Here is a 144179-nt window from a genome sequence, read left to right as displayed (position 1 = left end):
CAAGTAAGGCCCTTGTATTACTAAAATTAACACACCATAAAAGCAGACTGTGGGTCTGTTCCCCCTCAGGGACAGCTCAGAATTTAGAGGATATAAGAGGCAAGTCAACTGCACCTGGAAATGGAATGAGGGCTGATGCTGTCAAGGAGGTAGCCTTTGGAGGCCGGTACCCTTTTGGGCCCTCACATCTGTCAAGGATTGCCCTCAGGAATCAGCGAAAGTCGATGCAAATCCAGGCAGTTTCCCTGGCAACCAAAAATGAACTGTGGGGTCTTTTCAGGCCTAGGGACATTTTTGGAGAGCTGAAATAAAAACATCCCTATGACAAAACTCTAGATTGAAACTAATAAGGCACACCAAGTCGAGACAATTTAAAATCAGGAATTTGCTCACTTTTCTGCCTTCTCTCCCCCTCTTTTTTTTCCTTTCTCTTCTCCTGCCTCTTTCCTTTACTTTTGCTAGTTACTATGGATTTGTGGTTTCTGGGTTTTTTTTAACTTGGGGGCTATCTCTACCCTTGGGTGCATTCTACATACTTTTTCTGGTTGAACAGATTCTTTTCCCCCACATTTTCAAAATGATCTTTTGAAAATCTTTATGAAAAATATATAGAATTTTAGCAAAATTTGGTGTGTTAATAAGAAACGAAAATTTCCTATTGGACTCCTGACTGACTTTCTCCACAATCCTGCCCACCTTGTTAACAAATGGAAAGTTTAGTATGCACATTACTCTCTGCTCTGGATTTGCATTCTGCAAAAGAGTGTTGTCCAACTTGCAATCCATGTGGGATGCCTATGGCCTTTCAGAATGTGACTATCTGCATTGTACTTGGTGGCCAGTGATATATGGTGGCCCTTTCATAGGCTGGTGGGCTTTCCTGCTGCTCTGTTTTTCTCCTGGCCTTTTAAGGCTGCTCCCAAACCCAGTGAGAGATGAATATACTCCAGGCTTCTGTGGGTATGGAAAGGAGTTTTGGGGAGCATATAACAAACTGCTGAAGAGCAGGGGCTCTGGGATCGAACAGCCAAGGATGTGAGGCCTTCCAACTATTAGCAATGTGACTGTGGATAAATTTGTTGATAACACACTTCTTTCACACCCAAATTCTTCTCCTATAAAATATGTCATTCTCTATCTTCCTGTATTTTTTAAAAAGGCTTCTTTCACTAAAAAAAACAACAACAACAATAACAAAAAAAAAAAAAACTGCCCTGCACCACAAGTTCAGCCTGGCCCATGGCTGTTGAGAGAGTGATTATATTCTGTGGCCTTTCTAGCAATTACCTGGGCCATGAGATTTAGTTGTGGCCAGTGAGATGTGAGCTGAAGTAATCAGTCCAATTCTTACCCTTGAATTAGAAATACTGGGTGTGCACATCTCATACTCTTTCTTCTCCTTTGCCATGGCTTGGAAGTGGCGATGCCTGGAAAATCCAATTTGGAACAGGGGGTATGGCAGCAGAACCATTCTAGTAGCTCCTTAGCATTCACCTTTGTAAAATTATATGAGAAAAAAAAATCCTCTTGTGTAATCCCACAAACTTTCTTTGTATTAGTGTTTTCATGGTATGCTTTTTTGCATTTATTTGTAACTTTTTGGTGTCTTTATATTTAAGATTTTCTGTTATAAGCATATATATCTGAGTTCCCATTTCAGTAAGTTGGACAATCTTTATCTTTTAACTGTAATATTTTATCTATTTATGTTTAACTGTTGGCATATTTGGGCTATCTACAATGTTGATATTACTTGCTAATTAACTCAACTTTTCTAATGTTCCTAATGTCTATTATATTTCAATGTCAATATTAATTTACATATTCTCTCTTTCCTACTTAACATTTTTGATATGGTTTGGCTCTGTGTCCCCAACCAAATCTCAAGTTGTAATCCCCAGTGTTGAGAGAGGGATCTGGTAGGAGGTGATTGGATCGTGGGGGTCTATTTCCCCTTGCTGCTCTCATGACAGTGAGCAAGTTCTCATGAGATCTGATGGTTTAAAAGTGTGTGGCACTTCCCCCGTCTCTCTCTCTCCTACCACCATGTGAAAAAGGTCCTTGATTCCCTTTCACCTTCTGCCATGATTGTAAGTTTCCTGAGGCCTCCCAGTCATGCTTCCTGTTAAACCTGTGTGACTGTCAGTCAATTAAACCTCTTTTCTTCATGAATTACCCAGTCTCAGTTAGTTCTTTACAGCAGTGTTAAAATGGACGAATGCAATCCCTAGGGACAGATAAAATATTTTGGTTAATCTTAATAATAAAATTTGTCAAGCATTTACTCATTTAAAACACTTTGCTAAGCATTTCATATGCATTAATTTATTTAATTTATTTATCAATTAAGTAGGTAGTATTTTATCCCCATTTCACAGAAAGGCAATTAGATACCCAATAATAGGTTAACTTGTTCAAGATTAATCTGTAAAATGCTGGATAATTTGGAAACTCAGAATTGGTAGTTAGAAGATCATGGAAATAAGAATCAGAGGCCAAAAAGAAAGGGAGCCAAACTACCCTACCTTCAACCCTGCATGAGAAAGTCTATTTAGTAAGGGATTTATTTTACTTGTAGGAACTGGAATATTACTCTTAGAAAATCTGAGAAGTAGGTCCATCAATATGGATGTTGATGTCTTGGAGTAAATACTTCTGCTTTCTGGTATTTAGGAATTGCACAGCAGGAGTTTGGCTCTTTACTCAGTTCATAGGAAAGTCTGCCAATCAGCGAGTGTGCTATCCCATTGGCTGTTTAACTGCCTCATCTTTAAGTAGAAATAAACAATGAAACTTTAGACATTAGATGAAAACTTACAACCTGAAAGGAAAAACCAAGATAAATAGAGGAAACTGGGATAATACAAAAACAATAAAAGAAGAAGCTTAGACAATCTCCATTATTGCTATCAAGGAGATCCATGAGGCTATTGCAATCACAAAACAAGAACAGAGTATGACTGAGAAGGAACAGTCAGGGAATAAGAAGGAAATCTTGCAAATTAAAAATAATTGCCAAAGCTTAAGATAATTCACCAGAGGACTGGAAAATGTGAAGATAAAAAAAAAGAGCTCACAAATGCCCACCACAATAAACAAAAAGGAGCCTAACTAGACACATGGCTGTGAAACATAAGAATAGCACAGGTAAGAGGAAAATCTCAATAGTGTGAAGGAATAAAAAATACATTGCTTTTAAGGAGCATGTTTCATTCTGTCATGACAGTCCTTATCAACATTACTGGAAGACATAAACAGTGCCTTCAATATTCAACTGGAAAATTATTTTAAATCTGAAATTCTGTACCCTGGCCAGGTGCAGTGGCTTATGCCTGTAATCCCAGCACTTTGGGAGGCTAAGGCGAGCAGATCACTTGAGGCCAGGTGTTCAAGACCAGCCAAGGCCAACATGACAAAACCCCGTCTCTACTAAAAATACAAAAAATTAGCTAGGCTTGGTGGCACGCACCTGTACTCTCAGCTACTCAGGAGGCTGAGGTATGAGAATCACTTGAACCCAGGAGGTGGAGGTTGAAGTGAGCCAAGATAGTGCCACTGTACTCCAGCCTAGGCAACAGAGCAAGACTCTGTCTCAAAATAATAATAATAATGATAATAATAATAATAATAATAAATAAAATAAAATCTGTACCTTGAAAAACTATCCAACAAAAGCAGAAAAAAATATTTTTAGGCATATAGGATCCCATTTCCTTCCTCAATAGGTTGCATGGTCAACCTCAGAAAGATATATCCATGTCCTAACCCCATAAATTGTGAATGTGATCTTATTTGAAAAAATATGTCTCTGCAGATGTAATTAAGTTAAAGATTCTGAGATGAGATCATCCTCAATTATCTGAGTGGGCCCTACATCCAATGACAAGTGTCCTTAGAAGACACAGGGAGAAAAAGACATAAATGGCAAAGGCAGATTGGAGTGATACAGCCAAGGAAGCCAAGGACCACCTGAAGCCATCAGAAGCTGGCAGAGGCAGTAAAGGTTTCTCCTGTCAGCTCTCCAGAAGGAGCACAGCCCTGCTAACACTTGGATTTTGGACCTCTGGCCTTGAGAACTGTGAGAGAGTAAATGTGTGCTGTTTTAAACCACCAGTTTGTGCTGATTTTTTTTTTTTTTGCATCAGCCACAGGAAACTAATATTCCTCAACCCAAACACTTGGGGTATTATTTGAGTATGTGTTCTAGCAAAATGGGAGAATAAATCATGAAAGAGGAAAAGGTAGAATCCAGGCAAGATTGGTTTCAACCCAGAAGAGTAAAAATGGAAATTCAGGATGACAATGAGCAACAGGCCTAGAAATCAAGCAGTAAAGCAAAAGAATCAATAACTCCAGGAGAAAGGCATTCATTAACTTGACGTTACCCATGAGACATTGCAAAACCATAAGAATACATTAAAGGCAGTTGATAGAAGAAAAAAAATTGAAGAAAAATATAAAACAGAAAATACCAAAACCTGTAAAAGAAATAAAATATAATCATAGTATACTACTAGGCTATGTAGTGAATATGTACAGCATTGTAACAATGCAATTACTGTTTATTGGCTTACATTTTAAATCTAGATTTACAATATGCAATGATTAGATTCAAGCTATCAGTAAAGCAAGGAAGTATTAATTAACTTTCTGAACACAAACTACAAGTTGGGGCAGGGACACATAATAAATTAAGCAAATAGAAGGGATTGGAGGAAAGTAGAAAGAAATAATGGAAGTGATCATGACTATCTTAATACATTTTGTATTGCTATAAAGGAATATCTGAGGCTGGGTAATTTATAAAGAAAAGAGGTTTATTTGGCTCACAGTTCTGCAGGCTATCCAGGAAGCATGGTGCCAGCATCTGCTTCTGGTGAGGATCTCAGGCTGCTTCCACTCATGGCAGAAGGTGAAGGGAAGCCTACGTGTACACAGATCACATGGTGAGAGGGGAAGCAAGAGACGGGGAGTAGGTTCCAGGCTCATTTTAACAACCAGCTTTCCAGGGAACTAATAGAGCAAGAACACACACACTCCCTTCTCCAGAGAAGGCATTAATCTATTAGTGAGGGATCCATTCCTATGACCCAACACCTCCCACTTGTGGGTAAAATTTCAAGAGGAGATTTGGAGGGATCAAATATCGAAACCACAGCAATGACCTTTTATGTAAACAGGGAAATCAAATGCAATTTGTGATAAACAGAATGATAAATAATGGAGAGGTGAGAATATAATTGTTAAGCTTACATATTCTACAAATGTAGAAACTAAAAATAAAAATGTAATTATATTCTAGAGAAGGGAGATAGAACATTGTATCATAATTCAGTCATATAATGTATTTTAGAGCTAAGTCCTCTTCTTCTTATCAGGGAATCAATGAATAGTGTCTAAAATTGATCAATCAATAAATAGCTCTCATGCTGTCTCTCATATATATATATATATATATATACACACACACATATTCAGCAATAAAACTAATTAAGCTTCCAGTAGACTGGGTGAAGTAGATAGATAGATAGATAGAAAGATAGATAGATAGATAAAACTGATTAAGCAATAAAAGAAATAAAACTAGATAAAATAAATACCAATCATTCCCTGTGAGTTATAGCATGTGAATGACAAGGGGTGGCCCAATGGATGGTTTCCTTTTGTTCTAAATTCTTGGGCACTAGTTTGTGCTCTATATCATGTACTTGTATTACTATGAAATATTTGCTTTTATAAAGCAATTTTGAGCTTCCATTTAAGTTGTAAAAAACTAAAAAGAATGTCCCTTCCACATTTACTACAACAAAAACACTAGACAATCTACCAATTCGTGACCTTTCTTGAACGTATCAGAAAGCTGCAACTAATCTGAAATCTAAAGAAAGGCAGGCATATTCAAGAAGTGATTGGATCTGAGTACTTACTTAGCTATGGCAGATGCTGGAAGCCAAATAAGACATTAAGAATTCAACAAGCAGGTGAGCACCTGTAGTCCCAGCTACTCAGGAGGCAGAGGTAGGAGGATCACTTGAACCCAGGAGTTTGAGGCCAGCCTGGGCAGCATATTGAGACCCCCTTCATCTCTAAAAAAAGAAAAAAAAAAGAAATCAGCAAAGGCCAACCGTGGGATGGCAAGAAATTACAGAAACCCTGGAAGCCACATGAGAATTCACAGCCCCCTTGAATGGATATGTCACAATTTGTTCATAAGAAAGATTGAAGTCAGGGAAAGAGCCTGAAATAAGCCTCCCTCCCGGTGCAGGCATGGGATAGGGGAACCCAGCCTGTGTAGGAAGCATGAGGCCCACCCAGGTCCTTCTTCCCTGTCTCCCTATGGAACAAAAGTCTTAAGCCACTGAGGGAACGGCAACAAAACTTGTCAACAAATAGGTGAAGTCCTACTGAATCCCAGGGGAGGAGACAGGAGTACATTTGAAGCCCAGATGATTAGATCTCCCTGAATATGGGAAAGGGGGGCAGCATTACTAACAAAGCCCCACATCATGGTCCGGAGACACAACATTCACTTACATCTGAGGCTGAACCAGGAAGACAGAATACAGCCCCCTACCTCTACCATCAGGCTAGCAACTGTCCAGTAACAGGTGGTTGTCCACAGCTGGAACAAGATCAAGAGCTTGAGAGAAAGCCATCTTCTCTGAGACACAAGGGCATAGGAAACATCTAAAGCTGAGGGCGGAGCAGGTATTAAGAAAGCCTTGTGTCAAACTAACTGCCCCCTAAACACAAAGCAATACTTAGAGGAGTTTGGACACTTGGGTGTTAGAGAATAACCATAACAAAAGCAAAACCCAAATCCAGTTCCACTCCAGGCTAACTTGATTCAATCCTGCAAACTAAAGTCCTAGGAATAAAAAAAAAGTATACCCATTTCCAGGCTTAAATATTATATACCTCATTTGCTACATCTTATACTCAAAACTCAAACTTGTCTCTTTTCCTATGTTCCCTTTTTCATCATAGACTAGCACTGCTGATGGTCAGCATTGTCCTCTTGTTCTGGGAGGCAACAGGGTGCAGTGGAAAAGTTACGCTTTGACATCAGACACCCCAAGGTTTATGCATTGACCATGCACCACTCGGTGACCTTGGACAAGCTACTTAACCCTAAACATCAGTGTTTTCGTCGGTAAAGTGGGGGCTTTATACCGATTCCAAAGAGTTTTTGACAATGAAATTATCTACCGGATATGAAGAACTTACCACACACATCACTGGTGGTCCCTTAGAAAGTGAGCTGAGACTGTTCATTATGGTTTGATAATCTAACAGGTCTTCATCAGGTTCTGCTCTCAGATGTCTCTCACTGGTTCTTAACTCTTTAGTTTAACAGTTCTAAATGGCAGCAGAGTAGAAATTGGGGGAACTAAGGTTCTTTTAGTTGCCAAGGCAATTGGTGTATGAAGGGAATACTACTCACATTTAGTAGAAGGGAATTGGGAGGTTGGATTTCCTGCATAGGAGAAAGCACACAATGAATTGTTCTGCATCCTGCTTTTGGCATGAGGTTTGAATGTCTTCCTGGGCATTTTTGCAGCTGAAAACCTGATTGTAATGATTTGAGTTAAGAAGCTAACTCCATCTTATCTATAAAGACAAAGTATTTTTAACACTCCTTTTATATGTGATTGATTTTGTATGTAATTGATGAGTTGATTTTTATAGGTAATTGCCAATAATGCAATCACAATACAATGTCAAGGAAGATTATCTTTTGTTGAAAACTTTACTGAGCACCTTTAACATTTGGGAAAATTATGTTGCTAATAGCATTGGTGCCTCACTTTTGAATTGCCAACATAAAACACCTGGACTTATCCTTTTTACAGCTATTGCATTCATGGTGATATCACATCTCAGTGCACACGTGAACTGCTTCTCTGTATGCCGGTTTAGTTGTAGCTGAACATTTACATATCAAAATGCATATTTATTATACATTACTTTTGTTTTATGTTTCTTTTTTATTACATTAAGGAATGCATATTGATTTTTTAGCACTATGTGCATAGGTAGGTTACATTATCTAGAAATTATCTAAGATATTTGAGGAAGTGTTACAAAATACTACATATAAAAAAAAAAGAGTCAGACGGCTAAGATTGGGCTTCTAAAATCTTTCTTACAAATTGATTTCCCAGTTCTGTAGAAATTGTTGCATTAGATGTTCTCTATCATTTAATAATATACGTGTGAACTAAAAGATATAAGTGCTGTGTAAAAGCAGCCAATTATGTTTAACTAGCATATTTGCCGTTATTGTGTTTATCATTATCCTGAATAGAAAGTCCTTTAAAATTAATATTTTAGAAACCATTTGAATGCATTTTGTTTGTTATTGTATTTATTCTATAAATAATTTTTTTTTGAGACAGAGTCTCACTCTGTCCCCCGGGCTGGAGTGCAGTGACACAATCTTGGCTCACTGCAACCTCCGCCTCCCAAGTTCAAGCGATTCTCCTGCCTCAGCCTCCTAAGTAGCTCGGAGTACAGGTGCACTCCACCACATCCAGCTAATTTTTGTATTTTCAAAGAGATGGGGTCTCACCATGTTGGCCAGGCTGGTCTTAAACTCCTGACCTCAAGTGATCCACCCGCCTCAGCCTCCCAAAGTGCTGGGATTACAGGTGTGAGCCACCATGCCTGGCCAATTCCATGAAGAATTTAATTAGTGCTAAGCATAAATTGGACCCTGTTACTGTGTCCCCTCAAACAATCATATGCTAGATAGGGTTAAATCTCCACTATATTGCCATTTTGTAAATGTCTTAATAAAGTTTAAATGTTCAATAAATTGTATATTCACTTTAAAAAAAAAAAGGAATTGGGGTGGTCCTTGGGTCCAATGGCTGTATCCTACAAGTCTCATTGTTCGTCTAGGTTGGTCCTGGGTTTGTGTGGTTTAGTGCCAAGAATTTCCACATGGATGCCTCTTTGTAGATTTTTGTCTTCTATCCTAAAACTTCTGTTTTGTGGCCCAGGGATCTGCAGTTTTCATAAATACTTCAGGTGGGGACACTTTCTAATATACTTTAAAAAATTGTGCCCTAGTATCTTAAACCTTACCCAATGCTATTGCACCTCTCCAGAGAATACCAAACTGCCTCTCAACTTTTCTCTCTTTGCTCCCATCCATTCCCAATCCTCCTCACTTCTGTCAACCCTAGTCTTGGCCTCAATTCACTTCTAGCCACAAGTAGTTAAATGAAGGCTCCTACTTTAGTATAGAGTCCTCTCTTTGTGAGCTGAAAGCAGTACTTAAAACACAGAAGATGATCAGACAATTTTGCTATGGTTTGGATATTTGTTCCTCCAAACCTCATGTTGAAATTTGATCCCAAGGTTGGAAATGGGACCTTATGGTAGGTGCTTAGTTGATGGGGGTGGATTCCTCATGAATAGATTAATGGTCTCCTAGCAAGGAGGGAGGGAATGAGTTTTCACAAAAGGTGGTTGTTATTATAAAAAGAGCCTGGCACCTCCTCCATCTCTCTCTTGCTCCCTCCCTTGATATGGGATCTCTGCACACTCTGGGTACGCTTCCCTTTCCACCATGAGTGGAAGCAGCCTGAGGCCCTCACAAAAAACCGAACAGATGCTGGTGCCAGGCTTCTTGCACAGCCTGCTGAACCATGAGCCAAATAAGCCTCTTTTCTTTATAAATTATTCAGCCTCAGGTATTCCTTTATAGCAAAACAGACTAAGACACATATGAAAACATTGTAAAGACACAAAATAGCTAATAAACAGGGGGAAACATCCCTTTAATTCTAACAAAGTTTAACAAGCCTTATATAAGTAAGGTAAATGGAAGCTAAATGAAATAATATTAGGAAGCTTGGCCAAAATTAGAGTAAGAAAATTATTGAAGAAATTCTTAAAGCCCCCCATCATTTTAGCTGTTAAAACCCAATGAAAGAGGTGGCTTGGCTTGTTAAGCTTTGCAAGGTGAAAAGTGTCAGCATGCATTTTTTCCAATTAAAATACAAATATACCTTTTTCATAATTTTTTTACTTAACTGCTGACATTGAACATAATGATTGCATTCAACAAGTATTTAGAATTTGTCATTGAAATTTTCACTGACTTGAAAATGTTTAAAAGAATAAAGCTCCAGGTAACAGAAGGTAAGCACTGTCAATCATCTGACCTGTTTAGTCTTTATGAGACCCATTTGAAGACATGTAGGGAAAATTATAATAATAGCACTATTATTTATTGTACTTTATTAGACTGGCAACTATAGTAAGAACTTTATCATCATTTATTTATTCACAATTATTTATTGAGCACTAACTATGTGCCAATGCCCTATGCTAGGAACCAGGATATTTCAGTGAACAAAATTGATATTTCCTGATGTTATGGGGCTTACATTCTGCACAACATCATGAGGGACGGGCTTTAATCTTGGCAAAACAGATGAAGACACTGAGAGTAGAGTCATCTGGGGCTTTGCCCAGGGTCATGTAGCTTGTTACCCTGCTGCACTAAGTGTGTACCTTCTAGTCACACACCCAGCCTCGGGTAGCTAGAGTGAGGCTGCCTAGGGCACACAGGACCCTTTCCAGTTCCCAGAAAGATCTTCCTCTATCCCATCAAGTGAACATAAACAGGCCCAAGAACACAGCTGTGATACCTCCCTGAGGACTAAGGTTATTTTTGGTTCCAAACTTTCTGCTCACTTGTTTTCACATCACTCCAGGCTAAACTGTTCGAGAAATCAGGGATGGGTGAGTTGTTTTTGTGTCCCAAGGATCTCATGAGAATGAGGAGAAATCCACAAAAAGCCGAGAACCTAGATCACAGAATGTTACTTTATACTTTCTTTTCTTTCAAAACCCTTGAGAAATTGAGAAGCACACAAAATAGGTTAGGCTGTCAATTGCTTTTCATTTTTTTGAACACATTTATTATTTGTTTTAATTAAAGTGACAAGAGAGAATGACATTGAAAAACAATGCCATTTATTTCACAGGTACCCAACACCAGGTTTTATAAACGATTCTCACAGCATCACAAAAACAACTTGCCTTAAAATCAGGGGAAATTTTATATCTAAAGCCCTACCCTCAACTTCAAACCATGTGTATTGCCAAGAAGGATGTGAAATGCTCTCCCTGACAAGATTTGTATAGATTTTTTCTTTCCATGAGTGACAGATGAGAGAGAAATACTTCCCCCAAAAGCCTGCCAACCACAAGAAAAGAAAGCATTTTCTCACCCTCCTCTTCCTCTAGAAATAAGGATTGTCATGATTTAACTTCTATTCTGATGCCAGTTAAGATGTGATGGATAAAATCCCGCTAAAATTAGATACCTTTAAAAAGTGATGATTACTCTGGCTTTTCAAAGATCCCTTAATAAACAGCACAATCAAAATGTTGTCATTTCTCTGTTGTTTTGCTAGATGGACGTTGTTAATAAACTCAAGGCCTTGCTAAAAGAGACTTGGAGGCTACGGTGCAGGAGTTGTCTCCAACCCATCCATGTGGTGGTCAGTGTCCAGGAACTGGGACAATGAGATAAAAGTCAAGAGACCCAGCCCGGGGACAAACTTAGAAGGTATGCATTCATGAGTTGCTTTAGCCACACTTTACTCAGGATAACATGAGTAATCATGTGTGGTATGGCAACTCAAGTCAGTTGCTGATCATGAACGTCTACAGCTTTTGGTTCCGTTTCTTATTTGTGTTAATCCTGTGCCCAGTCTGGCCTGAGGAGCGTGATGGGATCATAGAGGAACCCATGTGTGGTAGATTAAAGTTCACAAAGCCAGGTTAGGATTCCAATTCTTTTGCTTGCAAGTTGTATAACCTTGGGCAAGTCACTTGATCTTTCTGAATTCATTTTCCTCATCTAATTTACAACTTATCCAGATTTTTGGTAAACAACAACAAACTCTAACATTGCTTACACATGGAAGCCATTACCAAATGTGCTCTCCCTTCCCATTGGAAAGCTATAGACTGTTGACGATGACCTAATAAATCATTCATTCGTCATGTAATAGGTGATTAATTCATGACTCAAAGAAGTTGTATACTTGCCCAGTGGTATGTGAGGAGACATACCCAACTTCTCTCTGAAGTTGGAGAGAGCTAGATGACAGTCCTCTTTCTGCTACTTGCAACATGTATTTTTTGAGCAAATTAGATAGTCTCTTAAGTCTCAGTTTTCTCCTCTGGAAAATGAATATAGTCATAATCCGACTTCATAGGTTTGTTAGGAGGATTCAATGAGATATTATAGCCTTATATAATGTTAGCATAATATTTGGCAAATAGTAAGCAATGAATTTTGGCAAAATAAAAAATACAGCATTATTCTGATGAGAAGCAAGATGTGGCTTAGGACTAAATATTAAGTGTAATCAGACTAGAGGGTCAGGGAAAAGAAGATAATCATGACGTTAGATGAGGAAATAGGGATGAGGTCATGAACACAGGGTGAGCAGGGCTCAGAAAAGCAACATGCTCTGCTCTGCTGGGTTATAAGATGGCTCAGTCGCCCAGTGCCTTGCTGGGCTTTCATCTGTGCATCCCAAGTAATGCTGAGTTCCAGAACTCTGCTGCATATTGTAGGCTCAGCTGAAAACAAGACAGACCCGTTTTTGCCTTAGTCCTTGGAGCTGATGATCCAGCTGGGAAAAGTTGAATAAGCAATGATGGAAAAAGAGAAGACTGGCTTAGCTGAGAGAATTTTGTATATGACAGAAAGAGGGTAGCTTAAGGGCACATTGGGCTACTTGAATGGAAAATGCGGTAGCTTGGTGGCCCTCCTGGCTGGACCCATGTCCTTTTGGGAGCCCTGTACTAGAAACTAGTATTGGCAACACAAGTGGGTCCAATAAACTTTCTTACACAGCTTGAGCTCATGCTCCATTTATTTATTATGAGACCTTTGCTTAGAGGATGGAGTTCAGTTTACTCTGTGACAGAGGCCAGGCTATTCACAGTAATCTGGAAATACTAGTTTAGGTCAGAAATTTCTTAAAATTTTCTGTGCCATGGGTGCTTTGTAGCATGGTGAGGCCTATGAATCCCCATTAGTATACTGTTTCAAAATGAATAAGATAGCAGAGGAAGCCAATTATAGTAAAATACAGTTATCAAAATATCAAAGACGTTTGTGATATAATATATCCTTCCTTATAATGAATAATAAGAACTAGCTATGAATCCAATAATTCTAATTTCAAAATAGTAAGCGTAAATGATTGAGATATCTGCAACAATTGTAATATGATTTGGCAATATTGCAATTTTCATTAGTGACAAAGTCACAGTTACTGTTTATCCTACTGTGGCTTGTTTCCAACAACTACAAAAAAAATGCTGCATTTCAGTTAGAAGTTAGTGCAAAGAGCAATACCGAGTTTGCCCATCCACGTTCATGGGCACTGGATTATATCCATGAAATTGGAAAGGTGTGAACCCCAGGTTAAGAATCCCTGTTTGGACACAGACAGCAATAAAGCCATGACAAAGTCTCTCATAGCCAATGTTTCAGATATAGATAATTTATGACAGAATATCCATCTATTCAGATATTCACTCCAAAAAAGAAAAAAAAAAGACAAAGGACCTTTATTAGTCTCCTCAAGCTGCTATAACTGAATACCACAGACTAGGCAGCTGAAACTACAGAAAATTATTTTCGCACAGTTCTGGAGGCTGGAAAGTCAAGGTGCCATCAAGGTTGATCTCTGGTGGGGACTCTCTTCCTGGCTTGCAGACGGCTACTTTCTTGCTGTGTGCTCACATGCTTTTCCTCTATGTGCATACTCTCTTCCTTTTTTTTTTTTTTTATTTTTTTTTGAGACTGAGTCTCGCTCTATTGCTCAGGCTGGAGTGCAGTGGCGCAACCTCGGCTCACTTCAATCTCCGCCTCCTGGGTTCAAGCGATTCTCCTGACTCAGCCTTCCAAATAGCTGGGACTACAGTCATGCACCACCATGCCCGCCACCACGCCCAGCTAATTTTTGCATTTTTACTAGAGTCGGGGTTTCACCATGTTGTCCAGGCTAGTCTCGATCTCCTGACCTCAAATGATCCTCCTGCCTCGGCCTCCCAAAGTTCTGGGATTACAGGCATGAGCCACCACACCCGGCCTCTTCCTCTTCTCATAAGGACACCAATCCCATAGGGTTAGGGCTGCACCCTGGACCTCATTTAACCTTAATCATCTCCTTAAAGGCTCTACCTGCAGATACAATCACATTGGGGGTTGTGGCTTCACAATAAGAATTTAGGGGAAACAAAATTCAGCCCATAAGAAGACCACTCAGCAGAGATGGTTCACAAGGAGCCCACAGTCAGATCCAAGTCAAAAATGAGATTTGTATGTCTGCATAATGTTGGCCCACGCATAGATTTTTGAACTCTGTAAATTAATTTTGAACATTAAGACATCAGTATCTTTCAGCCAAACAGATTTGATTTCCAATTTCTCTAGATTTGGAAACCTCGGGCCCAAATTCTCACATCTTATTTGGTTATAGTCACTAAAGCATGGTAACGACTACCCCATTTATAACACCAGGCCAGCCTTGCTCTTGTAGATACCCACCTGGACCCTGTTAGTATTTGAGAATGCAGCCTCTTGTAGAGATAGTATTACGGGGAACCCTAAGAGGCTACAATGATGCCCAGAACAGCCTCTGATTGGCAGGTAAAAAAGAGCGAACAGCTAGAACTTCACACAGTTTGATTTAATAGACCATTTAAAGGTGTTTCCTTTGTGCTTCATTATTAGTGGGAAAGGGGAAGTGAGGTCAAATTACATGTCTAGACTCTTATCTCATTACTGAATTACTCTAACGTCACCACATCTGTCAATTTTCTCTACTACTGTCCTGAATTGAACTAGGGTCTGCATATATAAATATTCTTCCAAAACAACATAATTTGCACAGAAAGGATGAGGCTGCACAAGATACAAAAAATAATTTTTAGAAGAAAAGAGAACATAACAAGGTTGATTTTTGTGAAGGTGGATGCAGAAGGTAGATTATCTTCTTAATTTGCTTGTTATAAATTTTACACACACTGAAAGGGGAAGTAAAAGGCAACACATTGTGTTCAGCCAAAAAAAAATATAGATTTTACCCAGACATTAGGATCAGCTCCTGTTGGGGCCTTGACAGTATCATTCCAGGAAACATAAAATTTACCAGACTCACTATTATATCTCAACTTAGCCTGAAAACAGGTGTTTGACCTCCCCTGTCTTCCTGGTAAAATTTGATAACAATCATCCTAGCACAACACACCTGTTCATCAACCTAAGCTTGGTAAACATGTCCTTTCATACTTGATTTTTCTTATAGCATGGATCTATGGTACAACACTTACATGCTCCATACTTCATTTTTTATTTTTATTTTAAGTTCAGGGGTTCACGTGCAGGCTTGTGACATAGGTAAACTTGTGTCATGGGGGTTTGTTGTACAGATTATTTCATCACCTAGGTATTAAGCCTAGTACCCATTAGTTATTTTTCCTGATCCTCTCCCTCCTCCCACCCTCCATCCTATGAAAGGCCCCAGTGTGTGTTGTTTCCCTCTATGTGTCCGTATGTTTTCATCATTTAGCTCCCACTTATAAGTGAGAACATGCGGTATTTGGTTTTCTGTTCCTGCATTAGTTTGCTAAGGATAATGGCCTCCGGCTTCATACATGTCCGTGCAAAGGACATGATCTCATTCTTTTTTCTAGCTGCATAGTATTCCATCGTGTATATGTGCCACGTATTCTTTAATAATCCATGCTTTTTAAAAATTTGTTTACTTTGAACATTTTTCAAGCTTGTAGAGTATTTGCAAGCATAGTATAAAGAACTACTCTATACCCTTCACTGAGATTCATCAACTTTAATAATTTGATACATCATTTATTCTCTCTCTCTGTCTCTTCTCTGCCTCTCTCTCTTTATATATATACACACACAAACACATATATACATACACATATAAATAAACCTATGTGTATATATACGCACACAAACATGTCTTTATTGTAATTGTTATTTTCTAAAACACGTGAGAGTAAGTTTCAGTGAATTATTTTGCCCTGAGAATATTTCTATTTTTCCAAAGAGTGTTAACAATGGTTAAGTTCATAAAACTACCTAAAAGTCCATTTTAACCTATGCTGTTTGTCAAATTGCAATACCAGTAGTAACACTGAATACTAAGAACACTGTAGAAAAAAGAGGAATGAAAGAGACCTTGTGCGCCTTTGGTATGGCCCTAATTAAATTTTTGAGTAGGAATTTTCTTACATATGGCATCGCCCTTTATATCCTAGGAATATACTGTGAATCAAAATGCACCCCTTTCCCCCTCAGATTTCTCTTGGACCACCCACCCCTTGGCTTTCCTAAAGGTACTGCATGTTATGTGGCACCTACCCATCTCCAGGTACCCAATCCCTCACTGTAATTGACTTTACCTAAAAGTGTTAAGAGGGGGTAAGCTGATTGACCCAGTTTATACTAACGTGTGAAGGATGCTATTTACATTCTCAAAGACATTTACATTTCCACAACGACTTCACTGATACGAATTAATTTCCTCAGTGGTGAAAATAAAGGTGATAAATTAAAATCAAATGGAGAAATAAAGATAGGAGAATAAGAAGAGTCAGAAACTGCCACCTAAACAGGAAAAGCCTGCCTCTGTAATCAACTATCTGAAACTATTGCTGCTGTACACATTTTCTTTTTCTTTCCCTGGCTGTAAATCTAAGATGTCACCAAAATATATGGACACTGAAAATTGGCTAATATTTCTGGCATTTAAATAAATCAATAGCTTCCAAATATTTGTCTGACATTCATTTAAAGTAGGGGTTAAAACACTGCATGAGGGAAGAATTGGGAAATAAAATCACTTCTCTTAAAGTATTGCCATCCCAAGCAATTCAACCCTGACCCCAACTTTGCATTCTCCTATCAGCCTAACAAATGGACCAACCTTCTTAGAAGGTGAATTATTGAGATAAGTGTTTGCCGGTTATGGTGACTCAACTGTCCCCTTGGCTGTATTTGACCATTCTTATCACCATCGCACCGCCCAAAGCACACGCACACAATTACACAAGGCTAGCTGATCAAATTTGCCCTGCCAATCACATTCAGCAGAATTTTGAAGCTTGTGACCTGGGTGCAATATGTTTTGCCTGATCACTGGTTAATAAGAAAATTTGAGTTAGATGCCTGCTTTAAAAAATCATGAGATTTTAACATAAGAATCTGCATTTCCTTCTTCTTTTAAAAACCAAACGATGTCTTCACCCTGCACCCAAATTCCTGCACAACAACAACGGACTAGAGCCCAGCAGCAACATCACCTGGAGACCCTATAACCAGGCAGGGTATGCTCCCCATTTGCCACCTGCTGAGCCCTTCTTCCCTGCCCTAACTGTGACCATAGTTAGTTACATCTGCAATCCTGACATCTGAAACTTCCCCTGAGAGAAATCCTAGTAGAGATTATTTTTCCATGCCTTTACTTTTACAGTGATATCTTATCTTTTCCAATGATATTCTTTGACACTGGCACCTTGGCAAACTGCCCAGATTGGCCATTAATTGGGATCAGAAAAAAAAAACTCTAAAACACAGATTTTTAACAAGAGTTTTTGTGGCACAGCAGCTGTTGGGGTAGAGGGATGAGGAAGGAAGGCAGAGAAGGGGCTGAAAAAGGTGGCCTTTGTATCCTTGACAAAATTATGTCAAGGACAGGCTATAAAAATGGAGCTTGGTGATTTTACAGGCCAGTTAAATAGAAGCGAGCATGCTGGCTTATTCCCTTTTCTTGAACGTCTAAGTGGAGTTCTTCTATTCACATTGTGCTTCCTCTTAGAGCAATTCAAACAATTGATGGAGTAAGAGCAGTGGGAATCAAAGTCCAAATTCCAGATTCCTCTCAAACAGAAATTCTCTCAATGATCAATTTCTATCATTTAATCAAATCATTTTTTAACTAAGCAGGAATCTGTCAACTGGTGTTCATTTCATGCCCCATAGCTCTGGTAGAAAGATTTTTTTTCCCCTTTCCTGTTGCTTCCTATGGTGTTAAATTGGCAATTTTCAGAGAGGCGCCTCCTGCCAATTATTAATGAGAATCAGTCTTGACTTTTACAGATTCAATTTTATAAATTGGTTTTATTGAAAGTGAGAAATAGCATAAAGAACTACAGAAAGGAGAAAAATTAAGAGTGTACCCAAAGAACAGAGGCCTTGTTATAATCTGTCTTTAGAAAAGTGATTGTGTGCTTTGGGTCTGGACCTAGCACGAGATGGCTTACGATTCTCTTCCAGATTCAGACACTGTCCTTTCCCACCCTGATCTATACACACAGGGCAGTAAATTATCATCACTACATAACACTGAGGTATTGCAAGGATTAATGACTTACAGAGCAACCTGCATGCTAGGATGTAAAGGGTCTCATTGCAGAGAAAATTATTGTCATAATTCTTTGAACATTACATTGTTCACCCAAAGAGGTGATACTACAGAACTCTACCCAAAACTGAACCCAACGAAACATTTTCTCAACTTTCATTATTTACTGTGTCAAGATTATAAAGAAGCCAACTTTCTTTGTTTTTCTAATGTATATATATTTTTCATATTCTCTTTTAAAAAGTCAATTTTGAGGGTTGATGCTTTATACACAGAAATTTAAATTGGTCTAGTATATCTGACTTGTATCTAGTATTTCTTATTTCTCTTTGAAGAAGAAAAGATGATTTATGGGGCGAAATTTGACTTAGAATATCAAATCCCGCTGATCTACCTTGACAAGAATGCTTCATCTCATCCAAATACATAAATCTACTTTATTTTAGCATGATGTGATTTTCAACATAATGTTTTCATGAAATGTAAAAGAATAGCAAATACGTATCGAATACTTTAGTGTACCATGAACTGCGCTAAGCAGGCACTTTAACTGCATTAAGTAGCTTTAAACAACCCAATAAGGTAAAGAGTAATATTCTCCTTTTAAAAAAAAATAAAGAAACTGAGGCTTGGGGAGATTATATAATTTGCCCAATTTCACACAGTTATTTAGTAAAGGAGCTGAGAGTCAACCCAGCTGGTCTACCTCCAGCACTGTATTGCAAAATAAGGCTAGTGAACCTCGCATCCCATGTGCCCTCCTCTTGGGGAGGATATGAGCAATGCCCTGTAGTGTAGAAGCCTATCTAATTTCCCTTTACCTAGCATTTCTAGAAGTTACTTCACTGCAGAACCTCTTCTCCCCCAGAGTGCTGACTAATATTAAGAATCTTCAGAACGTAGTCAGGAAAGCTCTGCCTTAACTATCTGAGTACAGATTATCACACTACACATGCTCGCTCACACAACTCTCTCTGCCTGGGATGCCCCATCTCCATCTACTCAAACACCAGTCATTTAAAGCCTGGCATATCTTTTTTAACTTCCTTTGGGATATCTTCCCTTTGCTTAACAAAAACCGAATAAGCAATAGCACTTTTCTAGCACTAGAACATTCTCTTGTTACTGCCTCGTTCTATGATTGTCTCCACTATTTGACTGTGAGCTCCTTAAGGATCTGCTTGAATTGTTGTATGACTAGTGGCAACCACAGACCTTGACACAAAATAGATATTCAATGAACACTGATGGAATAACTTATTGGTCCTTTTGCAAGGAAACAAAGTATTTCACAGTTATCCATTGTTCAAGAAAACAGAGGCAATAGAAAATGGTGAGAAGTTAAGAGGAGAAAAGAGGTAAAAAAGAAATCAAGCTAAACATACAAAATGCTAGTATAATCTTTACTCATGAGATTTGTAATTTTATTTTTGCAAGTCTATAAATGTGGATATGCTGTAACTCACAACAAATGACAGGAATAGCATTTTCTGAGGGTTTACTGTGTGCCAGTCACCACTGTCCTCTTCACACATGGGAACTTATGGAAGACCAACCTCAACGAAGTAATTGCAATTCTCACACACAGTCTCCACCAACAAGGAAGAAAAAAGTGGAAATTTAATTCCCAGTTTATAGACCGCTCCGGTGAGTTCTGAAACAGCAGGCAAAACAGATGTTGCCCTGACTTCCACTCCCTGGAATGTGACAGCCACCTTGATTGCCCTTTTCCAGCCATTTAATTTGGTTATTTAGCGAGGCAGTGACATTGATGCATCTGTAAGAGGTAGGCTGACATAAATCAGATCCTCTTACATTTCCTAAGGAAAAACCTCCACCCTTTCCATCAGACTATTGCATTATTTCTATAGTGATGCTGAAAAGGGAGAGAGGTGATTCGTATTCATCAGGATTCTAAAATAAATGAAAAATCTGCTGGCCTGGCAAATAGGTAATGCTGCTATTCAGAAGACTTGCACGTATGACTGGATTACCAACAGATGCCCATAAAATGTTCCTTCTCGCCTCCTGTCACCTAAGAATGAATTCTGTATGTTTTTTTCCTTTACTAATTTCCAGAACATTCAACTCCATCTGGTGTTGGTGGGCCCTGAATAAAGGCCCTTGTCATCAAATCGCTCACTATTGATTAGGAAAAGCAGATACACAAATAGCTAACTACCTTCCATACATATAACGGTAAAACTTCAAATGGCTCCCAGCCAATGAGGACCAACACTTTGCTAGGCTCAATAATGTATTAACCATCTCATAATGAGGATGCCAGCTGTTAGCCACAGGACATACTAAAACAGGGAAGAGAATATTTTCAACAATTTAGTTAATGATTTCCATAATGTGCTTGCCAAAGCCCACGCAGCATCTTTGGATCACATTAAGGTCCCTGCTTTAAAATCTTCTCTGGCTCCTAATTGCACACGGGATAAAATTCTCACTCCTGTTTTGCATCCCATGGTGGTATGGTACTGTAATTAAGAGTTTAGCTTCTGGAGTCAGGCATGCTCTAACTTACCTGCTATGTGGTGTGTCAATTATTTATATTTGGCCTTCTCACCCGGAAAATGAGGGCAATAGTAGTACCTACTCAGAGAGTTTGGAGAAATTTAAATGAGATAGTCTATGTGGAATGCTTAGTACGTAATAAATGTAGAAATAATGGTGGTAGAGTAAGTTGTGGTGGTGGTAGTGGTAAAATAGTAGACAGGTAGTAATTCTAGTTTTTAGTTTTCCACAGTATAATACAATGTTATATTAACATATTTGTGTGCATGTATGTGTATGTCATATATTTATATATTCATTCATATGCACGTATGTATGTGCATATATGTATAATTTTAATTAGGCTATCTTAGTTTAAAATAACATTTCTTCCATTTATTTAATATTGGACATTTTATTTAACCTTAACTTTGCTTTGATTTATTATCTATAAACTGGAAGTCATAATAATACCTACCTCAGGCTTATCTTAAGGTTTAAACGACATGAAACATGTAAAGTAACTGACACATAGTAAGTGCCCAGTAAGTGTTTATTTTCAAAAATACCCTTTGCAAAATATCTTTTGAAAGATAAAGCATCTTTATTTCTATATAGGAAATATTATTTTTATTACTTCCAATTCATAAAAATTATTTATTTCCTGACTCTCCCCTTGAGTTTGCTAAATTCTAATAAATTTAACAGGCATACATGAAACAACATACCAATAGCTGTACTCCTAGGACACATACACAATTTCTGTAGTATGAGAAACTTCCAGTTTAAAGCCTAGAAACTCTGAGTTATTGAAGTTGAAAGTATAGAAATCTACTCTGTCACAGTCACTTTCGATGAAAACTACAATTTTTGATAAGTTCCATAAAACCTGCTTAATTCAACATTTATGAGAGACACTAAAGATAAATGAAAGGTATAGAAATGGAAACCTTTCTAATCAGTCATTTGTCAAGAATAAAGGACAAGAATGATAGGCATGAAAATAGACTAGATGTGCATATAAATAACCTGCTGGAAATAAATGATTAAATATTTTTATAAATTTAGCCAAAATAGACTTAGGTCCATAACATAAAGCTTAATTCATGTGCCAGTGAAAGATCAGGTGCACTGGTTCATTCAGTACACCTAGGCAGGCCCAGGTTGGGGTTTGGGAAAGCATGTACATTTCACATATTTCAACAGGAGTAAAAGAAAAGACAAGAAAGCTGATTTCACAAGACTAGAGAAAATCTCCTCTCTCCTTTAATTGCCATGGTGGGTGAGCTGCAGTATATAATTAATCCCCTGGAGGAAGTTTTGTAGCCACGTCATATTGTTGGAAATGAGTTAACACTGAAGCACAAAAACAACACCATTAAAGGAAGTGGATAGTTCTATAGAGTGAAGAGGATATCACAGGTAGACCACTTTTTGAATGTCCCTTTCTTTAACCCAGTAGAAGGGGCAGGTGCAGGAAGCTGGCATGGCCAGATGACCAGATCTCAGTGGGGAATGGGAATATGGTTTACCCTATACTGTGGGTTTTGGCCCCACATGAAAGCTTTTGTGAAGCACCAGAGATTGGGCTTTCTCTATATGTTCAGTATCCATTTTCTCAGGACCTTAGGGAATGATAAATTGCTTGAGGAGTGATTTGATAAGTCTCCCAAGTCATGTTATTTTCCACCATTAGAACTTCTGGTTTCTCTTTGCTATTGTGAATAATGCCGCAATAAACGTACGTGTGCATATGTGTTTATAGCAGCATGATTTATAGTCCTTTGGGTATATACCCAGTAATGGGATGGCTGGGTCAAATGGTATTTCTAGTTCGAGATCCCTGAGGAATTGCCACACTGACTTCCACAATGGTTGAACTACTTTACAGTCCCACCAACAGTGTAAAAGTGTTCCTATTTCTCCACATCCTCCCCAGCACCTGTTGTTTCCTGACTTTTTAATGATAGCCATTCTAACTGGTGTGAGATGGTATCTCATTGTGGTTTTGATTTGCATTTCTCAGATGGCCAGTGATGGTGAGCATTTTTTCATGTGTTTTTTGGCTGCATAAATGTCTTCTTTTGAGAAGTGTCTGTTCATGTCCTTCTCCCACTTTTTGATGGGGTTGTTTGTTTTTTTCTTGTAAATTTGTTTGAGTTCATTGTAGATTCTGGATATTAGCCCTTTGTCAGATGAGTAGGTTGTGAAAATTTTCTCCCATTTTATAGGTTGCCTGTTCACTCTGACAGTGGTTTCTTTTGCTGTGCAGAAGCTCTTTAGTTTAATTAGATCTCATTTGTCAATTTTGGCTTTTATTGCCATTGCTTTTGGTGTTTTAGACATGAAGTCCTTGCCCATGCCTATGTCCTGAATGGTAATGCCTAGGTTTTCTTCTAGGGTTTTTATGGTTTTGGGTCTAACGTTTAAGTCTTTAATCCATCTTGAATTGATTTTTGTCTAAGGTGTAAGGAAGGGATCCAGTTTCAGCTTTCTACATATGGCTAGCCAGTTTTCCCAGCGCCATTCATTAAATAGGGAATCCTTTCCCCAATGCTTGTTTTTCTCAGGTTTGTCAAAGATCAGATAGTTGTAGATATGCAGCGTTATTTCTGAGGGCTTTGTTCTGTTCCATTGATCTATATCTCTGTTTTGGTACCAGTACCATGCCGTTTTGGTTACTGTAGCCTTGTAGTATAGTTTGAAGTCAGGTAGTGTGATGCTTCCAGCTTTGCTCTTTTGGCTTAGGATTGACTTGGCGATGCAGGCTCTTTTTTGGTTCCATATGAACTTTAAAGTAGTTTTTTCCAATTCTGTGAAGAAAGTCATTGGTAGCTTGATGGGGATGGCATTGAATCTGTAAATTACCTTGGGCAGTATGGCCATTTTCACGATATTGATTCTTCCTACCCATGAGCATGGACTGTTCTTCCATTTGTTTGTATCCTCTTTTATTTCCTTGAGCAGTGGTTTGTAGTTCTCCTTGAAGAGCTCCTTCACATCCCTTGTAAGTTGGATTCCTAGGTATTTTATTCTCTTTGAAGCAATTGTGAATGGGAGTTCACTCATGATTTGGCTCTCTGTTTGTCTGTTGTTGGTGTATAAGAATGCTTGTGATTTTTGTACATTGATTTTGTATCCTGAGACTTTGCTGAAGTTGCTTATCAGCTTAAATGTGGCACATATACACCATGGAATACTATGCAGCCATAAAAGATGATGAGTTCATGTCCTCTGTAGGGACATGGATGAAATTGGAAATCATCATTGTCAGTAAACTATCGCAAGAACGAAAAACCAAACACCGCATATTCTCACTCATAGGTGGGAATTGAACAATGAGAACACATGGACACAGGAAGGGGAACATCACACTCTGGGGACTGTTGTGGGGTGCGGGAAGGGGGGAGGGATAGCACTGGGAGATATACCTAATGCTAGATGACGAGTTAGTGGGTGCAGCGCACCAGCATGGCACATGTATACATATGTAACTAACTTGCACATTGTGCACATGTACCCTAAAACTTAAAGTATAATAATAATAATAAAGAAGAGATTTTTTAAATTACCATAATAATTGACCTATTATCCTCCATGAGTCTCATTGTCTGATAAAGATTTATTCTCAATTGTATAAAAATCATCAGTTATTGTTAAATAAGAAACTCAGTATATGTAGACTCCTCCAGTCTCTTGGATTTACATATATAGTTTTAATTGTACAATATTATTGTAAAAGTTAATATCCTTTCAATGTATCTGATTTAAAATTACCACAGAGCATTGTGGGATTAAAGGAGTACTGTGTCAAGGGAAAAAACAAACAAACAAACAAACAAACAAGAACTTCTGGTTTCTCACACTCTACCCCTTGAGTGAGTCCAATGAGCGCGGTTGTGCTCAGTGTGAGGAGTGGCACGAAACCACCCACCTCAACCCAGCCAGGATTCTCCTAGCCCGGAGGTGCTTGAACACATTCCCCTAATGACTCTAATGTACACCCAGGTGGAGGAACACCACCCAGCCCTTTCTTGACGGAAGGCTTCAGGCTCAGGCTGCTTCCGTATCACTTAGCTCCATTCTCCCTAAGAACTGATTGTCCCTAACACCTGTATCTTCGGATCCACCAGTAACTTTAGAAAGTCTTCCTACTATTCTAGTCCCTTTGGCCAAAATGAGCCTGACCTGCCTGTCTCATGGGCAAGCACTCATTTGGCCCAAGGTAGCTATCTTAATTTTAATTATTTTTAATTTACTTTTGGGCTGCAGGCTAAATACAAATAAAACTGATACTTGCTTTTAGGTTTGTCTAGATTCTCAAAATGTGCTCCCCAAATTAGCAGCATCAGCATCAGCTGGAAATCCATTAGAAATGCAAATCTCAGGTCCCACCCAGGACCCAATGAATCAGAAACCATGGAGGTAGGACCTAGAAATCTGTGTGTTAACAAGCCCTCCAGGTGATGCTGATGCACAATCAAGTGTGAGAACCATGGTTTAGCCTCCCGATGGTTCTCAGATTATAGCTGGGTGGGGCTCAAAAAGGAAAGTTTGGCATGTTCCAGCTTCTTTAGAGTTTTACAATGCCTACGAGAAACCTGAACTTCAGTAGGTGACCTTCTTTTATTTAAATTTTTAGACTATCAGTCACAAACTCAAATGTTTATAGAGACCAAGAAAGTAAATAAGTAGATTGAGAATGGGCACGTCACTTAGGAAGGCAGTGGGATCCTGGTGAATTACAGAGCACTTGCCCCACTTGAGATATTGACAAAAGAATATTCAAAAACCACTATGCAGACAAAGCAAACCATTTCCTTGGGGTCCCAATTTGTCCTGCAGGTAGCCTGTTTGTGGTCTTGATTATGTCATATCTCCTGCTATAAAACAGGAAATAAGGGTGGCTGTTCGCTGTACCAAGTTTTTTGGTTCATACAAAAGGGAATGGTTATTTTAAAACAGGTTTAGTCCTCTAATAAGTTGAAGAATTTTGCCTCAGTATTTATAAATCCTGTGACCAAGGTGCATGCTGTCCTGATGAATGAGGTCCTACAGCCCTAAGAGGAGACTTAAGGGAGAACGTTCTGCAGGAACAGTACATGGACTACCTTAGCTGTTGCTTGGGCATCAAAAGATGTTTCATTTTGCTTCATCTTCCTCTCAACAAAACTTACTTGCAGTATGTGAGCCTCCAAAAAAATTATAGTTAACTCACATAAAGGGGTAATATTTAGTGACAATATGTTACCCACAGAAGGGCCATTTGCATTTAGAAAGGATGGAATCCTGGAGAAGGAATTAAGCATTCTCTAATTCCAAGTGTTGGCAGCAGCTTATAGTGAAGTTGTAATCAGGTCTATTAACTATACATTCATGTAGTGTCAGAATTTCTGATATTACTAACTTTGTTATGATTTTTTGTGTACAATTAAATGTTTTAGTGTATTCACAGAGTTGTATAAGTATCATCACAATTTCAGAACATTTTCATCACTCCAAAAAGAAACCACATACCTACCAATAGTTACCCCTCAACACCTCTCCCCAACCCCAAAGCCCTAGGCTACCATTAATCTACTTTCTGTCTCTATAGATTGGCTCATTCTGGACATTTAATATAAAAGGAATTATGCAACATTCAGTCTTTGTGACTGACTTATTTCACTTGCAGTGTTTTCAATGTTCATTTGTATTGTAGCATATGTTATGACATTATTCCATTTTTATTGATGAATAATATTCCATTGCATGAATATAACACATTTTGTTTATCATTCATCAGCTGATGAAAATTTGTTTACACTTTATTATGAATAATGTTGCTACAAACATTTGTGTACAAGTTTTGTATGAACATATGTTTTCTCTTCTTTTGGATACATACCTGGGATTGAAATTGCTAGGTCATATGGAAACTATGCTTAACCTTTTGAGAAACCGACACTGTTTTCCAAAGTAGCTGCACCATTTACACTTCCATCAACAGTACATAAGGGTTCCAATATCTCCACATTATTTGTCTTTTTGATTAAGGCCACCTTAGCATCCTAGTAGATGTGAAGTGGTATCTGGTAATCTTGGTTTGCTTTTACCTGACGACTAGTGTAACTTTGCTGGTATTAAATACAAATTGTTGTAGAGGATTTATGGTGTACTAAACACTGGGAATACTAGAGTGCACAAAGCTTGAATGGATTGTGTACATGTCACATTCTATTGCCTTATAAACCATGTATATCTGAAAAATAGTAAAGATTTTGGTGGTTTAATGGAGCAAGTTATATTCATTGGGTGCTTACTATATGCCATGGAGTATGCTTTAATGTCTTATAGGTATGATCACAATTATCTCCCAGAATAATTCTGTTTTTAAGTAGTATTTTAATTCCCACCGAACATATAAATAATCCAAGGGATAGAGTTTATGTGATTGTTCCAGATGACAGAGTCAAATGTTGATATTGCACCTACACAAGCTCAAATCTGCTTGCCTCCAAATTCCATGCACTTTACTTCTAAACTGCCCATCTCATATTTTCAAGTGAAATTTTACATGCAGAAAAAATAAAGCAAGTAAAATTTGCTGCTTGACATTGTATTTGCTCATTCATTTCATGAGAACCAAACAAAGAGTTGAAGCTATGAGTCTGCTTACTTGGGTAAGACCTGAACCAAAAATTCAAGAATGTGGTCTTAATCTCATTCCTGGGTTTAATTGAAAATGAGCAAGTTTACTTTTCTGTCTCCCTTTCCACACAAGTGAGTGTGATTAAGTCCAAATTTCCAAGTCTGAAATAGAAAATATTTTGATATTGCTCAATGAATTACCCATGCTAACTTGTTGGATTTAAAATGGGTTTTCTTGGGTTTGTTTGCTATAATTTAAATTTAAATGATTTCTGTGACAGTAACCAAAGCACCATGAAATTTCATTTCATATCAGTTTTATTATTAAATTGACAATGTTACATATGTATTTATATGCTCATCTTCTGACAACATTCTCTTTACCTGCCCACAATTTGCAACCAGTTTACTGACTCGGAATGAATGACAGATTAATTCTAATTATAAATATGAACACCCTTTCTGAAGTTTCCATTGATTTGTTTTTGTCAGCTAAGATACTGTAAATGTCAATGCTCCTTTTGATTCTCACAAAAATCTATGTGGATAAAAGGCAACAATTTCTTGAACATACTGATTATTCCCCATTGACCAATAACAAAAGGATTTATGATGTCAAAATAACATGGGCAAAAGTACTGATGACAATACATTGCTTCTCTATTTTTACATTGACTAAATTAAGCTCTCAGAAAAATTTTCTCTCGGTGCTTATTGCATTGATAATTTCTCCTTCTAACAGGCTAGGAATTTTTGTTTGCCATATTTTCGTTAGCGGTTTTCATTGTTCTGTGTGCCATTTAAATTCCCAGACTCCCTCATCTAATTTCTTCATGAGTGTCAGTTTGGTATCTCTGCTTGTTCAGTGAGTTCACAGCTTAGTTAGGCTTACTTCTTTCAGTCACTGTAAGGAAAGTGATATACTTTAAAGATTTTTAAAAGGCCAATTGCTAAAAATAACCTGAATAAACCCTTTGAACAGACCAAGCATATTTTGTGATTTAAAAAAAAATTCTGGCATTAGACTAGCTAGTTGTAACTACAAAGTTTATATATTGTTTCTATATTATGTTTCTATTCAACATTTTATTCAATGTCACCTTCCTACTGAGATATCTCAATTCCCATGGTATGTGTTCTTCTTCTCTGCAATGACTAATAATCTCCATTTGTTAATCACGGATGTGTTCCAGGTGGTCTTTGGCTAGAGGTCATTGCCAAGGGAAAGTTGTGGACTCTGCCAGAGATGTCCTTAAAGTACAGGGAAGATGTGACAGCACACAGTCGAAGGCAGTTATTGGAAAAAAAAACAAAACGAAACCGTGGACCATTTCATGCTGGTGTCCTGCCCTATTCACACTGTTCAATCAACTGATTATGCTTATTTTACTCTTTGTTCGCTAAAACTGAAAATACAAGAGTAAACTCCAGTCTAGTTCCAACCTACAAATCTCAAATTGGTCATGTCAAAATTAATTGGTTGTGGCTGTCTGTTGCTCATTAATGCACTTCAACTGTTAAGAAATATTTTTTGAAAATCAAATGTAGCATTAGGAAAATTTAAAAGCATGAACACATCTAATCCTTACCAGCAGGAGTAATAGCTTTTATTTCTTCTACTTTCAGTTCAAATCTGCCTTTGTCCCCATTTACATAATCACACGTAATAATTGTTACTTGACTTGCATTGGCATGTATAAATATGTGAAACGTACTTAAAAATCAAGTTTGCAATAATAATATCAATGAAATGAAAAAATTGGAAGAGCCAGGCCAGCTTGAAAGTGTGACCAATGTGATCCAACTTAATCCTTATTTGCATGCAAGTAACCTTAAAATTTCTCGCCAGAGCTCATTCCGCCTTTCTCTTTTCCTCCCTTCCTAATAAATGGGCGGGTAAATAAAAATTAAGGTAAGCTTATTGTTAAGCTAGAATATTTCCCCTCTTTTCTCTTTTTTTAAAAAATATTACTATAGTACTTTCTCTCCCTGCTCTCAGTTGCATCTCTGGGTCCCCAGTTTAAAATATTTTGGAGTTCTATTAAGATATAGACCTCTCAATACCATCACTTCCAAATAGGCTATTTATCCCCCTCTTCCACACCCCCCACCCATAGCACCACTTTCTATTGTTTTTAAAAATGTATACACATCATATATAATTCTGGCTCTAAGTTATAAATAGACACAACCAAGTTATTCATTCAAATGGCATTCTCTTAAATTTTTTAAGACTAGAGATGGTGAAATCTGATGAACTTCAACTTGTTACTCTCCATATTCCTTTCCATATAGCAGAATACTGGGGAGATGATGAGTTTATGTCAAGAATATATTCTTTTATTCAATAAAGCTAAATTTAATTCTCAATATAACTGTCTGCATTAACACTGCCAGGCCATTTGAAACCAATCTCAAACCCTTTTTGAAATAACACTAAATATAAATAAAATAACAAAGATTTTTAATAAATAAATGACTGGAATGGATTTCAAGAAGCAAGCTTGCTATTAAATCAACACTTCTTGACCTTAGAATCCAGTAAATTCTGTAATTTTTTATCCTTCATTAAAAATATTGCTTTTTTTTTGAAGGACCATTTAATCCTAGAGAGTAAATATGAATTTTAAAGAAGTTATTTTTATCTCCCTCCAGATTTCTGGAAAAACTAAAATCCTCAAGGGGGAAAAGTAATTATTGTCCATTGAAGCTCTTATTCAGATAGGAATAGCACTGGGTAGTTGCAGGTGGATAGAAAAACCCAAAAACCAGCTAAAACAAGAACTAGGCAAAGAAACCATACGATAATAGAAAACCCAAAATAAGGAAGAGAAAACATTCAAAATCCCAATCAGGGTGACATGCCATGACTCTTCCAGGCAAACCCAAACAAGGGAGAAAGGGGGTGGCAACTGGAAGGGAGGGTCCCTGAAATCCCCTCCTTTTCCAGAATACCTAGTAATTGATCTCACACCCTAATTAAAGAAACACCATAAAATTAGAAACCCAGACTCATTGTGAGCGACCCCTCAGTACTACCCCTGCACTTCTCTGTTAAGTGTGTACTTTTGCTTTGCAATGAAAGCTTCTTCTGACTTGTCCCTGAATTCTTTCTCAAGATGGTGTCAAGAATCTGAAAAACTGGCTGGGGCTGGAGTTCCACCAGCATCCACAGGCCCTCCTGAGCCTTCCAGCAACATTATAATCATACTACTTTATGCATCAGCGTCTATCCAAGTATGATATGGAAGGATGTATTGCTAATGGGCAAAACCGTATGTTTGATTTGTCTCAATGAAATATACAGTGTTTAGATTATTATGAGCTGATATCAATGTGGGCAGGCTGTCAAGATGGCCTTCCCTCTCTGTTTTGGCTCTGGTCTTGAAGCTGAGAACACCACAAAAACTGCCAGGCCACCATAGCAGCATGCGATAAAAAGTTCGTAGAACTAGTTTTGTAAACTTTTAGCTTATCAGCCACTAACTAAAAGGTATAAAAAAGAAGTATTTGCAGACACAAAAAAGAGGACATACGTTGTTTGACTCCACTCATCTGAGGCACCTAGAACCAGCAAATTCAGAGACAAAGTAGAATAGAGCTTACCAGGAGCTGTGGGGAGTGGAGAATGAGGAATACAGAGTGTGTTTGGGATGATGAAAAAGTTCTGAAAATAGATAGTGATATGGTTGCACGACATCGTAAGTGCACTTAATGCCATTGAATTGCACACTTAAGAATGGTTGGAATGGTACATTTTATATTACATATACTTTATCACAAGATAGATAGATATATAGATGAATAGATAAATGAATACATTAACAACATGGAAATTTAAAAATAAAAAGTGCCTGGAAATAGAAGAAACAGGCAGCTTTTTCCTCCTCTCAGGAAACGACAACAGGTACTATCTGTGGACATGCTCCTTCTGAGTACGCACTACCCAACAGATCCCAAATACAAACATGTGTAACTCTTTGACTGCAGGCTTTCTCTAGCTGACTTGTCCTGTACACAAGGTGGGCAGAAGTGAAGGGGATATAACACCCTCAGTGAAAGGCGGGGGATCTCTCAGTGAAAGGCAGAAAGGAATTGGTGGATAAATGTCCCAGCTCATCTTTCCCCAATGGGGATGACTCCAAGCATGTACAACACTGTCTCCCAAAACTCCCCAATGAGAATGAGTCCCAGTTGCTTTCAGTGGCATAAACTGCTTGATAATTTGCCCCTTATTGGCTTCCTGCCCTTCCCTGTCTCAATCCCCTAATAGTTCTTCCTGGGATCACCTCTCACACAAATAACTTGTACTTAAATCTTGGTCTCGGAGTCTGCTTCTTGGAGAATCACCCTGAAACTTGAAATGTTGAACTAGTATTTGAGGATGCAGGGTTGGTTCCTGGCACACACCAGAGAGACTTGCCTGGCAGGTAAGGAGAATCTGAGTTTACCGAAGAACAGCTTGCCTTCCCGAAGCATGGAAGTAGCAAATGTGCTCACCAATGTGGACCAGGGAGAAAGAATTATCATAAGAACCATCCTTCCAAGAGGACTCCCTGGAGCCCAAAAGAAGGACGGTCTGGCAGAAACCGGATTCTGAGGGGCTGATCATATCTACAGTGGGCTATGCTTTTATTAGGGACATTTGCAAGGTTTCCGAAGAACTCACAAAATTACCCAGAAAATACAGAATTAGTTTTGGACATTTGAATACCAAGAGGTCACCAAAGCAAATGGTAGTTATACCAGCCTGATAAGGTATTTTTTGATACTGACTTCTCTCTCTCCCCTTCTGCTCCTGCCCTGGAGAAACTAGAGGCAGCCCAGAAAGTCAGACAGTGGATATAAAACATAAGGTGAAGAAATTACAAAATAGCCAGTGAGACTTCCCCCAGCTCCCTACTCCAACCTCACATCAGATTTATAAGCCCAAAGCAGGTCTGAATTGAAGGAGGGAAGTTGTAAGCTGGGTGAGAGTCTGGGATATTTATATGAGATGCAGAAAATTAGTGAGACTAACCTGAGATTTCAACTAAGAGGTGGAAAAGCACATGTTCATCAGAATTAGTGAGCAGATGCCATTGTAAGAATGAATAAGCTTATTTTCTGCTTGATTTCTATAGATTATGGTTTGCTCAACAAGCTACTACATAAATATTTTTTCCATTTTGATTCTTTAAAATAATAGAAAAATTATGTCTATAAAATATCTAACAGAAATGTTAAAAAGTGTTATCAAAGTTGATTAACACCCACATTATGCACAGAGAAAAACTGTGATGCTCTAAAATCTCATAATATTCACACTGTGCTTTTTGCCATAGTTGTACTAATAGAAAATGACCGGATTTTCCTTTGTTCCTTTGGAACATTTAATCTGTCTTCTACAGTATCTTCAATGAGCGTGTGTTGCTTGTATAAATAGAAAATAAAATAATATTAAAAAAGAATATCACCCGATAACAAAGAAGATGAAATTGAGAAAGTTAAATTAATAGAGGCAACATTGATATCCATCATGTTATTAACCAGAACAACAAAGACCAACAGATTGTATTCCATCATTGGAAGAAATAATTCCTGTTCATAATTTAAAAAAACCCTGAGGCCACTGGAAGATCTTGAAGCACCTTCCAATCTTTGAATGTAGATTGATTTCCAAAGCTAATTCTTTGAAAACTAGTCTAGTTTTCATACCCAAGGTAAAAAAAAAAAATACAAGTCTACTCGATTTACTAGAAGACCCCATAGTCTACCCTGCCAAATCACAGAATATAATATGTCTTCTTTTAAGTCCTAGTATGCACAAAAAACATTTTATGATGAGGAAACAGGCTTGTATTATTCAGAGTTCTCTACAGTTCTCCATTCTCAGAAATTCTACATATCATTTTGGCTACCAAACCTTCTTATTTGGACATCCCTTTTGTACAGACATCTCTAAATGTTCAGCTGGGAATTTCTGCTAATTAATTTTCTTCTTCTACAATAATTAAAGACCTTTAAAAGTCATGATCTTCTCTTTTTTTAATTAGATGCAATGATTAGAAAATATTTTATATTACACAGCACTTTGCCTCTAATTGATTACATTTTCCCTTCCTTTAATTAATTTTTGTACAATGATAAAGCATTGCCTTTGGGCCCTTGTAAATGTTTGTGTGCACTTAAAAACCCACATGTGTATATGTATAAGTGCTGTTATTTCACTGACTTTGCCCCAAGAACAGTCTTGAGAAGAGAAGCAAATAAAATACATGTTGTATGTGATATGAATATTGTCACCATATCTTATTGTTTGTTTGTTTGTTTTGGTCTGGTTAGGTGTGTCTTTAGCACGTTTTCATTAATTTTCTTGAAGCCCTAAGCATTTGAGGAGTAAGTGTTTATATGGCATTATCTAACTTTTTCCACCTTGTTTTCATCCCCAAACTATTAAGAACAGCTCATCATTTTGTGCTTGGATGGGCTTGCAATCTGGGGCTTTGAAATACCATAGAACACAGTTCATACTTTGATGAACCCTTGTAGCTCTTCCTTGCCCTAGTGAGAAATGCTGAGTGTGGGGTGCCTAAACTACCACCTACAGCAATATTTCCCCCTCTCTGCATCTTCTCATCTTCACCAGAGATCTTGGTGACTTCACCTATAGAATTTCAGAGTGCATGTCTCAGAGCTCTCCTAATCCCACGATTATTAGGAAGAGCTGTTTGTTTTGGCTTCTTGGGATGGGTCATTATATGTATAGTGGCCTATATGTGAGAAGAAAACAAATGCCTATGCAATAATCACCATAGTCAATGGAAAGACAGCAGCTTCCCTCCCCTTTCTGTCCTATAGAAGCACTGATTTCTCATTCTGTACACTTTTGCACTTTATTTTATTCACCCTTGTATTGCCACATATACGCCTTACTTACGTGTGCTTTGTCATTCTATATGAATTGTAAATTTCTCAGAGGAAAGACCTACGTTGCATAGCTGTTGACTAATGTGGAGGTCAGGAAGTACTTGCTCAACAAACCTGACTGAATCAAGTTTAATAGTCCAATGGTCAAAGCACAGGATTGGAAAACAAAAATTATTTCCAAAGAACACAATTACTGCAAAAGTTGCTATACTCTCTTTATTCTCTTCATTTGAGAAATGATCTGAATATTGTTTAGTGTTATTTTTTAGTTTTTTTTATTTGCAAAACTCGAGACCATCAATCATACAGTCTGTGGTCTTCAAACCAAGTGTGTTCTTCAAACCAGCAGCATCAGCATCACCTGGGAGTTTGTTAGAGATAAAAAATGTGGGACCCCACTCCAGACCTACTGAAGTGCAATGTGTATTTTAACAAGATATCCAGGTGGCTTTCACATACATTAGTTTGTGAAGACCTGTTGTAAAATACATGACCAATGTTTTCCACCACCACCATCACCATCACCATCTCTACTAGTAGCATTACTAGCACCACCACCATCACCAACACCACCATGACCAGCAACACCATCACCCCCACCACCATCTCCTATTATACATTGAGTATAAACACATGCCAGAAACTGCACTAAGCCCTTCATATGTGTAGTAGCATGTTCTCACACTGCTAATAAAGACTTACCAGAGACTGGGTAATTTATAAAGGAAAGAGATTTAATGGACTCACGGTTCCACATGGCTGGGGAGGCCTCACAATCCTGGTGGAAGACAAAGGAAGTGCAAAGGGCTCATGGTGGCAGGCAAGAGAGAACGTGTGTAGGGGAACTTCCTTTTATAAAGCCATCAGACTCGTGAAACTTATTCACTATCACAAAAACAGCATGGGAAAGACCTGTCCCCATGATTCAATTACCTCCTACTGGGTCCCTCCCCCAACACATGGGGATTATGACAATTTAAGATAAGATTTGGGTGGGGACACAGAACGAAACCATATCAATATGCATTATTCTATTTGGCACACAAGTACTCTATTTGACAAATAATACTTTATACTCATTTCACATAACAAGATATGACAGCTTATAAATGGAGGATCTGAGTCTCAAATACAGTTCTGTTTGGGCCTGAAAATCTGCTCTGCATTCCAGTGCCTTTCATTTTCAAGTGAGAGTTTATATCAATTACAAAGATGGATCATTTTGAGTGGAAAAACCATCTAATTGACAGAAAAAAAAAGCTGTACTTTTTCCTGCTGTATAAGTGTCTGATTCATTTCTGTTGAAATGTAACTTAAATTTTTTTAAATTATTTTTTCTCTTTGACTTTTTATCCCCATGACCCCTTCTGTAATTAGCCTTCAGTTATTATTTTGAGAAAAGGAAACACTAAAGAGTTTATAAATTATAAATTATCACAATCTTTAATATTATTGAACCTCTTAGCTTTCATTTCTTTCTTTTACAGGTTGGTGCAAAAGTAATTGCGGTTTTGGCCATTATTTTTAATTACTCTTAATGACAAAAACCACAGTTACTTTTGCACCAACCTAATACTTAGGAAATTTATCTTTTAAAAAGGGAGGGAACAAATGCTGTGTCCTCACATGGCAGAAGGGAGAAGGGTAAAAAGGGGTAAAGGGGGCCTAGCTAGTTGTCGCCTACTCTTTTACAAGGCATTAATTTCACCTATGACAGTGGAGCCTGCATGGCCTGATTGATTACCTCCTAAAGACCCTTCCTCTTTATGTACTGTTACACAGGGAATTAAATTGGAACATGAATTTTTGAGGGCACACAAACACAAAAACCATAGTAGTAACTATGTACCATTTTAATTGCAATATTCGGTAATAGGATCACTATTTTCTTGGTTGATGTCGTTTTGCATTCCCTAACTATCAAGAGCTAAAAACTTTCCAGTTCATCTCAAATCTAGTCAAATTCATAATCCTCTTCCATACATTGTCTCCAGCAACTAATCTTGTGTCCCATTACTCTAGATTTTCATAGTCTCTTGCAGTAATCTCAAAAATGATCTCTCTGACCTTCCATACACCCAATCCATACTTCCCAACGCCTTCAACTCTGTCCTTATCCAACACATATGACATCATCTTCCAATTTACAATTTTTTTATGGTTCCACATTGCCTGTATTAGTAATAGCTAACGCTTTCCTCATACTAATTTAGTACTGCACGGGGCTAAATGTCTTGTGTGTATTAGGTCATTTACCCCATCAGCATTCAAGTAAGGTAAGAATTGCTATCATACCCACATTACCAATGAATCTCTGAGAAACCCAGTAGTTTGCCTAAGACCACACAGCTATTAAATGTTGGCTCTGGGTCTCAAACTCAATTTTGCCAGATTTCAGACTCCCACACCTGTAGCTCCCATGCCTTATTGTCTGCAGAATAGACGGCAACCCACATAATCTGTTATCCAATACTCTCCGTGCTATGACTTGATGTTATCCTCCCAGCTGTGCCTTCTACAATATAGAGCTCAACATTTCACTGTCTTTGAACATCCCTTGGACTTTACAATGTCTATGATTTATTTATGCTATTCCTTCACCTCTATTGCCATTCCCCCTTTTATGGATGTTCAAATTGCCCTCAGTTCTTGGATGCCAACACCTGTATTATATTTTCTGTAATTTCTTTTCTTTTTTTTTTTTTTTTTTGAGATGGAGTCTCTCTCTGTTGCCCAGGCTGGAGTGCAGTGGCGCAATCTCGGCTCACCGTAAGCTCTGCCTCCCGGGTTCATGCCAGCCATTCTCCTGCCTCTGTCTCCCAAGTTGCTGGGACTACAGGGGCCCACCACCATGCCTGGATAATTTATTTTCTGTAATTTTTAAGTTAAAATCAAGTTCCCCCTCTTCCACATCCTAATAGCACTTTTTTCTTGCAACACGTGTAGTTTTAATTACAGGTGGATTTGCCATGTAAGGTTCTTGAAAGCACAGTGCCCAGTAAATACCTCTTGAGTAAAATTGAATAAAAATTTATTCTCATTCCACCTCTAATTTCTGACCTTAAAATGGATATAGTTTAATAGTTCAAAAAATAATTTTTGTTGGATGCAGTGGTTCATGCCTGTAAACCCAGAACTTTGGGAGGCCAAAGTGGGAGGATTGCTTGAGCCCAGGAGTTTGAGACCAGCCTGGGAAAAATAGACCCTTGTCTCTATAAAAATTAAAAAATAAAAAATTAGCCAGGCATGGTGGTGCATACCTGTGGTCCCAGCTTCTTGGGAGGCTGAGGTGGGATGATCATTTGTGTCTAGGAGGTCAAGGCTCAGTGAGTCATGATTGTGCCACTGCACTCCAGCATGGGTGAAACAGTGAGACCCTCTCTCAAAAAATAAGTAATTTTTAATATGCTGTTCACCTGGATTGTGTAAATTAGCTAATGGAAATCAAATCTCGTATTTTTACCTTCTCTTTTGGGATCTTCCTTACATTAAACTAAAAATTGACTTTTGATTGAGCTGTTATTATTACTTTTTGTTTTTGTTTTTTACAGTCATGAAATTTTACTGAAAGAATTGTCCCCTCAATGTGTAGAAATATATTTAGTAGGTTCCCTCTTCTTAACCAGGAGGCTAAAAAGAAAATGTCAACACATAGAAATTAAAGAATGTACCTGTGAAGCCTCCCCAGATGTGGTACCTGGTAGTGGACAAGGGTCACGGGGATACTTTTCTGTTCTTTGTAACTTTATGAAAGCAAAAAACCTTAGTTACTTTTGATTTATAATAGTGGCAAGGTCATCTTTATCATGAAAAAAAAAAAAGAAAAACAAGGTCTATATTTTCAGACCCTGAGATTCAATTTATCATGAAGATCAATGACAGTTTTATTCTCTAGAGAGATAAACTATTCCTTTTGCTATAAAATTATCACCTTTGTTCACACCTTGTGCTGTTGCTAAAGTACTGTGAAGCTGGAGTTGTAATAGAATAGTTTAACAATAGAAAAACATTACATTTGAACATTCGTTTGTATAGCTGTCTCCTCTTTCCAAACAAAAGATAGTATATGAATCCACTGCTTGAGTTGTGAGGACTGAGTGAGAAGCAGCCTAACTCATTAAACTGGTAATGTAACTAGAAGGTTAAGTGTTTTCTGAGAGCCATCTAGAGGATGAGAAGGCAAGAGATAAGGCCAGAAGTATTTGGAGGAGAGTTCAGGGGGGGCAAAAAAGGATAAAAAGTAGAAGAGAAATCCTTGCTGACCTAAAAACATTATAGAGCAAAAGGGAGAAAGAAAATAAATTAAACTCTAAATAGGAAGTATACTAAGTATTAGACATTGTTTCTGAATTTAAGAATTCACAGACTAATCGAGGAATCAGGTATACAGCCATTCTGTCATTTATTCATTCATTAAAAATTTACTCAATGTATGTGTACTATCTACCAGGAACCAGGATGGGTGCTAGGGAATAAGATAGACACAAGCCCTACCCTCACATCACTGTCAGTCTAAGGAGATGCACAGGCACTATAAATGTCATCTAAATAAAAAACATCACCAGCAGGGCTGATTCTAGCAGCTTGTCCCACATTTATATTGCCCAGAATTTACATGATCAGAAGAGCGGGACTCCACTTTTTTCCTCCAATGATTTTCTTTCCCAGGAGTCATGCCAAAGAATATAAGTGTAGGTTAGTCCTAGCTGCCATGTGCTCTTGCCAAGTAGATCTGAAATTAAGACATGACCACTGGATGCTGAAAAAGTCACAGTTGATGTCAATGCTTGTAGCCTCAAGCATTGAATGTTGTTGCTACTGCTTCTCTACCTCTTGATGTCACACATCGGTGAAATTACTGGTGATGGATACTCACTGCTAAATGTTATAACTCCTAATTAAAACTTTTAAAATCACTCACACAGACTTTCCTGTAGGATGACAGGGTTAGGAAACAATCTCTCTGACAAAACCCCAACATTACTCTTCCATATAAAACAGTTTTCAGAGAGATTGGTCCACTAGTCCCAGTTCCTTCTACCTTGATTATGAATTATTTTAAGGGCCTCTGTGTACTTTCCTACTAGTAGGTCATGGTCAGATCCATCCCTGTTGATCTGATCCTTCAGTAATAAGGTCTCAAAAGTTACTTGATCATTCTCCAATCCCAGAAGACCTCTCTGCTCCTCTGTAATTTTATGTAATCTCCACTCAACCCTAGGCAGCAATATCCACACTCCATATTCCCAATGAATCTGTTAAAAGTGTGGTAATGTATCTCTGTCTGCTTACAGATTCTGCATCCTGATACTGGCTCACCCTGAATGTCCTGTCAAAAAGTGATTAGGGTTAATTTTTGTATAAGGTGGAAGGAAGGGGTCCAGTTCCTGTTTTCCTCATATGGCTAGCCAGTTTTCCCAGCACCATTTATTAAATAGGGAATCCTTTCCCCCTTGCTTGTTTTTGTCAGGTTTGTCAAAGATCAGATGGTTGTAGATGTGTGGTGTTATTTCTGAGGTCTCTGTTCTGTTCCATTGGTCTGTATATCTGTTTTGGTACCAGTACCATGCTGTTTTGGTTACTGTAGCCTTGTAGTATAGTTTGAAGTCAGGTAGCATGATGCCTCCAGCTTTGTTCTTTTTGCTTAGGATTGTCTTGGCCATACAGGCTCTCTTTTGGTTCCTATGAAATGTAAAGTAGTTTTTTTTCCAATTCTGTAAAGAAAGTCAATGGTAGCTTGATGGGAATAGCATTGAATCTATAAATTTCTTTGGGCAGTATGGACATTTTCATGATATTGATTCTTCCTATCCATGAGCATGAAATTTAGGCTGTGGAGAAATAGGAACACTTTTACACTATTGGTGGGACTGTAAACTACTTCGACCATTGTGGAAGACAGTGTGGTGATTCCTCAAGGATCTAGAACCAGAAATACCATTTGACCCAGCAATCCCACTACCGGATATATACCCAAAGGATTATAAATCATTCTACTATAAAGACACATGCACACATATGTTTATTGCAGCACTATTTACAATAGCAAAGACTTGGAACCAACCCAAATGCCCATCAATAATAGACTGGATAAAGAAAATGTGGCATATATACACCATGGAATACTATGCAGCCATAAAAAAGAATGAGTTCATGTCCTTTGCAGGGACATGGACAAAGCTGGAAGCCATTATTCTCAGCAAACTAACACAGGAAGAGAAAAACAAACACCACATGTTCTCACTCGTAAGTGGGAATTGAACAATGAGAACACATGGACACAGGGAGGGGAACATCATATAGTGGGGCCTGTTGGTGGGTGGAGGGCAAGGGGAGGGAGAGCATTAGGACAAACACCTAATGCATGTGGGGCTTAAAACCTAGATGACAGGTTGATAGGTGCAGCAAACCACCATGATCCATGTATACCCATGTAATAAATCTGCATGTTCTGCACATGTATCCCAGAACTTAAAATAAAATAAAAAATAACTAAATAAAAATGATTAGGGTGGGTATCTGTAGTACAACAGTAAAAATATGCACATGATGGAATATAATCAAGTATAAAATGTGCAGAGCTGACTGTACATCTCCTTGGTCCTCTTCTACACCTTCACCATAAGGAGCTGTACTTTTTCTCACTCCACAAGTCACTATCACTGTCCTTCAAATAAAGCATCACTCTCTTATTTAAAGGACAGAAGAGTCATGTATGAGTCAGAGGAAGAAAGATGAGAACTGGTAGCTGATTCAGGACTTTCCCATGAGTCTTTCCTGATTGGTCCTAAGATTTTACATAAATGTTGTATACTTGCAAACATAAAATAAGCCTCTAATAAATGTTTATTGAACTGAATAGAACATCACTAAAACTACTATGAGTATACAGATATACATTGAAGTTGCACCATCGCATTAAATTTTATTAAATATCGTCACTTCTCCTATAAAAGAAAAATAAAGCAAAGAGACAACCAATTTAAATAATGCAAAAGAGATAAATAATTAAACAATGCTGACAATGCCACCCAACAAACACATGCCCTAAAGTGAATGGGCATGAGAAAGATGTAAAACTGCTCTGCCTAAGCATGATTTAGTCCCTATGGAAATACATACTGTCGTAATCACATCATGCTGAGTGTGAATGCGAGGGCTCACTGTATGCACTGTTTATGCAATATGGCACCTCCACATGAGCTGGGTCCATAATCTTTAGTTGTTGCTCAACTGAAGAAAGCAAGGTCTGTTTCAGTGTTGGAGGAAAACTGACTCTGTTGGACTCGTTGAGAAATTCAATATCAGTTTCCAATGTGGTAGCCAATTTTGCATCTACATTACCAAAAATATAGAGAACAGAAATTCATTAAGCCATGGTGCCAAGCACTCTAATGACTACAATGTTGAGAAATGAAGTGAAAGACAATAGTAATTTGACCATATATGCTTTTCACCTACCTGTTATCTTTAGACTAACAACCAGAAAGATGCAACTCCATCATATTTATGAAGTTATTCTAAATCTAAGCTTTGGAAATATGTACTTATTAACACATGCCTTATTTTCATTATAATTTAATTTAAAATACACATAGCATAGCTGTGTAACCTTGAACTAGTCACATAAATTCTGTTTCCTCATCTGTAAAACAAAAGGGCCAGACTTTGAACACTCATATCCCTTCCAGTAGTATCATTCTCATTCGGAATACATTAAATTCCATTCTATATGCAGAATAATCTAATTGGGAGATGATTGGTTGAAGCTTCATTATGAAAATCAGAGCTAGGAAGCCATTTCTGTGACATGGAGAATAGTCAGACAGAATTACATGTATGAGCTTTGTGAGTGAACTATTAAGATTAATACTAATGAGATTCTATTTTTATAAGTTGTCCCTTGACAGCAATTCTTAAATAAAAAGATAGGACTAATGTCTCAGGCACAATTCAGTACACAGTCAGCAAATGAAGAAATACCTTTGTTAAATTACCTTCGAGTCAAAAGCCTGTTGTCTGTGAGATTAGTTCTTATAATCATTTTTTATTAAAAAACCAGCTGCCATTTATGGACAGGTGCTTAATTTGAGGTCATGTTAGAAAAATAACTATTTAAAACAGTTTTATATACTTGAAGAATTTGTTGGACACGTTTGAAATTCCATTCACAACAAATGCAAGAGGAAAATAAAACAAACATATGATTTCTCATTATTCTCTAGAAGCACTGGGAACTTAACCCTACCAGTCCCATAGTGAAATGATGAAGCCATTCTTTAGTTATGCATATTCTGCTACTCTATTAAGACATTTGCTAAAAAGTCAATTTTTCTTGAGCACATTAATATATATATGAATTGAGGTGTTTCAAATTATATTTTTATTACAAAAGTTTAAATTTTAATCCAGATTTCAGCTTTGCCTATACTTAGAAAGAAAGACTGTCAGTCATGGAGGGAAAATACCATACCCTGTTAAACTCCTTGCAAGAAATTTCTTTTCTAGTAGTTATTTGCTTTGCTCTCAGAAAGCATAATTAGTCACATTTTAATAGTCCCTATGATCTCTTTCTGTATAGACAGCTGTGGAAGAAAATATTGAAACTCAGGAATTTGTCAAAGTTAATTGAAAGCAACAGAACCAAAATTTCAAACTTAAGTTATTTGAAATTAGAGTTCAGATTATTCATATGTAATCAGATAATGCTTTGATGTCTTGACCTATGTGTTTTTGTTTCTAATATTTATTGCTATTTCATGGCTCTTCCCCATTTAGGCCCTAGCTTAAGTGTTTTATGTTCAAGATCTCAGGAAAGAATAAAAAGGATGACTCAGAAGAACACAAAATGATCAATTTTTGGCTTTTGGCTTTTAAGATAGCATAATCGTGTAATGACAAAAGATGAGTGCTTTATGAAAGAATACTTTCTGACCTTTGGTCCTTCTCCCTAAACCCCACCACATTCATAACCAAGGGCTGCTAAAACAGGAGAATTAGTGGGGAAAAAGAATGTGGATATGGGTGGGCTTCAAGAAGGACCCCTGAACCCTTGGCTGAGCCCCAAGGTGGGGACAATGGAAAACCTAGAACAGCATGTTCTCACTCATAAGTGGGAGCTGAACAATGAGAACCCATGGACACCGGGAGGGGAACAACACACACCAGGGCCTGTCGGGTCCCCTCGGGGTGAGGGGAGAGAGAGCATCAGGATAAATAGCTAATGCATGTGGGGCTCAATATGTAGGTGACAGATTGATAGATGCAGCAAACCACCATGGTACACTTTTACCTATGTAACAAACCTGCACATCCTACACATGTATTCCAGAACTTAAAATAAAATTAAAAAAAAAAGAAAAGAAAAGAAAAAAGAAAACCTAGAACAAGAAGGAAGGGCCTTGTCCCAGGTGTAGCAGATTCTCCTTGGTTACCCTCAATACATACACCATATCTATCTTCTCTCTCTCTCTCTTCGTTAGTAATAGAGATTGTGCATTTTAATCACCACAAAGCCTTTCAGTCAAAGGACTGTATTTCCTGGCATTCTATGCAGCTGGCTTTGATCATGTGACTAATTATGGTCTATCTTCCCTCTCCCTCATGACTTAAACAAAAAAGAATAGTGAAAACTGGTCTATGAGATGAAGCCACAGCATGAGGATAGCAGAGCAACAAGGTAATGAAGCCTTGATAATGACATATTTAAAGGATTGTATCAGCCTTGAAACACCATATTAGCACAGAACCACCTTCCGGTATTTTCACATGAAGGAGAGATGAACATCTACCATATTCAAGTGACATTATTTTCATGTCTCATAAAACAGCTCAACTACTATCATAATACACTAGCTGAAGCCCAAAAGATGGCCAGATATTGTTTATTTTTTCCACCCAGCACAGTGTGAATGCAGAAAATTTTTCTCTAGGCAGATGGGACTGAGACCTCCTCAGAGAGTTTCAGTGACCACCACAGAGTCTGGAAGGGCCAGGAAGCATAGGAGCAGAGATCCCCAGTACTCAGAGTAGTGCAGGAAAGGGGGATGGTCTACCACGTGCCCCCAGATGACAGAGAGAAGAAGGATTGGAAAATGTCTGGCAGTTAGAAACAAGGAGGAATCACAGTAGCCACATGGACTAATAGCCAAAGTCCATATAGGAATGGCAACTTACCAGCAAATGCCAGTGCTAAGAGCTAATAATGACCCAAACAAGCTTGTGCCCACTCACACTCTAAGTTAATATGTTCTGACATTACAGACACCCACTGGAATTTAGATACAACCCCAGAAAGGGAGAAATAGGGAAGCCCTGAATTCATTGAAATTATTTTTTTTTACCACTTAGAAAAATAGAATCTTGTCATAGACATTAAGTTCTAAAACACTCAAGTTCTAAAAACTAAAATTGTTACCAGTTCTTACATTTCTTGGTTTGTGGTCTGTGACTTGTACTTGACACCAAAACAATTGTTAGGTGGTAGAGGACAGTGGAGTTAAAAGTTATTAAATAATAACCAGTTTGTGGATTATTCATTACATTCATTCATTTACCAGCCCTTACATAATGTATGAGCACTCAAATATTTCTAAATATCTGTTGAATTATTCCATTTCACTGACTGTGATATTATATGAATAAACTTTCCTGAATAAATTATTACAAGTAAAACTTAAAATTGTCCTCCTCCTCTTTTAAATGTGGAGAAACTGCCTAAAGTTCCTACAAACACTCTCTAATCTATACACCAACTAATTCCTTGAATATACATGTCCAATAGTAGAATCTTTTTTGTAATAGCCTAGTGAATTTAGTGCCAATATTGGGTAACATTTTTCTTTTCAAAGCTATTTGAGTGGTATTTTGCAGGTGATGAAACATTTAATATGGCATTATCCACAGGTAACCTTCCAATTTCCCTTTTTGACCTAATAACCTATTACATATTGTATTAGTTATTTATTTAACACATTTTTTAGCATTCATTGTATACCAGGGGCTGGGTTATCACTGCAAAGACAGCAAAGAACAAACCCATTGAGGCTCTTACAGATTCAATAACAAAGGAAAGTATTAAACAGAAGGAATAACTGTTTAAGATGAGGCCTGATAGTTGAATTACATTTACCAGGCCAATGGGGTAAAAGATGAGACGAGGGGAAGGGAATATTTTCCAAAAAGGAGAACACATTTGAAGTCTTAGGTAGAGGAAACTCTGTCTGAGGAATTCCAGTTTCAGTGTGACTGTATCATAGAAGGAGAAATAAAGAGCAAATGAAAAATGAAACTGTACACACAAATGCAGATTTGAGGAGCCATAAATCCCTAGAAGGAACCTATGGGAAAAGTCCATGTTTCTAAAAACTATTCTAGAAAAGTAGAGTCCTGCAATCACAAGTCAAATGCTTGCAAATTTGAAGCCCCCTTGAGGTGCCTGAGCTGAAGTCAATCGTTTTCCTTTCCACCTCTCAGGAGAAAGTATCAAGAGATCCAGAGGGAAGAGAGACCAGCAGATTTGACCACTTTTACGACAGTATATTTTAGCAATTATTTAGAACCTTGACATATACTTAGGTTAATTTTATTGATTTTCACAAAATTTACAGTTTATAGATTTTTTTAAAGAAAGTTTTCCCTATTCCCATTGCCAGTCCTCAATATGAGCCTGGAAATCTTTTCAGAAAGGAGACCATCAGTTGAGACAAACAGAAACGAAAACTGATTTGCCTTCCATCCCTCACACTATTTTACTCCAGAAACAGGAAAAGGGAATGCCTGAATAAGGAATGATTGTTGGGGACAAAATTCTTAAATTAGAAAAGCTAATTCAGTTCATTAATAGATCATTAATAGATCTTCCCAAACCAACAGAATTTAAGATCATTCAAATATATCAAGAGATAGAAAACTTATGAGTGTTCAAGGAAATAAGAGTACACTTTAGGGAAAAAGTCATATTCCTCACATTCTAAACACTAACTCATTGCGGCAGGATTGCAACCAGATTCCCCTGATGACTTTTGGAGAAGAAACACCAATTAAACAGACGATGACAGAAGGAATCTGAACTTATAAAACAATCACATTGCACAATATTCCCTTAAAATTGCTAAACCAGAAGGCAGATCTATACAGGATGAATTTAAACTCCAGTTCAAGCAGAATTAAGGGGTGTAATGACTACTCCTCAAGGAAGACAGACCAGAAAAATTAGTATGGAATTCCAGAGTTTGTAAGATATTTACTATCCTAGACTACCATATCTGAACCAACTAGTTCACTGAATTGTAAGCATTCAAGGCTTAGAAAATAATTGAAAATAGTGAGAGAGGAAAGAACAGAATAATATTTAAATTCCCCAACTGTGCACAATTCAAAAACTGGCCATACATAAGAAAAATATAAAATATACTACATGACACCCAAAAGCCTTTCCCTTAAAAGAAGATTGTTCAAAGATTCAAAATTATAAACAAAAATAAAGTTTGAGTAACTGGGAGACTTTAAAAATAGACTTCAGGTAACTTTCAAGCAATATTCTGGGAGTAGACTCAACAGTGGAAGTCAATAGAATCTATCCTGTCTTTTGTAATGGACTCAAATCTGAAATGGGGACTTGGTCAGAAAAATAATTGGAGTGAGATATCACCAGTTTAGAAGATCTGCAACATGTAGCTGAGTATTGTCAAAAAGTTCTAGAAAGTAAATAAGCTAGAAATAAAAACAAATATCTGATTCTCAGATAAAACAACTAACCACCCAAAGAGCCAAGGATACTCTGTTCTCTAAGAATCAAGAACCTGTAAATGAGGACACTTACAGATATTGCAAACAAAAGTGTTATTGGAAGACCCATGTCACTTATTGGTTGAGAAACAAAAAGACAACTGTACAAATCTGTTGAAAGATACCGCTCCAAGAAAACTATTGGAAGCTGCCAATTCCTGTCCTTTCACTAAACTCCAGAGGGGAATTGTTTACAAATATAAATGAACAACAATACACTTTTCTTGTTGATCAGTGCCACTCTGTACACCATCAATCCCACTAAAGAAGCAGATCTCATCCTTTAGAGCACTAAAACTACTAAAATGGTGGGATTTTCTAGTGATTCTAAAGCTTTTCCAGTGTTCCAACATAAAATTGTTACTTTGAGACCAATATTGGAAAAACCCTCCTTTCTTTCCTGACACAACTTTTGCAGATTTAATAGGTAAAGATCTACTTTGCCAGTGGAACTGCCAGATTAAACATACTACAGAAGTATTATTTTTAGATGTTTCAGGAAATTCTCCTGCACACAATGAAGTTATGGCTGATATGGATATTAATACATCCTCATTATGTATGATTCAAAAAAATCTTAGAATTTAGCTGTGGTTCCAGAAACACTATGGACAAAAGATTCTTCATACGTAGGCAAAAATAACTAGAGAAGACTCTAGTTATTTTTTCTAGACTCTAGATTGATTTTTCTAAAACTTTACCTAAATTTTCTCAATGGCTTCTTAAAGCTGAAGCCAGTGAAGACCTTAAACTAATTGTGACCCTTACCTGGGACACTCAAATTTACCTATCAAATGATTGAAAAAGACATTTTACTGGTGCAGTTATTTGTAAATTATGTAAGGTCTTGCCCCTTACTCAAAGTCTTCACTATTTTTGTTATTCTCAATAATCTGAAAAAGTAGAAAAACACAAGTAAAACATTAAAACTGAAATTACCTAACCAATCAGTGCCTTTCAGCTCCCATAGTCACACATCCTGCTCTAAGTTCTTTTCGTCCTATCTCCTTTTCCCTTCAGGATCTCAAACATTCTCTTATTGCGAACCATGAACTAGTCACTGCCAGAAACATGTGCTAAGGGATAATGTCACCTATACTTGACTCCAATCTTTTACAAGTTCAATATTATAAAAAACTAACCCAATATACTCGGTCCTATCATTAACAGGCACAGGCTATCTTTCCTCACCAATCACCTAATCTGTGTTTCACGATCTAAAAGCAAGTGAGCTAGTGTACTGGGAAAGAGTGATGTACATTCATGATCTCATACAAATCTTATAGCAACTCTTTGAACTAGGTTTTATTATTATCTCCATTGGACAAAAGAGAAAATTCTTGGTTAATTCATTTGCCCAAGCTCCGATGTCTGGTATTTGAACACAGGTTGTACAAAAAAATCCTTAACCACTTAGAAAAATGAAGCATGCAAGGATTTGGGCATTAATTGAAATCCAATTTCATTAACACTGGCTAGCTCTTAAAAAATGAAATTAAATTATGTTTGATGTTATATTCCATAGAACTATGGCCAAATTTATTAATGCTTGCCAAAACTCTTCAGTGTTTGGGGTAGTTCTTTCTTCTCTCCTTCATAGATTTGGTCACATTTGTTCATTGGAAATTGTTATTAAAAATGTTGTTTATCATGTGTGCAAAGAACAGGGATAAGTCTTAAAGCTAATGATAAGAGAATGCACAATCCAGCTGTCATACAAGGACCTAACCAAAAACAATGTTGATTTTTGAGAATGGAGTGATTAGTAAAAGAAGAATGATCAGGTTTTCAGAGTCCCAGACAGTTCCATCATTTTGTGGTAGTAGTTATGAAACATGACCTGACTTCTTGAGTACACACTGGGTGACTGCGATTGGGTGAAATTTCCTCCTCCAGCACTTTCTTCTAGATCTTCAAATATGTGACACCGACAGAAATGAAGCTGGCAAATCAATGCATAGAGAATTGTCTCACATATGTAGCTCTACCCAGGTCATACATATGCATATTGTTTTCTCATTAGCATGTACTGAAAGGAAAAGAGCATACAATAATAGAGGCACATTGGCAATCTGCAAAGAAATGGAAATAATGAGGGTCTTATCGCTTTTAAATTTCTTTAAATATATTTTTAGAAGGCAATTTTTGATGATCTGTATATTCACTGGTGTGTGTGAAATAGCTCTCCTGGATTTGTTTTTGTTTTGCCATAGACATGACATACATTTTCCTTAAGTCTGAGAAATTAGATGCAGGCCCCACATGATTTTCTCATCCTGAAACTTACAAGCCCTTGATTTATGGGTCTTTTAAAAGTGCAGAACACCCACAGATCTGCCAACTGACTTTTATTTATTATCAGTTTTCTCTAGTGTGGACTGAAGTAACTCCATCAGTTATTCTCCACTATTACCATATTCACTATCATCTACCTATATTCTTTTTCATTATGCAAAGTATTAATGTTCCTTTCAAATCCCTTTCTGCTCAGTGCTTCTCTTCATTTTCTTTCCCCATCTTTGCCTTTCATTTCCTACGCTAAATTTTTACTTACCTGGTGATTGCTTTCAAACCCTTTTGTATTAACCTTAGATTTTGAACTTTGTCATAAATGTTTAATAGACCCATTTCCGTTACCCAAAAAAAGCATACTTGGGTTTCCAGATCCATTTGATTATTGAACCCAGCCATTTGACTTCAATGGGGATATGCATAACAAAGGATATATTTCAAATGTACAATATGTCACACAAAATATCTGGATTTTGGCGGGATCAGTTTTCTCATTATCCCATAGGCTCTAAAAACTGAGTCAATTTTAACTGAATTCATCAAAGAAATATTCCTGGATTACTAATGCAATGTGCATCCTTTGCAAGAAGGACCTGTACTTTGTCATGAATTTATGCAGCCCATGAATAAGCAAAATCATGTTCATTTAAAAGACTTGTTAATCCCGAGTGAATTATTTAGATTCTGCCACCAGCCATTTTGCAAATCTAAGGTGTCACACTGATTTAATAAATGAATGAACAAATGAAAGGGCTGATAGAGCTGTGACAAAAATTTAAAAACCACAGACACTAAAGAAATAGTATATTTTAAAGCCTTTTTACAAAAACAAAGGAAAAACACTTTTCTAGGCATCTCCAAATTGTGATCCCAGCATTTCCCCTACTTAGCTAATAAGTCTTTCTAACTTCTGCTCATTATAAAGTTAATCATTGTGTTGTAGTATATTGTTTCTTTTCAATTCTGATATCAAAATTACCCTTGATAGCTGCTATATTTGAAGATGATTGAATTGAACTTTTAATCTGATTAATCAAAGAGCTCAAAATATAATCATAGTAATTTTATATAGGAATATATTTTGCTAGAAATCACAGAAAAGCCTACTACAGTGGCTATAAACATATTTTGGTATGGTGGTCCAAGAGTGCCATGGCAGTTCAGTGGTATCAACAGGGATACAGGCTCTTCTATCTTTCCATCCTCAACCTGTAGGCCTTAACCTTCATTTTGTTTGCCTCATGATCACAAGATAGTTGCTCTGCTACTAAACCTCACATCTGTAGTACCAGCAGGAAGGAAGAGAGAACGCAAAGAGGCATAGGTTATTCTTTTTTTCCTTGAAGAGATTTTGCTTTATTTCAATAAAGAGAATTCTGCCTAAGAACGCTGACGTCATTAGCAAAAAATGGTATCCCTTGACCAACTCAAAACTCTTCCAAAACCAAGAATATGAGTACTTTGGTTTTCTTGTCTGTCTACTTGAGGAAAACAAAGGTGAATAGGACTGTGAATGACCATGGTGTAATCTATCTGCTGTATTTCCAGTTTGTTCCTATTGTAGAATCTAAAAGGAGAGCATGAGAGACTACTGAAGATATTTGATAAGAAAGATAAGGGGATCATAAAGACAATAATAATTGAGCATAAGATATGTGGGTTAAGATTGGTGGAATATGGTGGGTGATGCAGCTAGGTAAGTTTGAACCAGACGTTGAAAACCAATGAAACCAAGCCAAAGTTATTAGCTGTGATACTATGGACCACTATTCTCCACTGGGCTATACGTTAGAATCACTTAGGAGGCTTTCCAAAACTGTTAACGCCAGCTAAATCTGAAATTCTTGGGATAAGGCTTAAATACCTATATTTAACATTTTCTTCATGTTATTCTTAAGTAAATTCAGGGTTAAAAGAGTGACTCTGAAATTTATTTTGAGAACTGAAGGTTTTAGAGTAAGCCACCAATAGAGCAAACTATTTACAGATTCATTCAAAATATAAATATGGAGAAAAATTAGCTTGTCAATATAAGTGTCCTTTACAGAAAACTCAAATAAATATGTCCTTAATGGATAGAACTTGAATATGGATATACATTTAGATCTTGAATATCTCTTTAGAAATTATTTGAAAAAAAATTGTAATAGTATGTCATTATTTGTAGTTTTAATGCCATTAATCCTGAAGACCTGGAAAGCCCAAAATTTATCAATGTCAATTCTGAATTACATATTTTAAGGAAATAGCTCCTTCAAAACACTTGAGATATTTTGATTTGTGCAGTAGTCATGAGTATAATGTTTCAAACTTTATGGATTATCTATTTACATTTACTCTGCAGATATTATTTTAAATTGGTCAGGATAGGCTAACTTCTGTAACAAAAAACCCATATCTCAGGAAATAAATATTTATTGTTCTAAAACAAGGGAAAACAGTGAACATGGAGAAGAGAGTGGGAAGTTTTAAAGAACTGGGCATGAACTTTGCCCGCTATCTATTGTCCAGAGCTAAGTCAAATGGCCCCACCTAAATGAAAAGGAGACTGAGAAATACAGTCTTCTGTGCCCAGGAGGAAATGGAAACAGAATGTAGGAAACACATGGCATTGCATCTGCCCCAACTACTTAAACACTTTTGAAAGTGACCTTTTCAATAATCTAGAAAAAGCCATAGAACTTCTCCCTAGGAAAATGCATGCATTCACATCATTTTATATATAATTTCGCAGGTTGTATGGATCCAGCTTAAAAAACCCCACTCTCCAACTCTGAGAGTTGACTATGTAGATTTGCCATGAGTACTTTCCATAACAGAAAAAAAAAATCATTGGACAATTTCAATGATTATAAAACATGTATACTCTAGTCTGTCTTCCATATCTCCCAATCATTCTCATAGGAGTGCAAACCCTATTGTGAACTGCACATATAAGAGATCTAGGTTGGATACTCTTTATGAGAATCTAATCCCTGGTGATCTTTCACTGTCTCCCATCACCTCCAGATGGAACCATCTAGTTGCAGGAAAACAAGCTCAGGGCTCCCACTGATTCTAGATTACTGTGAGTTGTAGAATTATTTCATTATACCTTACAATGTAATAATAATAGAAATAAAGTGCACAATAAATGTAATGCACCTGAATCATCCTGAAACCATCCCCTCCCACCACCCCAACCCTCAGTTCATGGAAAAATTGTCTTCCACAAAATTGGTCCCTGGTGCCAAAAAGATTGAGAACTGCTGTGTTCAGCCTTTCAAATATTTGAAGAATTTTTTCTTTTGGTTGCCTAGGTCAGAGGTTACAAACCATCTAAGGACTGGAATGGGCTTGCAGACAGGTGTTATTTAGACTGAACTCCTTTTTTAGGCATTGAGCATGAATGCCTTCCCACCAAGCATTTTCTACTCCAGTTTCCACCACACCTTAGTTTATACCCAATGAGTTTCTTCATTAAGTTCATGCCTGGTGCCTGAAGGCATGTGAGTTTGCAACCCTCTGCTTTAAGCTACATCCTTTCTAGGTAAATCAGGAGTGGTAAATAAGTTTATCTCATATGCCAATTTTGTGAAAAATGTCAAAAGTGCATCCAGATACAGGGGCAAAGAATCTTGTGATTGAAGGATCGTGTCTGCTGTGCAGACAGGAGATGGGAGGAATGGCTTATGTACCATTGTTTGTAATTCCTGTGCTAATCATTTACTGTCCCCTCAAGCATCTTTTAATAACTTCATTTCTAGACTTGACTTTTCTCTAGTGCCCTAGTTTATCAGTGAACCTTTTTTAAAATGGTTCGAAGAATGGGGATACTACATGTGGTACAAACAGCAAATGAGATGAAATGGACTATGACTTCTGCAGACCTGAAGGTATTATGCTAACTCAACCCAGGTTGCATATTTGGTATGAATGACATATAAGTAATTTGTGTCAAACAGATAGTGCCACAATATCCCAGAGTATTCTTCACACAAACTGCAATAGCATCTGACTTTTCTTTATGCCATTTGGGGGGTATGATTTTAAATATTATACATATATATAGTGTAGCCCAATAAACTCTCTTTGAATCCTGTCATTTTTATCTAAGTTATTTGCTATCTTTTCTAATTTTACAATTTTAAATTATCTGTTAATGTGATGACCAGGCATTATCATTTAAGATGTTTTAACTGCAAGAAAAAGAAGGGCAAGTCGAATTTGTTTAAACGGCAAAGGAGACTATCAGCTTATTACCAGAAGTGCTGGGGTAGACCTTGCTTTGGAGATGGATGTTTGATCTGTGTTACAATATGTTATCCAGGACTCAGGGGTTTTCTACTCTTCCTTCAGCAACAGTGTCAGCAGCATCTTACGGCTGTTCTTCCTTATAGTCATGGGTGCCTGCTATAGCAATTGGGGCTATACACTTCCATGCTTATGTATAAGAGATGATATACCTTCTATTCTAGTGACAATTTCCCAGAAGCTCCAAGAAAATATTTCATTGTTTCCCATGGGGCCACCTCCTCTCAAACCCTGATGTCAGGGAAGTGCTATGAACTGAATGACATAAGCCTGGATTCCAAACCAATCATTGGCAAGGATTATAGGATGGTTATGATGGATTTAACTAATCAAGTCCAATGCCTGGGAATGGTATCAGCATCTAGACCACTTAGTCTTTCACAATGAAGTTGGTATGCAATGAATATCAGCAAGGCAACATCAGTGTCCAGTATACTGGTTGCTTCCATCTTGATCCAAGTCATTGATGTATTTTTTTCTCCCAGGAGTCACATTCTTCCACACTCACCCTTGCAGTTTACCTGGTTCTGTTTTAGTTACCTTTTCTCTCTCATTCAAGACAGCATTTTCTCCATACAGCTTCCTTAAGCTTCTATTACTTTCTCTCTCTCTTTGGTGACCCTATACACCCTATAGAACCCTAATCCTGTCATAGTATGCACGCTGTAGTATAGTATGTATCCCTTCCTATCGTTAGCATGTTCTACTTTCTTTGGTTTCTCACAATGAACTGCAAGTATCTTGAAGGTGAGACCATGTCTTAATACCTATGGCATCCCCAATGCCTACCCCAAGCACCTGACACATGGTAGGACATCTATAAATATTCATTGAAATGAAAAAATGTTGAACAAGAAGAAACTACTTTCAGATTGTGTGATCACACCACCTAGAATGTTTCTAAATTAACATTAGTTAATTAATTACTTAAATTCAGTAATTTAATTTAAATAATAATAGTTGAAGTCCGGTTAGCCAAAGAAGTGGCAGTATATCTAACTATACTACCACCCTATCCAAATCTTTTCAAATGGATATCCTGAAAACCTAGAACTAAGCCTTCACGGAAATAGACTATAATTGGCCCACATTTCAAATTTAGCAAATGTCAGAAAATGAAATTCATTTGTGGGACTTGTTCTTAGTAAACCTATTCTAGTTTTCTCTTTTTTTTTTTTTCTGAGATGGCATCTCGCTCTGCCACCCAGCCTGGAGTGCAGTGGCATGATCTTGGCTCACTGCAACCTCTGCCTCCCAAGTTCAAGTGATTCTCCCGCCTCAGCCTCCTGAGTAGCTGGGACTACAGGTTCGTGCCACCATGCCTAGCTAATTTTTATATTTTTAGTAGAGACGGGGTTTCACCATATTAGACAGGCTGGTCTTGGACTCCTGACCTCGTGATCCGGCCACCTCAGCCTCCCAAAGTGCTGGGATTACGGCATGAGCCACCGCGCCCAGCACCTATTCTGGTTTTCTAAGATTATTGATGGTTTCTTTTCTTTTATTCCTACATGTCCACAATTAATCTATTCATTAACAACATAAATAGAAATATTCAGTATGGTATCACAGATCTAAGTCGAATGTTTCTAGCCATTGTAATGTAAGGCCAGACTTAAGCACAGACAAATAGTGGATGCAGCACTTTGTCATGCTGCTAACTGGGTCTGAAGCATGGTTTTTACTTTCTATTAGTGTTATTTTCTAAGTATTGATTATCACCCCTCTCCCCTCAGATGGTCAGCATTCCTGCCTGTTGTTACGTGGGGGAAATTCAAAGTGTATGAATAATGTATGCTTTTCTTTTGTTATAAAATTTTTCCTGGATTTTTCTCAGGGAGACTAATTTTGCATAGTATAAACTGAAATTACATATTTCTATAAGACAATCCAGAGCGAAAGAAAAACCAAGGAAAGCAATGTTTTACACGAAACCAATAAAAAGCAGGCAGATTAGCTCTAAATCAACTTGCAGTGTGTCAGAGAAGTAAATTTAACTGCTCAGAGTCACAGAGGGAGAATCCATCTTTGTCTCTGTGGTCTAAGTAAGATTTTGACAAGAAATTTAATAACATGAAAGAATAAATGTGATACTATACACAGTGGTTTGTTTCATGAAAGAAAAGGATGAAAAAGTCACTAGATGTAAGTCATTGTTCTCAATTCATTGTTTCTAATTCATTGCATCTATTCATGAAAACAATCCTCACTCAGCCTCTATGACTTTGGCATTTGGAAATAAAAATGGAAGGAGAGAAGGAGTTCCCCAGAGCTTTTGACTGTCTGAGTGTTTGAGGCCATAAACAACAAATCAATACATTAAAAAATACTGCAGCATGAAATGCAATACATTCTTATAGACTGAAATTAAAAATAGATTAATTCTAGATTTTCTGATGGTAAAATTTTGGATAAGTACGTCAAAACTAAATGTTTATCTTTTCTCTGGTATTCAAGTTTTACAAGTCTAATAAACATATGCCTGCCAGTTTTGCCAATTGTGTAATCCCACACTGGAATTTCTACTTGTTCCAATGGGTTTCTACTGTTTCTAACCATTTCTTAGCAATGGGAAAGATACCTAAAACATCAAACATCTTGTCACACCTAAAATGCCCTGTGTGGTTTACATGCATGCTTTATGACTGTATGCTTTATGGAAGAATTGCATTATTTCTAGAGCTTTCCTGGAGTGAGATGTTTCCTAATGAGAATGTGCAGTTTTCAAAGATAAGGTGAAGGATTTTCTTGATCTCTGAATTTCTTAATACCTAATGTAATGTCTGATACTCTGTGGTGCTCAATAAACATTGCTTGAATAATAACAGAGTGGAAAGACCATGGTTTCAAAACCATTAAGACCTGAGTTCAGATTCTAACTCTTCTACTTATTAGCTCAGTGACTTGGAGCAATTTCCTTTTGTTCTCTGAGCCTTAAATGAAAACAATGACATCAGCTTTGCAGATTGTTCTGAACACTTGAGACCACATGTGAAGGGAAAAAGAACAGTAAGTGTGTTAATTGTGGCTGTCAGTTGCATTGTGTCCCCCCACATTCATATGGTGAAGTTCTAACCCCCAGTACCTCAGAATGTGTGGTCTTGTTTGCAGATAGAATCTTTATAGATGTAATCAAATTGAAATGAAGTGATTGGTGGAGGGAACCTAAGCCAATATGACTGGTGTCCTTATAAAGAAAGGAAGTCTAGACACAGAGATTTGCATAAAGGGAAAATGATATTAAGAGATATAGGGAGAAGACAGCCATCTACAAGCCAGGAGATGGGCCTGAAATGGGTCCTTCTTTCATAGCCCTGAGAAAGAACCAACCCTGCCAACACCCTGATCTTGGACTTCCAGCCTCCGGAACTCTGAGACAATAACTCTCAGTTGTTTAAATCACCCAGTTGAAGCCAGTTTGCTATAGCAGCCCTAGCAGACAAATGCACTAGTTCAGTGAAACTGGTTTATTCCTCACACATGACTCTTTGGTTTCATTCTTTTATTGAATTTCTCATTCTTTTATTGAATTTCCCTTCCTTGAACTCCCAGCATTTTCTCTTTGCTGTGTCTGTGGATGTCGTCTAGGAAATGGCCCAGAGTCACCAAATCTTGCTCCGGTCCACACTGAATCTTGTGGCCAACAGAACTTAATCACAGTCATCATTTTTTGTGTCCAGGCCATATCTGTTTCAAGCCAATTAAGTGGCTCCAATTTAGGCAAGAAGGTCAATAAATGGAATACCAATCAATGGTTCTTGTGTCTAGAAATAAGTAAAAGGTTTAATATAATTTTATCAAGATATAATTAATAACTCCACTGTGGTATAGTGCTACATTTTCTAAAATTCATGTCTAAGAATTAAAAATAAGAATTAAAGAAGAGTTTAGAATCTCCTGGATTTAGCTAGCTTGATTCAAGAGCCCAGATGATAAACCACTCTCTCATCCATTTTCTTGAGTTCAAATTTCTTTCCTGTATACTTTTTAGTATAAAGATAAAAATTGTAACCCTGTCTAGTGCCTTCCTTGGGTAGAAGTAAGAGATGAATCACAGCTTAAAGATTCTGACCCTGCACTGAAATTGCATTTTGTCCACAGCAAATGGACTGAGGATTTAGTAGTCCTGAATTCAGAATCTTTTAGCTGTTCCAACTTGACACAAATGTGCATTTAACTAGCATCCTGGCAAAGAAGCAATTCCCTACTAGGAATTAACTAAATGATATCTGTTTCCATTATTTGTACTTGCCTCCTTCAGCTAAATGCATTTTCATTTCCCCTTGGGTTTCACTTCTTTCAATATTTCTTGGCTGTGATTGGTTTGATTTCTGACATTTTGGCAGCCTCAGTTCAAGAGATGAATGCAACTAATTTGGTAGATAAAATTCTAATCTCCTCTGTCTTGAGTGTCAATTTTTGAAAGGTAATCTAAGATGATGTCTCTATCCTGTAATTTATTTTGTCTAGATTTGACTAAAGCCAGGTTTGAGCAGTTGATTACATTCTCTGATCCAATCACCTGAAGGCTAAGACCAATGACACAGGCTCTAATTGAAGAGGGGGAAAAAAAGCACAGCTCTAAAATCTTTTGTGACAAAACATTAGCCCTAAATTTGCCAGTTGAAAAAAAGTGTTGATGAAGTTGCTAATGAGTGAACTTGGCTTTCTTCCTTGAGGTCTGCCTTCCTCTGCTCTCCTTGGTCCAGCAGAAAACTCTGTTGGCATATTTATGAAGAACTAAGAAAGATTTTCTTTCAGAGAGAATTCCCTTGGCTCCAAAGAAAACTCCATTCCACAAAGTAAACTTGATTTCAGCCTCAACAGGTGCCAGATGCTGGTATCTGGCACTAAGAAATATATTTATTAAGTTACACTTTTAGTTCAGAAGCCATTGAAAAAGGTTTCTACAATTTTAAGTCATCAAAACTGCTTGCATAGCTCTCTTTTTATTTTAAAATTATGTGTGTGTATATATACAGATACATGTATGTATATATATGTGTGTGTGTATAATATATACACACACACACTCCTTTCGAACTCACTATCCCTTAAATCCTTTAATCTCTTCATCTTGGAAGATTGTTTACACAAATGACTTCGAATGTTTTCACTCAAATTCTGTGCTTTTCTATTTAATCCAATAATGAGCTTACCCATCCTTCTGCATTGCTAAATGGAAAAGCACCCCTGGTGTCTACTGACATGGTCACCCCATGCTAGGCCAAGGCAACATCGCCTCAACTTTCTCGGGTTTAACCTTTAATGTAGTATGCAGCATCCTGAGACCTGCATGCATGATGAATGGAATCTCTGGCCCGTCTGAAAACGAGTTTGTGTCGGCAAGAAGATTTAGTATCCCCTGTGCACCCTTGAGATAAAAAATCATCTGGGCTTGTGGGAGCAATTTGTCTAAGAAGAGTAATTTTAGATATTCTTGCAATGACTTTAGAGGGGCTGAATTCATAGTGGTTTTCCCCTTGATTTTATTTCAAACACCTGTTCATCGTGAACAGCCATAATTCGAAGCCAAGGTAATGGGGACCCACAGATGCACAGAACAAGCAGAACTGATTCGTGCCCTTTGTGAGGTTTCTCTCTACAGATCACATGTGAGCCCGTGTGTGCTTGAAGAACATTTGCTATCACTGGTCCTTGCATTTTCAAAACTAGAGTCTATTATGAGGCACTCTCAGTGTGATAAGTCTAACTGATAAATTATGGAAACAAAAATAGAAAATTGATAGCTGCGATAAGTTTCCTTAGTGCACAGCTGGTGCAAGCATCTTGCTCTCCCATCTGTGTGTCAGCGTCTGCATCCCTTTTCCACCACCACAGGCACTTCTTTTCTTCTCTGAAGTAAATCTCTTTGCCAAAAGTCTGTTTGTTTGTTCTGCTCAACAAACGGCACATGTCCTTAGTATGAGCCCTCTCCCAGTTTTTCACAAGAACACTTTCAAACATTTTTTCCCCTTTTACTTAGACTCTTGACCATGTACAGAAAACTATGTCTTCTCCAGGTAAGGCAATACTGTAAACAAAGTGTGTCTCTGGCCTCCTTGGCATTTCTCTCAAAAGCCAAACACTGCGACAGTTAGCCCATGCAGTTTGTCCTACTGCCCTTTGTGAGTCAGCCAGTCTTAGAGACCATGAGCACAGGGCTCTAAATCTGGAGACATGCAGTCTCTTATGTTTGCTAAGTGTGTGATCTCAGAAGAATGACTCCATCTGTCTTTGGGCCAGGTTTCCTCATCTGTCATTGTTCACAATATCACAACAATGACACTTATTATATATGAAATATAGGCAGGAGATTAATTTAGGCTAAAGATAGGCTTTATAATACAAAGACCTCATGACATTTACCCAGTGGCTTAACTAACAAAGAAATTTGTATTTTCCACACCTAAGTGTCTGAAGGGAACATTGCAGATTAGTGGGTGGCTCTATTCAATGCAATCACTCAGATATCCTTCATTCCACGATATTACTCTGCTATCCCCTTGAAATTCATTTTTATCTTCTAGGTTCAAACAGGCTGGATTTCCATGGGTTCTAGCTTGCTGAAAGGGGGACAGAACATCAAAGAGACCTGCCTATAGTCTTATGGCACCAACCTTGGCACCAAACATATCACTTCCATTCATTTTCCATTAGAATGAACATCGTCACATGACTATACAACTGCAAGGGAGGCTGGGAAATGTAGTTTTGCCCAGGAATATGGAAGACAGGTTAAGCATATCGACACAGTTAAGACACAGTTATTGTATCTCTATCACCATAGGAATAGATTCTATCTTAAAATCCCAGAAGATTAAATGAAATAACATATATTTGACCTTGACATACAGTCAGTGGTCAATAAATGTAAACACACATTACTACTAGTGGTAGTATTTGACAAACTCAAGTGTTAGAGTGAAAACAGACTACTAGATGACTTAATTTCACTTAGTACTAGCACTAATACAACCCACATCTGACAGGCTATTAGGGATTTCTGCCCCATCCAAAAAGGGATCTGGAATGAGTCTACATCTCAATGCTCACTGATTTGGAACACATAACTTATCTGCCTAAGCTTCCGATATGGCTCAGAGTCCCTCTTCAATTCTTTGCTAGGCTAAGACACTTCCCACTCCACCTAGTTCCTGCCAGTTTTTTTTTTTTTCTTCATGATATGGATCCAGCTTTCTCTAACCCCAAGCATCTAATTGGGCTCCCCTGCCTATTTGGCCACCAAGTATAGATTAGGATGGAGACCAGCAGACTAGTTTATGTGCTCTCTGGTGCTATCATGTCACATGGTTCATCTTATTGTAACTGCTTGCTCACTTGACTGTCTTCTGCCCAAAACAATGAATTAGCTGAGGACTAGGACTGGGTATGCCTTATTTACTACATATTCCCAATGCTCATCAAAGGACCTAGCATATCATAAGTGCTCAAAAACTATCTGAAAGAATAACAAAACAAAAAAGCAGAAAAATATCCCTGGAAACTCAATATATCAGTTAGCATTCTTAGAGATACTAGCAGCTGAAGTAGACAGTGTAAAGATTAAGGCAGATAGAGAATTTATTTGAAAAGGCTAACACATGGGAAGTCACGGAATTACTGAAATAGGCCAAGTGACCAACATAGCACCCAGATCCACACTAGAACCTTGGTCAGAGGAGAGAACTGGCATCACCACTGATTGTGATGACATTTGTGCTGCTGCTCTTTTTGCTCTCAGAACTTGATTGTGAAACAACAACCAAACCATGCATGGCAGCTTCTGATTGTTTGAGGCTATGTCACATGCCAGGCCCCTAGGAGTGCTCAGCATTTGTGGTGTAATTTTATATCTGCTTTACCCCCAATAAACTCAGAAAGGGTTAACTGGCCAAAAAAAAAAAAAGATAATTATTTATTACACTCAAACATACCTCTTGCTATTTTCATGCTCCAATCCAGTCCAAAAAAAGCTGACCTAAGACTCAAGAAAAGTTCCAAGGTCCTATTTCACTTTGTCTTACTTTCTCAGCTCTACATGCATGAATATTTCTGAAAGATTTCTTAATTTATTCATTATGGTACCAAGCCATACTTCAACTCTCTCTGGACATAGAGAACAATTGCACAAAGATTTATCAAAATCCACTACTTTACAAAGACAAGTGCTTATTCATATGCACAGAATTAAGGAGGAGGCAAAGTCTTGGCATAGTGGTATGTTTCCTCCATGAGAGGACACAAGACATATTTTGTATTTGTATATTTATGCGTTTGTTTATTGCCTTGTCCCTTACAGAATACAGTCTGTAAAGGCATTTGTTTTTGTTTGTTTGTCTTACTGCTGTATCCCCAGAACCTAGAACAACTTATAATGTGGGGTTGGCACTCAGTAAATGAATGGTGAATGAATAAACAGATGGGTATCTGTTACAGGAGTGGAGTGGTTAGCACACAGGTGAACATTCTGACTGGATTTGTTTCTTCTTCACAAAGTGTTGGTCTTTACACGTTATCTTTCCATTAAGTCAGATAGGGGATTATGGGAACCCATGAAGAACTTAAGTCCTGTGCTCTCTACCTCTGACATAGTACCTAAACCCCAAAGTCTGCAGTTCTGAAATTTCCTTCTCTGAACAAAGGCCACCTGCTCCCACTTTTCTCTCCCAACCTCCAACCCTCCTTTGGCTCTCTAAGGCCTCTAGGTTTTTACTATTCATCATCACCCTTGTCCCTTCTTGACTGCCCTGGCAGTACTCTACACTCATCATGTCGAAGGTGCTCTTACCAGCAGCACTAGGTTGAGTAGTGATCTCAAAACCTCATGTTAACCCAGAACCTCAGAATGTGACCTTATTTTCAAATAGAGCTTTGCAGTTACGATCGAGTTAAAATGAGGTTATATTGGATTAGGGTGGGCCCTAAATCCAATGACCCATGTTCTTATAAGGAAAAAGAGAGATCCAGAGCCACAAACTGACATACAGGTAAGAACACCATGTGAAAACAGAGAGAGACTGGAGTTATGCTGCCATAAACTGAGGAATGCTAAAGATCTCCAGCAACTAACGGAAGCTTGAAAAAGGCAAGAAACGATCCTCCCCTAGAATCTTCAAAGGGAGCATGGGCCTTTTGACAAACTAATTTCAGACTTCTGGCCCCCAAAATGTGAAAGAATGAATTTCTGTTGAAGCCACCCATTTGCGGCACTTTGTTAAGGCAGCCGCTAGGAAAGTAGTATGCTAGCCCTGGAGTCTTCACCACTGTTTCCTCCAGCCACTGTCATGATTCCCATCCCCAGCCCTGAATCCTTCCTGTTTCTACTGCTGCTTCCCTTTAGCTGAGGAGCCTGCTGGTAAAGCCACACATAAGCATATTTTGTTTTTGTATAGATACAAAATCCCTCCCTCCCACATCCCTGCCCCCATTTCCCTCCACCTACCCCAGCATCTTATTCCAGCAAAATACCCACCTCCCACAATCCTGCTTCATCTAGAATGCCTCTCTCTCACTGGCCCATTTGTAAGCTTGCTTACCCTGAAAAAAGACCTCCCTACGTCCCTCTGACCTCTACAGGACTGCCCTTCTTCTCTCTCCCTTTTACCAGGCTTTTTAAAAGAATAAATGTATACCGGGCGCAGTGGCTTACGCCTTAATCCCAGCACTTTGGGAGGCTGAGGTGGGCAGATCATGAGGTCAGGAGTTCAAGACTAGCCTGGCCAATATGGTGAAACCCCATCTCTACTAAAAATACAAAAATTAGCCAGGCGTGGTGGTGCATGCCTGTAGTCCCAGCTACTCCAGAGGCTGAGGCAGGAGAATCACTTGAACCCAGGAGGAGGAGTTTGCAGCAAGCAGAGATTGCACCACTGCACTCTAGCCTGGGTGACAGAGCAAGACTCCATCTCAAAAAAAAAAAAAAAAGTGCCATCTACCTCAACCTTTAAAACATCAAAACAGCCCCATAAATGTTCTTTACCATCCTTGAGAGCTCTGGTCTTGGGCACTACTGAACCCTCTCTTCTTCCTAAAATCTCTCTCATACACCCAATTCTGAAACTGTTTTGTCCTGCTCTCTTCCCACCTTGACAACTTCTTTTCAAATTATTTTTTCTCCCTCCCATATCCCTTAATAAAGGCATTCCCTTAAGTTTGGCCTTTTACCTTACATTTTTTGTTGTTTTCCTTGATGATCATACCTATTTTCATGAATTTCTCTGTCCTTTCTGCTTAATTTATCACATACTTTGGAAAGACCTCAACACATGTTTGAATAAATAAATGAATGAAACCCAAAATCTTGATCTTTCAGATCCACATTTCTAAATGTGTACAGAAATAGGTTTTGTTATGTGTTTCTAATGCCTAGCTGTGTTCTTTACATGCTAAATGAATGAGAATAAATGAATAGCTATTTTTACACAAATACCCAGCTGGCAAACAAAGGTTCAATAAATCCGGATTTCTCCATCTGTACCCACAAGCCAGCTCTTCCTTTTGACTTTTTCCCCCAGCTATGAGTGTTTCACCAATACTAAGGGTTTGCAATCTTGGGATCATTTTTCTTTTTCTCTCTTTCTCTTATACTTTATCTGTTTGATAATCTTTTAAATTCCATATCTTTAAAATATTTCAAATATCTCTTTTTTTCACAATCCCAATGCTTATGCTCTAGTTTAGCATTCATTTCTCTAGTGTTTTCCATGTTCATTTTCCTGCATCTTAAATATCATAATTATAACTCAATGTATTTGTCTGGTTTTTATTGCTTATAATAGAACACCCAAAACTGGGTAATTTATAAAGAAAAAATTATTTATGACAGTTGTAGAAGCTAAGAAGGCCAAGGTCAAGGGACTGCATCTGGTGAGGACCTTCTTGCTGGTAGAGAGACTCTGCAGAGTCCCAAGGCAGTACAGAGCATCACATGGCAAGGGCGCTGAGTGTTCTACCTCAGGTCTCTCTTCCTCTTCTTATAAAGCCACTGTTCCACTCCCATGATGATCTATTAATCCATTAATCATGAATGGAGTAATTCATTCATCAGGGCAGAGCCCTCACGATCTAATTCTGGGACTCCATGTTAAAGACCCCACCTATCAGTACAGTTACTTTGGGGATTAAGTTTCAACATGAGCTTTGGAAGGAAAATTCAAATCATAGCACCAAAATTCTCATATCTTATCCTTTTCTATCCAGCCTGATTGTCAAGAATATCAGTTATAGTGTAAGCTGGACTCAGACAGAATCTCATCTCTGCCACTTACTAGCTATGTGATCTTGGGCAAGTAACATAATCTCTCTGAGCCTCAGCTCCTCTTTTATAAAATAGGGGAAATAACAGTCCTTATTTCATAAGTGCAGGGCATGTTACCTGGCATATAGAAAGTGTTCAGTAAATAGGGGGTTCATAAGGGTGAAAGTGGTGGCTGTGGTGGTGGCAGCAACAGTAGCCAGAGGTCTGGTCTCCATCCTCCCTTATTTATGCAGTAATCTTTCAGGAGCTCCTGAAAAACTTGCAAGTAGTGACCAACCAACCATTCATTCACAGGTAGCCTCGCAGATCCTGTGAAGAAGAACACAAATGTCAGGAGTCGACCAGCTAAAACCAATTGCTAAAACCAATATCAGAGAATTTTTATAGGAATTCAAAGAGAAATTTTGTATTAAAAAGGTCAGCCCAGTGCCTGGCCTAAATTAAACAGTCAAGAAATGAAATTATTCTTGGAGACATTTTACAGGGGTTTGAATTGTAGTACTAAAATGAGGATGTATACTTATGGTAACCAACTGAGGAGACTGTAGCAGGCATGAAAAGATTTGTATCTCCTTGCCCTCTTGAATTTAGTCATGCCCAAGTAATTTGCTTTGGTCCATGAAATGCTAGCTAAGGTGACCTTTATTAATTCCAAATAGAAACATTTAAATGCTAACACTGAGTTCTCCAAACTTCCCCTGCCAGGCAGAAACTCTCTCTTCACCTTCAATGGAACATTTAGTGTGAGTAAAAAATAATTCTTTGTTTTTCTAAGCCACTGCAATTTTGGGGGTGTTTATTACTGCAGCATAACCCAGCCTATCCTGACTGTTAGGGTTGATAACCAGTGTCAGGGAGAAATCCTATGGCCTCAGAGAGCCACTTAAATATTCTTCTCACCCTTGATCTATTCTTATTAATAAAGTGGGCTACACGGTTTTCAAAGTTGAATTAGTTAATAAGATCCTTGGGGCTTTGTCTTTAATGAGAAATAACACTGACATGAGAACTGGAACTTGCTAGAAAACCAAACACTGCAGGAAGCTCATCTCTGCTCTTTAGCTTTTATAACTATTCCACTGCTACTCCAGAGTTTCCTTTTGGCTTATGTCTCCTGCTCCCCACTTCATGTCCACCCATTCTGCCACAGCTCCTCAAGTTACACTAGATGAATATTATCCTAGTAACTCCATATTTCCTTCCTTCCCACATGCACACTCACTTTTCCCTCTACATGGAAGGCCTTAAAAAAAAAATCATTCCTTTATCTGCATGACTAAATCTTACCAATCATTCAAGGTCCATCCTAAGTCCTCTCTCTCTAGAAGACTTCTTGCCCTTCCCAGCAGGGAGTTATAATCCCTTTGTGATATCCCTGTGGCATTATATGTATATTTTCTTTGACTTACTATTTTTAAATCCTGTATTATTTTTTATCAACTTATATATTTTAAATGCCTTAATAGATTGAAGCTGTTCAAAGGCTTGATCCATGACTTACATATCTTATCCGGGGCAATTTAATAGATTTCTTTGGCCTTAGGATGTCCTCATAGATAATTGTAATGAATGATGATAAATGGAGTATTGATATTTAGCTGTATGACAAGACTTGGCAATATATAACACAAGAAATAAACTGTACTAAATTTTTTTAATGTCACAATTTGTAGAAAACCTAACCACTCATCATTACCTCTTCCAAATTCTGACTCAGTTTTGAAATCGGCCCAGAAGCTTTGAGTGATCATCTTTATTAGTGGTGAAACTGAATTGGAAAAGGTAATTTGGATTGAAGGCCAAAATGGGGCTTCCTACAACAGGCCTCTGGAACTGATTGTGTCCAACCAGTCGCAGATATAGCAGCTAGAGGTGTGCAGGCCTCCCTGGCAGATTGGACCAGGAGGGCCTGGTCCTGGTGAGATTATGACATAATGGCCAGAGTTACAGGGAGAGCATGCAACACTTGCTGCAGGCTTAAGAGAGAACCAGGCTCTAGGCAAGGCATGAGCAATGACCTTCATCCAGACTCACCAATGAAATAAGAAAGGAATAAGGTTTAGAGAGAAGTATTTCCTGCTTGAGAGGATCAGGAAGCAACTCAGGAAGAAAAAGAGCAGGGTTATCTAACAAAAGACACGCTCATAAACTTAGGTCATAAGAACTAAATTAAATCACTTAATCACAAGATATAAGAATTCAGAAGGAAGGACACACAATTTTTCAAATTTCCTGTGGGTTTGATGTCAGATTTTTAAGACATAATACATATGCTAAGAAAAATAGGCTTTAGATTATGTTTGGAGAATCATATATGCTTGCATTCTCCAAAGTAAATTATTTAAAAATATCAGTTTTGTACTGTTTAGTTACTCACTCACATACAAGTTTTGCACTTTAATTAAAGGATTATATTGTTAGAGGTCAGAAGATGATACCCCAAAATGAAGGCCTCAGAAGCAAAAGATTCTTTCCAACCTTCCCCTGCCTTCCTGTCTCTCAGTCGGGTTCTCCCTCAAGGCTAGCCATAGAAACTAGAATCCCTCTTCTGCAAGGTGGTCATAGACTCCAGAACCCCTTTTTCCCAAAGCCAGCCGTAAAACCTAAAATATTACTTTAACTTTTGTGCTTTCCTTTCTGTGCAAAAACTGGCCATAAAGAAATTATCTGGCCTATCTTGTTTGATTATAGGTCATAAGACCTTCCACCCCATACCCAGAAGGATGACATGTTGCATAGAGAGGCCAAGAAGAATCTAGACAGACAGACCATGCTGGGATCTCCACTCAACCCGTTAGCACTAAATCATAATTTTTTATCCAATCATATTTCTACACAGCTGCTGCAACTTTGTTGATTCTAAGCATAAAAATGGACAGCTTCCCCTGCACGTTTTGGTCTTCATTCTGAAGGCTCCTATGCCATGTAAAAGTATGATTGAATAAATTTGTATGCCTTTTCTCCTATTAGTCTACATTTTGTCAGTGATTTTCAGTGATTTTTCAGGGGGCAAAGGGGAAATGTTTCCTTGGCTTCTACAATATTAACTGGGCTGTATTATATTGACCAAAAGTCTTAAGAAAAACAACAGCTTTGAATAGGCACCGCTGTCTACTGACTGCCCAGTTGGGCCCAGGAAGACCATGGTGGCATGTATACACAAATGAGGTCACATGTTCATACTTGAAATCTGCAACATTTTCAATTCTGACACTACAGTCTTCCCACCTGACCCAGAAATGCAAACATCCCATGTTTTTCAGGAAGAATGTCAACTCTAGAGATGTGGCAATTCAGCAAGTAGATGGCTTCTCTGGTGAAAAACTACATTAGATCTCAATAAAATACATTCCATTAAAACTTAGCAGCAGGACAAGAGTGTGTTACTGCTTTTATTGTCTGAATTGTGTCTCCTATGTGGGTTTGTAATGCAATATTACATGTTAGGGCATTTACAAAGAGTTTTCAAATCATTAAAAGGCTATTGTCAAAAGAATGATGGAAAGAGGATGAGAAAGTATCCCCTCCCCCTCTGCAATCCTCAGCCCTCCCCAAATACCAGCACCTGGAACAAGCCATGCTTTGCCTTCATAAAAAGCTGTTGGAAGCCTGAAAAAAACAGGCAAGATAGAATTAAGAAAAATGGGCATATCCCACTGACCCTGAGTATAGAAGAGAAATGTATAGAATGTATGAGTTATTAGCACAGTAGAAAAATATTTTATTTAAGAACCACATCTTCACAGCTCTGTCTGAAAGGTTTCACTCAAACTGCAAAAAAAAATAAGCGTAAAGATTGAAAGCTCAGGATACTCAAGGATCTATAATGTTGTGTGTAAAAGAATCATAAAATCATCAGCAAAAAGAAGGACACAGTAGGAGTCCCAAATTGTAAACGATTAAGCTCCTAGGCATGTGTCATACTTCATCCTAAGGGATAAAAAGAGGAGTTTCAAGTGAATTCCCCAGCTTTGTTTATGGCACAGCTCTTTCTGACAATAAGGTTTATCTTTCAAAAAATCAAAGTCAAGGTTTGGCTTGGTTTTGCTTGGCATTCATCTTCAGCAACAAATGAAATACATTTGCATTTTAGGTCCTCAAAATAAAAGATTTCAGAGAACCCATTGCCAATTGTTATCAAAGAATGAAAGAGAGAGGAAAGACAGCAAACAAAAATGCTATATCTTGGCCATTAACATAGTGAGTCCTTGAATGACAATTCATGAGTAACCAGGACAAGGGCTATGTCTAAGAAGTATACACAGCTGCCCAAAACACCGAGAACCTGATCTTCGTCTATGTTAAATGGTCTGTGTGTGTTTGCTCACTTCATCTGCACAACAATCCTGTAAGCTGGTGCTTACAGAGAGATAAAACCGTCTTGCTCAAGGTCACACTATTTGTAGATGGCAGAGCTGGAGTTTGATTCCCATCTCTGACTCTAAATATATGCTTTAAAAGAGGGTTTCTCGACCTCATCAGTATTGTCATTTGGGCGGAATATTCCGTTGTTGTGAAGGACACTACAATGTAGGTCATCCTTGGCTTCTATCCACTGGATGCCACAGCACCTCCCACTCAGTTGTGACAACAAGAAATGTCTCTGGACAGTGCCAGATGACCTCTGGGGGGCAAAACGGCCTCTGGTTGAGAACCCTTGCTCTAAACTAGTTTCACTCAAAAACGTAGACTATGCTCTAGTTAACAGACTATGAACATAAGGAGCTTGTGCCAGCATACAAATCAACTATGTCACTAAGCATACTGTTTACTTCGAATGACATTTTTTTTTTTCAATAGCAAGACTTTTTTAGTAAGGAAGCAATGTGTGGATTTTCATTTTGGAGCGAGCTCTTTATCTCATCAAAGACCAGCACTATGTAAAGTGCTGCTATAAATTATTGTGGTATATTGCCTCCCTGAAATGGTAATATTCAATAAGGATTTGATAAATTACTTTTCAAGTTATTTTCCCCCTTAAGCCTGTATTAGATAGTCTTTATTCTGGCAATACACTTCTCATCAATAATCAAAAATTATTATAAAGCTGAGTTTAATAAATGGCTCTTAGGTTTGGTTTGAGTGTTTGATTGTATTGCTCTCTCCCTGACCTTCAGGTTACTAGATGACATTCCTGATTGGAAAAGCTCAGTGCCCAGCTAGACAGCTTGCCCCACACTAGGCTATTATAAGGTTTGACAACTTGGTCCAGAATAGTCATTGCAATCTACAAGTAACTGGAGGCTGTGTGGTTCCCATCCTCTCCCACTCCCCTTAGGGACACTGCAGTTGGGGAAGATGGGAACTACAGAGTCTCCAGTTACCTGTAGATTGCAATAACTATACTAGCTGTTTTCCCAATAAAAATTCTATTGTCTTATCCTCCTTTACCATCTCAGCAACTAATATTCATAAATAGCAACACCTTCTGAGAGTTAAAGTACTAACAGCAGCAGCAGCAACACTATTTAAGAATAATTGAATGCTTCATTATGTACTAAGCATTAAGAGCTGCATATACATTAGCTCAGAGAGTTTTCACAATAACCATATGAAGTAGGCACTATTATAATATCCATTTTACAGATAAGGAAACTGAGATCAGAAAAATCCAGTGCCATGACAGAGGTATTTTGGCTGGAATCAGCCCAGATAGAACTCTGAAATTTGTTCATTTTTTTCTTGAACTTTTTATTACATAGAATTTCAAACATAGAAGAAATAATAGACAGAAGAATATAATAAACTTCATAAATAAGTCACCAGTTACAAAAATTAGCAACTCATGGACAATCTTGCTTTAATCCAAAACCAAATCTGCTTTCTTTCCCTTATTACTGGGAAGCAAATCCCACACAGCATCATCCATAAATATTTCAGTATGTATATCTAAAAGATCAGGACTATTTTTAAGAAACATAAGTTTCAAGCCATTATCAGACGTAAAATATCATTGATTATATCAATATTATTAAATATCATCAATTGTATCATAAATGTTATGAATGTTTCTTTTTGTATTTTATGGTTCTTTAGTTTGCATCAGAATCTAAGTAAAATCAATTCATTGCAACCAGTTGATCTATGACTTCAGTCTCTTTTAATCTCTCCTTTCATTTGCAATTTATTTGTCATAAAAGTTGGGTTGTTGGATGGGTACGGTGGCTCACGCCTGTAATCCCAGCACTTTGGGAGGCTGAGGCAGGCAGATGACTTGATGTCAGGAGTTCAAGACCAGCCTGCCCAACATGGTAAAACCCTATCTCTACTAAAAATACAAAAATTAGCCAGGCATGGTAGTGTGTGCCTGTAGTCCCAGCTACTTGGTAGCTGCTGCAGGATAATCGCTTGAACCCAAGAGACAGAGGCTGCAGTGAGCCGAGATCACACCACTGCACTCCAGGCTGAACCACAGAGCAAGACTCTGTCTCAAAAAAAAAAAAAAAGTTGGAATGTTAATCCTATAGAGCAAGCATCTGTGTCATCTATTGTTTATTTTTGCAAACTTTTAAAAATTTAAATACATACATACATACATAAAATAGATCAATAAAATTTAAAACCATCTTTTAACCATTTTTAGCTTGAGGGTGTACAAAAACAGTCAAGGGACAGTTTAACCACTATAGTAGAATGTTCCACGGTCTGAATTTTGAGGATTGCAACCTCATGTTGTCATTAATATGTGTATCAGTCCATTTTCACACTGCTATAAAGATACTACCTGAAACTGGGTAACTTATAAACAAAAGAGGTTGAATTGACTCATAGCTTCACATGGCTGGAGAGGCCTCAGGAAACTTCTAATCATGGCAGAAGGTGAAGGGGAAGCAAGGCACATCTTACATGGCAGCAGGAGAGAGAGTGCAGGTCAAACTGCCACTTTTAAACCATCAGATCTTGTAAGAACTCCCTCACTGTCATAAAAACAGCATGGGAAAAACTGCCGCCATGATCTAATCACCTCCCACCAGATCCTTCCCTCAACACTTGGGGATTACAATTCAAGATGAGATTTGGGTGGGGACACAGAGCCAATATCAACCATATCAACGTGTTTCTCTATTCTTTGTATTTTCTATAAATTGTGGCTGGATCTAAAGCTTGATGAGATTCAGGATCAATCCTTTTGACAAGCTACATCATAGGTGGTGTATTCTTCCACCAAAAAGGACATAATATCTGGCTTTTATTCTTCCCAAATTTCGTTTTTAACATTAATGTTCTGTGTAAGTACTTGACTTCAAAGAACTTCAAAGTACCTTATGGGCACATAAAATACATATATATATATATCAAATAAGTGGTTTCCTTATTCTTACAGTGTTTTTTGAGTGACTTCTCTGCTAGGCATTGAATTAGGTATGTGGTATATCGAGATGAAAAAGCCAGAGGCTCTACCGTCAAGGAGTTGTCTTGTGGTAAGTGTTTCACTGATGCCATGTAGCACAGCCAGTCAAATAACAAACCTGGCTTGTAGTGAACCAGGGAAGCTGCACCCAGCAAGAAGGAAATAGAATGATAAACATTCATAGGAAATAGAGATCAGGTTCTCTTGCTCTGGGACAAGGATGCTTTGTAGAATTATGATGTCAGTTGGACTCAAGACAATGGGAAAGACTTAGAGAGATGAGGTCAATCATCTCTGTAGATTCCAATGAAGAGGAATCCTATGAGCTGCAGTACCAGTGCAGAGGGGCATAAGATGTGTGCATGGCCAGGAAGATGAGCAGCTGGGTGAAGCAGAGGGGCTGTTTAAGGGTTATCATGGGCAGACCTATCATTTTAGGCAATCCCATTTATAAAATCTCCAGAATCAGACAATCCTTTGGTAACCATCTAGTTGAGTAACAACAACAACAACAAAAACAATGATATCAAGCAAATTGTTATTATCTTATTGAGTCTTCATAGGAATATCATTGGGTAAGCGTTATTAGTCTCCATTGTACAGCTGAGAGAAAGGAGTTCCAAAATTCTTCATTCTCCCTCTACTCAAGTTTACCCAAGTTGTAAATGCCAAGGCAAGGATCTGAACTCAGGTCTGTGCTACGATTCATTTATATGGGCAGAGATTTCCCCTGAAAGAATACCATGTTGACCCAATCTCTCATGAAGGATCTCTCATGTTGGGGGTTGTTCAGGATTCCACATCCCAGGAGGGGCTACCACATTCCTTCTTCAGATACTGATTTCTGCCCCTAATCATTTAGACGACTTTAAAAAAATGTTTTTTCAAGAGAAGAACAATATGGTAAAATAGCAAGCTTGAGAAAAGAGGAGTAAAGCAAATGAATTGTCGCTCTGGTCAATACAGTTGCTCTGATATAAAATCTGTCTCTAGGCACCAAGAAAAAAAGGAAATAGAAATAAGAAGTAGAGAAGAAACTCATATTTATTGAGATTGTCTGCACCTGGCACTGTCCTGGCACTAATTAACATAATTCATATAATGTCAAAACATCCCTGTGAGGTAGCTGAGAGATGATAGTTTTTTTTAACTTTTAAGTCCAGGGTACATGTGCAGGCTTGTTATATAGGTAAGCTTGTGTCACAGCAGTTTGTTGTACAGGTTATTTTATCACCCACCCAGGCATTAAGCCTAGTACCCATTAGTTATTTTTCCTGATGCTTTCTCTCCTCCCACCTTCCACCCTCTGATAGGACCCAGTGTGTGCTGTTCCCCTCTATACGTCCATGTGTTTTCAGAGAGATAATAGATTTTTTAAAGACAAAGTTCCTACATGTAGACCAAAAGAAATTTCTCACGTAGGAGGATATTGAGTTATGTAAGAGCCAATGCTACAGTATCAGCAAAAACTTTGAAAATAGCACACACAGGGACACCGCTACCAGTTAATACCCAAATCCCCATCCTCAGCCACCTTTGCCTGTTAATACCCACATATTGGCAAACTCATGTGAATGAAATGATCCCACTGTGCAATTTTAGTCTGTCCAAGATTTATATGGGTTCAGACTGAGGTGAGTAGCAAAAACTAGAAAGAGCCAAGAAAACTGGTAAGCAGAAATAATAAGCAGAACAACAATAATTATAATACATGAAGACAAGCAGGTAGTCATCTGAAAAATAGAGTGGAGAGTGTAGAGTAAAATAAGGAAAAAATGCAAACCTGTATAACTTGAACTTCAAAGGCAGATTGGTAAGGCCAACTTCTCCACAGCAGACAGCTTCAAGAGAATGGATTTCTCTGGTTCAAAGTTGGATTCTGAAAGACAGTTTTCCCCACAGATATTTTTCCTCAGTCCAGTCAGTTTAGCCTCAGTAGCATCTGGTGGTAGGAGAACCATGGGGTATCCTATAGAGACAGAGAGGATGATTTGATTATTCCCATAATAATATTCATACACAAGAATGATATGGCTAGATGTTAAATTGAGGGGGGAGGCCGGGCGCAGCGGCTCACACCTGTAATCCCAGCACTTTGGGAGGCCGAGGCCGGCGGATCACGAGGTCAGGAGATAGAGACCACCCTGGCTAACAAGGTGAAACCCGGTCTCTGCTAAAAATACAAAAAATTAGCCAGGCATGGTGACACACGCCTGTTGTCCCAGCAACTTTGGAGGCTGAGGCAGGAGAATCGTGTGAACCTGGGAGGTGGAAGTTGCAGCGAGCCAAGATTGCACCACTGCACTCCAGCCTGGGCAACAGAGCCAGATTCCGTCTCAAAAAGAAAAAAAAAAAAAAAAAGTTGAAGTGGAGGGGAATGTCTATTAAAATATCTAGTTCAAAGTGTCTCAAATTAAAGTATTTCCCAAACAAGCTGAAAATAACATCTGTTAAATGAAATTAAATATTTGTATTGAATTTGACCATTCCTTAAATGCTACTAAACTCAACATTTCCTGTGGTCAGACCATGCAGATCTCCTCTTATGATAAACGGTAATTGCCGAAGGATTATGGGTAAATATTCCCCTGTCATTTCTTTTGAGAGGGAACCTACTAGGTTAATGTGAACTGGGCTAAAAATATTGATTCCAGAAATGAGTATGAAATGTTGTGATTTCCAATTATTCTAAGAAATTGGTCTTTGAAATCCTGAATTATGAAAGGATAAAGTGGCTCCAATTTAATCTGTGAAACAGGACTCTATTTAGACTCCATGGTCAAGTTCCTAGGAAAAAACTTTAGACGGGAATAATGGTTGGCATCTAATATTGTTGACTGGTGCCCTCCAGTGGCAAAACTTGATGGAGTGTTCAATCCAGTAAAATTCAAAGTGTCTTCTGTTTCAATTCTCAGGCCTTTTGAACATATGAGCCCAAACTTTTTAAGAGCCCAATAGTTGGGAATAAAACCACAAAGGCTTTAGATTGTACTTGGTTTTACACTGTATGGTCATAAAATGCTAGAGAAAAAAGGTTGTTTGCCTTTAAAGTAAGGCTGGAAAAAGACTGAGAGCCACAGGAGATTAAAATGACTTGGCAGAAAGATATTGGGCAGGCATTTTAGAATCTTCAGGCTGTATCCTCACCCTTTCCCTGTTGTATCAAACTCCTTTATGGTATTTCCTGTTTAGCTGGAAGGAATGACATATCCCCAAATGCGCAGGTCCTGGGCATTGAGGAGATGCCAGTTATCCTGCCTGTTAATATGAATGTGCCCTGAGGATACTGATGTTTTTCACATGACAAATGTCTAGCTTTGGATGTCCTAGTCATACTGTGGGTCATTTATTTTCTTTCTTATTTTAAAGTCTTTTCTTTGGAAGGCCAAGGCAGGTGGATCACTTGAGGCCAGGAGTTCAAGACCAGCCTGGGTAACATGGTGGCCCAGCTATTCAGGAGGCTGAAGCAGGAGAATGGCCTGTACCCAGGAGGTGGAGGTTGCAATGAGCTAACATCACGCCACTGCACTCCAGCCTGGGCAACAGACTGACACGCTGCCTCAAATAATAATAATAATAATAATAATAATAATAATAATAAAGTCTTATCTTGACCTCCTCAGGATGCCGTGTCCCTGGGCCCTCTCTGTTTCCTTTCTGATCTCCTACATTGCTTTCCCCCGCCTCCCACCGGGGTCTTCCTTTTAGCATCCATCCATGTCCTCACTTCCCTTTGGGTCTGAAGGGGAAGACAAACCTGTCGGCCATCAAGAGAGGATCAGACTCCCTCTAAATTCTTGAGGATCTTGATACATTAAAATATAAAGAAATGCCAAGTTATATTTAGTGATATATTTTGTTTCTGAAATTGGAGTCTGTTTTCCTGTTAACAATTTTGACACAAATGCAATATAATTGTCTTATTTGTAAGATGATTACAGAGACTATTTTTAAAAATCTAGCTCTAAGTGTACTAAGAGAAGGGTGCTCCAGAACTAGGTCACAGGTATGAAAGTATATGATGACATCATTCTCCTTCAATCCTGTCAATACATCTCTGTGACAATAAGTATGAATTTGTAGAGAAAATATGATAGCATTAAAATGCAGTTGCGGCTAGGCACGGTGGCTCACACCTGTAGTCCCAGCCCTTTGTGAGGTGCAGTGGGCAGATCACTTGATCTCAGGAGTTTGAGACCAGCCTGGGCAACATGGAAAAACCCCATCTCTACCAAAAATACAAAAAATTAGCTGGCATGGTGGCACATATCTGTGGTCCCAACTACTCAGGAGGCTAAGGTGGGAGGATCACTTGAGCTGGGAAGGCAGAGGTTGCAGTGAGCCGAGATCACACCATTGCACTCCAGCCTGGGCAACAGAGTAAGACTCCATCGCAAAGAAAAAAAAAAATGTAATCGCCTACCGGGTTCATCTTCCTGCCCACTGCACGGACAAATTGATTAACTGAGACTGCAAGCATTGCAGTAAAGAGTTTAATTGACACGAGGCTGGCCACATGGACATAGTTACCACTCAAATCAGTCTCCCGGAAGGCTTGGAGATTAGGGTTTTTGCAAGCATAATGTGGTAGGCAGGGGGCTAGGGAATGGGGAATGTTGACTGGTTGGGATGAAATCACAGGGATGTGGAAAATGTTCCCTGTGCACTGAGTCAGCCTGTGTGGGGATCACAGGACCAGTTGGGTCATGAGTTGCCAGTCTTGGTGAAGTCAGCTGCTTGTCAGAAATGCAAAAGTCTGAAAAGAAATCTCAAAAGGCAAATCATGGGTTCTACAATAGTGATGTAACCTACAGGAGAAATTAGGGAAGTCACAAATCTCATGACTTCCAAACGGTAGCTCATTATCACTTAACTATACCAACATCTTAACAGAACTCAGGTCCCTCTCATAATTCTAACCTTGTGGATTTTCATTGGTTTTACAAAGGCAGTTTAGTTTGGGGAAGAGCTATTATCATTCTTGCTTTAAGGATAAACTATAAATTAAATTCCTCCCAAAGTTAGCTTGGCATATGCCCAGGAATGACTAAAGGACAGCTTAAAGTTTAGAAGCAAGATGCAGTCAACTATGTCAGATTTCTCTTACTGTCATAATTTTGCAAAGGCGCTTTCAAAAAGTCTAAAATTATATATCAATAGTCTAAGCCCTTCCTGAATGTGAACTGTGGCCCGAAGGGTGGCTCAACTTGCTCTGGGAGAGTGAGTAAGAAGTAGATATATCTATGCGACTAAACAAGGAAGCCAGTTTGGGCACAGAAATGTATTGGTATTGAGGAAAGTATTTCAATTAGGACAGATAGTTAGAAGTCTCTTAGTAATATCCAACCACAGAACCCACAGTTAATTCAGATTCAAAGTGCACAAATTTTAACTGCACAAAAAGAATGTGAGTCTCCTCATCCCTGCATTACAGATTTGGGGAGAGCGTGTATCATTACAGTGAAAATAATCACCTGGGACTGGAGCCGATGGTTAAGGACCTTTGTTTTCAGATGCTCACATCCACTAGAGATAGTTTATATTCTAATGATTTTATCAACTCTTCCTAATATTTTATACCATCTAGAGGAAATAGGAAAAGCTAATTATAGCTTACCTTCATTATCCTTGTCATCATATTTAAACTACTCCAGTCTGTGTTTGCAGATTGACATAGGCAAGCAGACTTTTGAGTGTGAATCAGAACAACTATTTTAGGAAATAACGTTACTATTCTCTGTACCAGTTATCTCCCTTCCTTCTCAGAGCCCTCTGAGAAAGGATGGGGGTCATTCTCACTCAGCCTAGGTCACACAGCTGCCTTGAAGATGTGAGTTTCTTGACTCCCAATCTCATTATCTTTCCATTTTGCCAACTTAAGAGTTCAATAATAACGACTCTCCTGTTGCTAAAATGTTACACATAATCCCTCTCCATTACTGCAATATTTTAACTAGAATCTACCCCTTCATGGATTTTCTTGCTAAGTAATGCTTGAAGAGAAATGTTCAAAGTCAGTACTCCAACACTAAGGAATCAAGACAGAAAAGCAATGGTACAGTTCAGAAAGATCAAAGTTTGGGGAGGTCATTATGGGAATTTATTTCATTTTGAAAGAATACAGGCAAATGCTTTTATTTAGGGTGTGAACTAATTGGCGATATGCATATAGTGGCATAATTTAACATCTCTTTCTATTCAGTCAGTGATTCTTAGCCTGTTTTGGATCACAGACACCTTTGAGGAGTTGTAGAAAGCCATAGACCCTTTCCTCCCCACTTCACCCCTGACCCAAATCACATAGGCACTAAAAGTTGTATTCAGTTCCAGGGGATTCACTGACCTAGTTTTAGAATCCTTATTCTAGATACATGGCTCCCGACTGGACAATGTTTCCCTTGGGGGACATTTAGAATGTCTGAAATATTTTTGGTCTTCACAACTGGGAAGGCACTACTCACATCAAATAGACAGGTGTCAAGGACATCTGCTAAATAGTCTATCATGAATTGTGCTGCCCCTGTAACCAAATACATTTTTGTTCAAAGTCTCTGAAGTGCCAAGGTTGAAAACACCTGCTACGGATCTGCGCTGTCCAATACAGTAGCCAGGAGCTACATAGAGCTCTTGAAATTGTGGCTAGACTGAATTGAGATGTACTAGAAGTACAAAATACACACCAGATTTCAAAAACTTCATACATAGCTGTAAGATATTGCATAAATGATGTTTTGTATTGACTACATGTTGAAATAATATTTCAAATTTACTTGGCTAAATAAAATGTATTAACATAAAGTTCATCTGTTTCTTTATACTTTTTGTAATGTGGCTACCAGAAAATTTAAAATTACATATTTGTCCATAGCTGTGGATACATTTCATTGGATAGACATGCTCTCGATGCTTTATAAAATTGAACTATTGAAAACTAATTAAGATTCTGATTCTAAAGCAAGGGTGAGCAAACTAAAACTAAAACTCATCCACTAGGTGTTTTTGTAAGTAAAGTTTTATTGGAACACAGTCACACACATTTGTTTGCCTATTGTTAATGGCTGCTCTCACAAAAGCAGAGCTGAGTAGTTGTGACAAATACTGTATGGCCAGAAAACTCTAAAATATTTATGATCTGGCTTTTTACAGAAAACATTTGCCAATCCCAGATCCAAGGTCATGTCCACTACAGGGGTGGGATAAAAACTTTGCCATCCTGACAGTAGTAATATTTTCATATTTAAAGTAAGCAAATTTGGGACATTTGAAGAAGAGCTGGCTGAAAGGATGGAAGGCAGGTGTAACAGAACACACTAATTGGCTATGCTGTCCTCATATGACTGTATTTTATTTTGCTATTCAACTGGAATATGGCTCTCTATGACGGAGAATAGGAAAGATAATATCTCCTGTTAAAAATGGGTCACTGAGGCCGGGCATGGTGGCTCACGCCTGTAATCCCAGCACTCTGGAAGGCCGAGGTGGGCAGATCATCTGAGGTCAGAAGTTCGAGACCAGCCTGGCCAACATGGTGAAAACCCACCTTTACTAAAAATACACAAATTAGCTGGGCATGGTAGTCCCAGCTACTCGGGAGGCTGAGGCAGTAGAATCGCTTGAACTCGGGAGACAGAGGTTGCAGTGAGCCAAGATCACGCCACTGCACTCTAGCCTGGGTGACAAAGCGAGATTCCATCTCAAAAAAAAAACAAAAAAACAAAAAAAAAGGAAAGAAAGAAAGAAATGAGTTATTGCTTCAGCCAACAAGTATTTATTGAGCACCTAATATATGCTAGGCACTGTTCTTAGAGTTGGAAATACAACAGTGAACAGAAATAAAGTCCCAGCACTCCTGGGGCTTATAGTCTACTGTGACAGAACACCTCTCTGAGATAAGTGAAATATCAAGAATGTCAAGTATATCAAGAAGAATACTCGAGTACGTCAAGTGGCGATAAGTGCAAAGAAACACAGAACAAGTTAATAGAATAAAGAGCCTTGGGGTGGAGGTGATACAATTGGATTCGGAATGCTATGGTCATGGAAGGCTTCTCTGAGTAAGCACATTGGAGGGTGTGGAAAACACAATTGTAAGCCTTCCCTGAGGACAATCTGATACTATGTGTCTAAATCTTAAGTGTGACCCAGTAATTCTACCTAGTTATTTAACACAAGCAATTATGGAAACTAGTGTTCCAGAATGTTCCCTGGAGCATTTTCACCATAATAAAAAAAAAAGGAAACTACTTAAGTATTCAACTAAATTTATTAATATAAACAATGTACATGGCATAGTAAGCTTTTTAAGAAAAAGTATTATATTAATACTTATATAATTCCAGTTTCATAAAAATATAAAAACATTGTGTTTGCAAAGAAAAAATTCTTAAAGTCTTAACCCAAATGTTAGGATCCCTAAAAGGTCAAATTTTAAGTGTCTCTTGCATGCATCTGTATATCTCTCTGTAGCATCATCTTTTAAAAATAACTCATAAACAAATCGTTATAAAAAAAAGAAAGGAGACAAGGCCTGGTGGCTCACGCCTGTAATCCCAACATTTTGGGAGGCCAAGGAGGGCAGATGGCTTGAGCTCAAAAGTTTGAGACCAGCCTGGGCAACATGGCAAAACCCCATCTCTAGAAAAAATACATAAATTAGCTGAGCGTGATGGTGCATGCCAGTAGTTCCAGCTACTTGGGAGGCAGAAGTGGGAGGATCACCTAAGCCCTGGAGGTCAAGGCTGAAGTAAGCCTTGACCACACCATTGTACTCCAGCCTGGGTGACAGAACAAGACTGTTGAAACTGCCCTTGCAAAATTATGACTGAGACAGTGAAAGAGATCTAACTGACTCCACCTTGCTTCTAACCTCCAAGCTGTCTATTCACTCCTGGGCATAGGCTGAGCTAACTTTGGGAGAAACTTAGTTTGTAGTTTATAGTTTAAACAAGGACGGTAACAGCCCTTTCCCAAAGCATATCTCCTTCTTGCCTGGAGACTAGACTAACATTATCCACAGGATTAGAAATTATGGTTTAGGAGTGATGCAGCTGGAGGCTGCAAGATTCTGACCCTCCCTAAACTGCTCCTAAGATCAGTGCTTGAGATGTTTTGCAGACCCTGTACTTGATGGATCAGCTGGTACCACCCAGATTGGTAAACTGGCTCATCTGATCTTGTGGCCCCCACCCAGGAACTGACTTGGCACAAGAAGACAGCATCTACTCTATGATTTCACCGCTGACCAATCAGCACTCCTGGCTCACTGGCTTCCCACTACCCACCAAGTTGTCCTTAAAAATTCTGCTCCCCAATGCTCCAGAGACTGATTTGAGTAACAATAAAACTCCAGTCTCCCACACAGCCGGCTCTGCGTGAATTACTTTCTCTATTGCAATGCCCCTGTCCTGACGAATCAGTTCTGTCTAGGCAGTGGGCAAGGTAAACCCCTTGGGTGGTTACACTGTCTAAAAAATAAATAAATAAATAAATAAATAAAATACAAATAAAAGAGAAGACTGAATTTGTCAAATATACACATTAAAAAAATTCCCTTTAATGTTAATCCTAAGTATGATAATCTTCCACTGAACCATCAGGAGCTAACAATGAGGAGTAAGAGAATTAACTTAATGAACACAATGAATTGTCTTTTTAAGCAAATCTAGTAGATTCCAGAACACTGTTCTCTTATATTATCTACCAGAGAATAAAGGTCAATCCAATTAATTCCTTATCACACAGCCATGTTAAAAGGCCCAGGATATCAATGAACCAATGGGAAACTCCAGAGAAAGCAGACAACACCCACCAATTGCAACTGGCAGTTATAGATACTACAATAACCAAGACAACTCAAAGTTACTAGAGCTTCTCAAAGTTCAGTCATGAGACCTCTACAGGAGTATCATTTGATAATGGTGATGGTTAGGGAGAGGGAGGAGAAGATGTCTGTTTAAAATGTGGAGTCGGCCAGGCGCGGTGGCTCACGCCTGTAATCCCACCACTTTGGGAGGCCGAGGTGGGAGGATCACCTGAGATCGGGAGTTCGAGACCAGCCTGACCAACATGGAGAAACCTCATCTCTACTAAAAATACAAAATTATCCAGGCGTGGTGGCGCATGCCTGTAATCCCAGCTACTCTGGAGGCTGAGGAAGGAGAATCACTTGAAGTCGGGAGTCAGAGGTTGCAGTGAGCTGAGATCACACCATTGCTCTCCAGCCTGGGCAACAAGAGCAAAACTCCATCTTAAAAAAAAAAAAAAAATGTGGAGTCTTGGGTCCTACCCACAACATTACCCAGGTGGGGTCCATATTTTGCATGTTTCAAAGGTTCCTTGACTAATTCTTATGCGACCAATCTCTTTAAGCTTACAGCTGCTTACACTGGGCAGAGAAAAAGGAAAACCTCTTCTGACTATCTAGAGAGATGTTATTTCTGATCAGAGTCCTTGAGAAAAGAAAAGATAAATTGGGACTTGCCTAATTATCAGTTAATTATTGAAGGAAGCCCTCTTGCTTATGTATGTATAAGTCTCAGTTCTCCCTACAGGGCCATTGTAAGCAAGAGTCCTTTGGCCTACTTTTGAATATTGCTGATACATTTTGTCTGAGAACTGACACCAGCCTAATTTCCTGCCCCTGGTGAAACAATTCTGGGACCAGGCATATTTTCTCATGTGTGTATTAAACAATATTGAGAACAAGCAAAATAAATAGCTGCCTGTTTCTGGAAGGAAATACTTATTCCTGGAAGCTAGGACTGCCTACAAATTAAAATCGCTTACTTATCAAGATGCATGACTTGCTCATTAAGACTTATTCAAAGCCAGGTGCTGTGGCTTACACCTGTAGTCCCAGCTACTCGGGAGGCTGAGGCAGGAGGATCGATTCAGCCTGAGAGTTTGAGGCCAGCCTGGGCAACAAAGTGAGACCCTATCTATTAAATAAATAAGTAAATTTTTTAAAAAGACTCAATATAAAACCTTCTTCTTTCTGAGTCCTCCAATGAAAGCTAATATGTCAAAAAATATGCCCAATCCCAACCATTCTCTACCTTGCAAGACTCAGCTTAAAAGCATTCAAACCCTCCATCTCTTCCCTGTCTTTCCTGTTTTAAAACACTACAAAGACTCTGCCATGTTGGGGGTTTCCCTTATTGGCAACAGGCCTACTACACATGGTTTGGCTTAATCAGCAGCCTATTCTGATGGCCCTTGAGATTTTGAAGGTCCAGATGTTATCATTTCAGTTGATGTAGGTTGGCATACTTCAGTCTCCCTGAGGTGCCTGCTGGATATAATTCTTTTTTTTTTTTTTTTTTTGAGACAGAGTTTCACTCTTGTTGCCCAGGCTGGAGTGCAATGGTGCGATCCTGGCTCTCCACAACCTCCACCTCCTGGGTTCTAGTGATTCTCCTGCCTCAGCCTCCCGAGTAGCTGGGATTACAGGCATATGCCACCACGCCTGGCTAATTTTTTGTATTTTTAGTAGAGACAGGGTTTCTCCACGTTGGTCAGGCTGGTCTCAAACTCCCAACCTCAGGTGATCCGCCCACCTCAGCCTCCCAAAGTGCTGGGATTACAGGCATGAGCCACCATGCCTGGCTATAATTCTTAAAATTCGGTTTTCAAGCTTCACTGTGTCCCTTTCAAGAAGACTTTTAACTTCTCTTATTCCCAGCTAAGGCTCTTGGCAAACATCCCCAGCTAAGCTTGTATATATCAAAGTATTCAAATAAGGCCAGGCACAGTGGCTCACACCTGTAATCCCAGCACTTTGGGAGGCCAAGGCGGGCAGATCATCTGAGGTCAGGAGTTCAAGACCAGCCTGGCCAACATGGTGAAACCTCATCTCTACTAAAAATGCAAAAAGTAGCTGGGCGTGGTGGTGCGCGACTGTAATCCCAGCTACTTGGGAGGCTGAGGCAGGAGAATTGCTTGAACCTGGGGGGCAGAGGTTACAATGAGCGAGATCGCACCACTGCACTCCAGCCTGGGTGACAGAGCGAGACTCTGCCTCAAAAAAAAAAAAATCCAAATAAAAAGCTGAAGAAAAAGGAAAGAAAGAAAGAAACCAGATCTGTTGAAGTTCCTCTAAGAGTCTCTTCTAGTTTAACTTCTAAAGATGCTTGTGAGCAGGGGCAGCTGAGTTCTACCTTCTGTTAACTTTCGTAGTTCCACAGCTGTGTTACTGATGCTTAGGAATTAGAGTATAAGCCCCAAGCTTAGTGGAGAAGACAGACGAACATAAGAGAAGTAATCCCAGCCCTTTGGGAGGCTGAGGTGGGTGAATGGCTTGAGCTCAGGATTTCGAGACCAGCCTGGGCAACATAGCAAGACCCTGTCTCTATAAAAAACACAAAAATTAGCCGGGCATGGTGGTGCAAGCCTGTAGTCCCAGCTACTCTGGAGGCTGAGGTGGGAGGATCACTTGAACCCAGAAGGCTGAGGTTGCAGAGAGCTGAGATTGCACCATGGCACTCCAGCCTGGGTGCCAGAGTAAGACCCTGTCTCAAAATAAATAAAATAAAAGCAGCAAAAAAAAAAAAAAAAAAAAAATGCGCAAATGAAGAGCTTGGCCTTTAAGTCAGACATATCATAATAAATATTTGTCTCTCCTCTTTGCTGCCTATGAGATCTTTGGCATCTCAATGTTCCCGAACATCAATGTATTCAACTTTAAAATGGGGGAAAAAAATTGTACAGTAAGGATTACATGATAAAGCTTAAACACAAGCTCTAGAAATGGTAGCTATTATTTTATTTTTATAAATCATACCCGAAAGCTCTCAGATGAAATTTGAATGCTATAACTTCAGATTTACATTTTAAATATTGGTTCTGTCTCTTACTAGCCTTGTGTCCTTGAGTAATTAATCTCTTTAAGTCTTAGTTTTCTCATCTACAAATCTGAAAACATTACTATCCCCTTGCTATGGTCTGAAAGTTTGTGTCCCCACCCCCATCAAATTCACATGTTGAAACCTAATCATTATTCAGAAGGAGGGACATCTGTTTTTTGTTTTTTAGGGAAAAGAAAAGAAACCTAATCATTGATGTGATGGTATTAGGAGGTGGGCCTGTGGGATGCAATTAGATCAGGAAAGGGATTAGCACCCTTTAAAGGAGGCCCCAAAGAGCTGCCTGACACTTTCTCCTATATGAGGACACAGTAAGAGGGTGCCCTCTATAAGGCAGGAAGTGGGCCCCCACCAGACACCAAATCTGCTGATGTCTTGATCTAGGACTTCCCAGACACCAGAATGGTTGGAAATAGGTTTCTCTTGTTTATAAGCAATCTAGTTTATAGTAATTTGTTAAAGCAGTCCAAATGGACTAAGACGTCTCTCAATAATAAATAAAATAATGTATTTAAAACACTTAGCACATTGATCCATTCAATCAATTTATATTGAAAACACAGACTCTAGAGTCAGACTACTTATATATTAAATTCCTGTTCACGTACCTTGTTCAAGGTACTTGAACTTTCTGTGCTTAATTCATAGATTATCCTGTGTACTGAATTTCCCTCAGAAACAGAGATTTTTGAGATCACTGCAGTGAAACCCACCATTGTAGTAAGGCAAGGTTCGTCTCCTTCTCCCTTCCACAACGTCTCTGATGTACATCAGTTTGAACCCTAGCCCAACTTTCAAAAAACAAAGAAACTCCTACAGTTCTAAGTCTTTGGCTTTTCTCTGTGAATCACAGCTACCTTATTAGGTTTCTCCCCCTTTGTCCTCCTTCTTTTTCCTTTTTGTTCTATGCTTCTGCATGCATGTTTTAATCAGAGATTTTTAAGAGACTTATCCACAAAGTAGTCAAGAAAGAGAATTTTAGGACCAGTGATCTGATACCTCTTCCGTGACTGAAAATTATAAAATCGGAAGTATGTTAGGAAGAAAATATTTCCACGGTCTGTTAAGATATTCAGAAGCTTTTCACTAGAACAAGTTTGCATTATTTAACTTCTCCAGGAGCAGGCAAGAAAAATATCAAGAGTCTGCCTTTGGGGAGATGCCATTTCATGAGCGATGAAGCAGTAATGAATGGTAAAGATGGAATATCAAGGAATCATTTTTAAGGGAGAAATGCAGCTCTAAAGCTATTCAGTTCAAGAGACTGACATAGGATGTCCTTACTTTCAACTCTATTTTTTCCAACCACCTATCTGTCCATGCATATTCATTTAGTGACTACAGCAGGCAGTGTAGTATTGAAAAGAAATTACAGGCCATTCACGGTGGTTCATGCCTGTAATCCTAGCATTTTGGGAGACCGAGGCAGGTGGATCACCTGAGGTCAGGAGTTCAAGACCAGCCTGGCCAACATGACAAAACCCTGTCTCTACTAAAAATACAAAAATTAGCCAGGCATGGTGGCCGGCGCCTATAATCCCAGCTACTCAGGAGGCTGAAGCAGGAGAATCGCTTGAACCCAGGGGGGTGGAGGTTGTAGTGAGCCAAGATCATGCCACTTCACTCCAGCCCGGGTGAAAATGAGAAACTCCATCAAGAAAGAAAGAAAGAAAGAAAGAAAGAAAGAAAGAAAGAAAGAAAGAAAGAAAGAAAGAAAGAAAGAAAGGAGAAAGGAGGGAGGGAGGAAGAGAGAGAGAGAAAGCAAGAAAGCAAGAAAAGCAAGAAAAGCAAGAAAGCAAGAAAGCAAGAAAGCAAGAAAGAAAGAAAGAAAGAAAGAAAGAAAGATTACAGCAAGTGCATTGAAGTTGTGTCCAGAGCAAGCACAATGAGACAGCCCAGGAACCTGAAGCTAGAGTCAATATTGAGTATGCTGGGACAATGACAGTAAAAAGGAACTGAAGGGAAATTATACACAGAGCGTACTTCAGACCACCTCAGTCTGATGGAGGACAAGGATAATGTCCTATTACAAATTTGCAAAATAAACTTAGAGGCATGATTCAGTAAAGATGTGAGGTTTCACCTATTCAAGCACATGATCTGAATTTGCATCTGATCCTGAAGTCCTTGCTTCTAACCACTACACTAGTGTCCCTTTAAAATATTTTGTATGTCTGAACAAAAAAATCATTGATAAAATCCCTTTTAATCACACTTTGGTATCTTTTCTTCTCCCATGAAGGCTTCCCAGATTCGTAAGTCTGTTTTAGCTTCCTGCCTTTGTTCTCCCATAGCAGCCAGTTCCTCTTCTAAAATGACTCCAATCATTTCATATCATTGCTGCCTTGTCTCTCTCTCACAGTGGGATACAGGCTTCTTAAGACCAAGGACCACCTCTTGTTCTCTGTAATCTCCCCAGTGCCTGCCATATTATGAATGCTCAGTAAGTGACTGTTGAACATGGTGATGGATGGGCAAATGGGTGGATACATCTGTAAATGATCAACACACTGAGGGAAGTCACCACATAACTGTTTACCTAAGAAATGTCTATGATAATTAACATAAAGGTAAATAGTAGTCAGATTGGCTACTGTTTGTCAACTTAGATGTCAGTTATTGATTGAATTGGAATTTGTATTCCAAGGTATAATGGTAAGTTTAGTCTAAGCAAGGAGGCGGTAATTTGACGGTTACTGCTCCATTCTGCCATCTCCAGGGCCAGGCTCCCTGCCCCATAACCACAGCTCTACTTTCATCCCCATGCACATGTGTACTTTGAGTACATACAACTCTAACCCAAAGTGGCTACTGCTCAGCTTTCTCCCTATGATCTAGCCTCAGGCAAGGAAGCAGCTGGAGCTCCTCTGCTGCTCCTTTACAACTCTTTACACCATGCTAATGGGGGAACAAGGCAAGTTATAAAACACCATTCACTGTAGGACCCCACTTGGGTTAAAAAAAGAAAGAAAGTCTCTTACATGTGTGTAAAAAAGATAGAAAGGGCATGCCCAAATGATAATGGTAGGTATTTCCGGAAGTAGACAGACGACAGATGGAGAATTTTCTGGCTTTTTATCCCTATTTCCTAATCTTTTCTATAACTATACTAGATTTCTGATAAAATAAAAATAACATTTAAACAATAGCAATTCTGGATTCACAGCAACAATTGTGATGACTATTGCTTTATCATTCAATATATACTGCCTTTCCAATTCACAGTAAGTTCCTTGGGATCCGGTCACGTGATGCCCTGAAGTGTCAACTTCTTAGCCCTTAGCAAAGTGCTCTGCAGAGCAGGGTCTAGATAGTAAACAAATGAACTCTTGGTTTCTGTTTATAATTTGAACACTCATGCTTAGGAATTTTTCAGATTCTCCTCCCAAATTTTGTGAAAATCTAAAGGATATTTGTACATTTGGGGATTGTCAGTCCTTGGAATAATGTTGGCTTGAGGTCAGAAAGAAGAGAAAGTAAATGCCCAGTCAGTTATGCAAAAATATGCATTGATTCTGATGAGCTTTTAATGGTAATCCTTTTTCATCTTTTTTCCTCATTTTTCGTAAACACATTATTTTCCATTGCAAAGCAGACCTGTCTTCATGGTGTGTTTGTGCACAGGCTGAGAATCCAGGGAGAGACAAGGAGGCCAATGTTTACTTTTAAATTAATCCGTCTCTTCTGAAAATGCCAAATATGCATGGCCATAGCAAGACTGTCAGGGTCTTACTCAGAATGCATTTCATTAGGACTGTCATTTCTCCTGGGCTTCCAGCAGACGTGGTGAAGAGCTGACCTCAGGCCTCAAGCAGGGTCAACTTCGATCATAAATACCAAAGATGAGTACAGTACAGGAGGACTATCATGTGGCTGGATCTTGAGTTGTGCCTCAAAAATTAGGGCTATGTATATATCTTCCAAATGGAATCAAGAGAGACTCCTCACACAATATGGAAAGAAACTTCCAGGAGAACAGGGAACAAAGAGTTAACAGCACAAGCTTTGCCATCTGGTAAACTTTAATTCAGTGCTGTGCTCCACTGGACCACTGTGGGTCAATGTCTCTTAACCTCATTTTCCTCATTTGTAAAATGTGGATATTGGTGGCTAGTCCACAAATTCCCTGAGAGGTTTAAAACAGATGACATGTGTGTTTCACTTAGCAAACTGGCAGTGCCCAAAAGACATTTTTATTAACATGAACAGTTGTAGCACAGCAACGTGCGATAGTTGAAGAAAAAAGCCAAAACACCATAATGAGAGAGAGGCTGTGGGTCCAATCTCTATTTTGCCACTAACTACATCATCATGGACAGTTGTGTAATTTCTGGTTCTCAGTTCCTTCATTGGTGAAATAAATAAGTTGGCCTGAATTTAGGATTGCAAACTGGCCAACTACCGATGTGGTTTATTTGGAAATTGGAGAAATTCCCCCAAAATTGAGAAATTTCTCTAAAATACCTATATGCCTGGTTTCTAACAAAACTCAGGAGAGCATTTCCATATGGCTATAACTGAGCAGCAGAAAGCTTTTAAACAGGGCATCTACTCTCCAGTTCACCACAGTCTCCAAAAGGTCTTATACAAAGATCACCTAATTAATTTGCATTAATTTCCTGCTCCCTGTAACCATTTAGGTTTGCAACCCGTGGATGAGACCAGTGGTTCTTAACTTGGGTGCATGTTAGCATCACCTGACAACTATTTAAAAAATAATAGTGCTGCAGCCTCCCCGAGACCAGTTAAATCAGAATTGTCAGTAGAGTCTGGACATCTGTATTTTTCAAACCTGTATCGTTAAAAAGCTCTTCAGGCATTTGAAATCCACAACCAGGGTTAAGAACTGCTAGACAAGGTGTTTTCTATGATTGTGTCAACAAGATAGTATCTTGATTTCGTAATCATTCATTTTAATACCACTCTAGCCTACATGTATAGAAAACTATTATATAAAAATTATATGTTCAAAATACGACTACTATTCATTAAAACATGAAGAAACACAGCAAATGAGAACCTAAGTTAATTCCGTCTGTGTCTTCCCTTTAATAGCCACAAGAACTTGGAGATTAATTTTTTGCTTATCCCCAAAATTATTTTATTTTTAAAAAAATATACAATCTTTGTCACTTTTATGTTTTCTTTTTTGCATCTTATTAGTTACCAGTTCCTACATGAAGCTTTGAAACTTTTTCTAGATTTAATGTTTCGATGTTCTCCTGTAATTACTCTAGGCAAGGAAGAAAATGCATGCTATTACTCACATGCCCCATATTGCAAAGTAACATTAAAAGAAGCCATTAATTTCTTTAGAGAGGGACACCATTTCCAAATTCCAAAATATTCTCTTTACCCTCCCTTTTTCCTTTTGGTTCCTCTGAATATTTAGAGAACCTTCTAATAAATTTTCTCATCTACTTACAACTTTTAAAGTTTATTTTAATGCTCTTAAACTTTTAATTAAGAAAAGGAACATGTCTGATTTTATTACTTTAATTCACTTACAGTTGAATTTTTCATTTCTATCCACTGTGCTGTCTACAGAGTTTGGAGCAAAAAGTTCAAAAGCAAAATTAAGGTTGATATAAAGCGGTGATTTTCAATCCAGGGAGATGTTGCCCCCCAGGGGGCATTAGGCAATGACTGGAGATATTTTTGGTTGTCATGACTGGATGTTGATCCTTCTGGCAACTAATGGATAGAAAATAGAAATGGGGTTAAACATCCTACAATGCACAGGACCTCACAACAAAGGGTAGGCTGACCCAAAATAATAACGGTGCCTAAACTGAGAAACCTGATATAAAACTTTTTTTTTTTTCACTTTGCTCCACATGGGTAACTAAGTTGTGGGCTTTCAATCCCTGACCACGGAAAAATCATTAAGAATATGCCTTCAGTTTAAAAACGTGAACTATTATTCCGCCCCCCTTCAAAGAACTTTGTGCTCTGAAATGAAGGGATATGTACAAATTCTGGCCAATTAGTCTGTGGCTTATTTAAGAACAGGAAGAGGACAAGGTGTGGCAAGGACTCAGGAAAGGAGGCAACCAAAAAAAAAGTATTTCATTATATTTATGCTAATTCTTCATGCTTTACGTCTTCATAAACATGGGAAATTTGTGCGGAGAATGATAGCTCTTTCATGGGAAATGAGAACTTGCTGGTATTAACTGGCATAATTACAAACTGGCATGGGGGATCTGTGCATTATACTGTTTAAAAAAATGCATTATCCACAAAGAATGACCAGAGGTCTGTTCAAAAGACATATGGTCAATTTCTAAGACTTGAATCCTCTGGCTTTTAAGATGATGCTGGGTTGCAATGCACGTTCTTGAATTAGGAGTTCTCATGGACCACAGTTATACAGGATTCATGATTTTTTTTTTTTTAAAGATGGCTTTTGAAATGTGACTGGGATCAGATGAAAAACACCCTATAACAGCTTTTTCTTTTTCTTTTTTCTTTCTTTCTTTCTTTTTTTAGAGACATGGTCTCACTCTGTCACCCAGGCTGGAGTCCAGTGGCATGATCTTGGTGCTCACTGCAGCCTAAGCCTCCTAGGCTCAAGTGATTCTCCCATCTCAGCCTCTAGAATAGTTGGGAGTACAGGCATTCGCCACCATTCCCGAATAATTTTTGTCTCACTTTGTTGCCCAGGCTGGCCTTGAACTCCTGGGCTCAAGCAATCCTCCCACCTTGGCCTCCAAAAGTGCCTGCAGGTGTGAGCCAACACACATGGCCCCAAAACACCCAATAACCGGTTTCCTTTGGTCAGAACTGCTAAATTTATTTGGTAAAGGGTTCTTCTTGTCTCTAGCTCTACCTGGCCATTTCACGAAGCTCAATGAATACATCAGGAGTACAAACTACAAATTAGGTAGTGCATGTTTCAGATAAAGGTTGAAAGAGATAAGAACAGATAAGACACATCATGGGACCAAACCAAAGAAAACACACCTTTGGGCTGGGTCTAGCCCACAGGCCACTAGCTTGAAACTGATAGACAAATAAGCTCTAAAGTCCCTTTCAGTCCAAAAATTGTATGGTTTTATTTTTAGCAAGAAAACTCACTGCTGCTAGGCGTATTTTTAAAATGTGGTTATTTCCCTTATTGTGTCATTTCCCTGCTCAAAAGTCTACAGTCTACAGTTGTTCCCTACTGTCCCTCAAATTAAATCCAAGCTTCTAAAAATGCAGAGCTCTACAATCTGGTTCAAGCCTCCCTTTCCCCCCTAATTTCACAGCATCTTCTGACATTCATTCTAGCTTTCAGCCCCAGAAGATTTCACGTTGCCTCAACCAAAACATCACCTTCCTATCATACTTCCCCTCCCTATCATACTTCCCCTCCTGGAGTCTTTCTTTGCCCAATCACTATCTCAAAGCAGACTGCTCTCTCCTACCCTGTCTTGTCCAAAGCCCATCATGCTCCATTCTCAAATGTCTTCCTTTTCAAGTCCTTCCTAATTCCCCCAGAGAGATGACTATTATCCTTAACACTTGAATACACCTCTGGCCACAATCTACCTGACAGGGTGAAATAGATAAGATTTTAGTCCTGGGCATCAGCTTTACCATTAGCTAGCTCTTAACTCAGGGCAATTTATTTAACCTGTTAAACCTCAGCTCCCTCACCTCGTTAATGAGCATGTCACCCAGGTTTGAGCTGTAACCCTTGTTCTCAGCAGGTGACTGCTTAATCTCTCCATCAGTTGTGCTTAGTTCACAAGTTGGTTTCTATAAGAAATCTAGTTATACCATGCATTGTAGAAGCTCATGCTTTTAAGTAAACACCTCTTTTACTTAAACAAGTATTTATATCATCTTCAAATTCTTCCCTCTACCTCTCCCACCCCACCTCCTCAGCACTTTAACCACTCCCCCACTTCTGATTTTTTTCTCTCTTGGTCTCTTCAGACATTGTAGATGTATCCACTTTGATTATGCAGAAAATTTCACTCTGTCTGTGATCCTACATTCATGCTTACAATCCTGAAGTCATCTTCCATTTTCATAAAACAAGGAAATTCTTGGCTTCTTAGAAAGTGCCGGGATTGCAGTGCTATTTACAATAGCAAAGGCATGCAATCAACCTAAATGTCCATCAATGATGTACTGAATAAAGAAAATGTGGTACATATATACCATGGAATACCATGCAGCCACAAAAAAAGAATAAGGTCATGTCCTTTGCAGGGACATAGATGGAGCTGGAGGTCAATATCTTCAGAAGACTAACACAGGAAAAGAAAACCAAATACCACATGTTCTCACTTATAAGTGGAAGCTAAATGATGAGAACTCACGAACACATTGAGGGTAACAACACACACTGGGGCCTTTTGGAGGGTGAAGGGTGGGAGGAGGGAGAGGATCAGGAAAAATAACTAGACTTAATACCTGGGTGGTGAAATAATCTGTACAACAAACCCCCATGACACAAGTTTACCTATGTAACAAACCTGCACGTGAACCCCCAAACTTAAAAGTTAAAAAAAAAAAAGTAATGGAGATATTAACAATTTTTTTCTACTAACAATAGTAGTACCCATCTTATGGTATTGTCATACAGAGATGTAATCCATATTTATGTGTTTAGCATAGATCCAGCGCATAGTTAAGTGCTCAAATCTTAGGATACTGTGATTACAGTTCATCTTGTTGTGTCTTATAAGACTATAGACACGTTAAGGGGAAGACCCTTATTTTATTCATCTTTCAATAAATAGCACAAAATTGTGTTCTCTGCCTTGGCTCCACATCAGTCACCTAGAGACTTTGAGCAAACGCTCAAGTCCCCATTCCACATCAAGCACATCAGAATGCCTCAAGTGGGGCCTGCGTATCAATGTTTTCCAGGTAACTTTACTGTGCACCCTGGCTTGCAACAACCATTTAACCTATTACCTTACATGCAGCAATAATAACTGCTACTGCAGGTTACACTCTTCTTACAGGATAAGCATTATCCTAAGCGCTTTTTTGCCTGGATTACCTCATGACAGTAGTTGCTAAAGATCCCCAGGTAATTCCAATATACAGCCGAGTTTGAGAACCGGTTCCTTATTAAACTCTCACTACCGCCTCTTGCAGTAGAGTGTGTTGTTATCCACGTCTTACAGTGGAAACTGAGGTTTAGGGAGCTTAAGCAATGTGCTGGAATCCTTCAGACAGCAAGTCAAGGGTGAAGATGAAATTCTGACTTCATTCACAGGTCTCTCCAGGCTTTCTTAGGAGGAAACAAGTAAGTGTTGCTAGGTTGAGTTCTCTTGCCCCTAGCCTCACAGCAGTTGTTGCTAAGTGGGAGAAATGTTCTTGTGATGCTCCATTTTCTTTTCCCTGTCACGACCCAGGTCGTGTTTTTCACTAGCTGTTCATATTGGTACTGCATTTCTACCCTCTCCATGATGCTTCTTAGCCAAAGAGATTTAAAAGCCCTGATATGTTATTTTGTACCGTAAAATAAATCCTGAGATCTTGGCATAATTAAAGGAGGACATGCCTTGATTTCAAATCCATATTTGCAAATAAGAATATTCTCCCATCCTGTGCATTAAGATATTTGGTAATAATAATGACCTACTTTTGTTATACTGCTTTATGGATTTTAAATGAGGTAAGGTGGAATAATGTCTCTTGAACTCAAAGGTTTGCAGTTTGGGTTCTAGCTATGTGTGTGAGTAAAATTTTAGTTACCTAAGACATTTAGCTTAATCTCATAAATGATTTTAATGTAAGAGAAAGTAGAAAACAATCTAAGCCAACATTTCCCTTAAAGTCTTGATAGAAAAAAACCATAATTCTCTAGCTGGAAGAAAGAAGTAGCCAAGTCATAGTGTTGCCAATACATAAAGTGTATGTTTACCAAAATGAAATATTTTTGATTTGCTAATTTATGAAGCTGTGCAGTTGGGCTAGGCTTTTCTCACTGGTTCCTCCTTCTCCCTACACTACTGTAAGCATGCAGGATTCGCCTTATCCCCCATTCACCTGCTCTATAGAAGCCCCCACTTCCAACATCCAGATCAATGGTTCTCAAGCTTTAGGACACATCAGAACCACCTGGCCAGCCTGTTAAACCACAGCGTTCTGGACCCCACCCCCAGAGCTTTTGATTTGCAATTCTAGGAAGTCCAACTATTTGCATTTCTAAAAAGGTCCCAGGCATTGCTACTGATCCAGGAATAACACTTTGAAAACCATTAAGTTATATGATCAAATGATCTATTAAAAGCTGAAAAATTTGTGCTTTTTCTGAAATTTCAATAATCAGGAGCATGAGGGTAAAGCATGAATATCTTTTCATGTCTAAAGAAGCACTTTGACTAACAGCTGCTGACAATAATATATTAACAAGAAAGCAACAAGTATTTATTGAGCCCTGCTACAGTCTAAGTAGATGCCCCTGCGTCTACTTAACATTGGCAAAAGCAACCAGGTATTGTGAGAATTGTAGCAGCCCTGGTTACCTGTAGGTGGCAGAATATTCTAGCATAAATGACTTTTTAAATTTTTCTCGTAAAATGATTGATAACTTTCAGAAAGATTTACCAAAATCACTGTTATTTTTAAAAAGAGAAGGAAATATTTTAAAGTATAATGGATATAATATTCTACACAAGAAAAGGAATGTTATAATTTGCATCATGTATTTGGTAGGTATTGAAAAAGCAATATTTAATAGTGCTTATGAAAAATAAGTATTAAACACTATATGCAAAGCTATGTATTAAGTGTTTTACATGAGTTCTGTGGCTTAATGCTCGTGGCAAGCCTATAATGTTAATATTCCGGTTAAATAAAAAAGAAATCTAAGGTTCAAAATTCTACTCATTCTTCAAGTCCTGTTACATGTAGGCTTTTAGTTGTTTCATAAAGCTTTTGCTTAGCATCCCTTTATAGGAAGCAATCTCGTGCCTTCTTCCTCCTCTCCATCTCTCATAGTAGTTTTCATATTGTTTGTTGGATTACTGGTGTTCGTGTAGTCATCATATTCCTCCTTTACAAGAATGTTGTAAGAATTAAAATTTTAAATGAGGCAATGTATATAAAAGTAATTTGTAAACACACACACATACAAACTATTATAAACATATTCTGTTTAGTGAGTTGAATGGTGGACCTTGTAAAAGAAAATATCAGAACCCCAAAAGGAAAAAAAAACCTAAGCTGAAAGCTGAGTCCTGCAAGAAACTGCCTTTCCTTTTGTTCCTAAGCAGATAGTTACAGACGAAAGGTAAGATATCTCCATAGCGAGCTGCTCTAGATTCACTTTATCTTTATGTAAAGTGATGATTTACTGAACATGAGTCAAATACACGATTGACTATTCTGCTCCTTTTCTCTTACAACATGTAGATTCAGTAATATGACCATACCCTCCCCCTTTCCCCTCCAGCCTGCTTTTCCCCTTTAAATATTGAAGCCCTCGAAATCATCTTTGGAAAAAGGAACGGACCACAGACTTCTTCTGTGATTGTGTATTTCTTTTTTTTTCCGGGCATGTTCTTAACCTTGGCAAAATAAACCTCTAAATGATTGAGATCTGACTCAGATACTTTTGAGTTTAAACCCCAAAAATGGTATGTTCACATCCTAATCTCCAGAACCTGTTAATGCAACCTTATTTGGAAAATGAATCTTTGCAGATGTAATTAAATTAAGGATCTCAAGATTAGATCATCCTGGATTATCCCAGCAGGTGCTAAATCCAATGACAAATGTCATTAAGAAGACATACAGAGAAGACAATCACAGAGAGAAGAGAAGGCAATTTTAAAACAGAGGCAGAGACTGGAGTTAGGCAGCCAAACACTGAGGAAAGTCTGGAACTATGGAAAACTGGAAATGGCCAGGCACAGTGGCTCATGTCTGTAATCCCAGCACTTTGGGAGGCCGACGTGGGAGGATCACTTGAGATCAGGAGTTCAAGACCAGCCTGGCCAACATGGCAAAACCCCATCTCTACTAAAATTACAAAAATTAGCCTGGTGTGGTGGTACTCACATGTAGTCCCAGCTACTCGGGAGGCTGAGGCAGGAGAATAGCTTAAATCTGGGAGGTGGAGGCTGCGGTAAGCCAAGATCATATCACTGTACTCCAGCCTGGGTGATAGAGCAAGACTCCATTTCAAAAAAAAAAGAAAGAAAGAAAGAAAAAGAAACTGGAAGAGGCAAGGAATGATTCTCCTCTAAAGCCTTGAGAGAGAGTATGGCCCTGCTGACACCCTGACTTTTGGACTTCTGGCCACAGAACTTTGAGATAATTAATTGCTGTTCTTGTAAGTCACACAGTTCATGGCAATTTGTTACAGCAGCCCTAGGGAATCAATCCACACTCTAATAATAAAAGCTAAGATTTATGGAGCTCTCAGTACATGTGTGCCAACCCAACACATAAGTTCGTTCAATCCACATAACCAGCCTATTAGTTGAGTCCTCTTAGAATCCATATTCTATAAACCAAGAAACTGAGGTCTAGAAAGGTTAGGTAACTTGCCCCAGGTCACACAACTACTAAAGGGCAGTTAAGAGACTCCAACTCCAATTGCCCTGACTCTAAACATCCGTCCAGCCACTACTTTAAAGCCTTTTGGTGTACTATAGGAAATAAAAGGTGAAGAGACATTCCTCCTTTGTTTAATGAGTAGGTTCATAACTTTTTAATGAAGGAGGATTTAACAAATTCAGAAGGAATGTTTTCTTAGTAACATTGTCTTAATGGCACAGTCATTAAGATTGTTAGGAAGAAATTTTGTTTTAGGTCTATTAGCAAGATAACATTGGAGCACAGAAATTGTCAAACTGAACACGGTCCCCACGATGTGGAGAAGAAAAATCAGAATCTCCATGGGGAGGTGATGCAATTATAGTTTGAAGGAGCATATTCAAAGTTACAATTTTATATTTCTTAGGTGAAAAGAGTTACTTTTCTTTTTAATATTTGTTTATTAGATAGGGTCTTGCTATGTTGACCAGGCTGGTCTCAAACTCCTGACCTCAAGCAAAACTTTCATCTCAGCCTCCCAAAGTTCTAGGATTACAGGTGTGAGCCACCTTGCCTGGCCAATTTTTTTAACTTAAGGAATTTTCTTCTGGAGTCTTCCTTTAAGTTCATGTTCCTGAAAGTGTAGCCATTACTTGTTTGTTTGTTTTTTTAATTTAAGAGATAAGGTCTTGCTATGTTGTCCAGACTGGTCTCGAACTCCTGGCCTCAAGCAGTCCTCTAGCCTCAGCCTCCCAAAGTGCTAGGATTGCAGGCGAGAGCCACCACGCCAAGCTAGTGAAGCCATTTTACTCCAAGTGCCTACTTCACCTAAGTGCTTGGTTTGTTGTTCTTGTTGTTTTTAAAAAAGAAAACTCATGCCCAGACCTACTGAATCAGAATCTCTGCATGTGAACCTGGGCATAAGCCTTTTAACAAGCTCTGAGGTTGAGCAATAAGTTGGAGAACTCCTGCCTTCACACTGTCCACAACTATGGTGCCACCAAAGGAGGATTTCATATTACAGCAGCCCTAGGGAATCAATCCACACTGTAACAATAATAAAAGCTAAGCTTTATGGAGTTCTCAGTACATGTGCACCAACCCTACACATAAGTTCATTCAATCCATATAACCAGCCTGTTAGTTGAGTCCTCTTAGAATGGAATTGTTTTTAAGTCAGTCAGTGGATTTCAGATAGGGTCTTAATGCCACTAGTCACTTTCTAATCTTGGGCATCAAAACCCTGAAACTCAGTACAGTGAGTGGTGTATCATCTTTATGCTAGGAGAGTAAGGGTGGTGGATGGTAAATTTTAATGTAAAAACATAAAGCAAAAATCAGTGATACTTAAAATTACTCTTGAAAAAGGAAAATAATTTCAGTTGCCCAGCATTGAGAAATTTCTGCTTCTTCCATTGTAAATGAAGACTTCTTGCTTTTAAGGAATGTGTGTGTGTGTGTGTGTGTGTGTGTGTGTGTGTGTGTGTGTGTGTTGGGAGGGAAGATGAATGCATCTTTGAACACTTGACTTGTTCTCACCCCAGTGTGATTTGTTTTTCACCCAGTGAGAGGAACAAAGTGGTGGGGATTAGGGGCAGAAAAAATAACAGGTCTACCTCTTCTTCACACCAACTCCTGGACACAAGATCTTTATGTAGAACATAGAACAAATTTGGAACATCATTTTTTTTCTCCCTTATTCCTTCAGCTTCTTTCTCCCTTTCTCTTTTTGCCAAAGGACTGTCATCAAATTCACATCAGTGAAATAGATTAATGATGGGATTCCAATACATTCTCCCCTGAAAAATGGATATCACACCTTGAGAGTGTTTTAAATTACATCCTTAGTGCAGTGTCTGGCATGTCATAAACATTGAGTAAAAGGGAGTGATCTTTTTCAAAGCTGCTCCTGCTACTGTCATTAGTGTCAGGGATGTTTGAGAATTAAACAAAATATGTATCTAAGAAACCTAGACTATAGTAGATGCTTTCAAAAATAGCCAGTATAATTATTTTCATAGCATGGCCAAATACCTAGGCCTTGAAGATGCTGAAGACATCCCTGCAGATTGCCATCCTGTATATGAGAGGAACATGTCATACTGGCTACATGAAGGAATTATGAGTTTGTGTTTACATGGAGGGTTTTTTTCATCTCATATTATACTTTCTATCAACAAAGAAGTCTTTGCTTTGAGAATAAAATACCTAGGAATGCAACTTACAAGGGATGTGAAGGACCTCTTCAAGGAGAACTACAAACCATTGCTCAATGAAATAAAAGAGGACACAAACAAATGGAAGAACATTCCATGCTCATGGATAGGAAGAATCAATATCATGAAAATGGCCATACTGCCCAAGGTAATTTATAGATTCAGTGCCATCCCCATCAAGCCACCAATGACTTACTTCACAGAATTGGAAAAAACTACTTTAAAGTTCATATGGAAAGAAAAAAGAGCCCCCATTGCCAAGACAATCCTAAGCAAAAAGAACAAAGCTGGAGGCATCACGCTACCTGACTTCAAACTATACTACAAGGCTACAGTAACCAAAACAGCATGGTACTGGTACCAAAACAGAGATATAGACCAATGGAACAGAATAGAGGCCTCAGAAATAACACCACACATCTACAACCATCTGATCTTTGACAAATCTGACAAAAACAAGCAATGGGGAAAGGATTCCCTATTTAATAAATGGTACTGGGAAAACTGGCTAGCCATATGTAGAAAGCTGAAACTGGATCCCTTCCTTACACCTTATACAAAAAGTAATTCAAGATGGATTAAAGACTTAAATGTTAGACCTAAAACCATAAAAGCGCTAGAAGAAAACCTAGGCAATACCATTCAGGACATAGGCATGGGCAAGGACTTCGTGTCTAAAACACCAAAAGCAATGGCAACAAATGCCAAAATAGACTAATGGGATCTAATTAAACTAAAGAGCTTCTGCACAGCAAAAGAAACTACCATCAGAGTGAACAGGCAACTTACAGAATGGGAGAAAATTTTTGCAATCTACTCATCTGACAAAGGGCTAATATCCAGAATCAAAGAACTTAAACAAATTTACAAGAAAAACCCCCATCAAAAAGTGGGCAAAGGATATGAACAGACACTTCTCAAAAGAAGACATTTATGCAGCCAAAAGACACATGAAAAAAATGCTCATCATCACTGGTCATCAGAGAAATGCAAATCAAAACCACAATGAGATACCATCTCACACCAGTTAGAATGGCAATCATTAAAAAGTCAGGAAACAACAGGTGCTGGAGAGGATGTGGAGAAATAGGAACACTTTGACACTGTTGGTGGGACTGTAAACTAGTTCAACCACTGTGGAAGACAGTGTGGCAATTCCTCAAGGATCTAGAACTAGAAATACCATTTGACCCAGCGATCCCATTACTGGGTGTATACCCAAAGGATTATAAATCATGCTACTATAAAGGCACATGCACACATGTGTTTATTGCGGTGCTATTCACAATAGCAAAGACTGGGAACCAACCCAAATGTCCATCAATGATAGACTGGATTAAGAAAATGTGGCACATATACACCATGGAATACTATGCAGCCATAAAAAAGGATGAGTTCATGTCCTTTGCAGGGTCATGGATGAAGCTGGAAACCGTCATTCTGAGCAAATTATCACAAGGACAGAAAACCAAACACTGCATGTTCTCACTCATAGGTTGGCATTGAACAATGAGAACACTTGGACACAGGGCAGGGAACATCAAACACGGGGGACTGTCATGGGGTTGGGGGCAGGGAGAGGGATAGCATTAGGAGAAATACCTAATGTAAATGACGAGTTAATGGGTGCAGCAAACCAACATGGCACATGTATACATACGTAACAAAACTGCACGTTGTGCACAGGTATCCTAGAACTTAAAGTATAATTAGAAAAAAAAAAAAAAGAAGAAGTATTTGCTTTAAAATGTTTGCCAGACCAGCAGTCTCCTGAAATACTGATCTACTCCTTACAGGCCATTAACCCAAACCCAGCTAGATATTTTCTTCTTCTTCTTCTTTTTTTCTTTTTTTTTTTTTTTAGAGAGAGGGTTGCCCAGGCTGGTGTGCAGTGGCACAATTATAACGATCCTTCCTCCTTAGCCTCCCCCAGCTGAACAGTTCTAATTGGCTACAGAAGAAAAAGCTAGTTTGAATGACCAGCCTCTTTCCTAATTTCTCATTCCTAAAGATATTGAGGAAAGAAGAAGAGATGTCTTGACATGTCTGTACATTACCGTGATCAGTTTCTCCACGGAGCTAAATTTGACCGGTCATTTTTGGAAACATAATATTATTTATTCATTTACAAAACCACAGATCCCTGTCTGCAGTTCTGTTCTTGTATCATTAGCCCTCTCCACTGGATGGAATTATTTGCTACATAATTGCATTCTCAGACTCCTCCATGCTTGGATCCCTGATGTGATTGACCATAATGACTCCTCTGGTGCCCACTGGTATATTTACACAAGCCAATAAGAAATGCAGCAAATCACTCAATATGATATCTGGTTTTAGGCACTGCATCTGGGATATAGCACATCATCCTTAAAAACTGTAAAGAAACCTAGAAATGTAAGAAATCCAGGATGAGGTGAGATCCATCAGTCTATTTCAGTTTCTTTGGTATTTTTTAATCTTATGGAAAAGAAAATAAGAAGGAAAGCTGAAAAACATTCAAATGAGCTTCCAATTGACAAAAGGCAACAATGAGAACAGATATTTAGACCTCACTGTAGACAAACTACTGAGAAGGAAGAATTTAGAACAGTTAAGACACATTGCTGTTTTTTAAAGAGCTTCATTTGCTTTCCTTGACTTAATTTATTTTAACATGTAAGCTGTATCATCTATTTCGGGACTAACAATTCTTTAGTTTGTGGAAGCAGTATTTCATCACAGCATTTCAAGGCTTTACACACATACACTCTAAGGACATACCATACATACCAGATAAGTGCAAAATGGAACAAGGTAGGGCTCAATTTTCTTTGACAAAGTAGATATACCCATTTAAGTAGCAATTAGATCAAGAAATAAGACATTACTAGCACCCTAGAAGGCCTACTCAAGCCAAGGAGCTACTGTCCCCCAAAAGGTAACCAGTGACATCTAACACCAGAGATTTACTTCACCTGTTTCTGAACTCTTAGACTCATCAATTTGTGTTCTTTTGTGCATGACGTCTTTGCTTGACATTATATTTCTTTGATTTTCCCATGCCATTACATTTGCTTGTTCTCATTGCTTTAAAGGGTTCCATTGTGCAAGCTATAGTACTTTTTACGCATTTTATTATGGATGGACATTTGGATTGCTTCCAGCTTGGGGCTACTGTGGATAGTATTGTTATGGACACTCTAGTACAAGTCTTTTATGCACAGCCTGGCCAATTATTTTGGTTATATAGATAGGAGTGAGTTTGCTTACATATGTTTAGCTTTACTAAATATTGTCAAAGAGTTTTCAAAGTGGTTATATTTATTTGCACTTTTACCAGCAGTACGTGAAACTTCCAGTTGTTCCATATCCTTACCGATACTTCGTATTATCTCCCTTTTAACATAGACTTTCTGGTGGTCTGAAATAATCTCTTAGGTTTAATGGCATTTTCTTGACGACTGTTGAAACTGAAAACCTTTCCTTGTGTTTTTGAATTTTAATTGACACAAATAATTGTACCTATTTATGGAGTACAAAGTGATATTTCAATACATATACATAACCTGTAATGATCAAACCAGAGTAACTGACATTATCCATCACCTCAAACATTTATTATTTATTTGTGTTCAGAACATTCAAAATCCTCTGTTCTAGCTATTTGGAAATGTACAATAAATTATTAATGATAGTCACCTTACAGTGCTAATGAACAGTAGAACTTATTCCTCCTATCTAGCTGTAATTTCATGTCTATTAACCAATCTCTCCTTATCGCTCTCATCACCCTTCTCAGCCTTTGGTAATTACTACTCTACCTCTCCAAGCTCAACTTTTTTAGTTCTCATATGTGGATAAGAACATGTGGTCTTTCTTTCTGTGCCTGACTTCTTCCATTTCATGTTATGTTTTCTAGGCTCATCCATGTTTCCACAAATGACATAATGTCATTTTTTTCTATGGCTGAATAGTATTCCACTGTGTATATATACCACATTTTCTTCAGTTGTTCACCTATTGGTAGATTTAGGTTGATCTCATACCCTGGCTACTGTAAACAGTGCTGCAATAAACATAGGTGCAGAGAGATCTCTAATATACTGATTTCCTTTCCACTGGATAGACACCTAGCTGTATGATTGCTGGATCATATAGTAGTTTTATTTTTAGTTTTTTGAGAAACCTCCATACTGTTTTCCATAATGGCTTTACTACTTTACATTTCCACCAACCCCGTAAAAGATTTCTCTTTTCTCCACATCCTTGCTGGCATTTGTTATTTTTTGTCTTTTTGATATAGCCATTTTAACTGGGGTGAAATGATATCTCATTGTGGATTTGACTTGCATTCCCCTGGTAATTAGTGATGTTCAGCATTTTTTCATATATTTGTTGGCCATTTGTATGTCTTCTTTTGAGAAATGTCTATTCAGATCCTTTGCCCATTTTTTAAAAATAGGATTGTTTGGTTTTTTGCTATTAAGTTGTTTGAGTTCCCTGTATATTCTAAATATTAATCTCTTGTCAAAGGAAGAGTTTGCAAATATTTCCTCCCATCCTGCAGGTTGTCTCTTAGCTCTGTTGAATGTTTGCTGTGCAAAAGGCTTTAATTTGATATAATTCCATTTGTCCATGTTTGCTTTTGTTGCCCATGCTTTTGAAGTATTAACTATGAAACCTTTGCCCAGGTCAATGTCCTAAAACATATTCTCTGTTTTCTTCTGGTAGTTTTATAGTGTTTGAAATTAAAGTATTTAATCCATTTTAAGTTGATTTTTTATATAGTGAAAGACAGAGGTCTAGTTTCATTATTCTGCATGTGGATATTCAGTTTTCCCAGCATCATATGTTAAAGAGGGTATCCTTTCCCCAGTTTATGTTCTTCGTACCTTTGTCAAAAATCAGTTGACCGTAAATACATGAATTTATTTCTGGGTTCTCTGTTCTGTTCCATTGGTCTATAGGTGTGTTTTTATACCAGTACCATGCTTTTCTGATAAATATGGTTTTAGAGTATATTTTGAATTCAACCAGTGTAATGTCTCCAGCATTGTTTTTGTTTATTTATTGTTTGGGGTTTTTGTTTTGTTTGCTTAGAATTGCTTCAATTATTTGGCATCTTTCATGGTTCCTTACAAATTCTAGAATTGTTTTTCTGTTTGTGTGAAGAATATCATTGGAATTTTGATAGATATTCCGTTGAATCTGTAGATCGCTTTGGATAATATGGTTATTTTGACAATATTGTTCTTCCAATCTACGAACATGAAATGTCTTTTATCTTTTTCATGTGTCTTCTTTGATTTCTTTCATCAATATATTATAGTTTTTATTGGTAGAGATATTTCACCTCCTTGGTGAAATTTATTTCTACGTATTCTATTTTGTAGTCATTTTGAATAAAATTGCTTTCACAATTTTTTGCAGCCAGTTTGTTATTACCATATAGAAATACTATTGATTCTGATTTTTGTGCATTGATTTTTGTATCCTGCGATTTTACTCAATTTATTTATCAGTTCTAAGGGTTTTCTGGTAAAGTCTTCTAGTTTTTCTCTGTATAAAATCACCTCTTCTGCTAACAGGGACAACCTGACTTTCTTTCCCAATTTGGATATCCTTTATCTCTTCTTTTGCCTAATTGCCCTGGCTATGACTTACAGTAATATGTTAAATAAGGTGGAAGTGGGCATCCTTGTCTTATTCCAGTCCTTAGAGGTAAAGCTTTCAACTTTCCCCTTTCCGAAGGATGTTAACTGTGGTTTTGTGATATATGGTCTTTATTTTATTGAGGTACGTTCCTACCATATCTAATTTTTTGAAAGTTTTTATCATAAAGGGGTGTCAAATTTTATGAAATGTTTTTTCTGTATTCATTGAGATGATTATATGATTTTTCTCCTTTATTCTGTTGATGTGACTTATGACATTTTTTGATTTATGTATGTTGAACCATTTTTGCAGCCCTAGGATAAATCCCATTTGATCATGATGTATAATCTTTTTATTGTACTATTGGATTTGGTTTGCCAGCATTTTGTTGAGGATTTTTATACCTATGCTTATCAGGAATAATGTCCTGTAGTTTTATGTTTCTGTTGTGCCTCTTTCTGGTTTCGATCTTAGGATAATGCTGGCCTCATAAAATTAGCTTGGAAGACTTTCCTTTCTTTATTATTTTAGAATACTTTGAATAGAATTGGTTTTAGTTCTTCTTTAAAAGCTTGGTAGAATTCAGCAGTAAAGCTATCCAATCCTGAGCTTTTCTTTGTTGGAAGACTTTTTGTTACTGATTCAATCTCATTAGTTTTTATTTGTCTGTTTATGTTTTCTATTTCTTCTTGGTTCATTCTTGGTAGGTTATATGTTTGCAGAAATTTATCTGTTTCTGCTAGGTTTTCCAATTCATTAGTATATAGTTGTTTATAATAGTCTCTAACGATCCTTCTTCGTTCTGTGGTATCAATTGTAATGTCTCCTTTTTCATTTCTGATTTTGTTTATTTGGCTCTTCTGTCTTTTATTAGTCAAATGGTTTGTTGATTTTATCTTTGAAAAAAACCAACTTTTTGTTTCATTGATCTTTTGCATTTTTTTAAAGTATCTATTTCATTTACTTCTGTTCTGATCTTAATTATTTCTTTTCTTCTACTAATTTGGGGTTTGGTTTGTTCTCGCTTTTCCAAGTCTTTGAGATGCATTGTTAGGCTCTTTATTTGAAATCTTTCTACTTTTTTGATTTATGTTTTTATTGCTATAAAATTCCCTCTTAGTACTGGTTTTGTTGTATCCTATAGGTTTTGGTATTTTGTGTTTTTAAAACTTCCTTCTTAATTTTGTACTGACATATTGGTAATTCAGAGGCATGTTGTGTAATTTCCATGTATTTGTACAGTTTTCAAATTTCCTCGTTGATTTCTAGTTTTATTGTAATCTGAAAGGGTATTTGATACAATTTTGATTTAAAAAAATATTGAGACTTGTTTATTGGCCTAACATATTGTCTGTCCTAGAGAATGTTCCATGTGCTGATGAGAAGAATATGTATTCAGCAGCTGTTGGATAAAATATTCTGTAAATATCAGTTAGATTTATTTGATCTATAGTGTAGTCTAAGTCTGATGTTTCTTTATTTTCTGTCTAGATCACTTGTCCAATGCTGAGAATAGGGTGTTGAAGTCTTCAACTATTATTATATTGTGGTATATCTCTGCCTTTAGCACTAATAATATTTGCTTTATATGTATATATGGGTGCTCCAGTGTTGGGTGCGTATATATTTACAGTTATTGTATTTTCTTCCTGAACTGATTGCTTTTTCATTATATAATGACATTTCATTATATGAATGACACTCTTTGTCTCTTTTTATATTTTTTGACTTAAAGTCTATTGTATCTGAAATAAGGATAGCTTCTCCTCACTTTTAGTTTTGATTTGCATGGAGTATCTTTTTCCAGCTCTTTACTTTTAGTCTATGAGTGTCTTTACAGGTGAAATGAGTTTCTTATAGGCAGTATATACTGGAGTATTGTTGCTATTGTTTTTAATCCTTTCAGCTAGTCTATATCATTTAATAGGGAATTTAAACTACTTAAATTCAAGGTTGTTATTGACAGGTGTAGACTTACTCCTGTCGTTTTGTTAACTGTTTTCTGGTTGTTTCTGGTTGTTTCAGATATCCTATTTTCCTTTCTCCCTTTCTTTCTGTTTACCTTTAGGGTTTGATGGCTTTTTGCAGTGATAAGGCTTGATTCCTTTCTCTTTCTCAGTTGTATATCTGTTTTACCAGTGAGTTTTATTCTTTTGCATGTTTTCATGATGGTAGTTATCATCCTTTTGCTTTCAGATGTAGGACTCCCCTAAGCATTTCTTGTAGGGCTGGTCTAATGGTGATGAATTCCCTCAGTTTTTGCCTATCTGGAAATACTATTTCTATTTCAGTTTTAAAGAATAGCTTTGTTGGGTATAGTATTCTTGGCTGCCAGGGTTTTCTTTCTTGGCCTTTAAAGTTTCTGCTGAGACATCTGCTGTTAGTCAGATGGGGATTCCTTTATATATGATTTAATGCTTTTCTCTTGCTGTTTTTAAAATTCTCTTTGTCTTTGACTTTTGACAGTTTGACTCTAATGTGCCTCAAAGAGGATTCAAAGGGATTTTTGAGCTTCATAGATCTAGATGTTCATACCTCTCCCAAGACATGAGAAGTTTTCTGCTACTATTTCATTATATAAGTTTTCTATGCATTTTCCTATCTCTTCTGCAATTCAAATGCAAATGTGAATATTTGTTCTCTTAACGCTCTCCCATACGTCCTGTTGGCTTTCTTCAATTTTCTCTTCTTCCTCTTCTTCTTTTTCCTCTGCTTCTTCCTCTTTCTCTTCTTCTACCTCTTCCTCTACCTCTTCCTCTTCTTCATCTGTGTTATTTCAAAAGATCTGTCTTCAAGTTTAGAAATCCTTACTTCTGCCTAGTCTATTGTCAAAGCTCTATTCCATTTTAAAATATTATTAATTGAAATCTTCAGTTCCAAGATTTCTGTTTAATTCTTTTTTTATAATAGGTATCTCTTTGTTGAATTTCTCATTCAGATCCTGAATGGTTTTTCTGATTTCATTGAATTGTCCATCTATATTTCACTGAATTTCCTTAAGATCATTTTCAATTCTTTTTCTGGAATTTCATAAATTTTATTTTCTTTGGGGTTTCTTGCTAGAGAATTATTGTGTTCCCTTGGAGATGTCATGTTTCCTTGTTTTGTCATCTTTCTTGTGTGGTGTAATAGTCACTTCTTTTAATTTTATGAAGTAGCTTTCATAGGGAAATACCTTTTCCTGTATATATGCCCTATAGCATTTGTTGGGTAGTATGCTTTGACTTTGGTTCTGGCTGGGCACAGGCGTGTAGTTTCCAACAGTATCAGACTCCAGACAAGTGGACTTCTGACCCTTTTCATATGGGTGAGATGCACAGAAGCTCTGATGCTGGGTGGGGTTGCTGGCAGCAGCAGGCCCAGGTGGGTCACTTCTTAGGCTCCTGGGTGGGGGGACATGGGCACTCAGCAGCTCCACTACTGAAGTGGGCAAGATTGTTGGTTGTGGGCCCCAGGCAAGCTGGCCCTTGGGCCCCTGGGGGTGGTATGTGGATGCTTAGTGGCAGAGTGTATGAGGTTGTCAGTGAAGACAGGCCCCAGGCTCTTAGCTCTCAGGCCCTGGAGAGTGCATATATCGGCTCCCTCTGTCTTTGAGGTTGCCTCCCTGCTGTGCTGGACAACCCCAAGTTGCCAGGTGTTATGTGGGCTCAGGTGCCAGGTTTATGGCTGCATTGCTGAGTCCAACAGAGGTTGTGCCCCTGCAGCCTTTTGTGGGTGTAGTAGGATAATGTCAGTACTCCAGAGATGTGGAGACACAGGGGCTATTGGGCCCCTGGGCAGAATGCCTTACATATATTAACCTTTTGGGTAACTCTTTTTGGTCAGCTGCCTGTTCAAGTCTTTTGCCCATTTTTCTATTAGGTCATGTAAATTTTCTCTTATCAATTTGTTGAAGTTATTATATATCTGGTTCCTAATCTTTTCTCTTAATTATGTTCTATAAATATCTTCTACTTTTTCACCCTTAAGTGGTATTTTTGGATAGACATTATTTAAATATGATTCAAATTACAATTTTTGTTTTTATAAGAGCACTTTCTATGTTCTAGACCTACTCTAGGTCAAGGAATATTGTTTTATTTTTCTAAAATTTTTATCTTTTTCTTTTTAAGTTTTATCTTTCACATTTGGACCCATAGTCAATCTAGAATTGAGGCTCTTTGTATGTTTGTGTGTGCTTGGAGTGAAGTGCTGCTCAAGATTCACTATATGCTATATAGATGTCTAATTCCACACAAATTTTGTTCTAGTTACTTAGACCATTTCTCCACTGAACTATATAAATTATAACTCATTTTTCCTATCATTTTGCACAAAGGATATTTTCAAAAATTGAATCACATTTTACTTATTTTTATACTTTACATTTTGTAACCTAGATTTTATATCAGTTTGTCATAAACCTCATTAGAATATAGATCTGCATTACTACTTTTTATAACCATATAGTATTCTACTGGATGGCTGTACAATAATTTATTTAATCCATCTTCTATCAATTGATATTTAAATTGGTCCAAATCATTCAGTAAAATAATCAGTGCTATCAAGGTGATCTGTGACTATATAGTTTTGCATGTTTATTAAAACACTTATTTTTAATGCAACCAAGAATTAGGATATCCACATTTTCAGGCTTTTAATCAGAAGCAGCTATATATACTGTGAATCTAATGAAGCTTAACCTTCAGGGTCCTTCATTTACTCAGGCTCTTTTCACATTCCTGTGCCAAATTTCTTGTTTATAATTTTGTGTCCTTTAGCAGTGATTAAGAGTGGTCATTTTCCTCCATCTTTGCCCCATGTGGCATCATCAACTGAAGGTATCATTTACAGGGTCCATTGTGGCTTTGGGTGTAGGCTACCTTGGGCTTGTTAAGTCCACTGATTACTTTTCCCTATGGCATCATCAACTGAAGGTATCATTTACATGGTCCATTGTGGCTTTGGGTGTAGGCTACCTTGGGCTTTTTAAGTCCACTGATTACTTTTCCCTGCGCTTATTGTCCAACTACTAATTTGTTAATGGGAAGAAGAACTTAGCTTGCCCAGTTATACAGTGTGCCTCTCTAAAGGACTTCTGGTGACATTTTGTACTGATCTTTTCATAACGACAAAGAATGTCATCCATTTCAATCCCATTAAGGAGGAAATAGTGAGTACATGCTTGTCACTGTGTTGCAAGGAAATAACAGTATTCAGAGGTGTATGTGTGACAGTGTAAATAGCAAAACTTTAAAAAACACAATTTATTTTTCAGAATTCAAGTGATCTGAGCTTGATTTAAAATGAAAGTTAAAGTCAAACTACCATACCATCTGCTTATGTTGCAGCTTTATGTCTTTACCCATAAATTTTCACTATAAATTTTTTCTTCTCAGGCAAATAAAAATATGAGAAAAGGAGAAGTAAGGGTATTGAGCCTGTTTTTGCTGAGAGGTGTGATAAATACAGTATAATCTGATCTGCTTTTCTGTTTAAATCATTAAAATTTTTATCTAATCCCAGTCACTGAGTAATCATAAGAAATGAGTGATAGAACTGCTCTCTGCCCCATTTAAAACATACACTCTAACTACCCTTCACTTAAAACTTAGAGAAAAAATAATATAAATGTTGGAAGCCCTATTAATAAAAAGGACATTGTGTGAGTCATTCACATGGAACATTAATACAAAAGCTACTTGATTTATAAAGCATTCCAATTCGTGTTCTCCCTCATACTTATCAAAACTTTTATTTCCAGTTGGTGGCTTTTTTTTCCTTTTAAATGCCCTTTTCCTCTTTGAGTTTATACACACCACTCTTTAACAGAACAGCTTGTTGGCCATTTGTGCAAGAAGTAAAAATGCTTTCATGAATACAAGTTACTCATTTTTTGATGTAGGGTTTGGCTTTGACCATAACTTTAGGTAATCGTTGCAGTCAACAGATGTTAGAGGGTGCCGTCCATCAGGATGAACAAACCCACGCAGTCAGATTAAGTAAAGGCATCTGGAAACAGCACAACTGAGAATAGGTTTTATGACACCTGGCAAGCAGCCTTCTTTTCTTGTAATACCTAAAAGTTTCTGAGTAAAGAGGGCATTGGCTGATAAGCTTTGTAGAAATGTCACCGAATATTAGGAGAAATGATTTCCTTTCAGAACAAAGACCAAAATGATAAAACAACTCAAATGGGGAATGATATAAATAAATAAATAAAACCCTAAGTTTTTAGGGGACCTCTTTTGAAGGCGGATTTTTTTTCTTGTCAGCTGAATATTTCCTAAATTCTGTTTTCCATTTTCATAGCCAAATCTACTTATGTGGATAGCTTCACTGAATAGGCCCTTTTCTGGGCTGGGGATGACATAGAAAAGAACTAGAAAGGCCCTAAATTACATCATTTCCTTCCACCATAAGAATTTTTTTAAAATGTTCCTGAAAACACTGCATGTTCAATTCCATCCAAGTCCTGAGGGTTCTTGATTATTTTTAAAAGGTGTCACTGTGAGATATTTCAAACATGCTGGTAAGAACGAATAAAATTATAAGGAATACCCGTGCATTCTCCAGTCAACACTGTTATTTCATTTCTTCATTAAAGAATTAGACATAATATAACTGAGCTCCTCTTGTGAATTCCTCTCTGATTCATGTATGTTTTTATAATTTTATTATTTTATATTCATAAACATTAACTATTGTTCTGATATTTTAAAACATTATGTATAGTGTATATTGTACTTCTATTTTGTAACTTGGTCAGATTTTTCAATGTTGAATGATTATGTAATAATCTATACTATTTATTCATCTATTAACAGACATTTAGGCTTCCAATATTTTGTTCTCACAGGTGTGTATAAGAGAGGAGATGGAATTGCTCAGATGATAGGTATGAGCATCCAAACTTCAGAAATGTTGCCAAATTGGAAATATAGCTGAGCAATAGGTTTATACCAATTTTCCTCCTTATTTCTTAGATAGTTTCTACTGTTTCTATTTGAAAGTCAGCTATTATTAGTCTTCTTATTTATCCTTTGGAAGCACCATGTCTTTTTTTTCTCTGGGTGCTTTTAAGATTTTCTCCTGTCCTTTTGTTTTCAACAATTTGATGATACTAAGTCCCAGAGTGGTGGTTTTTATTTATCCGGTATAGGATTCACTGAGCTTATGGAATCTTTGAGTTGAGGTCTTTCACCAGTTTTGAAGCATTCTTTGTCATTATCTCTTTAGCCTTTTGTCTAGTCACCCAGCATCCCATGTATACTCCAGAACAAACTGTCTCATGGGGAAAACCAGCCACATCTCCACAAATTTCCAATCCATCCACCAGGATCAAGCACTCATAAAAGTCCTCAAATTTGTTCTTTCCTCTAGTAGAGTCACTGTGTTTGGATTAAGCCTTACCCTGCCTGCAGCCCAAATCAGCAAATATCCCAGGAGAATAAATGACTGGTCAGCTCAGGTCTGAAAGTTTTCCCTACCCCTGAATTCCAAGTTATCTGGTCTTTGTTACTTCTATAGCTCCCCAGTATCTTTAACTATACAACTTTGGTAACTTATCTAGCTTTTTCTAGTTTTTGCACTGGGAGTGTTGATCTGCTACAAGTTATAACATGCTACCTGGAAGCAAAAGCATTCACTGCATTGCCTAAAATTTGAGAGATCCAAAAGTTGGCATAAACACTTTACAACTGCCTTTGAGCTAGCTCCTGCCATCAAAACCATAAGCTAATCTCGACAATTGAATATTATGAAAAAAATTAACAAACTGGGCTTTAATCAAAATTTTAAACTTTATTTTTTTAGAAGTCTCTTTAAGAAACAAGGAAAAGGTAAGCCACAGACTGGGGTAAAATATTTCCAATAACTACATCTAACAAAAGGTCCATATCTAAGATTTATATTTAATCTATAAAGAAAACTAAGAGGACAAACTCCATTTTTTTAAATGGGGAAAGGTTTTGAACAGATATACAAATGATCAATACGCATTTGAATAAGTGCTCAATGTTATTATTCATCAAGTAAAACCACAATGAGTAACACTACAAGCTCACCAGAATGGCTAAAATTTAAAAACTGACACCTCCAAATGTTGGCCATGATATGCAGCCACTTGAACTCTTTATTATAGCTCATGGGAGTGTAAAACCATGCAAATACTTTGGAAAAAGACTGAGATGTTTCTCTCAAAAGTAAACACAAGACTGACCTAGAACCAAGCAATTCTACTCCTAAGGCATTTACCCAAGAGAAATGAAAGCCTATGTCTACACAAAACTTGTACATGAATGTTCATAAAGCTTTATCCTAATAGCCTCAAACTAGAAACAACACAAACATCATCAATAGGTGAATAAATAAATGAGATATAATCCCCTTTAAAAGAATTACATGGGCCGGGCATGGTAGCTCATGCCTGTAATCCCAGCACTTTGGGAGGCCGAGGCAGGCAGATCACGAGGTCAGGAGTTCAAGACCAGCCTGGCCAACATGGTGAAACCCCGTCTCTACTAAAATACAAAAATTAGCTCGGTGTGGTGGTGCGTGCCTGTAATCCCAGCTGCTCAGGAGGCTGAGGCAGGAGAATTGCTTGAACCCGGGAGGCGGAGGTTGCAGTGAGCCAAGATTGTGCCATTGCACTGCAGCCTGGGCAACAGAATAAGACTCCGTTTCATAATAATAATAATAATAATAATAATTACATGTTATATTTTTGAAACATCATTAATCAAATGACATCATCAAGATTTTTTCCTTTGGAGGAGTAAGGAAGAATCATTATTCATGCATTGAAATATTTTTGTTGTTGCAAATATCCATTATTCCAGATACTGTACTTGGTAATGGTTTAGATATACAATGATGAGCAGATTGGGTATGGCTACTGCCTTCACTCACAATCACATGACAAAATTTCTGAGTTTACAAAGACAAAAGTGTTTATGGACTGTTTATATTTGTGTGTTTGTTAAACAGCAGAGGGGATAGTGATTATTGATCTTGATGTAGCATCTGGAAATAAGTTTCTATTTAAGAATTTGCACTCCACTTAAGTTTGCCTAGGTGAACGTTTTATAGTTTGGGTAGAGAGATGATGGCCACTGAGAAGCTTGGAGCTTTGATGCTAATCTCTGCAGCTTCCTTTAACAAAACTTAGGGTCATTTGATCTTTTTGCGTTTTCATCCCTCCTTCTTTAAAAATAATCCCGATTTTAGGTGTGGGGTGTTAAAGGACCTTTAGCCTGATATAACCACCCACCTTGTATTTCTGACTTTAATAGCACTAGATTGCTTATAATCTGGGCAATTTCTCTGCTTCTTTGGCTGCTCACTTCAGCTCACTTCAATTCCTTCTCTTCCTTAAACTGTACATGTGTTTTTCTCCCCCCCAGGCTTCCTTTGCTGTTTAACTGTACTTCATACATGCAGGTATCATGTCTTTATGAAGGTTTTCAAATTAAGGAGGGTACCACTCCCCTCTGCCCACCTCTACATACCTCTGTGTGCCTAACTTCATTATATCAATGGATGAAAATCCCACAGCTGAAAATAGGCACTAAAGTACGTCACAATCTGAAGCTGGTCCAACAACATGCTCTAAAGGCTTATAAGTAGTTGCCCAAAAAGTCCCTATCACAATGAAAAACTCCACCTGCTATTTCTAATTCACAAAAACTGACTACTTGAGAGGAGAAGGGAGTCAAAGTCAGATGCCAAATACTTTCCTCAACAGTACAATCCCTTCCCATGTCCCCTTCCCAAGGACTTCATCACACTCCACCATCCAAGTGAGAAAGATTTTGAGACATCCATGCACAGAAAGAAGGCATGTATGAAATGAGGGAGAGACTGACAATTCTTGCCCTGGTTGGATGTCTGCTTAGGCAATGGACATGGTTTCTTTCTACTCAAGGGAAAAGAAATCTGGAGAAAGAAGGCACAATCACTTAATTATCACAGTTTAAGCCACTTTACTATTAAATCGCCCAAGAGAGCTGCCTCCCAGCCAAGAGAGACACAGCTGGTGGTTGTGGGGTGGGCCACCAAGAATAGAAGCTGAGGGGGTGGAGGAGGGGGCCGAATGCAAATCTGACTCTGGGGTCAGCTGCTGCTCCCAAGTACCAGTTCTGTATCTCACGAGCTATGTGAGCTTGGGCAAAACACTTAATTTTTCTGAGTCTTAATTTTCTCATCTGTAAAAAGGGATAGTGTAAGTATTGATGTTATAGGATTTTAATGAAGCTTACACAGAATACTAGAAAAAAAAAGATGCTTCACACAGCACTTAGCATGAAATGAAAGCATATTTAATGGTACTAAATATAATAATTGTGTTCTCCGCTTCTAAAACAGACTTTATCCCAGATCTTTATTGGAGTTGGATTCCTGAACCTTCTTTCCTCTCCCCTCACCCCTGGCATGCCTCATCCAACCAGTGCCCAGCTTAGTTTCAAGGTCTCGGTCTTTCTTATCCTATTGCTGCATATCTTACTGTAGTTTAATTAGCCATGTCTGCCTGTGTCCACATATCATTAAAGAGCTGAGTTTGGTAGTGCAAACATTTTTATCCTACTTTCTAGAATACTCTGAATTGTGTGATAAGAGGGTACTCTGGAAACTGGCAACAGCCAGACATTTAGCAAATCCCAGTGCCCATATTTTGTAAAGAAAACACACACCCTGAGTGTAGCGGTGCTGCAAAACTCATAAGACAGAGCACAGTAAAAATACTAAGAGGCTGAATATACCAATGGAAAATGACTAGGCCATGTATAATAACAGAACTTTGACCTGCAATCTGCAGCAGCAGTCCAGGAAGCCAGGCTGTTCTAAGTCAGACTTGTAGGAAGCCAAATTGCTATCTCGTTACAATCCAGGAAGCCAAATAACAACCCCTGTAGCATTTGGCCCCAAACAACCAGGGCTTGATTAGTACCTGACAGCTTCCCTAATTGTCGTCCCTGCTTACAACAAACCAAAGAAATCCAAATGTGCACCCCTAACCAAATAGATAGGATGCACTACCTCTTAGCTCACCTACAGCTTCCCTGTGTCAACAGCTTCCAATCAGGGCACGCTTGAAGCCTGCCCTTGTTGCCTACTATAAAGTTTTCCCACTCTTCTGCCAACCTTTCAGCCTCTGCCAAATGCGAGTGACAGTGGCTGACTCCTATACTACAGCAAGCTTTGAATATAGTCTGCTTGTCCTGATTTGGTCTCTGTTTATTTCCACAATATTTAAGTACAAAATCTTATTTCAGTTTTATCTTAATGAAATTTGGCCACATATTAAGCTTTGGCTATGTGGTATCATGTATAATGGCTGGTCTCACTGTGGGGTACCACAGAGGCTTAAGCTTAACCTTTGGCATCTCGAAGGCACCCAAAAGTGAAACACAGCTGAATAAGAAATATCAAGACCCCAGAGTACTTGCCGGGAAGGAATCAAATATTTAACAAGCTCTAAAAGTGAATGAGGACTTTGCCCTATTCTAACTAGGTTAACTCTAGGAGAAGATGACCTGGCTGATCTGTAAGGTAATTAGCAAATGTCACGTTAAAATTAGTTACACAGTCTGATGAACCATTGAGTCCCACTAACATCATCATAAATAGTCAACTCATTTTCTCTATTTTTATGTTACCAATAAACCCCAAATGTATTGGGAATTACCAAACTTTATGCAACAATTTTTATTGGCTATTTTTCCCTAATCTCTATATAACATCATTTTTAAAATAATGGAAAGTTAGGCCAATCTATTATTTAATAAATAGAGTATTTGGGCCTATTAAGAAATGTTCAACTTTGTTCAAATGATTACCTCTATTTCTTTTATTTTAAGGCCAAAAGAACTAAGCTGTTTCAGAGGGTTAATTGGTATGAGCGAGGAGGGGAGACGGGAGACCAAATGTACCATCCCATGGAACTTGGAAGAGAATTACTCTTAAACTTTTTTTCAAAGTATATTTTGACAATAATATCCCCAGGCTATAGAGCTAAATTGCTTTGTTCATTTATGAGGATCTGTGTCTCCTCAGTGTGTTTAACTCCCACAGGGGAACAATAAAGCCAGAAACAGTGGTCATTATTAATCCCCACTACAGTGGGGAGTTCAAAATAAGGCCTGCTTGTCTTAGACAATAGTTTCATATTTTAAGTTATTTTATATATGTATATAAAGAGAGAACGAGATTTAAATTTGTTCTATCTGCAGCCTCTTGTGCCTACACAGGGAGCATTAGTGAGTGTAGGTGGCAGCTAACAGCACCTCCCTCTTACTCTTTAGGTCTCAAACTCTGCATGACCATCATTTCCTCCCAGAAGCTAATCTGCCTCCCCACATCCTCCATCCCCTAACCCCACAAAGTTCTACCTCTCTTTCCCCCTTCCCCCACACATTACATTGTTTCACTTTGGCATTTGTTTAGTATGACTATCTCTTTAACATTTGTTTCCCAATAAAACTGTAAGCTCCATCATGATAAAGACCTAGCACAGTTTTGCTCACTTTTCCACAGTGCCAGGTTCTTAGAAGGGACTCAAATATTTTTTGAGTGAATAAATATATTAGTGCCTGTGGGGTGTGGTTGGAGTGGTAGAAGACTGAGACAAAGAAAACTAAACTATTCTACCTCAAAAAGCAAGAACTGAGGAGTTAATACAAGCCAAACAGCAAGGAGGCCCTGGTGCCCAGGTAATGGATTAAAAAAATGGTGGGTGGGCAACATGGCAGTTGGCATGGGGGTGTAATGGAAGCCATGGTGTTAGTTGAAGCCACTTATATGAAATAAATAGCTAATGTTCAATTTGTTGGTTATTTGCTAGCTATGAATGATGGGAAGCCATTTCATATCATGGAAGGACCAGTAACATCCACTATCAACACAGTCTTGAGTGAGTAGAACCCAGTGAGAAAAAAGAACACAGAGGCCCAAACAGAACGGAGAGGAAACCTTAGGAATAAACTTGGGACAAATGTTCTTTCCTCACATCTCCAAATATACTAGAGAGAGGTGGCCAGGGTCGATGCCAAGGCAAGTATGGTACAGAGGTACCACTTGTTAAAGTACAAAATCACTTTCATACTGGCTAGTAGAATCACTGATGTTGACCTTTTTCTCAGGATTTCTTGGAGGACTTGAGCCCCTTCCTGACTCACAGGGTGGACTCACAGCAATCACAGGGTTAACACCTACCATAGAAGAGGGGGTCCAGGCCAGCTATCTATCTTTATTATTGCTCCAAGGGGCACCCATGAAGGGAAGACAGAGGCTAATATCTAGGTTTTACTCCAAAGCTGCCTCAGACCTCAGACCATAAAGAACAGAATACCAGTGAGTTTTGGTGGTATCTCCACAATGCTTTCACTTGTTCCACTTTTAGAAATATTGCCAATTGATCATCGATATGATTGTGCAAGTTATCCTCCCACCTACAGTGTATGAGTTTTTCTCCACATGCTCATTGTATGTCCATACAAAACAAAAATGAATGTCCACCACAGCTTGAAACATAAAGGCCCCAAACCACAAACAACCCAAACATCCATGCACAGATGAATGAATAAATGAGATACATGACCTATACAAGGATTACATGTTGGATTTGTATTATACTTTTATGATTATTCACATCCATCCTTGAGTATTTTAAGTTTATATCTAGAAGAAACTATCAAAACTTTTTCTAAAGTGGTAGTACTACTTTATACTCTAATTATGTATGAGAATTCAAGTAACTCAAAATGATTACCAAATTTTGTAGTGTTAAACTTTAATTTTTGTCATTCAGGTGGACATGTAGACATATCTAATTGCAGTTTTAACTTGCATTTTTGATAATAAATTAGGATACTGATAACTTTTCCATGTTCTCCCCTTTCCTTGTTTCTGTAAGTTGGGTTATTTGTCTTCTTAACATTTAGTTGTAATTCTTTATATACATTGGACAAAAATCTTTTGCCAGATGTATTTTATATATGTAGTGTGTGTATACACACACACACACACACACATATATACACACACACATGAAAAATAGAAAGCAAAAGAAATTAGAAAATCTTAAAGGCATCCAGAGAAAAAAGACTGTATTTTCAAAGGAGAAATAATAAGTCTAAGAGCTGAATTTTCAGCAGAAACTATAAAAATATGTATGTTACACACACATACACATATATGTAGTAACATATATTTTATATATATATATTACTATATATACTCTATCTGAGTTTGGGGCTTCTCTTTTTATTTTGTCAAGGTGTCCTTTAAAGAGCAAAATTTTAAATGTTTGATTAAAGTTCCATTTATCATTTTGTTTTATAACTCTCAAATTTTGAGACTGATGTATTATTTGCATGCGGACTTTAATCTCAGAGACAGTTGCAAAATGTTTATACTATCCTTATACTAAAGATATCAACTCACAGATTCTGTGAGCTCAATGATATCCATGTAGGATAGATAAGGAAAACCATGGCTGGATACACTATTTTCAATCTCTTGAAAAGCAAAAGAAAATGGAAAATCTTAAAAGCATCCAGAGAAAAAAGACTCACTATTTTAAAAGGAGAAGCAATAAGTCTAAGAGCTGAATTTTTAACAGAAACTATGAAATCTAGAAGAAAACAGAATGGTAGCTTCTAAGTACTGAAGGGTAAAAATCATGCTAGAATTCTACCTCCAAGAAAAGTATCCTTCAGATATTGGTATAAAATTGAGACAAAAGCACTAGAATTCATTACCAGCAGACTTCTATTTCCAGAAATTATAAATGGAAGTTCTTTGGCTAAAGGAAATAATTCCAGATGGAAGCATGAAATAGTAGTGAGGAAGGAAAAGCAACATACAGATAAAAAATTAGAATAAGAGTCAAAGAATATTTACTGTTATAATATTAATCCTACTAGTGTCTTGTGTAGATTATAAAGTCTGATAAAATAAGTGGCATTCATAACTCAGTGGGCAGAAGGAGGATAGAGTTAAGTTCTCTTAAATTTTTTGCTTCGTTTGGGAAGTGATAAAAGTACTAATCTAAGATAAACTGTCACAAATCAAGGATGCACGTTGAAATCCAGGGTAACCATAGAAAGGATTACAAACAAATGTACGATTCAAAGCCAATAGGAGAGAAAAAAAATAGAATAGTCCTTTCAAAAAAGAAAGCCAACAGAAATAGCAGAATCAAACTGTAAATAGACCACAGAGGTCACCATAGCTAATAAAATATTGTATTTCTTTCTGCCAAAGTATGTAATCACAGTTCCTAATCCATTACCCACCTCATGGCCTGCATTCATCCCAGCCTGGCAGATGAGTGTTTTTATGCTGAACATGAAAAAGAGCATTCCTCTTTTCCAGACACTCAGCTATAAACTTCATGGCCAGAGGCATTGACACTATGATAATCTTCTGGCCAAACTTTCCTCTCAGTATCCATTTTTAAGTGTTGATTATAGATGAAACAGGAAAGAGGAGAACAGAATAAAATAAACACACTGTATTAGTTAGGTCTCTTTAGTTCATGCTTCAATAACAACCCTGAAATCTTAGTGGTTCAAAAAAATAAAGGCTTATTTCTCACTCATGTAACATGACAATGGAAGTCAACATTAGCTCTCCTTCAAGTTGTCTTCATTTCTGATCCTAGCAGAAGGAGTAGCGAAAGGGTAAGAGAGAGTACTGAACAAGGCCATAACTTAAAGTTTCTGCTCCAAAATGCACAGGTCACTTCTACTCACCTTTCATTGCAGAAGCAACTCCCATGGCCAAGACTGATATCCAAAATGTTAAGTATTGTTCTCCAGCAGGGTCAAGCCATATGGGGTGGTGTATTAGTTCATTTTCACACTGCTATAAAGAACTACACAAGACTGGGTAATTTATAAAGGAAAGAGGTTTAAGTGATTCACACAGTTCCTTGTGGCTAGGGAAGCCTCAGGAAACTTACAATCATGGCAGAATGTGAGGGGGAAGCAAGGCATGTCTTACATGGTGGCAGGAGACAGAGAGAGCGAGGTGAAAAGTGCCACACTTTTAAACTATCAGATCTTGTGAGAACTCACTCACTATCATGAGAACAGCTTGGAGGAAACTGCCCTCATGATCCAATCACTTCCCACCAGGTCCCTCCCTCAATATATGGGGATTACAATCTAAGATGAGATTTGGGTGAGGACACAGCGCCAAACCATATCATTCCACCATTGGCCCCTCCCAAATCTCATGTCCTTCTCGCATTCCAAAACACAGTCATGCCTTCCTAACCGTTCCTCAAAGTCTTAACTCATTCCATCATTAACCCAAAAGTCTAAGTCCAAAGTCTCATCTGTGACAAGGCAAGTCCCTTCTGCATATGATCCTGGAAAATAAAGAACCAGTTAGTTACTTCCAAGATATGATGGGGGTACAGGCATTGGGTAAATGTTCCCATTCCAAATGGGAGAAATTTGCTAAAACAAAGGTGCTAAAGGCCCCATGCAAGTCCAAAACCCAGCAGGGCAGTCATTACATCTTAAAGCTTCAAAATGATCTCCTTGACACCATATCTCACATCCAGGTCATGCTGATGCAAGAGGTGGGCTCCCAAGGCCTTGGGCAAATCTGCCCCTGTGGCTCTGCAGGGTACAGCTCCCATGACTGCTTTCATGGGTTGGCTTTCATTGATTGCCTGTGGCTTTTCCAAGCACACGACACAAGCTGCCAGTGAATCTACCATTCTGGGGTCTAGAGGATGGTGGCCCTCTTCTCATAGCTCCACAAGGCAGTGCCCCAGTGGGGACTCTGTGTGGGGTCTCCAACCCCACACAGTTGGGAACCTCTACATTGCCCTAGTAGAGGTTCTCCATGAGGGCTTTGCCCCTGCAGCAGACTTCTGCCTGGACATCCAGGAATTTCCACACATTCTCTGAAATCTAGGCAGAGGCTCCCAAAGCTCAACTCTTGCCTTCGGCACACCCACAGGCCCAATACCACGTGAAAGCCTTGAAGGCTTGGGGCTTACACCCTCTGAAGCAATGGCTCAACAGCTACCTTGGCCCCTTTTAGCCATGGCTGGAACTAGAGCAGCTGGGACACAGGGTGCCATGTCCTGAGGCTGCACAGAGCAGCAGGGCCCACAAAACCCTTTTCCCTCCTAGGATTTAAGCCTGTGATAGGGAGAGCTGCCTTGAAAATCTCTGACATGTCCTGGAGACATTTTCCCTGTTGTCTTGGCCATTAACATTTGTCTTCTCTTTACTTATGCAAATTTCTGCAGCTGGCTTGAATTTCTCCTCAGAAAATGGGAGGAATGGGTTTTTCTTTTCTACCACATGGTCAGGCTGCAAATTTTCCATACTTTTATGTTCTGTTTCCCTTTTAAACAGAAGTTCCCATTTCAGACCATCTCTTTGTAAACACATATGACTATATGCTTTTGGAAACAGACAGGTCACAGATCAAATGCTTTGCTGCTTAGAAATTTCTTCTACCAGATACCCTAAATCATCTCTCTCAAGTTCAAAGTTCCACAGATCTCTAGGAATCTGTGGGGAAGAAGCAAAATGCCACCAGTCTTTTTGCTAAAGCATAGCAAGAGTGACCTTTACTACAGCTCCCAGTAAGTTCCTCATTTTGATCTGAGACCACCTCTGCCTGGATTTCATTGTCCATATCACTATCAGGATTTTGGTCAAAACCATTCAACAGGTCTCTAGGAAGTTCCAAACTTTCCCACATCCTCCTTTCTTCTTCTGAGCCCTCAAAGCATTCTAACCTCTTCCTGTTATCCAAAGTTGCTTCCACATGTTCAGGTATCTTATAGAAGTGCCCCACATCTCTTGGTACCATTGTTCGTGGCCTGAGAAGAATGTGTCTGGAAGAGAGAAGCAGTGACTATTTTGAACAAATACTATGATCTACCACATATGTGATATTTCCTAACCATTATATTTTTGTTATGTCATCATTCAACTATTATTTAGAAATTATTTCAGTTCATGTGAGATTGTGTGATTAAAATGCTTCTTCTCTAAGGCTGAGGCCAACATGACATTGTTTCCCATTGTCTTTTTTCCTTATAGATTCTTCTGCTCGTTTCTAAACTTGATGTTTCTATATAACATGTGTGTGTGTGTGTATATATATATATACACACGTGTGTGTGTATATATATATATACACGTGTGTGTGTATATATATACAGGTGTATACATATATATATAAAAAACTGTGTCTGTGTGTATATATACATATATATATGTATATATACACACAGACACAGTTTTTCATGTATATATTTTTTCCTAAGAGATATATTTGAACTAAATGTGTTTATCAATCAATATCATTTTAAAGTACCCATTTTAGGCCAGGTGTGGTGGCTCACAACTGTAAACCCAACACTTTGAGAGGCAGAGGTGGTAGGATCACTTGAGAGCAGTAGTTTGAGACCAGTCTGGGCAACATAGTGAAATCTTGTTACTAAAAAAAGAAATAACTTAAATAAAATATCCATTTTATGTACCAATTCTACCCATGTAAACATGAAGCAGACATATTTTCTCATTTTCACAAGAGCTATTTATCATGACTGTTTATTTATTATGACTATGTGAGAGCAGAGTTCTCACCTGAAATCATGTAACTTATTTTCCACATAGTTGATGAATAGAGTAGACAAAACATGGACTATATCATAGAGAAAAAATTTTATAGCTGACATTTACTGAAAGTGTTGGACACAGATGCATATCTTTTAGTAATCAACAATCATGAGCTTAAAACTGACTTCCAGAGTCAAGACATTAATCACCTCTGTAATTCTCTGCCCCATGTTTCCCATAAAATTGCTACCCATGGCATCAGGAGCTAGCCAAAACAGAAGAGGAAGAAGGGACAAGCTGTATAAAAACAATAATAATGGTATCTTACACATACACCATGCTTTGTAGTTCACAAAGCAGTTACATGTCTATTTATTACCTCATTTCAACTTGAACACAACTTCGTTGTGAGCAAGACTGGTGGTGTTATCTTCATTTTATTCAAGAATGAAACAAAACTGAAATATTAAGTGACTTGTCCAAGGCCATCCAGCTTTTTAGATATAATATTACCATCCAGTAAAACTCATATGGCAGAAATGCCCTTTGCCCTGTCATTCCTTGGAGACAGCTCTAAAAAGGTCAAACGCCAGGCCTTGATAGGATGCCAATTCACTGATGGACATTACCAACTAATACTCCCCTTATCTAAAAATCCACATTATAGACAATTAAGCACTTCTATTTGCTTGACTGAGTTTTCCTTTCCACTTAGTTCTTTTAAAATGACTTTGAGCATCAGGATTTGCAAACCAGAATTTTGTAGGACTAATACATGTTTAACGAGAGAAGTCAAGAATAATGTTTTAGAAAGATGTTTTTTTACTTATCAGGCAGGTCAATATCAAAGAAAAGTCTCTTTGTGAACAATGACCTGGTGATTTTTCAAAAATGGAACAAGAAACTTTCATGTCACCATGAATTTAATACTGTCTCTTGTGTTTTCCTTTGCAATCTCTTTGATTGGATTATGTTCAAGGATACACGGGGCTCTTGTCTTTTGAGTGCATTTAAGAGTTCATTTTCCAGCTTTGACATTCAGCTCAGGAGTTTCAACAGCAATTAATCAGAACTATCCATATCAGAAACATTGTTAATCTTTACCAGACAGAAGTCGTTATGTTTGCAACTAAACTTCAATAGACTCTTTGGACGTAGGATTTATTATTTTGCAAATGTTTTGAAAGGGAAGACATAGCTTTGAAGCAGAGTCGGAGAAACAGTTTTAAAGAGTTAGAACCAAAATCCAAGAGTCATTCAACCAGACCTGGAAGGAAACATTTGTTTCTGCTGCAGGTTATAAGAATAGTCACTTCAAGGTTGAACACCATCCAAGCGTGCATTAGGGTATATGGTTATTCATCCTCCAAATTTCAGTCCTCAACCCTTCTCTGCCCTCTCCCCTGCATGAGCTCATTTCTTCCTGATTTCAATTATCACCTCAGTGCCTCAGTGTAGATGACTCACAGATTCATTGGTTACCCAGCAGGTATTGAATTCCCACTGCAATAATATATGGCATCACAATAGTTTCCATTTGTTGGGTTCTCACTATTGTCAGATGCTGGGCTAACCCTCTCTGTGCACTGACAGGAGTAAAGCATGGTGGTTGGGATGGTGCATGGTCTGGAGGCCAACTGCCTGGGTTCAAATCCTAACACTGCCACTTGCAAATTTTCTTACTTTGGGCAAGGTATTCAGTTCTCTAGCTCTGCTTTCTTATCTCTAAAATGAATATGAAGAGTACCTACCCATAGGGTCTTGTTTGTTTTGTGCTTAGAATTAAATAAAAGATTCCATGTAAGATACCTTACTCATAGTAAATTTTCAAACATTGGTTATAATAATTGTTACTAATTATCACTCTTATTTTTTATACAATGACACAATATTCCTAAGATGAAGGCACTATTTTATCCAATTTAAAAACATGCCTGTCTTCTTAATCAGCATGATAAAGGCCTCTCTAAATTATGGCCCATGGGAATAACGCGTTGTTAGAAAAGATATCAGTCCTAGACTGCAATTTGCAAGAATATGCAAATAAGAGGACTGAGATAACCATAACAATCTCACAAAGTGCTGTGAGAGCTCAAGATCCTAAATGTCTATCTGTAGCCTTGTTCCCCTAAGCTGTTCAGAGTCACAGAATGTCAGAGCTGAAAGCACAGTAAACACAAAAACATAGAACTGTAATCACAATAAAATGCTCCATTTAAAACAAATGGTATTCATCTCAGAGGGTCGAGGGATGTGATGAGAGTCACACAGTTAGCCACACAGGCAGAGCTGCAGACCCTGGCCTCTACTTACTCTGTGGATGCCCCACCATCAACACTTTCCAACACGTTGAAATGTAAACATATCATTAAACACATTCATTACCTATTTGCTACTGTTTGGAAAGTCCCATGTTTAGCAAAATGCTCTCTTTCTTACATACACCACATTGCAATTCACCAAAACTATCCACATTGGAAATATTTTTACTGTTTACCAGACAGAAGCAGCTATGTATGCAACTAAATTTTAATGGGGTTCATCATTTTGCCAATGCTTTGAAAAGTGAGGTGATATGGTTTTGCTGTGTCCCCACTCAAATCTCATCTTGAATTCCCACGTGTCGTGGGAGGAACCTGGTGGGAAGTAGTTAAATTATGGGGGCAGGTCTTTTCTGTGCTGATCTCATGATAGTGAATGAGTCTCCCAAGACCTGATGGTTTTAAAAATGGGAGTTTCCCTGCATAAGCTCTCTTGTCTGCCGCCACGTGAGATGTGCCTTTCACCTTCGCCAAGTGGAAATGTAAATCCAATGAACTTCTTTCTTTTGTAAATTGCCCAGTCTTGGGTATGTCTTTATCAGCGGCATGAAAATGGACTAATACAGGAGGCATGGCTTTGAAGCAAGGTGAGAGAAGTGCTGCTTTTTGAAGTGGTCAGTTAAAACAAAACACCAAATTGTTTGTTGAACTAGTCCTGGAATGAATCTTTTGTTACTGCTGCAAGATATGAGGAGCTCATCCCCTCATATCCTGTCCAGCAGGAAATTCTGTTGGCTGGTAACATGTCCAGAATCTGACTGCTTCTCACCTCTTCCAGTGCCACCACCCTGTTCCAAGCCATGAGCATCTCTTGCTTAGTGTACTGTGGGGCCTCCTACTTATAAAATCTGCCTTGACTTTTACACCTTAAAGTGTATACTTCACAAAGAATAGACTCCACAAAGTGATACTTTTAAAACAAAGTCAGATTATGTACTTGCCATATAGAAACCCCCAATGCCTTCCCATCAGACTCGGAGAAAAACTCAACTCCCTTCTGATGACCTAAGGTTCTACACTCTCTACTCCCTACCCCTACCTTCCCTGACCTCATCTCCTACAGCTTGCCCCTCATTAATTCACTCTAGCTGCATGAACCCCCAACTACACACCCCCAGCCCCGCATTCCTTAAAACTTTAGAACCTTGCCCTAATTGTTCCTCTGCTTCTCCGCCTGGAGCAATCTTCACTGAGATACCTGTGTGGCTCACTCTCTCACTTTCTTCAGGTCTTTGCTCAAGTCCCTCCTCAATGAGACTTAGCTGGATCAGCATGTTCAATTATTGTATGGGGCCCGGAACATGCACACATACACACCTGATTCCCATTAACTGGAGTTATGAATTTATATAGCATCTAAAGTAAACCAGGATATGTTTTAGAGCTAAAGAGGATGCTGCTAATAGTTATGCTGGCACAACAGAAATAAACTAAGGCTGCCTTGAGCAAACTGGGACATATATCCACCCACATATAGCATGCTCAATTTTTTTCCCTTGGCATTTATTGCCTTTTGACAAACTGTAATATTCACATATTTCTGATGTGTTTCAGTTATTGTCTGTCTCTCCCTCTTAAAGCATAAGCTCCAAGAAAGCAAAGACATCCGTTTCTTTCTTGATGTATTCTAAGTGTCTAAAATAGTGCCCAACAACCTGGAACGGAGTAGATTCTCAATAATATTTTTCAAAATAAATGAATAAATGATATAAGGAAGTCAAAGATTATCTCAAAAGTTCTTTCAAACTTTTAGCATCGGATGCATTTTTGAGTTCAATTCTATCAAAAATGGCGAAATGAACAAGATGAATATGCAAAACCAAAATTGGCATCAGAGCCATGAAATTCTAGATTCTTAATACTGGATCTGGAAGAGAAATGAATGGATGATCTGGCTCTACTTTCATTGCTTGAAGAAAGCAAATGTTTAAATCAGTATATTCCAGTTATTTTCCTGCTGTCCATCTGTATTAGTCCATTCTCACATTGCTAATAAAGACATACCTGAGACTGGGTAATTTATAAAGAAAAGAGATTTAATGGACTCACAGTTCCACATGGCTGGGGAGGCCTCACGATCATGGTGGAGGGCAAAAGAGGAACATAGGCACATCTTACATGGCAGCAAGCAAGAGAGCTTGTGCAGGGGAACTCCTCTTTATAAAACCATCAGATCCCATGAGACTTATTCACAATCATAAGAACAGCACAGGAAAGACCCGCCTCCATTATTCAATTACCTGCCAGTGGGTCCCTCCCATGACATGTGGGAATTATTGGAGCTACAATTCAACATGAGATTTGGGTAGAGACACAGCCAAACCATATCACCATCCTTGAATGTCTCTGACTTGCTCCTTTTCATGTTTAAAAAGCTCAGGTGGAAATTCTTTCCTAAAATTTCCCATTTTTTTCACTCCCTCAACCTAAGAAAAGTCATACTCACAAGACAATGTTACTGTTCTCTTATGATGTTATTTCTGTACCTCGTACATGTTCTACAAATGTATATGTCTCCTTACATACATTCTGCCCTGTCACTTTCCACAGTTTACTATTTATAACATCTTCCATGTCTTCCCTGTGCCTTCAGTGGACTATAAGTTTCTTAGAAACAGGTGCTTTAACATTCAGTTTTGACTTCACAACAACTAGCACAGTACGTGGTACACAGTGAGCATCATACTTGTATTCATCAATCTGAATTGGACTTCATTTGATGACTATTAGATTGGATTCAATGACAACTGCACTAACCAAACTACCCACTCAAACTTGGCTGTGTGACTGCTACATTCCAGTTTAACTCTTCAGACTTTACATCGTTGTAATATCAAAGGCCCTTTCTAGCACAATATTTTCAATTACTTATAATTTCTTTCCCTACAACTGACCCCACCCCCAGCTATACATGATCTTTAAACACTTGTTGCCATATTAGAGAGGGCTACTGCTTTCCCTGTAATACTAAAAATAAGGAGTCTAAATTGGGTCCTTCTATTTATTAATGAATAAAACAATTATTAAAAATGAATTTGAAGCTATCAAATCTAATCTATCTCTACATGAAAACTCCTGCAGTTGTATTGTCAGTCATAATTTCCCACATGCATAATGGAATACATGCACACCCATGTATCTATCCCTAAAATATATGGAATAGATATTACCAAAACACATATTCTAATTCCTTAAGATTATTTTTTGACCCTCTAATATTTTGATGCCTGTTGGCCAAGTCCTTATTGACTGTGTTACTGAATAATTTGTCCATCTCTGCTCATATTTTCTGCTTCTGAGTGATTCATCATATTTCATCCTGAGATGCTTTTACCATAGGTTTGTACCACTCATCTCTGTTTCACCTTAATTATATTCAATGTCTACTGTATTCTTAGCTGGAAACCATCTCCTTTTCATCCCTCAAAGCCTACTTTAGATCTGACTCTCCCAACAATGAAATGCCCAGAAATACCTGAAATACAGCATATCATCTAGGCAAGACTATTCAGACTTGCCATTAGCTGTCAAGTTTCATGTATTTCGCCTTCTACAAATCCATCCCTGGAGCCTTCTGCCATGAAAGTATCCAATGTGAATAGGTGTTAATCTCTATCATTTTAAAATCTCCCCCCATTTGCTCCATCAGAGAATTTAAAATGTAGCATATTTTCCCCCAGACTTTCCCAGCATGTTTCCTTTGTTCAATCTAGAATCAGGCAATTTAAATGACAGGTACACTTGATTTAAAGTCTGCGAACTCCCCTCCCCACCAGTAATTCCAGATTCTATCTCCCTTAAATCATCGTTCCAATGAGAAGTCGGGAGAAATAGACAAGCATTACTGAAAATCACAAAGGCAAGTTTCTCACCAGGTTGTGTATATCATCAGATGATCTTGACAAAGTCCAAAAGCCACCAGGGGTATATTGGAAATAGTTGCAAGGGTCAAGCCCTCACAATTACCAGAAATTCAAGCTGCCTTATGTATGTGTGGAAAAGATGTGTAAACTACTGGCTCTCCAAAGCACCTTCAGGAAAACATCCTGTTCACTCAGATGATATCTGTATTTCAGCAAATGTCAGCAAGTCCACATACTTTGGCAGAACAAATGTTATTTTTCCTTTCATTACTGTCCTAAGAGGAATTGTGCAATCCTATAGATTATCGCATGGAGCTCTCATTGGCGTGTGGCCAAGGCTGAATACTCTTCTCCAGAGAAGGCAAATTGTGAATTAGATTCACCGCTGGCAAATTGCTTTTTGTGTTCGATTTAATTTCGTTTTCATGATTTTTCCTGAGGGCTCTTCCGGCCTTGCTCAACTAACTGGTTTAACAGATCAGTTTAAGTTCAGAAAAACCTCAGTATTTCCAAGATTTCAGAATGCCTTTTTATTGAATTCCTGATTAGGACAAGTGAGAATAACAAATGTTTTACAGGTGTTCAATTCTCTAACACAGATATTGTTTAGAAGAAGGGAGAAAATCACAATAAATTACATTGGGCATAATTTTACTCAAATTTGGGAGCTGGGGAGACGGGGGAGGAAGAGGAAGGAAGAGAATGAGTAAGCAGCTTTTCACTTAAAGTGAAAGTTACATTATCTGGACAGTAACTTCTTTAAAAGTACATTGTGGGGTGGGGGGAGGGGGGAGGGATAGCATTAGGAGATATACCTAATGCTAAATGACGAGTTAATGGGTGCAGCACACCAGCATGGCACATGTATACATATGTAACTAACCTGCACATTGTGCACATGTACCCTAAAACTTAAAGTATAATAATAATAATTTTAAAAGTACATTGAACAGTCCATGAGTAGCAATAATAAGACAACAAAGAAAATTAAGGATACATGTTCAAAAGAAGAGACATGGAGTCATGACCCAAAATGTACAGAAATTTGTTTTCCATTCACACTAACCAGGTAGAACAGTTAGCTGTGAATAAACTCAAGATACCAGACTGGCTCCAATAATGAAACATTATCATTGGAATAATATAGTTCATAGATTTTAATGATAAACTTGGGGGATGTGTTAATTGCCATTAGATTCAGGTGCATAGAACACATACATGGAAATAAAAATTGAAGTAGTTGAAATGAGGCAGAAATGTATATCTTCTTTACATCAAAGAATTCTGGACACAGGTAGTCCAATATGGAGGGAATAATTCCCTACTCACCAAGGACCCAAACTCTCCCTATCTTTACACTCTACAATACTATTATGTGTCTTCAATTCTTAACATTGCTTCGTGTTCCAAAATGGCTGCTGAAGCTACAGCCTTTATGTCTGCTTTCCGGGCAGGAACAAGAGGGAAAAACAAAAGGCAAACACCACTTAGCTGAGTCAGCATTATTTGTAGAACCTTCCTAAAAGAAACACCCTACTAGCTATATACATGGAGAGTGGAAAATGTAGTATTTTAGCTAGACATCCTAGCCAAAATATTGATGGGAATTACATCCTAACCAAAATGTTGGTTCAGGAATATGGCTATTGATTAGGCAGCTTCAGTCTCTGTCACATGAGTAAACTAATATTTTTATGAAACCAGAGAGGAGACACTTTGAAGTCTGTTGGCCTCTTTCGATCATTGTCTTTATCTTACATAAATAGTTTCTTAATGCAAATGCTTATTTGGTTCTTTTTATTTTATGGCAAAATCATCCTATGAACAAGTAAAATGTCATGCAAGAGGACACATTGCTGGCTTCTCACAAAATGGTAGTGCTACACTCAACATGGCACCGGGAAGCCTCATCAGACCAAAACTACCCATAATATATTGCCTAAAGCATCCATCATAAAAGTTATTGCTTCTGCATCAAGATGATGTGCTTTTAAGAAATCTCACTTACAGTGAGTATGTGTTAACCGTTATGCCATTCAGTTCCATTAATCCATTTCTCTGTATTAGTTTATCAAATTAAATATCGTCATGGAAAATATAGAGCAGGGCTCAGAAGGAATAGAAACAAGTTAGGTACATTTCCAAGAGGTAGGCGGGAGAGAAGTTGAAGGCAGGGTGTGAAAATGAGGGTGAATTTGGGAGAATCCACCTAGCAAGGCAGAGTATGTAATAAGAATTTCATTTCTGAATAAATGAATGAATGAAATAAAAATACATGCACAGAATAACTTCTCAATAAACATTTCTGGTTGACTATCAGATAAATGCATGAAGAGATAGATTAATGTATGAATAAATCCTCAAAGATGAATTTTATCAGTGATGATTCTTTTATTTCTTCATGCCACTATCCTTGCTGTATGTGTGCTCCCTATAGCCATCATTGGGAGTTGTTGATTATGCTAAATATTAGAGTAACAAATACAAAAAGGACACTCAGAACCATAGATCACATCCCAAGCTAAGCGCTGAAGCACCAATGAGGCTGGCCAGAGAAGTAACCATTGGGTTATTACTATCAGCTTTAACATGTAATTATTTCATCCAGCACTGAAACAGAGAGGCACTCAAAATATAAACACTCAGCATAAGACTAACAGACAAAGACTTTCTATGCACTATATCATAACTTTTAGTAGGGCTTCCTTTTCTGGTTTGGAGGCTGTGTGGTATAATAGTTAAACACATCAGTTATGGTTTCAGGAAAATTTGAATTCGAATGCTGCATCTCCACTTGTTTCACAGCACTGAGCAAGTTACTTAACTGTTTCACATCTAAGTTCCCCCATCTTTAAAATGGAAGGAATGCTATCGCCTACCTTGTAAGTAATTGTGAGGAGTAGATGAGGACTCAATGATATCAGCCACAGTTATTAGTCATTATGTGCTGGGATCATGAGGGACTGTATAAGCCAGAGTTCTTCTGAGAAACAGAACCATTAGGAGACATATATGAGAGAGAGACTTAGTTCAAGGAATTAGCTTATGCAACTGTGGGGGCTAACCAGTCTACATCCGTAGGGCAAGCTAGCAGGCTGGAAATTCAGTTGTGTTGGTGTTGCAGTCTTGAGTCTGTAGGCTGGCAACTCGGGCAGGGTTTGTATGTTGCAGTCTTGAGTCAGAATTCCTGCTTTCTTGGGAAATCTCAGTCTTTGCTCCGAAAGCTTTCAACTGATTGAATGAGGCCCACCCACATTGTGGACACAAATATGCTCTACTTAAAGTCAACTGATTTAAATGTTAATCACATCTAAAATATTTTCATAGCAATATGTAGACTGGCATTTGATGAAACAACTAGGTGCCATAGCCTCACCAAGTTGACACATAAAATTATCACAGGGACACAATAAATATACCCATCCACACCCGCATTCTTCACAGAGAAACAAGACATAAGAGGAAAGTGCCACTCTAACCTGTATGACAGATAAAGACTAGGATGGAAGCTGTGGTTTGTATTTGCAGGATTCAATGGCTTCAGATACTCCCACCCGCAACCCTCTGGCAGGTAGGTTAACACAACCAACCCAGGCAGTGGTGCCACATAAGACTTACAGCATAGAGAAGCTGGGAAGAACTCACGTTTCTGCTGATGAGTTCATAACTGAGAGGACAAAAAGGAAGAGCTAGTTTTTCTTCTGAAATTTTCCAACCAGATAAATCCCTCCTCCTTGCTAGGGTAGAGACAGTGATGCCACAGGTGAAGCCCCCACTGTTTCTGTCAATTGCACCCTTTCACAGAAAGGAACTATCATGAGCCAAGAAGAAACATTTCCCTCAATATCCTCCTCTCCTCACTACCGCCATTGTTTTTATCACCAGCAGACCGTACTGTTCATATTTCTTGTTGGGACCCTCTAGGACTTAGCCTCTGAAATGGAAACTGGAGGGTTCTGAGGCTTCCAAAACCTAAGGAAATTTTCCAAGACATATCCAGAGAAGTGCAATCCTATATTCAACCAACAGCATATTTCCTCTATCCTAGAAATCACCCTCCTTCCCCATCCCCCAAAAACTTCAGTTGAGAACCAGCTGGAGTTTACAGCACCAGGCTTAGTGTGGATCTCTTGACACCTCTGAAACAAGTTCCCCATCACATGGGAAAACTGCTCTGTCCTTCCACACCAGTCCTGGGAGCCTCTTCCAGCTTGATGCTGAAGAAGCCTGACATCCCCCAGGTAGGGGACAGCCGAGATCTCTTGGGCTCTGTTGGGGCCCGCTTAACTGTCCTTTTAAAGCACGCACCTTTCCCTCATCTGTAAAGAAGTCTGAGGGCAGAAACCAGATGTGCTGACCTCACCTCTCACCTCTCTCCCCCTGGCCTGGAATCCAGGGTTGTTCACTTCCTATTCACAAGAAGCAGCTTGCCTGGGCAAGACTGGTGTCATACTTCGTTTCAGTCAGCACAGGAGAGTGGAAAGTTGCCCGCAAAAGGCAGATGAAAAATTAAAGTGATCTTTGGCCAGCAGATTCGTTCAAAATGCAAATCCACTCGGTGCGTAGGAACAGTATGGCACAGCCCCCATGTGGGAGATTAGAATGCAGCCTTTCACCACAGCTCTTTATTCCAAAGCCGGCAGAAACTGGCTAGGCTTGGCGTTTATCTTTTTGCTCTAAAGCACATTGGGGAAATTCCTGAATGAGTCCCTAAAATTCCCAGTGATTGGGGAAACCTGAAGGAGTCTAAGGAGCCACTGTTTGCACCCAGCCCAACCTGATTTGAACAGCTGTATGGAACCAGGAACCAGGAAGAGAATGTGGGCTTTTGAGCTAGTACGCCAACTTACCAGCCCTGAAATCTTCAGCTGATTATTTCATCTCTCTGAGAAACGTATTAACCTCTCTAGGCCACATTTTGAGGGGACTCTAAAGCTGACATTTTTGGAGCTAACATTTCCCCTGCCAGGAGAAATTACACGTGTATTAGTCCATTTTCACGTTGCTGATAAAGATATACCTGAAACTGGGAAGAAAAAGAGGTTTAATTGGACTTACAGTTCCACATGGCTGGGGGGGCTTCAGAATCATGGCAGGAAGTGAAAGGCACTTCTTACATGGTGGCACCAAGAGAGAATGAGGAAGAAGCAAAAGTGGAAACTCCTGATAAACCCATCAGATCTCGTGAGACTTATTCACTATCATGAGAATAGCATAGGAAAGACTGGCCCTCATGATTCAATTATGTCCCCCTGGGTCCCTCCCACAACATGTGAGAATTCTGGGAGATACAATTCAAGTTGAGATTTGAATGGGGACACAGCCAAACCATATCACTCTGCCCCGGCCCCTCCAAATCTCATGTCCTCACATTTCGAAACCAATCATGCCTTCCCAACAGTCCCCCAAAGTCTTAACTCATTTCAGCATTAACCCAAAAGTCCACAGTCCAAAGTCTCATCTGAGACAATGCAAGTCTCTTCTGCCTATGAGCCTGTAAAATCAAAAGCAAGCTACTTACTTCCTAGATATAATGGGGGTACAAGTATTGGGTAAGTATAACCATTCCAAATGGGAGAAAATTGCCAAAACAAAGGGGTTACAGGGCCCATGCAAGTCCAAAATCCAGTGAGGTGGCCAAATTTTAAAGCTCCAAAATGATCTTTGACTCCAGGTCTCACATCTAGGACATGCTGATGCAAGAGGTGGGTTCCCATATTCTTGAGCAGCTCTGCCGCTGTGGCTTTGCAGGATACAGCCTCCCTACCAGCTGCTTTCACAGTCTGGCCTTGAGCGTCTGAGGCTTTTCCAGGCGCACATTGCAAGCTGTTAGTGGATCTACCATTCTGGTGTCTGGAGGACGGTGGCCCTCTTCTCACAGCTCCACTAGGCAGTGCCCCAGTAGGGACTCTGTGTGGGGGCTCCAACCCCACATTTCCCTTCCACACTGCCCTAGCAGAGGTTCTCCATGAGGGCCCTGCCCCTACAGAAAACTTTGGCCTGGGCATCCAGGCATTTCCATACATCTTCTGAAATCTAGGTGGAGGTTCCTAAAGCTCAATTCTTGACTTCTGTGCACCCACAGGCTCAACACCATATGGAAGCTGCCAAGGCTTGGGGTTTCCACCCTCTGAAGCCACAGCCCGAGCTGTACATTGGCCCCTTTCAGCCATGGCTGGAGGAACTGAGACACAGGGCACCAACTCCCTAGGCTACACACAGCACTGGGCCCTGGGCCCAGCCCACGAAGCCAGTTTTTCCTCCTGGGCCTCTGGACCTGTGATGGGAGCTGCTGCCATGAAGGTCTCTGACGTGGCCTGGAGACATTTTCCCCATGGTCTTGGGGATTAACATTAGGCTCCAGGCTACTTACGCACATTTCTGCAATTGGCTTGAATTTCTCCCCAGAAAAAAATGGGTTTTTCTTTTCTATCACATAGTCAGGCTGCAAATTTTTCAAACTTTTATGCTCTGCTTCCCTTATAAAACTGAATGCCTTTAAAAGAACCCAAGTTACCTCTTGAATGCTTTGCTGTTTAGAAATTTCTTCTGCCAGATACCCTAAATCATCTTTCTCAAGTTCAAAGTTCCACAAATCCCTAGGGCAGGGGCAAAATGTCTCCAGTCTCTTTGCTGAAACGTAAGAAGAGTCACCTTTACTCCAGTTCCCAACAAGTTCCTCATCTCCATCTGAGGTCACCTCAGGCTGGACCTTATTGTCCATATCACTATCAGCATTTTGGGTAAAGCCATTCAACAAGTCTCTAGGAAGCTCCAAACTTTCCCACATTTTCCTGTCTTCTCCTGAGCCCTCCAAACTGTTCCAGCCTCTGCCTGTTACCCAGTTCTGAAGTCACTTCTACATTTTCGGGTATCTTTTCAGCAATGCCCCACTCTACTGGTACCAATTTACTGTACTAGTTCATTTTCATGCTGCTAATAAAAACATACCCAAGACTGGGAAGAAAAAGAAGTTTAATTGGACTTACAGTTCCACATGGCTGGGGAGGCCTCAGAATCATGGCGAGAGGTGAAAGACACTTCTTATATGGTGGCAGCAAGAGAGAATGAGGAAGAAGCAAAGACAGAAACTCCTGATAAACCCATCGGATCTCGTGAGACGTATTCACTATCACAAGAATAGCACAGGAAAGGCAGCCCCCATGATTCAATTACCTCCTCCTAGGTCCCTGCCACAACACATGAAAATTCTGGGAGATACATTTCAAGTTGAAATTTGAATGGGAACACAGCCAAACCATGTCAACATGGTATAGTGGAAAGAGCTAGTTAGCTCTGGTTTAAATTTAAGATTCACCATGTGTCCCATGCGACCTTAGACAATTGCTTGACCTCTCTGGGCCTCACTTTCCCCATCTATAAAAGGGGAACAAGTGGCCAGGTGTGGTGGCTCACACCTGTAATCCCAGCACTTTGGGATGCCGAGGCAGGCAGATCACTTGAGGTCAGGAGTTCGAGACCAGCCTGGCTAACATGATGAAACCCTGTCTCTCCTAAAAATACAAAAAATTAGCCAGGCATGGTGGCATGCACCTGTAGTCCCAGCTACTTGGGAGGCTGAGGCAGGAGAATCGCTTGAACCCGGGAGGCAGAGGTTGCAGTGAGCCGAGATCGCACCACTACACTCCAGCCTAGGCAACAAGTGAGACTCCGTCTCAAAAATAAAAAAAAGGAGGGGGCGGGGGGAAAAAATAAAACTATCTCGCAGAGTAGCGTCAGGAGAATTAAAGTAATAAAGCTCTTGGTAGTCTTCCAAAAAGTGTGCTTGCTTGCCCTTTGGTGTCTTTCTTAAAGACTTTGATATTTGGAGAACTGAGATTCAAGTTTCAGGTACAGACAACCACCCTTTTCTGTATTTCTTGATTTTTTTTTTTCTTTTGGCCTCTAATATCTTCTATTTCTCTTATGCTTGTCTGGGATACTCACAAGAGGATCTGTGGCAATAGTAGTCTGCTTGATTGCTTGATTCCCTAGGGTCAATTTGTTCATTGGGTTCTTAGGGAAGGAGTTGAGTAGATAAGACAAAATGTTCCCCACGTTTTTGCCTAAGCAGCTTGGCACTGATGAGTACTGGCAGCAGCTCCCTGAACTGTGTTATAAATTTCTGACTGCTGCACAAATGTACCACGTGGGTCAAAGACCAGCAGAGCTGCCCAATTCTCAGAACAGAGTTTGTCCTCATCAGAAAACACCCGGAAGGCCTGTAGTCCCGACAACAGAGTCTTATACCTAAGAAGGTTATAAAGTAAAAACATTTTAAGACAGAAACAGGCTCCAATAAAATTATAGTAATATTGGTTAGCAGAGTTGATGAGACTAATGAGATCAATGGGATTAGTATCTTTATAAAAGGGACCCCAGAGAGCTTTTTAGACCTCTTTGGGCTAGAATTGTTAGTGGTACTTTTTAAATTTTTTTAAAAGAAATGAAAGAATTTGTGTATCTGCATACTTATCCACATCATATTTTTAAAATACTAGTATGCCATATTTATCAAGTGCTTAATTTTTGTGGGGTGCTTTTCATACAAAACCTCATTGAATCATCATATTGATTTTAAGGCACAGGCATAGTGACTGTTCATTTTTAAGATCAGTAAATTAAGGCACAGAGAAGTTTGATGACTTTCCCAAAGTCTTATAGCTACATGTAAACCCATTTTATAGCCACTACAATGTAGCACCCTCAAAAATAGCAACTACCACTGTTAGAGATACAATATTGGGCTTTATACCTACTCTCTGAATTCATTTAATGTAATTATCTCTAAAAACTCAGAAGATGGTGTAATTGACTGAATGTCTGTGTCTCCTCCAAATTCATATGTTGAGACTCTAGTCTCCACGAGATGGTATTAGGAGATGGAGCCTTTGGGAGATAATGAGGTCACGAGGGTGGGGCCTTCATGACTGAGATTAGTTCCCTTGTAAGAGAGACCCCAGGGAGCTTTTTGACCCTCTTTCTGAAATAGAGGAATACAATGAGAAGTTGGCAGTCTGTAACCCGGAAGAGGGCCCTCACTAGAACTCAATCATGCTGGCACTCTGATCACAGGCTTCCAACCTCCACAGCTGTGAGAGATTTCTGTCATCTATAGCTTATAGTACTTAGTCAGTTTAGGCTGCTATGCTAACAATGACAGATGATATTAGTACTCTAAGTTATAGATGAGAAAACTGATACTCAAATATACAGAGCATTTTCCCAGTACCACACAGTGAGAAATCTGGGATGCGAATCCAGGCCAGATGGCAGGCTTCTATCTCCACAGAACATCTTGAACTTCACACGGACTTCGCTCCATGTTCCTCACATACAGAGTGCTTTATTATCGTAGATAAGGTGTTCACAGGTGACCCAAGGCAATCTCACACGTGCAGGAATTACGTTCCACCACTCAGTTTCCACAAGGCTCACAAAAGGAATCAGTAGTTCTCACTAAGTATTCCTCAGCCTCCGCCTTCTGCACACACAATAGGATCACACCTCCAAGCCCTTAAGGTTGGATGAGGCCATGTGACTGGTAGTGACCAATGAGCTATGAGCACATGCAACATGTGTCACTTTTGGGCTGAAGCATTTAATTGTCAATTTGACACCATCCAGAGCTCTTACCAGCAGCATTTGAGATGGCAGCTGCTCCATCAGTCTGGATCCCTAAATGACTATCATAGCAATCCTGATGGCATGTTTCATGAGCAAGAATTAAATGTCTGTTATTTTAAGCCATTGTGATTTGGGGGTTGTATCGATCTGTTCTCACACTGCTATAAAGAAACACCTCAGACTGGGTAATTTATAAAGAAAAGAGGTTTAATTGACTCAGAGTTCCACATGGCTTGGGAGGCCTCAGGAAACTAACAGTCATGGCGGAAGGTGAAGGGGAAGCAAGGACCTTCTTCACATGGCAGCAGGAGAGAGAAGAGCCAGCAAGAGCAGGGAAAATTGCCTTATAAAATTATCAGATCTCATGAGAACTCATTATCACGAGAACAGCATGGGGGAAACTGCCCCCATGATCTAATCAACTCCCTCCAACGACGTGGGGATTACAGTTCCCTCCCTTGGCACATGGGAATTACAATTCAAGATGAGATTTGGGTGGAAACACAAAGCCAGACAATATCAAGGGTATTTTAAATATAAACTACAAACAAACTAGTCTACCCTGACTGACACAGAACCAGACCCAAAGGAGCTTTTTAAACCCCCCAAGAGACCCAGCAGGTATTAGAATTCTCTACACCCAGAATCATAGTGCTACAGGGATCAGGTAGGGCAGGTAACTAAGGAAAGCAGCTGAGCACATGATAATAGAAAGGGCAAGGGACTGGGTCAAACTGGTGAGCACATGCCAAGGAAATGTGGGCTCCCTGTTGCTAAATCTTGCAATTTTTCAGAAGAATTTGGATATTTGTGTGACTTTTCCCAATGGATAAAAAATTGTACAAATAAAACAAAACTGAACTGCAGGTTAATTTCACTTCAGGGTTTTCAATTTATAGCCCCTGGCCCTCTGCCTCAAGTTCACAAGCAGGCTCCCATTTATCAGCCATAATTGAAAGATTTAGAGCCAGTCCTGTCAGTTACTTGCCGTGGGACATTGGAGATGTCAGCCTGGTCCTTAGTACTTCCATCTGTAAAATGAGTCCGTGGGAGAAAACTGATCGTTCTTTGTCTTTCTCAGGTACATCTGCACAATAAAATTTCATATACACACCAGCATGCAATCTTATTTACATATTTTATGGTTTCCAATGATGCTATAAACCTCAACCCCTGACTACCCCTCCCCACAATAGATCCATGAAATCAAGGCTAAGAAATCTGGGCTATATAAAGCCAAAGTTTTCGTCCGTCTGAAAATGTCATTTTATCAATGTCAGTGTATCAAGAGGAATGGGATATTTTTCTTCCTGCTGGAGATTCTTAGCATGTCTTCTACTAGAAGAACCCATGGCTCTGATGTTATGGTTGCCTGTGTTCCACATAAAAAGATGGGTCTACAGGTTTTATCATGATGTTTAGTTATCCTTGGCCTCCTTCAGCTTTGTAATTCAAACCACCAAATGTATCGCTGCTTTTAAAAACAATCTTTCCAAACTCACATCCAAACTGCCTCCCTCTCAGTGCAGATGATGAGTGGTTTCCACAGAAAGTCTTTAGAATAAATATTCTGTGGTCACGTTCTCAGCTTCAGTCTATAACCCTTAAAAATACATCCAGATAGGCCTTCAGAGGGAGCAATTGTAATATTTGTGGGGCCAAGAGCATGAAATCACCCAAGTGAGCATCAAATAAATGAAGCAAAGTTCTATTCCAAGTGGACTCTGATTTTTGTCCCATTTTGATAGCATATGCTGTTAATACTTTCATCAATAGCACCTTTTACAGCCTGTCTTTAATAAAGAGGATTCCCACTCCATTTATCAGGATCCCGAGTATATGAAACTGGTCCCTGGGAACCCCTTGATGTGGTTGGAATGAGACTGAAATTTTTATTAAACAATCATTCAGTGGGAATAAAATTTATCATAAAGGGCAACCCTAACGTGAAATCTTTATATGTAGCAAAGAGGTCTTAATTTGAAACAAACAATAAAGTGTAGAATCCCATTATGTCAGGAAACAAGTCCAGGGTCATAGGATGAACGAGTCATAACAAAAACTTTAAAGCTAGAAAGAGAAAACTAAATGGCATTTAAAACTTGTACTACATTAATTCAAGGTAGCTACTGCAAGATGCAATCATACCCAAAGGCACATAGAAATTTCTGGAGATAATCTGATTCTTTTTGGCTGTCCTGCCAACTTCATGTAATCCTCCTGTCAAGAATAATTATTGTATAGTTCCAAATAGCTAAAAATAATAATAATTTTGAATGTTCTCAACAAAGAAAAATAAATATTTGAGGTGATGAATATGCTAATTAGGCTACTTTGGTCATTCCACAATGAATACATGTATTGAAACATCACATTGTAACCCATAAAGTTATACAACTGTTATTTGTCTATTAAAAATAAACTTTGAAAGGAAAAGGAATTTGGGCTGTCTCATTGCTCATATTCTTGAAATGTGTGTTCAATTCAACAAATATGTAATAGGCTAATGGTCCTTTTATTTGCAAGGTACCTTACAAAGTCCTGAAGGGACTGCCAAATAAAAAGACTCCTAATTTAAGGCAATAGTTTCCTAAAGTGGATGTGTAGGCTGGTGACATCTGAGGCATCTTGAGTACCCTAAAAATACATATTCCTGGGCCCCATTCCAAGCCAACAAAATCAGAATCTCTAATGGTAGGATCAAGAATCTGCATTTAAAACATATTCATCAGATGAAACTGACACAGAGTAGGTTTGGTCCTACATATGCCAGAACTTCTCCGTTATAAGTGACAGACATCTAACCCCAGCTGGCTTAAACCAAAAAAGGAATCCATCAACCCTAGTAACTGAGAAGTTCAGCGAGGAGAACAGGCTTCAGGCACAGCTGGATCCAAAGTCTCAAACAATGACATCAGAGATTGAGTAGCTTCCCTGTCAACTCTGCCTTCTTCTGCACTGGCTTTATTCTTATGCATCACAGAAAGTACAATCATAGCAATAATAGAATTCGTACTGTTTTAGGCACCACACTTTACCTGTATTGTCGCATTTAGTTTTTATGAAAATAATATGAGGTAGGAAGTATTATTTCCATTTAACCAATGATGAAGCAAGCTCAGAGAGGCAACATGATTTATCCAAAGTCACACCGTGATCAAAAGAGATGGAAAGAATTGTATCCAAGGCAGTTTGGTTGTTGCTCCCGCTCTCTTGCCCGTACTTATGTACTCAGAGGTAAAGTAGGCCAAGGATACATAAAATGCTAAAAGAAAAATGAATGTTAGAAGGCAAAAGAAGGGTAAGAGAGTATAATTCAGAGGGCAATCCTTATTTGTGCTTATAGAATGTCCCATATGACCTCTCTGTAAGGCTATAATAGGCCCAGGAATCTGTACTTTGAATGTTTCTCCAGTTGGTCTAATTCACACCTCCTACAACTACATGAATGGTGATTCATCACAGCTCAAGATTTGCTGAAGTGTTTGCATCCATCGACAGCATGCACAGGACTACTGCTGGACTTCGGTTTTAGTAAAGAAGGTATGGAGGGTCATCAGCAAAAAAGTAGAGAAAATTGTTTCAGGGCTGCTGGAGGCAGAAGGCTAACAAAATCTTTGTAGCTTCTGGCTGATAGAGGCTGATAAGCCATAGACTGGTGGTCTCACTATGGAGGGGGTAAAGGGAAGAAGAATGTAACACAGAGAAGCAAGATTTAATAATTAAAAGCATATAAAGCATGAAGACAGCTGTTTATACAAAGCAAATATTAAAAATGGTTATGGGGTCTGGGTGCAGTGGCTCATGCCTGTAATCTCAGCACTTTGGGAGGCTGAGGCGGGTGGATCACCTGAGATCAGGAGTTCGAGACCAGCCTGGCAAAACATGGCGAAACCCCATCTCTACTAAAAATACAAAAAGTAGCTGGGCATGGTGGCACGTGACTGTAATCCTAGCTACTCAAGAGGCTGAGGCAGGAGAACGGCTTGAACCTGGGAGGCAGAGGTTGCAGTAAGCCGGGATTGCACCACTGCACTCCAGCCTGGGCAACAGAGCGAGACTCCAGCTCAAAAAAAAAAAAAAAAAAAAAAAGTTATAGGGGCTAATGAGTTC

At 38.5% G+C, this 144179-nt stretch overlaps 1 long non-coding RNA gene across 1 annotated transcript; it reads right to left on the bottom strand.

Moving 5' to 3' along the window:
• Window positions 1-64608: 64608 nt before the first annotated feature.
• LOC134809523 (uncharacterized) lies at window positions 64609-130572 on the bottom strand. Its single transcript, XR_010155453.1, has 3 exons — window positions 130449-130572; window positions 74250-74435; window positions 64609-65424 (listed from the first exon to the last, which is right to left on the bottom strand). It is a non-coding gene; the product is annotated as an uncharacterized LOC134809523 (long non-coding RNA).
• Between the last annotated feature and the right edge of the window lie 13607 nt (window positions 130573-144179).

Source organism: Pan troglodytes, chromosome 2 (genome assembly GCF_028858775.2).
Source record: "Pan troglodytes isolate AG18354 chromosome 2, NHGRI_mPanTro3-v2.0_pri, whole genome shotgun sequence".
Classification (NCBI taxonomy): Eukaryota; Metazoa; Chordata; class Mammalia; order Primates; family Hominidae; genus Pan; species Pan troglodytes.
Note: the sequence above shows the minus strand (reverse complement) of the source record. Positions and strands in the feature narration are given on the sequence as shown.